The sequence below is a fragment of the Aythya marila genome, assembly GCF_965140915.1.
Source record: "Aythya marila genome assembly, chromosome: 27".
NCBI classification, from domain to species: Eukaryota; Metazoa; Chordata; class Aves; order Anseriformes; family Anatidae; genus Aythya; species Aythya marila.
In genome coordinates this window covers 4,342,439-4,474,016 of record NC_139068.1, presented here as the reverse complement: position 1 = coordinate 4,474,016, position 131,578 = coordinate 4,342,439, and the positions used below count along the sequence as shown (strand labels likewise).

The 131,578-nt window shown below is 62.2% G+C and overlaps 14 protein-coding genes across 18 annotated transcripts in view; 6 read left to right on the top strand and 8 right to left on the bottom strand.

The window, feature by feature from the left end:
* Nucleotides 1-2,933, bottom strand: part of GDF15 (growth differentiation factor 15) — a 3,535-nt gene extending 602 nt beyond the window's left edge. The window contains exons 1-2 of the mRNA XM_082780303.1: nucleotides 2,559-2,933; nucleotides 1-1,901 (exon numbers count right to left, since the gene is read on the bottom strand). The exon at nucleotides 1-1,901 is cut by the window's left edge and continues 602 nt beyond it. Of these exons, the coding sequence (XP_082636429.1) occupies nucleotides 1,135-1,901; nucleotides 2,559-2,877 (1,086 nt within the window). The 5' untranslated portion in view covers nucleotides 2,878-2,933 and the 3' untranslated portion in view covers nucleotides 1-1,134. The remainder of the gene's footprint in view (nucleotides 1,902-2,558) is intronic.
* Nucleotides 2,934-9,890: 6,957 nt separating this feature from the next.
* Nucleotides 9,891-25,939, bottom strand: PGPEP1 (pyroglutamyl-peptidase I). 2 transcript variants are annotated; one of them, XM_082779783.1, is made up of 5 exons: nucleotides 25,885-25,939; nucleotides 22,731-22,783; nucleotides 17,073-17,189; nucleotides 16,296-16,528; nucleotides 9,891-15,953 (listed from the first exon to the last, which is right to left on the bottom strand). In XM_082779783.1, the coding sequence occupies exons 1-5, from the start codon at nucleotides 25,916-25,918 to the stop codon at nucleotides 15,761-15,763; spliced, it is 630 nt and encodes a 209-aa protein (XP_082635909.1). In that variant the 5' UTR covers nucleotides 25,919-25,939; the 3' UTR covers nucleotides 9,891-15,760. The 2 variants fall into 2 exon arrangements, with proteins under 2 accessions (XP_082635909.1, XP_082635910.1); XM_082779784.1 differs by lacking the exons at nucleotides 22,731-22,783; nucleotides 25,885-25,939 and adding an exon at nucleotides 22,589-22,712.
* Nucleotides 25,940-26,318: 379 nt separating this feature from the next.
* Nucleotides 26,319-32,071, top strand: LSM4 (LSM4 homolog, U6 small nuclear RNA and mRNA degradation associated). Its single transcript, XM_082779835.1, has 5 exons — nucleotides 26,319-26,426; nucleotides 26,674-26,715; nucleotides 26,830-26,928; nucleotides 29,064-29,247; nucleotides 31,480-32,071. The coding sequence occupies exons 1-5, from the start codon at nucleotides 26,424-26,426 to the stop codon at nucleotides 31,566-31,568; spliced, it is 417 nt and encodes a 138-aa protein (XP_082635961.1). The 5' UTR covers nucleotides 26,319-26,423; the 3' UTR covers nucleotides 31,569-32,071.
* Nucleotides 32,072-35,686: 3,615 nt separating this feature from the next.
* JUND (JunD proto-oncogene, AP-1 transcription factor subunit) lies at nucleotides 35,687-37,195 on the top strand. Its single transcript, XM_082779737.1, has one exon. It carries the CDS (start codon nucleotides 35,765-35,767, stop codon nucleotides 36,797-36,799), a length of 1,035 nt encoding a protein of 344 aa, XP_082635863.1. The 5' UTR covers nucleotides 35,687-35,764; the 3' UTR covers nucleotides 36,800-37,195.
* A 2,199-nt stretch (nucleotides 37,196-39,394) lies between these two features.
* CIST1 (colon, intestine and stomach enriched 1) lies at nucleotides 39,395-41,954 on the top strand. The gene is made up of 4 exons (XM_082779998.1): nucleotides 39,395-39,728; nucleotides 40,552-41,238; nucleotides 41,640-41,785; nucleotides 41,865-41,954. Exons 1-4 carry the CDS (start codon nucleotides 39,671-39,673, stop codon nucleotides 41,922-41,924), a joined length of 951 nt encoding a protein of 316 aa, XP_082636124.1. The 5' UTR covers nucleotides 39,395-39,670; the 3' UTR covers nucleotides 41,925-41,954.
* An 845-nt stretch (nucleotides 41,955-42,799) lies between these two features.
* On the top strand, nucleotides 42,800-53,372 carry PDE4C (phosphodiesterase 4C). 3 transcript variants are annotated; one of them, XM_082779996.1, is made up of 16 exons: nucleotides 42,800-42,855; nucleotides 43,406-43,614; nucleotides 47,764-47,952; nucleotides 48,036-48,072; nucleotides 48,204-48,277; nucleotides 48,422-48,471; nucleotides 49,010-49,122; nucleotides 49,236-49,329; nucleotides 50,268-50,446; nucleotides 50,539-50,637; nucleotides 50,728-50,892; nucleotides 50,976-51,075; nucleotides 51,172-51,326; nucleotides 51,428-51,550; nucleotides 51,719-51,901; nucleotides 51,977-53,372. In XM_082779996.1, exons 1-16 carry the CDS (start codon nucleotides 42,814-42,816, stop codon nucleotides 52,484-52,486), a joined length of 2,322 nt encoding a protein of 773 aa, XP_082636122.1. In that variant the 5' UTR covers nucleotides 42,800-42,813; the 3' UTR covers nucleotides 52,487-53,372. The 3 variants fall into 3 exon arrangements, with proteins under 3 accessions (XP_082636122.1, XP_082636123.1, XP_082636121.1); XM_082779997.1 differs by lacking the exons at nucleotides 42,800-42,855; nucleotides 43,406-43,614 and adding an exon at nucleotides 44,571-44,853 and having other exon boundaries at nucleotides 51,977-53,371; XM_082779995.1 differs by lacking the exons at nucleotides 42,800-42,855; nucleotides 43,406-43,614 and adding an exon at nucleotides 45,069-45,929 and having other exon boundaries at nucleotides 51,977-53,371.
* A 1,399-nt stretch (nucleotides 53,373-54,771) lies between these two features.
* Nucleotides 54,772-58,979, top strand: RAB3A (RAB3A, member RAS oncogene family). The gene is made up of 5 exons (XM_082779891.1): nucleotides 54,772-54,844; nucleotides 56,492-56,719; nucleotides 56,843-56,961; nucleotides 57,084-57,208; nucleotides 57,597-58,979. The coding sequence occupies exons 2-5, from the start codon at nucleotides 56,492-56,494 to the stop codon at nucleotides 57,785-57,787; spliced, it is 663 nt and encodes a 220-aa protein (XP_082636017.1). The 5' UTR covers nucleotides 54,772-54,844; the 3' UTR covers nucleotides 57,788-58,979.
* On the bottom strand, nucleotides 58,914-61,966 carry MPV17L2 (MPV17 mitochondrial inner membrane protein like 2). Its single transcript, XM_082779892.1, has 6 exons — nucleotides 61,931-61,966; nucleotides 60,688-60,855; nucleotides 60,269-60,439; nucleotides 60,098-60,174; nucleotides 59,860-59,988; nucleotides 58,914-59,758 (listed from the first exon to the last, which is right to left on the bottom strand). Exons 2-6 carry the CDS (start codon nucleotides 60,851-60,853, stop codon nucleotides 59,693-59,695), a joined length of 609 nt encoding a protein of 202 aa, XP_082636018.1. The 5' UTR covers nucleotides 60,854-60,855; nucleotides 61,931-61,966; the 3' UTR covers nucleotides 58,914-59,692.
* A 253-nt stretch (nucleotides 61,967-62,219) lies between these two features.
* IFI30 (IFI30 lysosomal thiol reductase) lies at nucleotides 62,220-64,289 on the bottom strand. Its single transcript, XM_082779824.1, has 7 exons — nucleotides 64,078-64,289; nucleotides 63,174-63,353; nucleotides 63,028-63,102; nucleotides 62,834-62,929; nucleotides 62,591-62,743; nucleotides 62,444-62,512; nucleotides 62,220-62,357 (listed from the first exon to the last, which is right to left on the bottom strand). Exons 1-7 carry the CDS (start codon nucleotides 64,198-64,200, stop codon nucleotides 62,292-62,294), a joined length of 762 nt encoding a protein of 253 aa, XP_082635950.1. The 5' UTR covers nucleotides 64,201-64,289; the 3' UTR covers nucleotides 62,220-62,291.
* Nucleotides 64,290-64,844: 555 nt separating this feature from the next.
* On the bottom strand, nucleotides 64,845-81,541 carry PIK3R2 (phosphoinositide-3-kinase regulatory subunit 2). The gene is made up of 16 exons (XM_082779770.1): nucleotides 81,458-81,541; nucleotides 76,369-77,076; nucleotides 73,632-73,724; nucleotides 73,076-73,138; nucleotides 71,838-71,969; nucleotides 71,435-71,636; nucleotides 71,246-71,331; nucleotides 70,828-70,933; nucleotides 70,623-70,721; nucleotides 70,271-70,451; nucleotides 69,951-70,076; nucleotides 69,568-69,710; nucleotides 69,177-69,353; nucleotides 68,868-68,939; nucleotides 68,496-68,666; nucleotides 64,845-68,183 (listed from the first exon to the last, which is right to left on the bottom strand). Exons 2-16 carry the CDS (start codon nucleotides 76,718-76,720, stop codon nucleotides 67,991-67,993), a joined length of 2,196 nt encoding a protein of 731 aa, XP_082635896.1. The 5' UTR covers nucleotides 76,721-77,076; nucleotides 81,458-81,541; the 3' UTR covers nucleotides 64,845-67,990.
* Nucleotides 81,542-82,782: 1,241 nt separating this feature from the next.
* Nucleotides 82,783-108,148, bottom strand: MAST3 (microtubule associated serine/threonine kinase 3; the record flags this gene model as incomplete). Its single annotated transcript, XM_082779874.1, has 29 exons — nucleotides 82,783-85,014; nucleotides 85,136-85,317; nucleotides 85,526-85,662; nucleotides 85,974-86,096; nucleotides 86,183-86,409; nucleotides 86,486-86,686; nucleotides 86,818-87,050; nucleotides 87,214-87,368; nucleotides 87,485-87,594; nucleotides 87,863-87,985; nucleotides 88,218-88,319; nucleotides 88,443-88,608; nucleotides 88,709-88,841; nucleotides 88,949-89,087; nucleotides 89,419-89,627; nucleotides 89,892-89,977; nucleotides 90,145-90,212; nucleotides 90,715-90,847; nucleotides 91,409-91,510; nucleotides 91,591-91,800; nucleotides 92,142-92,217; nucleotides 93,796-93,953; nucleotides 94,457-94,535; nucleotides 95,528-95,548; nucleotides 95,697-95,769; nucleotides 95,938-96,026; nucleotides 104,020-104,109; nucleotides 105,696-105,727; nucleotides 108,110-108,148. The coding sequence occupies 29 exons, from the start codon at nucleotides 108,146-108,148 to the stop codon at nucleotides 84,113-84,115; spliced, it is 4,398 nt and encodes a 1,465-aa protein (XP_082636000.1). The 3' UTR covers nucleotides 82,783-84,112.
* Nucleotides 108,149-109,590: 1,442 nt separating this feature from the next.
* IL12RB1 (interleukin 12 receptor subunit beta 1) lies at nucleotides 109,591-114,201 on the top strand. Its single transcript, XM_082779795.1, has 15 exons — nucleotides 109,591-109,672; nucleotides 110,309-110,423; nucleotides 110,552-110,721; nucleotides 110,792-110,943; nucleotides 111,427-111,472; nucleotides 111,572-111,682; nucleotides 111,766-111,848; nucleotides 111,968-112,193; nucleotides 112,286-112,456; nucleotides 112,531-112,632; nucleotides 112,730-112,870; nucleotides 112,956-113,099; nucleotides 113,225-113,324; nucleotides 113,408-113,489; nucleotides 113,592-114,201. Exons 1-15 carry the CDS (start codon nucleotides 109,627-109,629, stop codon nucleotides 114,012-114,014), a joined length of 2,112 nt encoding a protein of 703 aa, XP_082635921.1. The 5' UTR covers nucleotides 109,591-109,626; the 3' UTR covers nucleotides 114,015-114,201.
* Nucleotides 114,202-123,710: 9,509 nt separating this feature from the next.
* LOC309887826 (arrestin domain-containing protein 2-like) lies at nucleotides 123,711-128,576 on the bottom strand. The gene is made up of 8 exons (XM_082779817.1): nucleotides 128,145-128,576; nucleotides 127,464-127,530; nucleotides 127,170-127,317; nucleotides 126,724-126,826; nucleotides 126,181-126,437; nucleotides 125,672-125,831; nucleotides 125,259-125,410; nucleotides 123,711-125,155 (listed from the first exon to the last, which is right to left on the bottom strand). Exons 1-8 carry the CDS (start codon nucleotides 128,419-128,421, stop codon nucleotides 125,102-125,104), a joined length of 1,218 nt encoding a protein of 405 aa, XP_082635943.1. The 5' UTR covers nucleotides 128,422-128,576; the 3' UTR covers nucleotides 123,711-125,101.
* Nucleotides 128,577-128,804: 228 nt separating this feature from the next.
* The window catches only part of LOC309887827 (arrestin domain-containing protein 2-like), a 5,221-nt gene continuing 2,447 nt past the window's right edge, over nucleotides 128,805-131,578 (bottom strand). The window contains exon 3 of one of the 2 annotated variants that reach the window (XM_082779818.1): nucleotides 128,805-129,989. In XM_082779818.1, the coding sequence (XP_082635944.1) occupies nucleotides 129,934-129,989 (56 nt within the window). In that variant the 3' untranslated portion in view covers nucleotides 128,805-129,933. Of the gene's footprint in view, nucleotides 129,990-131,183 lie in introns of those variants that run through there. The other variant, XM_082779819.1, reaches the window with a different exon arrangement.

Sequence of the window (131,578 nt, the reverse complement as noted above, 5' to 3'; positions counted from 1 at the left end):
CTTCAACCTGACAGAGCCACTTGAGGTCCCCAGCAAGGTCCCCAGAGCCCTCAGAGCCCGCGTCCCTGCAGCGGAGGTGCCAGGACCCTCAAGGACACGTCCCCATGCCCCTCATCCCTCAAACCCTGGTCCCCAAACCCCACGCACCCATCGTGGTGGTCTCCATATCCCACAGCCTTCAAGCTCTGGCCTCCAAACCCCACATCCCGAGGGTGGAGGACCCCTACCCCATGTCCCTCAAGCCCATGCCCCCAAAGCCCACATCCCCGGGGTGGGGGTCCCCCCATCCCATGCCCCCGTCCCCCGGTCCCGTTGCCACAGGAGCCTGGAAGTGGCAGCAGCCGCTTCCCAGCCCGATGGCCCCGGGGTCAAGGCTGCGCCCAGCACCCGTTTCAAGGCCACAAACAAACCAAAGGTCCCTGGGACCATCGCCCAGGGATTACTCACCCGCTGGGCTCGCGGGGCAGGGATGGGGCTGGCCTGACCCCGGAAAGCCAGAGGATTTACAGGCAGAGCCGTGAGAAGCCACCTCCCGGATGGCCGTGGGTGCTGGGGGTGGGGGGACACAACGGGGACCACCGCAGGGCTCGGGTCCCGTGCGCCCCGGGGAGCTCAGCACCACCAGCAGCCTGGTTCCCATCACTTTATTGGTTTCCATTGCTATAGCGATCTGTTTTATGGAAATATACAAAATACAAAAGAAAAACAAAACAAAACAAAACAAAACAAAACCAACAAACTCCCAAGAACATCTCTCGCCGCCTGATACAATAAGTTAGCAATAAATAAGAGGCGTATAAATAAGTCTGGAACCAGAGGAAAACGGGCACTGGGGCGCGCTGCGGCCACCTGGGGACAGCCCCGCCGCCGTGCCCATCCTGCCTCCGGTGGGAAGAGCCCGGCTACCAAATAAAAAATGCTTTAAATAAGGGAGGAGAGGGTGAATAAGTTACGGTGGCCTGTGGAGTGGCAGTGATCCCAGCTGGAGACTGGAGGAGGGATCGTGTCCTTGGGACGGGGCTGAGCCGTTCCGCGCACGTTTCGTCCCCTGGGTCTGCTTTTTGGGTGTGCTGGTGCAGGGGAGGCTCTGCCACCACCCAGGGGGTCCCCGTCCGTGCCAGAGGTGAGGGGACTTCAGGCGCAGTGGCACTTGGTGACCAGCATGTCCTCGAAGACGGTGGAGACCAGCCTGCCCTCGCCGTCGTAGTGCATCAGCACCATGGGGTCGTAGGCGGCGGGCACGCAGCAGGGCGCCGGGGTGGCTTTGGAGAGGGAGTGCATGCGGGCTTTGATCTGGGCGTGCATGCTGGCCGGCTTGTAGTTGTGCGGGCAGGAGCCTTCGCAGAACCTCATGTAGTAGCTGTTGGGGGCGATCACCCAGTCCGACCAGCCGATGTCCTGGAAGGACACCTTCAGCGACTTGAGGCAGCACTTGCCCTCGCTCTTCCTGCACTCCTCGTCCAGCCCGCGGGCTCTCCGGGCCCTCGGCACCTTGGCCTCGAGGGTTTCCACCTCCAGCACCGACGTTTCAGCTTCTGAGCCCGCCGGTGAGGCCGAGATGTTGGTGGTGAAGGCCAGCTCCAGCTGCAGCTTGGCCTCGGGACCGGCAGCCCAGCGCTGGACGGGCGCCGTCAGGTCCACGCTTGGAGTGTCGGGGTCGAGCTTTTGGGTTTGCAGGAGCTGGGGGGCTCCCCCGGGTCCCCCCGGTGCGTAGATGCTGACCTGGGGCTGCCCTGAGCCCAGGGATTGCTTGAAGAGCTTCAGCTCTGCTTGCACCACCCGCAGGCGCTGGTGGAAAGCCTCCGTGCGGGACACGACGAGGTGGTAGCGGTAGGGACCCCGCGGGTCCTGGTCCCCGTGGGGGTCCTGCTCTCCTTGGGAGGGCTCTGTCCGGTGTCGCACTGCGGGGACAGGAAGGAGAGCTGATGTAAGAGCTGGAAATCCAGCCCTGAGTCAAGCCTTGTGGTCAGCTCCTTGTCCGGCAGCCAAACCACGCAGCTGCCCCGCGGACACCTCCGGGGAATTGCCCGCAGCCCGCGGGATCCCGACCCCGCAGGGTCCATCCCCAGCCTCCGCCCCCCGGGGGTGCCGGACACGCGGGGACCCCCAGCCCGAGCAGCAGCCGAATATAACCCCCGATTCCCCCAGGTTTGGTTAAAGCCCCGGCCACAGGGAGCAGCTGGAGGCGAGGGACCGGGCGGCACCACAGAACCCGCTTTTATCTGGAATTCACCAATCTTTGCGTTTTGCAGCCAAAGAGCTGGAAACGGCCACTCCTCCCCCGGCCCGAGCAGGGGAAGCGGCTGGGAGGAGGAGGAGGAGGAGGAGGAGGAGGAGAAGGAGGAGGAAGAGGAGGAGGAAGGTGACAGCAGCGGATTCATGCCCGATCATGTCCTAGCACATGCTGGGGCAGCGCGCGGGACGCGGCTCAGGGACGGGGCAGGACATGTCACCCCATGACAGGACATGTCACCCTACAACAGGACATGTCACCCCAGCACAGACCCAGAGCCCACGGGGGGGGGTCTCCCGATGGCAACGGGGCCACCTCTACTTACGGCTGGCTGTCAGGCTGTGCAGCCTCCTGGTCCCGGCCACCGCCACCGCCACCTCCTCCCGGCTGCGGTTCCCCATCAGCTCGGCCACCTTCTGCTCGTAGTGCTGCTGCGCCCTCCTGATGCTCTCCTGGTCCAGCCTGCGCCGCGGGGCGGGGGGCGCGGGCATCCCCAGCCGCTCCAGGATGCTCCTTTTGATGCTTTCCACCTGCAGCCGCTCCTCGTCCCACCCGTGGGGCCGCGGCTCCGCGCCCCCCAGGAGCAGCAGGAGCTGCAGGCAGACGGCGGCGACCCCCAGACCCCGCAGCGCGCCCGGCAGCATCGCACCGAGCGGCCCCAGTTGCAAAACCTCTTGCGCAAAGGCTCCGCGGGCGGCTCTTATCGATGCCGCCAGGAGAATGAATGAAGAGGACCAGACCTGGCTTTATAGGAGCGGGACTTTGCCCGCCCTCCCCCCCCTCACCCTCCCCTCCTCTCCTCTCCCTCCCCGTCCCAGGGCTGCCCGTGTGGGTGACGCCGCGGCGAGCACGCGGCTGGGGCAGCGCAAAGCCCGGGCTGCTCGCGGCGGGGAGGCGAGGAATGTTTCCTGCTGCCTCGCTTCGTTTCCCACCTCCCGCTCTCTCTGCTGGTGGCGGGCAGCTGCAGGGGTTCCCCTCGCCGTACCGGGGGGCTCGGGGCTGTTGGGGACAGCTGGTGGCCTCGCAGGTGGCTCGTGGTGTCCCTGCGGTGACAGGGGGTGACAGGGGCGCACCGAGGTGTGCGGGCAGGCGGGTGCCGTGGCCGGCATCATGTCCAGCCCCGCATCCTCATCTCCCTCCTTTTCCCCTGGCAAATTGGCCACGCTCACGGCTCAAGGTGCCCGTCGGGGCCCCTTCCTTCGTGCCACTCTCGCTGCCCTGCAGAAAGGGGGAAGCGGAAAGCAGGGGGGGAGGCGGCTGGGAAGCCCGGCTCGTGCCAAGACGTGCGGGCGGGAGGCAGCGGGTCGGTGTTTGAACTTCTCCAAAAGCCAAAGCCAGGAGGTTCCCGGCTGACGACACCGCAGCCCGGCTTTACTGCACTTCCCTGCCCCTGCTCCGGCTCCCTCCTGAAGTAAGCCCGGGCGGCATTTGCATCATTGCTGAGGGCAGCCGGGAAGGTGCCGGGCACGCCGCGGTGGCACGGGTCCAGCCGGGGTTGCCCGCGCGCAGGCGAGCCCAAAGGAGAGCCGGAGCCACGGGATCCTCGCTTGGAGGAGGCGGTGGAGACACCGGGAAGGGCGCAGGGACGCGTCGGTGGGGCTCTCACGGCACGAGGAGCTCCGTGGGGATCAGTGCGAGCTTTTTATCGGGGCGGCAGGGAGATGGGCTGAGCCCCGGGGGGTCGGCGAGGGGCAGAACCTGGCAATCGCCCCCAAAACGGAGGCGAGACACGAGGCTGAGCCAGCACGGGGCTGTCCACCCCATCTCCAAAGGGATGCTTCAGCCACAAGCACAGGGGGGACACGAGCCCAGCCCCGGGGGGACGAGCCCCTCGCTGTCCTCCTGTGCCTGGGGACCTGGGGCACACGAGGCCGAATTTCCTGCAGCCGAGCCAAGCGCCCGGTCCTTAACTGCTCCCGCGGGGGGATTACCCTGAGCCCGGGATTTAGCTCTGTTTATCTCCAGCTCCTCCTCGGGAGCACGGGTTCAAGCATCCTTCCTGCCTTTTTCACCCAGATTCTCGAGGTTTGCCCGAGGCAAAAAGGAGAAGAAACGTTTCACCCGGAGCCACGTGAAACCGTCAGCTCATCAGCACGAGCAGCATCACGTGCAGGGGATCGCCCCGCTCCACCCCTGCTCTGGATGGGGGGATAAAGGGGAGCAGGCGGGGACCCCCCCCAAAAAAAAAAACCTGCCTCCACGCTGCCTTTCCCTGAGCAGAGCCTCTTCCTGCCCCACTTTTGGTTCCTCTGGGTTGGGAACAGATCCCACACGCGGCTCCCGAGGAAACCTCAGCGGCGTCGCGGCTGGAGCCACCTTTCCTCCAGCGCTGCGCCCTACGGAGAGCTCAGCACCCATGGGTGCTGGCCTGGGACCCCGCAGGGTGGCACGGCACCGCTGCCGTCCCCATCGCAGGCACAGGGACAGGCACAAAGGAGGCTGAGATGGAGCAGCTCTGCGGGGCCAGCGGTGGCTGCTCAAGGCACCGCGGCACCGTGCCGTCCCTGAGCATCTCCAGCTCCGCGGCGCAGCCCCCGGAGCAATCCTCCAAATTTTGAGCTGTGTGGGTGTAGAACGAGATGTCCCCCCCCCAAAAAAAAAAAAACAAAAACCATCACGTCGTGCCTGGCCGTTGAGCAAGACACGGCAAATTCTACAATTTTGCAGTTCTGCTTTTGCAACGATTTTCTGAGCCGTGGGCGCGCCGCGTGCCACCGGCCCCTCCGCGGCTGACGCACGGGGGGCAGCATGTGGGGAGCATCAAAGTTGGCCGAAGCCGGATGTTTTTTCCCCAAAAGGCGCCAGGCGGTGAAGTCGGAGATTTACAGTCCGGCAAGAGCAATAAAAATTATCTTAAATTGCAGCGGCTGTGGGTGCCGAGTGACCCGTTAGGAAACTTCCCAGCGTGTCCTCACCAGCCCGCGAGATGCTTTATTGGAACAAAGCCTCGGCTGTGAGCGTAGGGAGCATCTTCTCCTCCTTCCCTCTCCTTCAGCCAACCCGTATTTTAATTATTTTAATATTGGATTTATCCAACCTTTACCACGGGTGGAAACGGGGAGATTGGGCGACTGAAGCAGCAGGTGGAGCATCCCGTGGAGGCCGGCGAGGAACGGGCCGGCGAAAAGCCCAGCAAGAAGTTCAAAGCGGGAGCTGCTGAGCCCAGCAGGACGTAAATAACCTCCCTGCCTCCTGTCCCCACCTCTGGGCAGGATGCGGTCCAGCCCTGAGCGCAGCGGGGGCCATCTCCTGAGCCCGGCGGCCCCGCAGGAAGCGGCCCCGCTGCGAGCTGAGAACCAGTGCCCCAAGGAGGAACGCTTTCGGCTGCCACTTCCCCACCAGACGCCGCCCAGCCCCGGCCCTGCAGTGCTGGAGAAGCTGGAGAAGGGCTCGGAAAGGGAGCAGGACCCTGAGCGTCGCTCGCGTCTACCCGGTGCCGTCGCCGTCCTGCCCGGTGCTGAGCCGAGGGGTGCTGCGGGGACGGGCAGGGAGGAGCCCTCCAAGATTTTTGGCAGCAGGGGTTGGGATGGCTGCAGAGGCACCGAGCTGCCCTGCACGCTGCTGAGCCCCTGCTGCCAAAAATCTTGGAGGGCTGAAAACCTCGCAGGGGCCGGGCTCGGGGTCCCGGTGTCGTAGCCGAGCTCGGAGCCTGCTGGAGATGCTCCTGGTGGGAAATTCGGGTGCTGGAGGGGGAGGTTTCCTGCAAAGCCCTGCAGCGAGCTGGGCGATGATTTCTCAGGAGGTGTTTGAGGCCAAGAGCATCATGCACGAGCCCGCAGCGGGGAGGTTTCAGGCTCCTGTTTCATTCCAGGTGAGGAAATGGGCACGGAGAGCTCAGCCACAGCGGCTGGGGATGGCCGGTGCTGCTCTCGTGCCTTCCCCGCGTCACAATGAACAAGCACAATGGAAATCTTGCCGACCTTTAGCCAGTTCTAAACAAAACCCAACCAGGCCGGATCAGGTGAGCAACGAGCACCTTTGTGCTGCTGCTGCTGCTGCTGGGCTCGCGTCCCCCCCTTTTGTTCTGTTCACGGCATTTGCCAAAAAGCGAGGCTTCTGCTCCACTTGGAAAAGACTTTTCTGACTTGACTGCACTCGTGGTCAAAGATTAACTCGGATTCCCAGACCCCTTTGACCGTGCAATACAGGAAATTACTCAAATCCCATGGCCAAAAATGGAAATCCCCGGCTGCTGCCCCAAACACCTGCTTACATCATCGGCCTCAGCACAAGAAAGTTTCCTGCGTGCTGCAAGCATCCCGCCCGGCCCCGGCAGACGGATTCGCACGGCAGGGGCACGAGGGTTTGGGTCCACGCTCTGCGATGCTCTGGGTTTGCAGGGACGCTTCCCCTTGGGACACGAAGGTTGGTGGCATTTGGGACCGCTGGCATTTGGGGCAGCTCACCCTGGCTGAGCCCAGTGTGGTGTTTGAGGAGAGGCTTTGGGGAGAAGATTTTTAATGTCAGGAGACTCTCCCCATCGAAGCGAGGCCGTGCTGTGTCCCTCTGATGTCGCATCCGATGTCCCCAAGCCACCAACCTTGGGATGTGCCTGGGGGAAGCTCCTGGTCCTGTCCCCAGCGCCGGGACACGTCCCAGAGGAGCGCACAGGAGGCACTGCAGGAAGGAGAGCACAGAGAGCTCCCCAAAACCCTGCAGCACCGAGCCTGGATGGCTTCATCCACGGCTTGGATGAATCATGAGAATGAAATCTGCCCAGGAAGCACAGCACCCTTTTGGGGAGCCCAGCACCTTTTTGGGGAGCGCAGCACCCTTTTGGTCACAGCCGAACCGCCAACACAAAGTCATCAAAGGATCCCAACCCCATCTTGGTGCAGGAACGCAGCACTGCAGCGGGATCACGGGAATATTCGGAAGGATTTGTGCTGCCTGAGCAGAGAGGGGACACCAAAGGACAAGGGGGTTTAGGCTGGGCTTGGATTTTTTTTTTTGAGAAAGCCCCAGAAATAAAGTTATAGGCTATCAAGAACAGCTTGTTGGGTGGGGAGGTGGAAATCCTACAGGCAAGAGAATCTTTCCGTGATTTGCCACTGCTCAGCTGAGATCTGGCCAAGCAAACCCAAGCACACAGCAGAGGGTGGGGGTTAAATCCTCGACCACCTCCCAGAAACCTGGAGCCGGGCGTTGCGGTGCCCGTCCCTCGCCCACCTGCGCAGCCGTCAGGGCGAGAGGCAGCGAGAGCCACACCACGGGACCTGCTCCTGCTCCCCAAAATTTCGGTCCCGTGCCTGTGGGGCAGGAAATTGCAGCCATTCCTGCACCCCGGGGAGCCCCTGGGTGCACGATGGAGAGGAGGAGGGTGGGCACCCTGTTGGCTTCGATTCACGCGCCGGGGAAATGCGCCGAGGGCGCGCAGCCAGCTGGGCGCTGCCCAAAAATCCCACTTCATTTAGGGTAAGTTCAAAGGGTTTTGGGGCAAGGGAGGAAGAAAAGAAAGAGAGCAGGCTCCCAGCGAGATGAGGACGTTGTGAGACAGAAAGCAAATGTTTCAGACCGATTGGGATCCACCCCACCAAGGGGGTTCCCCGGGGATTTGCAGCCCAGGAGCGCGAGCCGAGGATGCGCCGGGTTGAGCCGCGCGGCGTCCAGCACGAGCCCGAACCTCTCCCTGCAGAGAGTTCAGGTTTCAAAACGGCCTCATCAGCACAGGGCTGCGTGACATCACCCCGGGAACAGCACCTTGCAGGAAAGGCTTATCACCTTGTAAAGGCAGTTACAGCATGATTTCATCAGCGCCAGCTCACGCGGCTGCACGTGCTGCGGCTCACGGCCAGGGAGGGCTTTGGCCTCCCCAGCACCCTGTCAGCACCGGGCAGCTGCCAGGGGGATAAAAGCAACTGGGAAGGGGATAAATTTAGGGATAATTCAGTGCCTGGCCGCGCAGGAGGACCAGAGGGTTGGGCTGGTCGGGGCAGGTTGGGAAATAAATGTGCCCAAACTGAGCTTGGACATCAAAAACATCAGGAAAAAGCAGGGGTCCAACAAAACCCGCATGTTTTTTCTTTTTGATCTCCTCTCCAGCCACAAACCACAGGGCTGGGGGCTCGCTGAGACCTCACAGAGCGGCTTTTGTGCCAGGAGCTCCTCGTGGATGCGCTCCTGAGCCCCATCCAAGCGCTGGGGCAGCCTCCTGCCCTCTGCAGCAGCAGCAATGGGGCTGCCCAGCCCGCTGCGGGCACAAGGGCTGAGTCAGGAGCCTGGTGCAATCTCCCCTGGCTGTTTCAGGTGCCAGGTGCTGTTCCTGGGCCGGGTGATGCCCAGCTCTCCTCTCATCACAGCCACCAGAAGCTCCCCAGCTGGGGCTGCCGAAGGAAACCTCGTCCCTGGGGTGGCTGCTCCAGCCCCAGCCGTTGGCAATGAGCACCGGGACAAATCCTGCCCGCTGTCTGTCTGTCTGTCCGACCAGCATCGGCTGTCTGGCAGCACCATCTGATGGCACGGGCACCGCACCAGCTCTCCCCACATCCCCAGTTTGCTCCCAGTCAGGACCAGTGGCCACAGGGCTCTCTGCTGAAGGCACCTTGTGTCACCCCGATGGCAGCAGCCCCACGACCGATGGCACCAGAGGGACCCGGCGAGGCGAGGAGGTGCTCTTGGAGAGAGCTCGGGGGAAAGGGCATGCTCCTGGGGACTGTGACATTGCAACGCCACGCTGCTCGAGAGCCTGTGCTGGATTTTGTGCCTTCTGCTGCTTGGTTCACCCCACCTGCATTCCCCAAGGGCGCAGAAAGTCCCTACCACCGGAGAGAAGGAGCAGGAACCTCCCCAGCTGCCATCGCCACTGAGACCCACGTGGGGACAGCGAAGGGCGCACAAAGCCAGATTTTCATTTTTCATTAGCAGATATGGAAAAGACCAAAAAGATTCAGGGGTCACCAGCACGTTACCCGTGCTTTACCATTACCTCAGCACTTATGCCCCTTGTGAGCAGCTTGCAGGAAGCCAGGAAGATTTGCTGGGGGGGCTGGGCCATACAGATACCTCATCTAACGAGGAAATAGGAGTTATTTTTTCTTTAATGTAACACCACGGGGCGTGGAAAAGCAGGTAGTCTTGCCCCGATTCCAGCAGGTGATGCGCAGAGGCTCCAAACTCAGCTCTCCAAGCTCTTGCCCTACACAAAATGCAACAAAAATCTGAGCAGGACTGGTGGGAGAGAAGCACGAAGGGGGTTGTTCATCAGATCTCTTCAGTGCTGCCTCCAGGAATTCTTAGTGAAACGGGTAAGTTTCAAGCTTGCAAAGGAATGCCTTAAGTGACTTTTGCTTCCCCAAATTTCTGGCTCTTCAGGAACAAACCGTGCTGCTGCGTTACTTTCAAGAGTCTTCATCAAGTCAGGGGAGGACAATCCCCGGGCCTCTGTATCTAACTATCAGCAAGTTTGAACAATATTTTCATAAGTGGTATCTCGGTGCAACACTCCGTGTATTCTGGCTTTATCTATGTTCTTCCTTTGTACCTCGAGGTAAATTTTCTCTCTGGATCAGATGGCAGAACGTAACCGAGTGACAGACACCTTTCTGAACCAATTTATAACAAACCAGCAAGATAAAGGGCAGGGCAGGAGATCCAAGCAGCCCAGGGACTCACCTCCAACAGCACACACCAACCGCAGACTGTTCAAGAAGACCACCAGTCAGAGTTAAACTCTTTATTTACTTTGAAACATCAGTTTAAATTTTCAGTTACAAAGTCCAGTCTAGTCATAGCAAGCCGAAAATCTGTTACGGGTTCTTTATTACACAGCCCTTTTGTGACACACGAGATTGTTTGGGTTTACAAGGCACTGCAAGAACACACTGAGAAAAACAGAAGCCCCGACGGATTCCTAATTGTAGCTCCAAGAGCCCTGATGAGCATGAGATTGGCAACACCTGAGATACCCGGACAGACACCGCGTGGTTCACCACGAGTAACGAGAGGAGGACCCGAAAGGAGGACCTGAAAGGTGGAGTGATGCTGGAACATGCACATCCGAGCCCAGAAATGTGTCACCTGGAAGAATGGACAGAACGACCTCAAAGGATTTGGCCAAGCTAACCAACTAAGTAGCAAATACTCTGATTTTTATAATTTCTCACGTCTGAGCGCGTTTCTGAAAACCTGGAGCTCGATTCAGTGCAGGTTCTGAAGAGCATACTTGGGTAAAGGGGGTGCTGAGCGAGCTCAGCAGCTTCTCCCCGTGATGAAAGCCCAGTCGTTCCACCCACCCCATGTGCAAAAGGCTCATCCGTCCCCATCGCCACCACTCTGCTTCCCAAAAGTGAGCCCAGCACAGGACAAGGCACTCCCTGTTTAATCAAAGTAAACATTTGCAATTTAAGAAGCTGGTGCAATATAAAAACCTGAACGTGTACTTCAGTAGCACGGAGTTTCATTTAAGGGCAGTGTATAGTTTCATTTCCTATATTTAATTCCTATCTACGGGGAGGCATTTTGTTCTCTACTTTGTCTTAAAGCAGACGGATCAGAAGCAGATTTCGGGTTTTAATTAATACAAAGAAGAATTAACGACATCCTCAGCTTTGTTTCTGCTTTGGTCAGCAGAATCTCACTTCGGTCACGTAAGACACTAATCAGACATGAAGACAAGTTTTAAGAAAAAGTGCACTTTATACCACAAAACATTAGGGTTTCTGGTGCAAAAAAGGACAAATCCACCTACGTTATTTTAAGACGGGTACTTACAGTAGCAACTAGGGGTATTTTATCCAAGCCAACAAAAAACATTTGAAAAAAGCCTTTGCAACTCCGAAATTTCTCATCAAAATATTATTATTGGATAGCATATCGGAGCAAGTAGACAACAGGAATGAGGTTACTTGGTGGAAGTACGCTCTAGGAGTACAAAAAAATTGGCAATAATTCTAACGTCTGCACTGCAGGATGAAATCTGAAAGTCAGAATTAAAAACACCGCCACACCAGCGTACTGCCTACACCTAAAACGTCCTGGTTTCCAGTCCAACACCACCGCTCATTTTTAGAGCAGCTCGGTGTCTGAGCACAGACCGCGTGGTTAGATTTAGAAGCACGCTGTAATTTAAAGAAGATGCACAAGTCACGACTAATTAAACCATGGAATAACACGGTCAGATCGTAACAACTGCTTCAGGCTCTCGTGTTAGCGGGGGATCAGCAGCTGAACTCACCCACAGGTTTTCCTCCTTTTGCTTCTGAGCAGCGCCTCCTGCCACTCCTTCCCTCCGCTGCCTAGGAAAGGCCGCACACGAGGTCAACAAAATATCACACTTAAACAAAGATTATGTGAGTACCGGGAGAAATTTCAGTAATTCTAACTTTTTCAGACTTCTCGTTAACAGGAACAGCGACACGGGGAGTCTGTGCTGTCCAGCTGGGAGTCTGCAGGCCTGGAAGCTCTCGGGCCCTCGTTCCCGGCACGCCGCGAGCGGCCCGCAACAAATCCCCTTTTGCCAGCCGACCGAGGCACTGGGAGGTTAAATATTGCCTGCACAACAGCAGGAGAGACGCACAGAGTTCGGATGCTACATCTAAGCCTAGGTGAGTAAACACGAGGTCAGTTCCCTACCCGACTTACCACGCATTTCGGCGCAACCCCGCAAGACGGAGCCGGTTCAGCGCGGCCGTCCCAGTGCTCCCAGTGCCGCAGCACGATGCGGGGCTGCCTGCAGACCAAACGCCTTCCCCATTTCTGCCAGGAGTCAGCATTCCTGCTACATTTACTCTGGACGCCTCGTCTTTGGGGTGAAAGCAGAGCAAGCTAGCGTTCATCAAGCCCTAAACCTCTGAACGGCCTCAGTCAGGTCCCTCCGCGAGGGACTCCGAGCTCAGCAGCCCTCGGCTGCATCATGTCCCAACCACTCTCAACACCTCTAACCATCCTCATGACCTTTTCATCCCTTCCCACTTCCACCACGTTTAAGAGGAGGCAATCAGATTGGGGAATACTCCAAATAAGCGCGAACTCCTTCGTGGGATTCCTATGGGTTTTGGCACAGAGGTGCCCCAAAAATACGAACAGCTTCTGTGTTTGCCTTCAGTCACATCCCCACAAGGCAAAGAAGCTTTCAAGTTCACAGGATTATTTTTTTTTTCTGGTTTTGCTGTGTCTCATAAAAGAGATTACCGCGTTTAATTCAAAGGAAGAATCTCCTGACATCACATCACCAAGCGACAAAGGAGTATCAGGGTATCTGGAGCTCCTCAAAGTCCTCCACAGCATTTAAGAACTGAAACAATTAAATTGTCATCACCAAACCTCACCAACACACGAGCCAATTCCTACTCCACGCTGTTGGCAAGCAGATAAAATGACATCAGACCCGATACATTGGAACCTCCCCAATTCTCTCTTAACACACAAAATATTCTCACCCCCGTTCCTCAGTGACGTGCATCACCAGAGACAATTCTGCAGTCACAGGACCCTAAAACTTCATCAGCTTTCACATGTTATAAATTGCAGGCACTGTAATTAACACTAAACCTGAACTTCCTACGCTTACTCACTAGCACAAAAGCTTTTTGTAGTCGGCAACAGGTCTCCCAGTCAGTGCAAATTAGCAAATTCTATTTATTGATGATCTGGAAGAGAAAGCAGACAGTAAGCAGTACACAAAGCATCAGCTCTTTGAAGCTCTGCATCCATTTTTATGTGATACTTCCAAAGAAAATACGCACCTATACGAAAAGTGGCAAGAATTAATGGATTTAACAAAAAGCTTTCAAAAAAAAAAATACTTAATTTAGGTCAGATTAAATAAAATTAGCTTAATGGCATTAAAAAGTTTCACTATACAAAATCTCTCTACCACCAAGACACCCCTTACACACACGATCTCTGAGGACTACTTCTCAAAAAGCCAGAAGATTATAAAATAAATTATGCTTTCTAAGAACCCGGCCACGGGGGAGCTTCACGAAAACGGGTTACGAGGAAAGGCTGCAAGGAATGCTCGAAGGATTTCTGAAAAGGAGATGTCCACAGTGGCACGTAGCAGGTCAGCTACCGCAGGCCTCGGACAAACACAAGTCGCAGAAGCCAGCTCAAGGCTTTCCCCCCTGAGAGGACCCGAGACACTTCTGGGAAGAGGGCAGACGCTGAGCAGGAAATACTCCGAGGGCTGATTAAGCTAATTTGCAGAGCCACATCCCCAAAAGCAGCCGCTGCCTTCCCTGCTGGTGCGTTTTGGAGCTTCCTCAAACCCACCACGAGCATCCCCGGGTGAACTGCGCCGTGCTCCCGTCAGGGATGTCCCAGGCGGCCCCAAAGGAAGCCTGAACGAGCAGCAGGAACCTGCTGAAACACAGGGGACGCCTGGACTCTGCTTGTGGACAGAGCTCGAGGCCAGGCAGGGATCTGCATCATCCCTCCTGCCTCGACACACAAATGCTGCAGGTCCTGTGTCCACTTCAACCCCGCAGGTCTCCCACTCCCCTTTCATCCGCGACTACGTCACACAGAAATTAAATAGCAACACTGAAAATGACTTAAATCGATCGCTGAACGTAGCCAGGTACATGAATCTCTTAAAAGTTTAGCAGCTAGGATACACCGAAGACAAAGAACTTCTTACCAGATAAAGGAAGAACTCTACAAGGGGATAAGTAGCTCAACTATTTGCAAAACCGTGTCAAATCACGAATATTTAAACAAAATATTAAATATAATAAATTACTAATCAGAAAGCCTGCCTGCCTGCCGACGATCTGACAAGTGCTACTTCGTATTCGAATGCAAAAGAGAACATTTACTTTGAAGGCAAACTCTTTTGATCAGGACAGCCTGTACACTAAGTACAGAGGGAATTTCCTCGGTAAACCAAACATCTTCATACCCAGATCCCCTTGGCAAAGTCACTGCAACTGCAGAAGTCTTCGCCCTTGCGCAAGGCTTACGAGGAGAAGTGGCATTTCCTCTGTCATCACTAGACTTCTACTGGAAAACAGCACGTTAGTGGCAGCTCTCACTGAGAGATACTATAGCAGAATCATTCATAATTAGAAAAATTAAAATAAGGATATTCTACAACATTTCAAAAAGCTGCTTTATATATATATATATATTTATATATATTTGTAATAGCATTAGAATCAAATCACAGACCTCTTCATTTAAATGGCTCCTTGATAAGACCTGCTGGCCATCAACGACCAGTTTGGGGTCTGTTCCCACCTAACGTCACCTGTCCTTCACTGGAGTCTTGTAATTTGGAACTAAACCCACACGACAAGTGTCAGAAACGTTTAAAGTCCTGCTCAGAACCTGCAGGTACGCTTTCCCAAGGGAATTCCTGGGAAAGCCCCCACCAGAAGCAGTGCTTCGTACCCTCCCATTGGGAGGGGGGCACTAACAAACAGCCGGGAACACTCACCCTAAGCAGCATTCCTGGTTCTCAAATCACTGCCTCTGGCTCCCAGACAGGGGGAGGAGGTTTAGGATTTTAGAAGATCTCATTTGGCAGAATGTCTCTGAATCCACACGTTAGCATATTTATGCCTATAATAAATCAAGGTGGCAACTCAGAATTTAAGTTAAACATTACTCTTTGCCTAACCTTTAACGAGAACGAAAGTTCATAGCTAAGGAAGTTATAAATTAGTCAGCCTTCACCTTAAAAATAACAGCTAGCACCAAGAGTCTACGATAAAGATCTCCTGTGGAGAAAGTGGCCTTTAGCAAAGCTATTTAACCGCTAATGATTTGCTTTATACACATATGAAACAATGTGTTTTGTACAGGAGGTATATGGTTGATTTGAGTGAGGAAGGTGGCATCGAGAGCCTAATAAAAAAGACATTTGGAAGTATTTGGCGCAAGGTAGGTTCGTATGGTATCTAAAACAGTGATCTCCTGCAACAAAAGGAGCCCAAACCACCCCCCTGCTATCTGCAGCTAGCAGTTAACCAGCACATTAACGAGGACCCGACTAATACTTGGAGAAGCGGGGTGAGAGATCAGCAACTAGAATGCGCTTTCAATTTCAAAAGCAATTTTGAAGACTCCTCAGCTCCAACAAACTGTTTTATAACAGGCAAACCCACTCCACTCCTGCCATCCTCAGTTATACTCTCACATCAGAACCTATAATTCGGGCCAAAGAGGGAAAAAAACAAAGCAAAATGAAAGCAAAGCTTTCGACTTAAGAACTAGTCATTAGAGGATGGAGTTATCAATTCCCTGCACCTGAACGCCGAGTCCAGGTGGGAAACTTTCCCTCTGCACAGCATGAGACTGGTCGGGAGCTGTCACTTGACCAACAGACAAGCTCTGGATAAAGCACAGCGCGCACACACACTTCAGGAATGAGTAGTCGCAGGTGTTTTAAAGAAGAGATCTCGAATCCTTCGTCGCCTAGGCTGAAATGTGCACATTTGACAAAAAAAAACGTCAATTTCTAGAAGTGGAATTTTCATTTTTTGAGGTCTCCAATTCTCGTTCTGTACGTTTCAGACCGTTTTCCCCAGTACGTCTGTAGCAGGGGAAGTTTTGGAAGTGCAATACTAGGAGAGCTTCTGCCCCCTTTCAGTGTTCATGCTGACAATTGATTTTGTCTTCCGAATGCTCCAAAACATCAAGCATTTCTTCTATGATAGCCTGTAGGGCCCGACCCAGCTGTTCTGCAGTGTATGGTTTTCCCAGAGGAGGCACATGAACAAAAGCTGACCTCCCACGGCTCTGGTACAAGGAAGTGTAGTAAGTGAAGTCACAGAGGTACCTGAAATATAAGAACAGAGCTGATTTAGCAACAAATACGGCACGCAAACTGCAGGACAGGACAACCTGTGTCCTTATCGTTCAGCATTGCAGCAACATCCTGCAATAAAAAGCGTGATGCGAGCCAGGTGTAGCGAGTCCATAATTGCTTTAATCTCAGCCGGGACAACAAAAAGTAAAAATCTCAGTGTTTCCCATCACAACTGTGTGACTGCAGAAGAACAGACAGTGCTGCCAGCCCTGTTAGAAGCGTACAAAGCGTGGGGGCCTCGTGACTGAGCACAGAGGGAACAAGCACGGCGCTACGAATCTCTTTTCCCCATCCATCACTGCCATCCCGTACCTGCCAGCATCCTTCGATATAGTGACCGTGACGTCCAGCCCCAGTGCTGAGACTCTCTTGCAAACCGTGTCCATGTCAATGATGGAATCGATGCACTCCGGGCCACCTTCTACGCAGCACTGAGAGCCCGGGCAGAAGCGGCAGTTGTCCAAGCCTTTGTAGCCCACGTTATGGCCACACTTCTCCAGGGTGACGGTGGTGGCCATACCCGAGACACCCACGTGAACCACCAGCTACAGGAGGACAGAAACGAGTTAGACAAAGCAAAGCACAAAGGATGGAGAATCACAGCCCGCTATTCCCAGTTAAACGCCGGTGGAGCCGTCACCTGAATCCTTGTGTGGGTATCACACTACCAAGACATTTTATCAACAAACTTGTGGGCCCAGCACTGAACGATTCTTGTTTTGAACCTTCCTGGCCTAACTTCTAATTAACTTGGGGCAAAATGAGCATTGGCACGTTCACGGCCAGGCCCACGGCCGGAACAGCCGAGGGGGCACAGACCGACTGGGAGCTGTCTAGACAGCCCTTTACAGCGGCCTCTTCACACTGCCTGCTCCCATTAATTGGAACACTTTATTCTGCACCATAAAATTCTACAAATTCACACGTTCTCACGAAAAAAAAAGAAAAAAAAAGAGGAAAAAAATCTAGCAAAGGACTACAAAACCAAACACACGCTAAAACGTGACTTCACGTTATGCTCGCTGCTGTGAGGATGCCAGATGTCAGCCATTTACTCTGCCTTTTCTCCTCCTCCATTTACTCACTCACTTGTGGACTGTGCTTTTTCCATAACGCAGGAATTAGTCTTTGCACTGTCTGGTATTCAACTGGGACTTCGTAGACGTGCAGATCTACGTCATCTCGCAGCCCAAGCTTCTCCAGTTCCTAGGAACATATGGAAATTAAAAAAGAAAAAAAAAGAACAAAACAAGATGGTCAGACACAAGTTCAGCAGAGGATACACTTCTGCAGGGTTTAATGGCAGAGTGAGGGCCAAACAGGACCTTACACCATGGGCTGTACGAACCCTACAAACAGCAAGGCATCCCAAGCATCCACGAGGTGGGAATTGTTCCTTCCCAAAGCTATGGTGAGGGGAAAAAAGAGCAGCACTACTATTCCAGTCTGGTTTTCTGTCTCATACCCTCCTACACTGCCTCAAAGAGAGGGTCTTTTGACGGTTAAGATAGAAGGAGCAGCAAAAAGGAAAGAAAAAAAAAACAGAACTGGGAACAACAAAGGCATCTCCCCACCTGTGCCAACAGTCGGCACCGACAGGACCGTTTGTTTTGCTCTGATGTGTGTATAACTCAGAAATCAACATTTAACTGACAATAGTTATCAGCAACTCCCACGCTACAAAAAAAGAATGGCTTCAATATTTTTAGAAGTATATAGTCATATTCACTTCGTGAAAGAACTGGATATTATATAGAAGAAACAGAATTGAGAGGAATATATTCATAGCCTGATTTGTTATCTCGCAGGGCTGCTGGCCTGAAGAGCAAATTCATGTTTGTTTCCACAAAAACAGTTAAAGCTCACTCCCACCCTTATTTATTCTGTGTCTGAGCGTCTCTACAAATATTAGCTAACAGTCCTCGTATGGGAGACTGCAGCAACATTGGCATGCCCTCTTCAACATATTTGTTTTACTTTATTTTGGCAGAATCTGGAATACAATGCAGGCTGTTCCCAAAATATAAACCAGGTTTCCTTTGCTAGCTCTACCTATACCTAATATATCGTGCTTAATTTTGCCATTTGAACTGCTACCATTTTGGTGATTCAACTAATGCAGGAAATTATTTCTCCCTCTATAACATTAACTAAAAACACGCCCTGAAAATAGTCCTAATATGCAGGCAGCAAACTTTGCCAATTCCCATTAAACCTTTTAAAACACAGAGTGTCACTTAAATACTTCACAGACTCCCTTAAAACAGGAAGGCAGAGGGAAGAAGGAAGAAGAAAGCTCTTTCTTTCCCCCAGTATTCCCAACCTGCACTCCAAGCTCCCTCTAAATACAGCGCGAGGTCCTGGACACTGCTGCCTTGCTCTTCTCTGGTCTCTGTTTCAGCTCACTCCAGTCTCACCAGCAAAGCTTCAGTTAGAAACCCAAACTTTCAAGAACTCAAGGAAACGACATAACCACACGGTCTGAAACCTCCGAATAGAAACGTTCTCAAACAGAGCCGTCGGCTCGGCTCTGAACCACCAGGCTTGCTTCCAGTGCCTGAAGTGACTTCAGCCACCACGTTTAATGAGATCCACCAGCATCTAATGCGGATCATGTTTCTCTCTGAAGAAGACAACATTTTTGGCACTCTGAAAAATTCTCCAGATGCTTTTCAAGACCGATAAAGCCATCTCTGAGTCCTCCCACAGCTGTCTCCTCTGCACAGAAACCACAAGAGCATCCTTCCCTCTGAAGTCGGGGGATCAGTGCTCCTGCATCTCTCTGCAGCCAGGCCCACGTTGCAGTTACAAGTACCAACTCCAGCTTTTCACAAGCTGATACGCAGCAAAAGCTCGTCTTCCTGTGCTATTCTCCTCTGCGACGTGTCAGTTAGAAAAACTGAATCTTACTCATGACAAAAGCTCAGAATGATTACTTGCATTAGCATCAAAGGAGCTGCAGGCACGGCATGAAAAGAACCTGGCACTCTCACATCCACGTACCACTGTAGTTGTTTTCATGGATCTGAAGTGAAAACAGCAACGTAAGGAGACATCAAAGTATCAAAGGGCATTTTAAAATATTCTTGAATGATTAAATTATCTCCATTTCGGGTTCTGATCTAGTGATCAGAGCCAAGAGCTGCGCTTTCATGCAGTTCTTTCTTTATTTTCCTGTGCGTGGAGATTTATACTCGCCAACTTCAGGCTAAGAAGTGCAGATAAGCTGTTTTCAATGAAGCTTACTACTGAATTCCAAATCTTATATTTAGTTGGGCCTCAACTGTCTTTAAGTGAGAAGAATTTTAAAGGAGAGGAGTTGAAAACAGAGGCTGGGGTTTTTTGACTCCTACATTATTATTTTACCTCCTCCGTTGTTCTATCTAAACATGAGCATTATCTTAGTAAGTTTTTTTTTTTTCTCTGTAGTTATCGGCATCTATTTCTTTACTGGGGTTCTGAGGGGGGAAAAAAAAGCAACACTTTTCACACTTGTACAGACACCACGGTCAGCGTAACAAGATTTAAGATAACTCAAACACGCAGAAAAAGAAAGGGTAAGACTTTCACGGACCAGCAGATATGAGCAACAACCGTGATAAATCACTTGCTCCGAGGGCAAGGCTGATATTAAAGGCTTGCTGTATTGATTAGCGTCTGGCACACACAGACATTCATTACCAGAGATGGATGCTAAGTGATGTTTCATCACATCTTCTTTACACAAACCCGCCTTCAAAACGTTAGCTGTTTTATGCGGCGCGTTAATGAAGTAAGTAGTTTACAAATTAGAGTATTCAAATACGAGCCAGTCTCTTTAGGAAAAGCTCCAGAGCGTTAATTGGTAGGAATTCATCATCACTTCTCTGAAGAGCGTGAAGCAGCTTCTAAAGACGAAGCTGGGAGCTGCGAGCTCTGCCGGCTGCTCGCCCGCAAGAGACCTCAGGCTGTGATGCCGAGCAGCCCCTTCCCCAAAGGCAGGCACGTCAAACGCAGCTTTACAAACCCACAGCTTGCCTTTAACCAAACGCACTTCCATTCCATAATAAAGATGTACTCTGGCCCCCAGACAACTTATTATCCGCAGCCTTGTGTACCTGACAAACAGAGAAAAACGAACGCGTTTGACCGATTCCCTGACCCCTCCACAATGGGCTCCTTTGTCAGCCTTTAATATCCTTATCAGGTCTGTCTAGACACCCTGACAGCGATTGTGCTCCGTAAGGCCAAAACGCACCCTGACCTCCCTCCTCGGCCCCCAGCCCTGCCAGACACGCTTCTAACGGGGAGAAGCCGAGGCCTGACGGGCGCCATGGGGCGCACCGGGGCCTCCTCCATGAGGCGCACCGGGGCCTGCAGGCCGCGGGATGCCCCGAGCTAAAATCCCATTTTTCCTCCTCTTCTTCTTATAGAAAGGTCTCCCCCTCAAGCAACTGAAAAAAAAGCCTCGGAGGAAATGTTAAATAGATGGAAACATGGAATGGCAAACCTGTGTTTTGTAACCCACAAAGTGTTTTTACTGCCGGCCTCAGATGAGAAAGCAGCGAGAAGTTACTGTCCCCCTCTCTCTCTCTCTCCCAAGCATAAAAACACCCAAACTTTTAATCTTAGCATTTGCTTCCACGACTATTTAGGATACCCTATGTGTTAATCACATGTAAAAATAATTTATTTTCATGAACAAGCATCGATAGTAGAAACACACCACAGTCTGAGGGAAAAGTCACACCGCGTCTGCACTCCACGCAAATAAAACCCAAAGGAAGACCGGGAAGAAAAGCAGAGGATTTTATCCTCGGGATGCAGGATAATAAAAGATGTAATAAACCAGAACTAGCTTAGCCCTAAAGCTAGGAAGGATTTACAAAGATTGTTTAATTGATTTTTCTTCTATTAAGATGCAGATCACACCGTCTGGGACTCAGAAACTCAGACACGCCTTTGTGTCCACTCAGCTCCATGAAGTCCCCCGTCTGAAACTTGCACAATGCCCAACTTGCATGTGCTCAAAGACATGCTGTTCCTTTTTGTCTGGGCCTCTCCGGGCTGAGACGGGGGTAAGGAAAGGCAAATCCTCCCCACTGCCTGAAAGTCGGTGTTTGGAGCCAGAAGCCAACACAAGCTGTTCAAGTCGGGGGAAGATCGGCCCTAACGCGCGCGGCCAGTTGTAGTTTTACGTTCTCAAAGCAGCCCCGAGCCCGTAAAATGAATTTAAAACACACACGGTGACTTCCTCTATCAGCAATGCCTCGAGCTGCTGGGCTGAAGGGATGACAGCCCGCTTCTCCTTACACAAATTATACATTAGGTCTGTTTTTGTAAGCAACATCACAACACCCACTACTCTTCCTGTCCCAGAAGCACAATACCCCTTTGTGGATCTTCTCCAGCATAAAAGTAGCTTGTTTACAATAGCTGGCATTACACAAATAAGAACAAACCAAGCCAATTAGCCTTGCTACTAAATTCCACCAACGTGCAATTTTTTTTCCATAACACAGCTTGCGTTTTTCCCCAAACTCAGCCTGAGCAAACCCTAACTCAAATAAATTCAGCTCCAAAGGGCTCCTGGAGCCAAAGGTTTCGGCTTCTCATACCAGGCAACACATTAGACATCTGGACATTAGTTGCCTGTAATTGATTAGAGTTTGTGATTTAATTTAAAAGCATTCTAAAGAAGATATTAATCTCAGAGCTGTGAAGGGAAGAGAGATGTGTTGGGGAGAAAAATAGATTTAATTCCCTGGGCAACTGTACTAAAAGGTACCCTTGAATTCCCAGTAGCTTTGTCATAAACCACATCCAGAAGTGACAAATAAGGAGGAATTGGGATAATGTGACAGCGCTGTCCGAGGCTAATGCTTTAACAGCCTACTACAAAGCACCCTTAATTCCTTAGTTCAGCAGGGCACCTAGCAAGAGTTGGATTTCTTCTTCCTGCCTTGTTTGGGAGTACATCAGCGTGTTCTTTAGATTAACATATGTCACATATGTTCACGCAGCTCTACAAGTGGCATAAGGTGGCTGTGTTAAAGCACGCTACGACCTGCTCAAGCGACGATGCTTCACGAGCACTTCTCACACTGCATCTCCAGCGAGCAGGAGCCAGCCCTGCAACGCCTGCTGCTGTTTTGTGTGCTCCCAGAGCACCCTCAGTGTGTTCCCTGAGCACCCACAAGCCTCCTGCTTCACCCACCGCAGCCCAGCAGGCTGCCCCGAAAGGAGCCAAAGGGAGAGAGCAGGCAGCGGTGGAGGCTCCCTTTGGAGTCAGTCCCAAAATTCCAACCCGTGTTTGACAACTCCGCAAGGTTACCACGTGCAAGTCTCGTTACAGATGAAATAGCTTAAAGGTTAACCAGTTCACCCAGATTTCAAGCTACAGCTGGGAGGAAAACAAGAATTCATTTAGCTTGCTTTCTTTATTTTGAATTCTCTGCAGCACGCGAAGCAGCAGAGCAAGATTCCCCGCTCCCTGCCCCACTCACCAGCTCTCAAATCTGGGGAGTTGGCCCAGGAATCCCTTACTTGCCTTAGCTATATTAACTCCATCTCATTAAGTTCTGCTAGCTAAGGGGCTGTTTTCTGAGAAGCGAATAAAACATTACCCAGCTGGCCATCTGGAGCGAGCTGGTCTCAGCTGAGAAACGGGGAAGGCAAGGTACAAAAGAGCTGCGGGCTGAAATCTGTGCGGGTCGGTGATCGGCACGGGGCTGACTGAACTTTCCCCGAAGGAAGTTAGAGCGTTACCTGGACTGCAACCCAACTGGCGTTAACAGCGTGCTCTCCGAACGGCCCAAACCCTGAAACAGAATAAAAGGCATTCTTACACGTTTGGCTCAGTTGCAAAGTGGTCTGCGCTTTTCTGTTTTATGTATTTTGAGAGGAAACCCACTTAAAATACCCAATTATTCACTATATATTCCTTATTCACCTTATATTCCTCATTCACTTCCTAACTACCTACCAGAGACCTTCACAGCAACGTTTAACTACACATCTTACAACAAAGGAGAACGAGAGCTTGCCTCAAAACCAAAAAAAATCTTTTTTCCCCAGCAGACACCAGGGAAGTGGATTTTTTTCCTTCTTTACCAGGTTAGGGAAAAACTTGCTACTAGCAGATGCGTTGACTGATGTCACGGAATGAGACTCTTTATTGGATTTTCTAATCCTGCTCGTAACAGCCCGCACCAGATGCTTCCACAACCACCAACGAGCCTGCCTTGAGTGTTTCTTCCTTGCTCGAGCCTTCACCAAAATCTCCGTGGATCGGTCTCTAGAGGAATTAACCCCAACGGTGCTGACAACCCACGTCCACGGGGCAGCAAAGGTTACGATAGAGCTGTAAAAACCCTTACTCACCCCGTCTGCATTTCCTAATGAGTAACCCAGGGTTAACGAGTAATCCATCACATCTTTCCCTGAGCAAGCACACAAAGGTTAGGCGTTTATCTGGGCGCGATGGCACCGTGCCTTAATTGAGGACGTCGGAGCTACCCCGGGAGCCTCATGCAATTAGGGGCAGAGATTTTGGCTAACTCGTGAGGGGACCGGAGAGGGACCACAAATATTATGTGACACGTTAATGGAAGCGGGCTGTTTGCTACCAACAGCAGGGGAAGGTCGGGGTCACATCGCTCAGGATGATGTGAGGGACGTGCACGGCGCGGGTGCTCCACTTGGATGGGAACATTAGAACCGAGCCACGGTGTATTTGGGTTTATTTCTCCCCCAAATAAACCTCCTGAAGGAGTCCGCGAGATCAAACAGCGGCGTGTTTCCCACGAGCAAACCCCCGCTGTTATCAGGATAACCTACAGCTGCCAGCAAGCTGAATAACGAGACGACTTCTCAGATGCTCCCACAAGTCAGCGATGACTTACGCGACTTTCTGGAAACCATCACGGCCTCCTTACGTTTCACCCCTAAAGAAATCCTCATATTCTTCCGAGAAACATAAAAATGAGCATCCCTTTTTAGCCGTCGCAGCCACAAAGCGTGCCGTGAGGCTGAAATCCTACAGGTGCCTGCCTGTAGGAACGCAGCCCCCTCGTTCTGCTGGCACAGACCCCCCGGAGGACTTTGGCTCCTGACTCATCCCCCGTGCAGATCCCTCCCCGGGTTTGCTTTGCGCAGAAGATGAGCAACTTTTCGGCAGCACCAAACTCCGGGAGCACTCCCGCGACCGCATTAGGGCCCTCCCGGGCTCGTTAGCGGCGAGAGCTTTATGGGATTATCTCCCTAAAGGGCTCGAAAAAGGAACCGGCACGGAAATAGCAGCGATCCTCTGACCGTACCCGAAGGGGAACTCGGCGTGCCGGCGGTGACGAACGGCCACGGGCAGCCCTCACGAGATAAGGGCCGCGCTTCGGAAGCGGACTTCCCCCCCAAAAAAAAACGGGGGAAAAAAGGGCGAGAAGAGGCACTGCCGGCAGCAGGAGGGGATCTCGGTGACACCTCTTTTCTGTTTAGTCACCGCCGAGCACCAGGAGCCGCCACCTGCTCTCGGCAGGGATTTTGGCCTCCAGTTATCCCCCCCCCAACACTCAAATGGCCTCAGGTTCAGCTGCATGGGGAGCATCAGCCCCCCCCCGAGGTCCCCGTTTGGCACAGGACAGCCTGCTCCACACACCAAGCTGCCTTTGTACCCCTTTGGGGTCGGCGAGCCCCCCAGTTTTGCTCTTTTCCTGCTCAGCAAAGCCTTGGGGGGAGGGAGACTGGGGATTTGGGGGGGCCCCCAGCTCCTGGCACCCCCACCCACCGCAGCTCCCCCATCCCCAGAGCACCCCCGAAGCTCCCAGGGCTCACCCCACACATGGGGGATCTGCCAAATATCACCCTGTACCCCCCCAGCACCATTCTGTAACCCCCCAGCATTACCCTATAACCCCCCAGCATGACCCTATAACCCCCCAATTACTCCATAACCCCTGAGCGTCGCCCCCCAGCTCACTCCGTACCCCCCAGCTCACCCTGTACTGCTCTCAGCATCACCCCCTGCCCCCCCAGATCACTCCGTGCCCCCCCCAACACCAACTTGTACCCCTCCAGCACTGCCCCGTACCCCTTCTGGATCACTCCCTACCCCTCTCATTCCACTCTGTGCCCCCCAACATCACCGCCTGCATCCCTCTGTACCCCCCAACATCACCGCCTGCATCCCTCTGTACCCCCCCAGATCACTTCATACCCCTCCAGAATCACCCCGTACTCCCCCCAGACCACTTCGTACCCCCCAGCATCGCCCTGTACTCCCCCCGGATCACTCCATAACCCCCCAAATCATCCTGAACCGCCTCCAGATCACTCTGTCCACCCCCCAGACCATTCTGTAACCCCCCCATATTACTCCATACCCCCCCAGATCACTCCGTAGCCCCCCGGCTCACCCTGAAACCCCCCCAGATCACTTTGTACCCCCCCCGAACCACCCTGAACCCCCCCAACCACCCTATAACCCCCCATATCACTCCGTACCCCCACCCATATCACTCCGTATCCCCCCCAAACCCACTTTACACCCCCCAGCATCCCCCTGTACCCCCCCCAAATCACCCCACACCCCCTCAAACCACTCCGTACCCCCCAAATCACCCCCTACTCCCCCCGTACCACCCCTTAACCCCCTTAACTCCCCCCCACACCCCCCAAACCCCATACCCCCATCACCCCCCATGAACCCCAACCCCCCCACAACCCCCACAAGCCCCCCACAGCCCCCCCACACCCCCTTCTCCCCCCATTTCTCCCCATTTCCACCCCCAAACCCCCCCCAAACCCCCACCCCCGCCTCCCCCACCCCCCTCCCAGCCCTGTCCCACACCCCCCAGGTCCCCCCAGGTCCCCCCACACCCCCCCCAATTCCCCCCCCGGCCCCTTTTTCCTCCCCCCCCCCCCGTACCGGTGACCACCACCGCCCTCCGCGGCCTCTCCATCGCGCCTCGCCCCCGGCGCGCGCCCGCCCCGCTCTGAGCGCGCGGCCCCGCCCGGCCCATAGAGTTGGCCCCGCCCCCCGCCTAGAGCGCCCCCCACCCGAGACCATAGAGTTGGCGAGTTGGCTCCGCCCACCCGGCTAGAGCGCCCCCCTGTGGGCACACAGCGCCCCCTCCACGCCTCTTCCCACGCCGGGGCCGCCTCAGCGCGGTGCCCCCCGGAGCCCCCCCCGGTTCGCCCCCTCCCGTTACAACCGGAACGGGCCCGGGCCCGGCCCCGCCGCTCGGGGGCGCCGCCGCCGCCGCTTCTTGCCGTCTTCGCGACACTGTCGTGAAAGCGCGGAGGGGAGTCACCGCGCTGCTTGACGGCCGCGCGCTGATTGGTCCCGCCGGGGCCGCGCCGCGCGCTGATTGGTCCCGCCGGGGCCGTGCCGCGCTCTGATTGGCTCCGAGCGGGGCCGGGGGCGGTTTGAGCGGCGGCGGCCGGCGCGGTGGCGGCTCCGGCACGATGGTGAGGGCGGGGAGGGGGGGCCCTGAGGGGGCTGGGGGGGGATCGGGGCCTGGTCGGGGCCTCAGAACCGCGGTCCCGGTACCGGCATCGCCCTCCCGGTACCACAGCCCCGGTTCCGGTCTCTTGGCCCCGGTTCCGGTCTCTTGGCCCCGGTTCCGGTCTCTGGGTCCCGGTTCCGGTCTCTGGGTCCCGGTTCCGGTGTCCCGGCGCTGCCTGAGGCCTCTCCTCCCGTTTCTCCCCCTCACAGCTGCCCCTGTCGCTGCTGAAGACGGCTCAGAACCACCCCATGGTGAGTACCGGGCCCGGCCCCGCTTCCCCGTTACCCCCACCCCCACCCCGGGCCCGCTGATGCCCGGCCCGGTTCCCTCCCGCCCCGTCCCGTGACCACCGTTCGTGTTTCCAGCTGGTGGAGCTGAAGAACGGCGAGACCTACAACGGGCACCTGGTGAGCTGCGACAACTGGATGAACATCAACCTGCGAGAGGTCATCTGCACCTCCCGGGTAAGGGCCCGGCCCCGGTGAGCACGGGGGGGGGGGGTGACCGAGCCCCGGCCCCGTTTTTGGGCCGTCCCGGCTGGGGCTCGGTGCGGTTTTGGCTCCCCTGGCAGCATGGCTTTGGCCTGAGTGCGGTTCTCAGTGAGCAGAACGAAATAACGTGCGTGAGGTAAGTGAGGAGACACCGAAAAACCGGGATGGAGGCAGCGGGGGTTGCGTCCTGTAACGTGCAGCCCCCCCGGTGAGGAGCCTCTCGCTGAGCCCAGGCGGATCCTCAAAGCGCCAGGGCTCCGTCTGCGCCCTCTGCTCCCAGCTCTGGCTCTTCTTAACCCGCTCCCCACATCAAACGGCGGCAGCGGCGTGGCGTTGGCCCGCCGTGGGCGCCGTCTGGTACTTTTGCCCGTGGCCAGAGGTGCTCCGGCAGATTGGGATCTCGGCTGGGCTTTGACCTCAGCCCCGAAGTGTCTGGGCTTGTCCCTGCCCCGGCTGCGCGCTGTTGGGAAGCCTGGCTGCGCTCCCCCTGCCTCGGAACTGCAGGGGTTTTGGGTAAAAATGGGCAGAGAAACCCGGATTCTGCAGAAAATCTCCCTGCAAAGCTTTCGCTGCCTGCTGTGCCCGCAGCACGAAGCTGTTGCCCGGTCCTGCTGGGGCTCAGAGATGTGTTTGTGCATGAATATGGCCGAAAAAAGGTTTGAGGGGGATCTGCAGCACGAAGCAGCAGCTTTTAGGACGTTGTGGATCCCCCTGAACATAGGGCAGGGCAAATAGGAAGGCGTTTCTCTCCAGGCTCTGCAGGAGGGGGTGACAGAGCCTTATTCATGCTCAGAGACCCCACAATTCTGTCCCCTCCTGCTGCCTCCTCGAAGAGCAGCTTTGTCCTCCCTTACAGAAGACCAATCCCTCATCCTTTCACCCTCCCGAGGGCCCTACAGCTCCCTCCCACCCCCAAAACGCCTCCAAATCCCTGCTGGGAGCCTGCTGGGAGGCACATCCAGGGCAGCAGCGGTGGGGACCGGCCGCTAGATGGCACGGAGCGGGGCCTGGCGGCCTCCCCATCCCCACGGGCTGTTGTTTACCCGTGGAGGAGGCCGGAACGAGGAAGCCGGGGCCCTGGCTCGATCCCTTCCCGCAGCGGGAGCCAAGGCTCAGCCCGGAGGATCCGCGGCAGGGTGGGGTTTGCCGGGTGCCTGGCTGGAGGAGGCCGTTTTGTTCCTCTCCTCCTCGTCTTCGCGCGCACCCAGGGCTTGCCCGCGCACGCAGGGCTGCCCCAAATAACTCCAGAGCCGTGGGGGGACGATCCCGAGAGGTGAAACGAGGCGTTCCTGGGTAGCACGCTCCTCTGGGACGCCTCGTCTGCCCCTGCTGCTCGAGGAGAGCCGGGTTGGAGCTCTCCTGCGGGGCAGAGCCGGCCGCACGTGGCCCCAAACCCCCTCCTGGTTACCCCAAGCAGCAGCTTTGGGGTTCAGCCCCCAAAAGTCCCCACAGCTGCGCCTGACACGCAGTGGGGGCAGGTCCTGGTGGGCCACGTCCTGAAACCGCCTCGAGCAAAACACGGCTGCTCAGTCACTTGGCTCCCGGAGCCCTTTTTTTTTCTTTTTTTTGGACTTTTTTTTAAATTTTGGCTGTCGTAAGCTCCTTATTTTCCACGGCCGCGGTTCCTGTGCATCTGGTGGGCACCCGCCCCACGCCCAGCTGGCTCTGGATGCTGCCTGGCCTCTCAGCTCCCCGCCCTGGCGACGTGAAATAGCGAGGTGACTCCCAGCTGGGGCTTCTGCAGAAGAAATCTTCCTCTGCTGGACCTGCCCCGAGGTGGTTCCTCGCGGTGTTTGTGTGGAACTTCGCACGTTCCCCTCCCCGGCCCCGCTTTCAATTCCCTTCCCTCTTCTTCCTTCGTTTTCTGTGGGTGTTACGGGCCGGGGTGGAATCGAAACCCCCTTTGGTTCAGGGCCGGGTGCCCTCCGTGCCCCTCCAGCTCCGTAGGGTCGGAGAGGGGAAACCAATTTACTGGCTAATTAGGGCTCGGGAAATACCAGCGGAGCCGTCGCGCTCCTCGGAAGGGACGGAAACGTTCAAACACCGAAAAATGTCCCAGAAAAAAGCACCCGGCCTCGTTCCCGACCTAACGCCTTGCTCCCCGACAGGATGGTGACAAATTCTGGAGGATGCCGGAGTGCTACATCCGGGGCAGCACCATCAAATACCTCCGCATCCCCGACGAGATCATCGACATGGTGAAGGAGGAGGTGGTGTCCAAGGGCCGAGGCCGCGGCGGGATGCAGCAGCAGAAGCAGCAGAAGGGCCGCGGGGTGGGCGGCGCCGGGCGAGGTAACGATCCTGCTCCTTTTTGGCTCACAAAAAGGGGAGATTTGGGGCAGATTTGGGGCAGATTTGGGTCCCTGCTACCCCGTTTCGCCTCCCAGGGCCGCGGCTCCTCGGCTCGCACCCCGGAGCTGTTGGGCTGCGGGAGGCTGGGGCGGCTCCCGTGCGAGATCCCGGCGCAGGGAGACGTGCCAGGGCTGTGCCTTCCTCGTTACTGGGTTGGGCAGGAGCTTAATTAAGAGAGGCTCCGAATTTGACTGTTTGTGCCCCTCCTGGCTTGCTGCAGAACGCGGCCCCACCAAACTCTGGGTGTCTCCTGGCGTAGCGAAGCTGGGAGGGAAACAAGAGGCTGTCCTGCTGGGAAACAGACACTTCTGTGCCCATCTCCGTGCTAAAAACCACCTTTTCTCCCCGTGTAATGGGACTTTGGGTCTTCCGACCTGGTGCTTTGTGTTTTTTTGCTTGTTATTGTGTTTTTTTTTTAACGTAGAGAGCTGCGGGTTTGTGCTCCTCCTGCTCCAGGTGAACAATCGGTGCCTCTGCTACGAGGGGAGGCTGCCAAGGAGGCAGAAATAGGTCAGGGCACCAGCTCCTCCTCCCCTGCCCCACTTCACACGGCTGGGGGATGTCTCACCCTCTCCCAGCACCGTCCTGCTCACGGCCCTGCCGCTCGCCCTGCACTCTCCTCGCTCAGCCCCGGGGTTCCTCGCTGCGGGATCAGCCCGCAGCAGGAGCTCAAACCCCGCGTGGGCTTCCTCCCCTGACCAAAAGAGGGAATCCGGGCTGTAAAAAGAGCCCTGGGGACTGAGGCAGGCGCCCTTAACGAGCTGTCTGCGTGCGGGCTATGCGAGGAATCCCGGCGGGACGGCTGGGAGGTACCTGGGGCCATCACGCCACCCCAAGGAACGTCTCCGGCTCGCAGGGACTTCTGGAGGAAAAACCCTGCCATCTCTGCCACCTCCCAAAAAGCTCCGAGCGCTCAGCGGTGACCTTTACAAATCTGAAGGGGCCTTTTTATTTTTCCTCCTTCCCCGCTCGGTGTCCAGAGCGCTTGGCGCAGCAGCTTTTTGGCCGGGGTTAGCTTGGATAAACATTTTAGCTGAAGTCTTTTCTCTCCCGCCCGTGCTGTGGAAATATCCACCTTGTGGAGAGCCGGCCCGAGCGGTGTTTGGAGGTGGAGTTCCCCCCCTGTTTTGATGTGCAGCTGAAATTCGCTGATGGAATATTTTAAAGGGAAGCTTTGGCATTTGCTAATTAGCTAAAAGGGTTGGCTCTCATTACCGAGACATGAAGGAAAGAAAAAAAAAAAAAAAAATAGGCAGGACAATTTTGTTGGGAGGCCAGCAGGCAGAAGTAAAGCTATAATTGTGCGCGCGGTTGAAAGGATTATTGTCTCTGCCACTGGTAATCCTTCTTTTTTTTACTCCTTGCCTCGCCGAGTTCAGGAGCTGTGCTCTTTGCTCGGGATGCTCGCAGGGCTCCGGCTGCTTCCAAAGGACTGCGGGGTTCGAAGCATTTTTCCCCCCTCTGGTTCAGGCATGTCTCGGCTGAGCAAGCAGAGCTCTGCAGCGGGTTCTGCCTGCGCCGAGCCTCCCTTGGGCTCCAGTTTTTGCACAGAGGGTGCTGGCAGGGCAGCTCCACGGCCCCTTCGTCGCTCCCAGGCCAAAGTGGCTCTGCTGCACGTCCAGTTCCCTCTGCGGGCTGGGGGATCGCCTCCTGCAGAGCAAGGAGGGGACAGAGCAGGATGAATCTCTTCTGGTGTGTGGCCGAGCAGCCTTCGAGCCGGGACTCTCCCCCCTCTTTGTTGCTGCGGGTTTGGTTTTGCAGCTCTTGGGGAGCTGCAAAAAAAAAATAATGTTAAATTTAAAACCTCCTCTCTCTTCCTTTGGTTGGGTTTTTCCAAAGAGGGGAGCTCGAGGGTGAGAAAAAGGGGACTTAAAAAATAAAAAAAAAGGTGATAAAAGAGGTGAATTCGTGATGCTAGCACAGCTAGCCAGAGGGCATGGTAAAACACCAGAGGAGAATCGCTGAGCTCGCTGCTGAGGGGAAGTTTTTGGGCCGGATGAGTACAGGGTCTGGGACTGGCAAGGGAAAAGTCCACAGGTCCCACCTCTGCTGCTGCAAAGACAAGAAAATGCGCGTGTATTTGGGAGAATTTAGAGAGCTGTAAAGCTCTGGGAGGTGTTACTGGCTTACACTGATATTCTGGTGCCTCTGCTCTTCCTTTTTGTCCCGCAGGTGTCTTTGGTGGCCGTGGCCGAGGGATACCAGGCAGTGGAAGAGGCCAGCAGGAAAAAAAGCCGGGCAGGCAGGCGGCGAAGCAGTGAGGGGCTGCCTGCGCCCTGCCCAGGGACGGTGCCGCGATGCTCTTGGGTTCGATCACACCTCAGGATCGCCACGCCTTCAAAAATGTTCTGGTTCTGCCCCTCCGCCGGGCGAAACCTGCCCCAATCATGTAGTTCGGAAGCCCCTCGTGATTTAACCGGGGGACAGCGGGGTTCTTCCCTTCCTAGCCAGCAAATCTGCGATTGGAAACGGCCAAAAAGAAAGAAAAAAACAAAAAATTCACGGTGAAGGACTTAACTTCGTGCCCTCTCCGGAGAGTGGAAGCGCTGTTTAATTTGTCAGGGTCACCAGGTGTAATTTCCAAGCAAATCGGGTGTAAGTGGTGTAAGAACCGAGGCGAACGCTTTCCAGATTGTTTGTGTTAGGGTTTTTTTGTTTTTTTTTTTTCTTTTTTTTCTTTTTTTTTATACTTGAAGCTTTGGAAATTTGTTGCGTTTGTAACAGCCGCAGGCGTTTTGGTTTGAAAACACTGAACTTGAGGATATTGTGTCTCTACGTGAGTAGTCCTAAAGATTTGGTTGGGGTTATTTTGAATGGAACAGACCTTGAAGCCACCTCCTTACCCCCTGTTCCTGGCCGGTCACTTCTGGCTCTCTCCAAAAGGAGATCCTGGGGTGAACGCCTTGAAGGGTTGTTTCCCCCAGAGCTCTGTGATGAGCGAGGGTTTCCCAATTAGCATCTTCCTAATTTGACTCCAGATTAGAAATTTCCTTTAAAGGAAAGGCTTTTCTGTGTTTTCTCAGGGAAGGCTGGTGTGCCCCTTACTCCTAAACATTTTTTTGGTGTTGTTTTCTTGAAAAGCAACCGAGCTGGCCGTTTCTTTCCCCCTGTGCCTGTGCCACGACGTCCTGAAGTCTGATTTTTTTTCTTCCAACCCACAGGTTGCGCCCCAAAATGTTCTGCCTGATCTGAACTGAAAGCCTGTGGGGGAGCACGGGGGGGGGGGGGGAAGAAAGAGGTTTTAAGCCTTGCCTGACCTCCCTGGTGAATGAAGTCGTGTCATTTTAGGGTAAAAGCAGAAGATATTGGAACTCTGAACGGTTCCTTGGTTTTGTGATTATTTTTTTTTTGGTTTCCTACAACCGATTTCCCCGTTGAAGCCTGCTCGCTGCCATCGCCGCTGCTGGGAAGAGAAAAACGAGTCGAGAACGTGCTTTTACAGAGACTTATTTTTTTAAAAACGTTCCTAAAACCCGGGCGCAGGGGGTGAGTAGGAATAAAGCGACCTGTGGCAAACGCCTTCCTCCCCCCTCGCTGCCCCGGCCCTCGTGTCAATAAACACCCGAGGATTTGGGGCTAAAACCTTGCTTTTTACCAGCTGCGTGCCCTCCTCGCTGCTTTTTTTGGGTAGTGGCAGCGTCAGGGCTGGATCCGCGTCCCCAGCTCCTGCCAAGCGGCAAACCCCGGGTGGCGGGAGGGGGCCACGCGTGTCCTCCCCCCAAAAAAAACCCTCCCGGAGCAAACCCCGCTGTGGTGTTTGACCGAGGGCCGGGCCCTGTGTCAGATTTTCCCTTCCCAGCCTCAGCCTCCCCCCGCAGAAACCCCGCAGCGCCGCAGCTGCCCCGGTGAAAAAAAAAAAAAGGAAACGAGCACGGGGCCGTCTGGGTTTTAGGGCTGCTGGGGCCAGATAAAAACCCTAAAGGACAATGGGATCTCTGGGTAGAGCCCTCCGAGTGCTCCTTATCTCCCGGAGAAACCCCGAGCTCGTTAATTCTGCTCGCTAATTGCACCCACAGGCCTCGCAGCCTTCCTTCCTCGCTCCCCCCCCGCTGCCTTTTTCTATCTCTGGGGGAATATTTGGGGTTGGGTTGGAGGGGGCTCCTTGTGAGAGGAGCAAACCTTCGGGCAAACCCCTCAAAACCCCTTTTCTGCCCCAAAAAAGCCCCGTCTCAACCCCCACAGCTCCGCTCCTGCCCCCCCACAACAAGGGGCCGAAAAACTAAACCAGGAGCCAGACGAAAACAACAGCAGGGCTTGAAAAACCTCCGGGGCTCCCGGCAGCCACCCCACAACCCCAACCCGGCCCCATCCCGCTCCCCAAATTCCCCCGGTCCCCGGTTCGGCGGCGGGGCCGTGACTCAGCCCCGGTGCAGCACCGGGAACCGGCCCCGAGCAGCCAGAGGGAGGGAGGGAGGGAGGGAGGGAGGGGCTGCCCAAATACCTCAGGGCTGCGCTAAGCGCCTAAAAATACGCACCAGGCCCTCCTCCTCCTTGCTTTTTCCTTTTTAAACACCCTTTTTTTTTTTTTTACCCTTTTTAATATTTTTTTTACCCCTTTTTTATTTTTTTTACCTTTTTTTTCTTTTTTTTTTACTTTTTTTTTTATTTTTTTTTACCCTTTTTTTATTTTTTTTACCCTTTTTTATTTTTTTTTACCCTTTTTATTTTTTTCCCTTTTTATTTTTTTCCCTTTTTATTTTTTTCCCTTTTATTTTTTTTCCCTTTTTATTTTTTTTTACTTTTTTTTTTTTTACCTTTTTTTTTTTTTCTTTTTCTTTTTTTTTTCCTCTTGTTTTCCATTGTTCCGAGCCCCCAGGGGCAGCACGGTCCCAATGGGGTCCTGTTTTTTGTTTTTGTTTTGTTTTGTTTTGTTTTTTATAGGGTTCTCGATGTCCCGGTGCCTTCCCCATGGGGGTGACTCGGAGGCGGCTTCCCTGGGGGGTAAATCCCGAGCCCCCGGTGCCCCCGTTTTGGGGTTCAACCCCGTGGGACGAGAGGGGCAGCGGCACCCCACGGGTGGCCAACCCCGAAGGGTCGTCACGGGGCCGGTGATGGGGTGACGAGGTGCTGGCGTAGAAACCATAACAGATTTGGGGCAAATTGTAGGGAAAATGGGGTGAGGGGAGGCTTGAGGACACGGTGGGGGCGTTTGGGGCCGGGGACGGCACCGGGGGCCCCGGTAAAGGCCCTGGAGGGGGATTTTGGGGTTTGGGACTGGGTTTGGGACCAGGGCCCGGTGGGTTTGGGGTCGGGGCCGCGCCCCGGTAATGATGGGGGTGGAAACGGGGCCCGGCTTCGTCCCGGTGGGGCCGGGGCCTGTTGGGGGTTAATTACCGGGAGAGGGGGGGGGTGTTAATTACCGGGAGGGGGTGTAATTACCGGAGGGGGGGTTAATTACCGGGGAGGGGGTTAATTAGCGGGGTACATGTGTGTGTGGGGGGGGTACCGGGGCTTGCCCCTGCCCCGTGCCGTGTGTCCCGGGGGGGTCCCCGCCGCCTCCCCGTTAATTCCTCCCCCCTCCCTCCCCCCTCCCCGTTCCTCCTCCTCCCCCCCCCCGCGGCTCGGTGACGTCACTGCTGACGTCACCCGCCCCCTCAGCCGCCCGCGGGCCCGGCCGGGCCGTGACGCGCGGGGCTGCCGCCGCTTAACCCCTTCCCCGCCGCCTCGCTGCGAAACCGGGGAACGGATTGGGGGGGGGGGGGGCGGGTACCGGATACCGGTACCGGGAGGGGGTGGGGGGGGTGCTTTGGGCCCACCGGGACGCCCACGGTGCACGGGGGGGGCACGGAGGGGGGTGGGGGGGGCACCGGGGGGGGCACCGGGGAGGGGGCGTGGCCGGTGCTGGCCCCGCCCCCTCCCTTTGTGCCCGGGAATCCCGGTGGGGCGCGCGCGCGCGCCGCGGCCCACGTGACCCCTCCCCCGCCGCCGCCGCCGCGCGCCCCGCCATGACGTCATCCCAGGGGCCCCCGCGCTGTTGTTGCCGTGTTCCCGCCGGTCGCCATGGCAACGGCGGGGGCCCAGGAGTGGGCGTGGCCCCGCCTCCCCGGGGCGGGAAAGGAAAAGGGAGGGAGGGAGGGAGGGAGGAGGGGGGGAAGGGGAGGGAGGAGGCCACGCCCCCCCGCATGCAAATGAGGGCGGGCGAAAACGTCATCTGCAGCCAATCAGGGCGCGGCGCGGTGAGGTCACCGCGGCGGCGCCGCGTATATAAAGCGGCGCGGGGGCCGCGGCGGCGCCAGACGCGTGTGTGCGCGCGCGGAGCAGCGGGGCCGCGGCCGGTGCCCCCGGCGCCTCCCCCGCCCTCCCTTCCCCCCCTCCCCGACCCCGAGCATCGATCCGCGACCCCCCCCCTCCCCCACCACTTTTTTTTAATTTTTTTTTTATTTTTAAATTTTTTTAATATTTTTTTTCCCCCCCCCCCCCCCCGCCCCGTTCCCCCGCAGCCGGGCGGGGGAGGAGGATGGAAACACCCTTCTACCATGATGATGTGTTGCTGAGCGGCCTCGGCAGCGGCTTCGCCCCGTCCTCCTCCGGCAGCAGCGGCCTCCTCCTGCCCTTCCCCGGCGGCAGCATGATGAAGAAGGACGCCCTCGGCCTGCCGCTGCCCGAGCAGGTGGCGGCGGCGCTCAAAGCACCGGGAGCCACGGCGGCCACGGCGGCGGCGGCAGCGACGGCGGCGAGCACGGCGGGTGCAGGCGATGCCCCATCCACCGGGCTGCTGGGCTCGGCCGAGCTGGGGCTGCTGAAGCTGGCGTCCCCCGAGCTGGAGCGGCTCATCATCCAGTCCAACGGGCTGGTGACCACCACGCCGACCAGCGGGCAGTTCCTCTACCCCAAAGCGGCCGCCTCGGAGGAGCAGGAGTTCGCCGAGGGTTTCGTCAAGGCCTTGGAGGACTTGCACAAGCAGAACCAGCTGGGCGGCGGCGGCGGCGGCGGCACCGGATCCGCCGGGGGAGCGGCGGTGGCGGCGGGTGGCGGCGGCGGCGGTGGCGGCGGTGGCGGCGGAGGAGCCGGCGAGCTGCCCACCGCCGGCCTAGCCCCGGAGCCCCCGGTGTACGCCAACCTCAGCAGCTACCCGGCCGTCAGCTACGCCGCCGAGCCCGGCCCGTTCGCGGCCCCGCCGCCCCGGCTGCCGCCTCCTCCTCCTCCTCCTCCACCGCTGAAGGACGAGCCGCAGATCGTGCCCGAGGTGCCGAGCTTCGGCGAGAGCCCGCCGCTGTCTCCCATCGACATGGACACGCAGGAGCGCATCAAGGCGGAGCGGAAGCGGCTGAGGAACCGCATCGCCGCCTCCAAGTGCCGCAAGAGGAAGCTGGAGCGCATCTCGCGCCTGGAGGAGAAGGTGAAGAGCCTCAAGAGCCAGAACACCGAGCTGGCCTCCACCGCCAGCCTGCTCCGCGAGCAGGTGGCACAGCTCAAGCAGAAGGTGCTCAGCCACGTCAACAGCGGCTGCCAGCTCCTGCCCCAGCACCAGCACCAGGTGCCGGCCTATTGAGCCCCGGCCAACGCGGGCACGGACACCGGGGACACCCCCAGGACCCTACCGGGACCCTACCGGGACCCCCACGGACTGAGAAAGTGGGGGAGAAGCTGGGGGACAGAGAGGAGGGGGGGGGACACCCCGCCATGGACTGAGGGGACCGACGGACTGAGGAGTTCCCCGCACGGACTTTTGAGGGGCTCCGGGGGGTGTGCCCCGTTTTCTTTAAAGAAAAAAAAAAAAAATTAACCAAAACCCGAGAGAACTGAAAGGGGGGGCCTCGGATCGGTACCGGGGCGAGGACTGATGGCGGGGGGGGGTCCCCGGTTCGCCCCCGTTGAGGCCTCGGCCCCGCCGCGGGCCCCGCGTCCGCCACATTCCAAGGAGGCCCCAGTAAAGCTCGGCGCCGGAGCTGCCTCTCGCTGTCTGCTTCGCCTCTGGGGGAAGGGTTGTTTTTGGGGGGAAAAATGGGGATTTTGGGGGTTTCTGGGGGTGGTGGTGGTGGAGTTTGGGCAGCGGGAGGGAGGCGAGGGAGGGACGGCGCGGGCAGGAAGCGGCGCGGCCGGCTGCCATCTTGGGGCGGGGGGGCACGGACGTGGGGCTGTAAGGGGGGGAAAAATGGGGGGAAAAAGGGGAGAAATGGGGCTGGGGAGGGGGTGGGGGGGTGCTGGGGGCCTGGGGGAGAGGGTGGGGGAAAATTGGGGGGGGGTTGTGGGGGGGATGGGGGTGCTTGTGGAGGGGGGATTGGGGCTTGGAGGAGGGGGAATGGGGGTTTTGGGGGGCTCCTGGGGGGGTTTTGGGGTCTCCTGGGGGGGGTTGGGAGGTTTTTTGGGGGGGGTTTGGGGGGGTTTGGGGGCTCCTCCGGGCTGGGCCGGGGGGGTCCTGGAGGTTGGGGGGGGGCTTGGTTTGTTGTGGATTTGTTGGGGGGGGAATTGGGTGCTGGGGGTGGGTTTTGGGGGTGTCGGGGGGTGTCTTGAGGTGGGGGGATCACGGTTGGTTGTGTTTTTGCCCTGCAGACCCCTGGGGGGGGGGGTCACCAAGCTCCCCCCCCACTGTTCTGCTGGGGTTGTCCTCATGGGTCCCCCCCCGCACCCTGGGGTGGGTGGCGAGCTGGCCCCCGCGGGTAGGGGAGGTTGTGGGGGTGGCTCTGTGCTGGGGTCACCCCATTCCTCCCCCCCCACCCCCCCTAAATCCCCCACCCCCGGTTCCTCTCCTGGGGTGAGCCACCTCCCCGCGCCGCCAGCCTTCGCTTCCTGCTCCTCCTCCTCCTCCTCCTCCTCCTCCTCCTCCCTGTCCCCAACCTGCGAGCCCTGGCCGGGCCCCAGCACCCATCCCACAGCAGCGCGTCCCCAACCCCATTTGTCCCAGTCTCATTTCCCCCCTCCCCAGGGCAGGATCCGGCCCCTGACCCCCCTGCGCAGGGCCGGGAGCACCCCGAGGGGGCCGTGCCCGTGCCTCAGTTTCCCCAGCGGTGATGCCCCGGCTGGGTTTTTAGGGCACAACCCTTCACCGGGGGGGGTGACACGGCTCTCCTGGGAACATTTAGGGACGGGTGCCAAGCTGCTGGAGCCCTGGCAGGAGGTGGGGACCTGTTCTGAGCCGTGCCGTGCCGAGCCGAGAACACCCCGGTCCCCAGAGGGTCGGGGCAGGGCCTGGCACCCCGTGGCGGTGCCGTGGGGAGCGTGGCCACCCCAGGGGACCCGCGGTGGCACGGAGCCGAGGCCGCTGGCTGCTGTTTGCCGGGAGGAAACGGCCCCAAACCCGGCTGTGCCGTGCCCCAGCCCTGCAGCTCCGGCACGGGGCAGAGCCTGCGTGGCGCCACGGCCACCTCCTGCGGTGGGTACGGTGTCACCGGTGTCGCCCACGTCCCCGTGTGCCCACGTCCCCGTGCTTCATGTCCCTGTGTCCCTACATCTTCATGTCCATGAGTCCTTACGTCCACAGATCCCTGTGTCCCCATGTCCCCACGTTGTTTGTCCCCATGTCCCCACAGCGCCATGGCCCTGTGTCCTCTTATCTCCATGCTCCTGTGTCCCCATATCCCACACCCCTGTGTCCCTGTGTCCCCTTGTCCCCACAACCCCATGGCCCTGTGTCCTCTGACCCCATGCTCCTCATGTCCCCGTGTCCCCACATCCCCATGTCCCACAGTCATGTCCCCAAGCCCCCATACTCATGTCCACATGTCCCCACAGCCCCATGGCCCTGTGTCCTCACCCCGTGCTCCCCTGTCCCCACATCCCATTTCCTCGTGACCCCAAATCCCCATGCTCCTGTGTCCCCATGCCCTGCATCCCCATGTCCCCATGTCCTCAAATCCCCATGTCCGTGTCCCCACACCCCACGTCCCCCAGCCATGTCACCACGCCCCCATTCTCCCGTGTCCTCATGTCCCCAAATCCCCCTGCCCGTGTCCCCACACCCCATGTCCCCCGGTCACCTCCCCACGCCCCCACTCTCCCGTCCCCACGTCCCCACATCCTCGTGTCCCCACATCCCCATCCCCATGTCCCCATGTCCCCATGTCCCCACACCCCCCAGCCACATCCCCAACCCCCCTAACCCCCTCCCCATGCCCCCAACCCCCCTCCCCGTGTCCCCCCTTGCCCCGTGCCCCCTCCCCGTTCCCCACCGCTCCGCATCCACCCAAGGCTGCGGGACCCCGGAGATGGGGAAACTGAGGCACGGGGGGGGGACACGGGGACACGGGGACACCCCCGGTGCTTCGGGGCGACCCGGGACCGGCAGGGGGCGCCGCCGTCCCCCCCACCCCGGGGCGGATAAAGGCGGCGGCGGGAGGCGGCGGAGCGGGAACGGGGAACCGGGAACCGGGAACCGGCACCGGGAACCGGCACCGGGAACCGGGGCGGCGGCGGCGGCAGCGGCATGGCCCGGGGGGGGCTCCGGCTGCTGCTCTGCTGCGCCGCTGCCCTGCTGGCTGCAGGTACCGGGGCACCGGGTGGGATCGGGCATCCCGGGGGTACCGGGTGATGGGGAACCCCCCCCGGGGGACACCGGCACCGGGGGCTGGGGGGCGCGGTGCAGCGGGTGGGCTGCGTGCTGCGGGGGGGTGCCGGTGGTCTGTGGGGGTGTCCCCAACTTGATTTGAAGGGGACCCTGGGGGGGCTCTGCCCTGCTCAGTTCAGCCCTGGGGGCTTGCAGCGGGGCAAGGAGCAACCCCAGTGGGGGCAGGACGCGGCCCCAGCTGCTGGTGGGGGGTTTTGGGGGGCCGAGCCCCCACCCAGGACACGTGGCTGGCACCCGCGTCCACGCTGTGTCACCTCCCTGCGTCCTCGTCTGCGTCCCTCTTCCCGGGAAGGGTCCGTCCCGGGGGGCTTTGGGGACCCCTTGGTGGGGTCACCCCTTTGGGGCCAGCTCTGTCCATGGGGCTGGGCTGGGCTGGCCCCGCTGCTCCCCTTGTGCAAACAGCAGCGGGGTGCTCAAGGGCGCTGCTGCCACTGCCCTGCCCTGGAAATGTGGCCATGGGTGCCACCAGGGCTGGGCTGGCACGTCCCCTGCTGCCAAGTCCCCGCTGAGGCCACCGCGGCACCGCTCTGCTCGTCCCCACCGCCTTCAGAGGCTTCCCAGGCCTAAGATTTTGGGGGATCGGATGTTAATTAAACCTGAATTTCGTGCTCCTCTCTTCCTGAACCCCCCCTCCCAGGAGAATGAGCTGGGGTGAGCGCCGCTCGCCCCCCCAAGCCCTGCCCGCTGCCCCCCGTGCCCTGCAGTGTCCCTGCTGCCCAGCTCTCTCCTCCACGCTGTAGGGACGGATCCTGCCCCCATGAACACCAGCCCAGCACCGCACACCTCGGGAACCACAGCGCCACGGGCCAGGAACGGCTCATCCACAGGTGCAACCCCGGGGACACACAACGAGTCCTCCACCAGCTCCTCCGTGTCCACCAGCGTGGGGACAACCCTGCTGGGGACGTCGCACCCGGCCACGTCCCCTCCGCTCGGCCAGGGGAACACGACAGCGCACGCCCCGCCACCCAGCCTGGATCCCTCCCCACCTGCATCCCCAAAATCAGCAGCACCCGAAGGTCCACCTGTGACACCAGGCTCCACGGCGGCGACCCCAGCTCCAGACACGGCGGTGCCACAAATCACGGCCACGGAGGCCGAGGCGAACACGTCCCCGTCCGGCTCCACAGCACCGAGCTCGTCCTCGTCGGGGCACCCTGAGCTTGTTCCTGCTCCCACCTCTCCTGCTGAACCCACCGAGAGCCCTGCTCCCAGCGCAGCACCAGCCCCCAGCCCCAGCAACGCCTCGGCCACTGGTCCCAGCACAGCTCCAGCCACTGGTCCCAGCAACGCCTCGGCCACTGGTCCCAGTACAGCTCCGGCCACTGGTCCCAGCACAGCTCCGGCCACCAGCCACATCACCGCCCCGACCCCCGGCCCCAGCACAGCTCCCATCATCGGCCCCAGCCTTGGGGCCGGCCCCCCAGGTGAGGGGGAAGCCCCCCGGTGCGGGCAGGGTGGGATGGGGGGGTCTGCACCGTGCCCTCCCACGCCGCGCACCGCGGGGACCGGATGCGCTCCGGTGCCCAAAGGGATCCCTGAGCCACCGGGGGCCACCGGGTGTCCCTGTCCCCACCCCACAACTCCCATGGCTTGGGGGCTGCGAGGTGCAGGTCCCTGGGGCCCTCCAAACCCCTCATGTTTCCCCAAATCACTCCCCCACTCCCAAAAATATCCACCCTCCTGAATACTTTTGGGCCATGGGGGGTGAGAAGGTCCCGTGCTGGTCCCCACGGGGGGGGTGGTGGTGACATGGGGGAGCCGGGTATGGGGTGACCCATCGGGGGTGCGTGCCGGGGGGTAACGGGGTGCCCGTTTCACCCCACAGAGCTTCCCCCCACCAAACCCAACCCCGGCCTGGTCGTCGTCATCTGCCTCTTCGTGGCTGTGCTGGTGGGGGCCGCGGCGCTGCTGCTGGTGCGGCTGTGCCGCTGCAGGACCCCCGGCTTCCAGCGGCTGGACGAGGTGCCCATGGTGAGTTGGGGGGGGCTTGGGGGGGCTTGGGGGGGCCATGGGGGCGGCGGGAGCTCACCCTACTCTTTCTCCTCCCTAGAGCAAGGTGTCGGAGGGGTTCCCCTTCGCCCACCGCCCCCCCCAGATGACCCCAGGCTGATGAATAAAGAAGCTGCTGCCTTGACTCTGCTTCCCCGTCTGCCCTGCGCTCTGCACCCCACGGGTGCCAAATCCCCGGGGGGGTGCCCGGAAAATTTCGGGGTTCCTTTGCACCAGGCTGGGCTGAAAGACCCGGGCCAGGGGGGAGTGGGGTGGGGGAGCTCAGGGCGCTGGGGGCTGCGCAGCCCCCCCCGGAGAGGGTGGGATGGGAGGGAGGGAGCGAGCGGCCAGGCACGCACGCCGCCTTCCTTCTGCTCCGCTGCACTCGGCGGGGGCCGCGGCGCGCTCCGGTAAGGGGCTGTGGGGTGGGGGGCGGTGGGGGGGGGTAGGGGGGGCACAGGGTTTTGGGGAGGGGGACGCACAAGGGACCCTGCAATAGGGGAGGGGGCAGCACCCCCAAAATGGGGCTGGGCAGGGTGGGGGGGCACAGCCATGGGAAAGAGGGGAGGGAATGGGGAGGGGGGGTGCAGGTGGCACCCGTGGGGGAGCTTCTGGGGGTGGTGGGTGCCGGGGAGGGGGGGGGGGGGTTGGTCATTAACGTGGTGCCGGAGGATGGGGGGGGGTCGTGGCCCTGTGGATGCTCCAGGCTGGGGGGGCGGGGGGGGGGGCGCGGCCACCCCCGTGTCCTCAGGGCCTTTGTCCCCTCGGGTGGCCCCGTGCTCCCTCCCCGGGGACACCGGAGCTGGGGGGCAGCCAGGGACCGGCGGCAGCGGGGGGCGGCGGGGGGGGGCTGAAACCCGAGGCGCGGAGGCTGAGCCCCATCAATCACGGGCACCACGCAAATTGTGAGCGGCACCGGGGGGGGGGGCACCCCACGTCCCGGTGCTGCCGGAGCCCACCCCCAGGCTCAGCTTTCCCCCCCCAAACCCCCAAAAAACCCCCCAGGGACGATGCGACGGAGCCGGACGGCGCTGCCCTTCCTGGGCACCGAGGTGAGAGCGGGGCCGGTACCGGGCACGGGGAGGGGTGGGGGGGGCACCGGGATCGGTTTTTGGGGGACTGGGGGGGGGGAGATGTGCCCCCCCCCCCCACGGTGGGAGAGTCCCAGAGCCTGGCCCCCCGGGGTGGCAATAACCGGGCTGGCGGCGCTCGGCGGGAGTTAATTAGCCCCGTAATGGGCGGTTAATTATTATTCGCCCCTGCGTAATTACGCACCGGCTCCGGGGGATTTTCCAGAGGGATCCCGGAGGGGGGGGGGGGGGCGGTGAGGGGGTGTCCCTGGGGCTCCGTGTGCCCCCCCCCCCCTTTGTGCACCGGAGCACGGTGAAGGCGGAGGAGGGGGGGGGGTCCAGGAAAGCCCCCCCCCGCCCCAACCCCAATTTGGGGTCCCGGTGCCGCGGATGGGGGGAGGGAACCGGGCACCGGGGGCACAGCACCACGGAGAGTTCCCCCGGTACCGGCGGTTTTGGGGAACGACGGGGGGGGGGGGGGCACCCCTCACCTCCCCCCTTCCCCCCCATCCCCATCCCGGTGTCCCCGCAGCGCTGTCGCGACACCGCCGAGGCCGCCCCGTCGGGACCGGGACCGGGACCGGGACCGGGGCCGGTGTCGGGCGCCGTTCGCCGCCGGTTCTCCGGGACCCCGCTGCTGCCTCCTTTGGGCTGCCGGGGGGCAGAGCCCGAGCCCCCCCGCGTGGTGTTCACCATCGAGGAGAGCGGCCCCAGCAGCGGGGACGAGGCCGAGCCCCCCCGGTAAGAGCGCAACGAGAGGCGGCTCCGGTACCGGGGGGTGGCCGAGCCTCGGCTCCGCGCCCCCAGAGGGACCGGGGAGGTAACGGGGGGGTTGTGGGGGGGGTACCGGGCACCGGGGATGGCCGGGGGGGGGGTCGCGGTGCCGGTGGTTTCAGCACCGGGCAGCAGCGGACAGCGGCCCCCGGGGCACCGGGGCCGGCACCGGGCAGCACCGGGGCTGTGTCCCCGTCCCTCCCGGGGTGTGTGTGGGGGGGGGACAGGAGGCTGGGAACGGCCCCGGGGATGTGGCCCTGTCCCCACCACCTCCGTCCCCATCCCCGTGACCCTGTCCCCACCACCTCCAGCCAGGCCACCCTGTCTCCGTCCCTGTCCCGACATCCCCGTGACCCCATTCCTGTCCCCGTCCCCTCATCCCCACCCCTGTGACCCCATTCCCATCCCCATCCCCCTGTACCCACCACCTCCGTCCCCATCCCTGCGACCCCCTGTCCCCATCCCTGTCCCCTCATCCCCATCCCCGTGACCCCATTCCTGTCCCCCCATCCCCACCACCTCCATCCCCATCCCCCCATCCCTGTGACCCCTGTCCCCGTCCCCCCATCCCCACCCCCATGACCCCATTCCCATCCCCCCTGCCCCCATCCCCTGTCCCCAAACCCGCTGCCACCCAGCTCCAGGCCCTGCCCGGAGGTGACCTCGGTCCCTCCTTGGCACGGCTGCGGGGTTATTTTTGGGCCATTCCCTCCCCCTCCCGCCCTGCCTGTCCCAAAGCCTGGCTTTGAGGGGACGCAGCACGGGGCTGTCCCAGCCAAGGGACCTGGCTCCAAACCCGGCCACTCCGTGCCCCGGCTCCCGTGTCACCTGCTGTCCACCCCCCTGCACGGACACGTGTCCCTGCTGGGGACAGCCGCAACCCCGCAGGGGACAGGGACTGGCTGTCCTGGGGACAGGGACTGGCTGTCCTGCGGCCGCTCCTGCCCAGCCCTGGCTGTCCCACGGGCTCCTGGCTGCCAGGCGGGGACAGCTCTGTCCCCACCCCGACGTGTCCCCCCCCGCTACCCTTTGCGCCCCGATGGCGCAACACCCTCCTGATGTCCCCGTGCTGCGAGGCGGCGGGTCCCCAACACCGGGACCCCCACCCGATGGTCTCGGGGCTCCCGGGGGTGCCACCGTGCCGGGGGGGCCCTGCTTGGGTCCCTGCCAGCAGCGGGATATTTTTGCCTCCGCCGGGGACAGCAGGTATCCGGCTGCGTCAGCGGGGCCGCGGGGTCGGGCTGGCGGGCACCCGGCTCCCACGGCCAGCCCGGGGCGACGTGGGGCAGCCCTGGGGGGTCCCAGCCCGCTCCACGTCCCCAAACCGGGCAGCCAGGAGGGGCTGGGGGACACGGAGGGGGACGTGGGGGCAGGTTTGGTTCCTCGGTGGCACCGTGGTGCGGCCACACAGTGCGTCCAGGTGGAGCCACGTCCCTCGGGGGCACGGTGACGTGCCCGTGCTGTGCGCCTGGGGTGCCTGGGGGTTGGTTTTGGCCCTCGGTGGCCCCTCCACGGGTTTGGGATCCTCGGGGCTGAGCCGTGCGGCTCGATGGCACCATGGCACGGCCACCACAGCCACCCGGGCTGCTCCAGGCTCAGCTGTGCCCCTCGGTGTCACCATGCCCCTCGGTGGCACCGCGCCGTGTCCTCACCTCGCGCCCACCTTCCTCCAGGCTCAGCCGAGCCCCTCGGCGACCTCCCCATGTGGCCGTGGCGCTCGCGGCGTTGCCGCACGTGGCCGGGCTGAGCATCCTCACCCTAACGGCCCCAGCTGCCACCACCGAGGGGACAGCGCAGTCCCCGGGGGCGCGGGGCCAAAGGGGGTGGCCACGTGCCCGGCGAGCCGGCCACGCACACACGGGACGGGATTGATGGAGCCAAACGGGACGCTGTGCGTGTGTGTGTGTGTGGTGTGTGGTGTGTGGTGTGTGTAGGGGGGGGTCTGCCCGAGCCAGACAGTTGTTTAATTTCCCAGGCGCGGGCGGGAGGGGGATGGAAACTTTCCCGAGGCCGCCAGGGTTGGGGCAGCCGCGCGTTTCCTGCTCCTCGGCGGCGGGCAGCGGGTCCCCGCCGCTCGGCTCCCCGTCCCCCCTCCGCTGCTTCTGCGCCCATGGGGACGGAGCCCGGAGCGCCCTGAGCGGGGCCATGCTGCCCTCCCCGGGGGCTTCGCCCGTGGGGTCCCCCCGGGGGTCCCCCCGCAATTCCCCCGTGCTCTTCAGGAAGCTGCTGGTGAACCAGAGCATCCGCCTGCAGCGGCGCTTCACCGTGGCGCATCCCCTCTGGTAAGGCGGGGGGGGGGGATAAAGACCCCAAACCCCGGCTATGGGGTCCCTGGGGGGGTGGGAGGAGGCGGTGGGATGCGAGAACGGGGTCAGCGGGGACCCCCCCCAAATTCTCTGTGTTGTGTCCCCTCTGTCTGTGTGTCTGGGGGGGCGTGGGGCTGAGCCCCCCCCCCCGTGCCCATGGGGATAAGCGGGGCAGGGGGGGGTGATGCTGGCTGAGCACGGGCACGCTCGTTGCACCGATGGGGGGGGGGCTTTGTGCTGCAGCATTCTCCCCATGTCCCAAATGAGGGGGTTGGGGGGGGCTTTTTTTTTTGGCACAGCAAATGGGGAAGGCGGCAGCGACCCCCAGCAGGGCCACGCAGCCCCCGTGTGGGCACCCCTGGGTGCTGGGGCGCCGTGGGGGATCAGCAGCTCCCTCCTCAGTGGCAACAGCAGCTATTTATAGCGGCCCCCCCCAGCTCCCCCCCCCCTTGCTCGGCATGGAAAGTATTTCTGAATTCGGCACCAGCCCTCCTGGGGCCGCCGTCCCGGCCATGCCCCCCGGCCCCGCTCCCCCCCCCATGGGGCACGGCCACCGCCGGGGACCCCCTGTGCGTGCGTGCGTCCCCCCCGTGTCCCCCCACCCAATCCTCCCGGTGACGCCGTGCCCGGGGTCGGGGCTGTCCCCTGGGGTGGCAGCGGGGTCGGAGGTGGCCGGAGAGCGGGGAGGGGGGGGGGAACAAACCCACAATTCACGCGCGGGGCTGGAGGAGCCACAATGGGGCTTTGTGTCCCCGGTACCATCGGGGACGCGAGGCAGAGGCAGGCCGAGGGGCTGCGGGAGGGCTGGACGCGGCGCCGGGCGCAGTGGGGCCGGGGGAATGCAGCCGGGGAGCCGCTGCCCGTCCCGGAGGCACTCCTGCATCGGGTAGGTCCCATGGGGTGACGGGGACGGGGACAGGGATGGGGATGGGGACGCGTGGCCGTGGTGGCTCGTCCCCGTCCCCATCGCCGTGGCGGCTCCGGGAGGGGACAGGCGCTGGGTGGCCCTTGGTTTGTCCCCGTGCGCAGCCTTTCCCATGACCCCGGGGCCAGCGGGGTGGCAGCTGCTGAGGGGACACCGCAGGGACACCGCCTCTGTCCCCGTGTCCCCCCCCCGTCCCCCCTGCTTTGAGCCCCGGGGTGCGCACGGCTGCGGGGTGGCTCTGCCCTGGGTGGCACCCAGCCACCACCAGCGCGTCCCCAAGGACCGGAGCTTGGCTGCCTTGGTGGTTTCTGTCCTTCGATGTCCCCTGGCTCGGCGCCCGGCCGCGTCGCTGTCCCCCACGGGACGCGGCTCCCCGAGCAGAGGCTGGCCGAGGCTTTCGAGGACTCGCAGCAATTGGGGATCGTGGTGCTGGGGACACGGGGAGTGACCCGGCCCTCCCCGGGCTCTCTGGAGCCAGGAGCCCCGTGGGGAGAGCTGGGGCCCCTGTCCCAGCCCGGTGACAAGGGACAACCCGCCCGGACCCCGCTGTGCCACCCGGCAGCTCCACGAGCACCAAATTTTAGGGCGAAGGGACCAGGCTGCGGGGTGACAGGGGGACAGAGAGCCTGGCAAGCCCGGTGCCGCGTCCCAAAGCTCCCATTGTCTGCAGCTGGGCTGGGGGACAACCATTGTCCTCGGCTGGTGGCAGCGCTGGGGACGTGCCCTGCCGTTTGCCGTGGGGTTCGGGGGGGTCGCTGCCCTCCGCGGGGTGTCCCCTCGGTGTCCCCGTGTCCGAGGGGGGTGGTAGCGGTGTCCCCAGCGCCTCCCAGCCGAGGTGTTGAGGCCACCCGCCCCGTGCCAGCCTTGTCCCTTGTCCCCTCGCAGCTTCGACCTGGAGAATGGCCTCCCGGGGAGGGGCGCGCTGGACCCCCAGGCCAGCCCGGGCGCGGGGCTGGTGCTGCAGGGCACCTTCAGCCACGGCCAGCGCCGCGAGTCCTTCCTCTACCGCTCCGATAGCGACTACGACCTGTCCCCCAAGGCCATGTCCCGCAACTCCTCCATCGCCAGCGACCTGTGAGTCCCCCCCGGGACCCCCCCCAGGCCTCCCCATCCCTCTCTTCCCCCCCCCATTTCATGCGCCCCTTTGCTCCCCGCAGGCACGGCGAGGACATGATCGTCACGCCGTTCGCCCAGGTACGGCCCCGTGGCGAGGAGGGGGCACGTCCCCATGTCCCCAGCACGCAGGAGGGGACACAGGGAGGTGGGGGGGGGGTTACAACCTGTCCCCAGCCCCCCCCTCTCTGTCCCTTCTGTCCCCCCCTTAGGTCCTGGCCAGCCTCCGCACCATCCGCAGCAACTTCGCCGTGCTGATGCACCTCCAGGACCGCGCCGGCACCAAGTGAGCGGGGTGAGGGGTTGGGGAGGGCGATGGGGGGGTCACAGCTCATAGTGGGGGGGGGACAGCTCGAGGCAGGGGGCACAGCTCGTGGCGGGGGGGCACATTTTGTGGCATCCCGGCCTCTCAGCCCCGTGCGTTTCGCAGGCGAGCCTCCAGCAGCAGCCTCCCCTCCGCCAGCAAGGCCAGCCTCTCCGGTGAGTGCCCCCCCGACGGGAACATAAGGGGATGTTTTTAGGGTCGGCTGGCTGTCCCCGCACCCGGGGACGGGGCGTGCCGGCACCCACGGTGTCCCCAGCAGCGGGGGCAGAGCGGTGGCTTTGCCCTTTGGGATCCATGTCGGGTTTTCAGCGGCTCCTGCTGCCCGTCCGCCCTTGGTGCGGTGGCGGTGGCGGCGGTGGAAAGGCTGCGCTTGACGTCAAACCTCCCCTGAAGAAAAAAAACCCCGGGCGGCGAGCGCAGCAGGGCCCCGCAGGAACCCCGGGCCGGGCGTCACCTCGAGGTGACGCGTGTGTCCCCCCCGCCCCCCCCCCAGACACCACCACCACGGGGACGATGTGGCCACCGCGGCCACCACGAGCCCAGCCGCACCGGGATGCTCAGCGCCGGGTCACCCTGGGGTCCCGGGGGGGGTGGGAAGGGGACACCAGTGAGCACCCCGGGGTGGGGACGGCGAGGTTGGGCCCCCCCATGTGTCCCCGTGCCTGGTGGCGACGCGGTGGCTGCCCCCGGCAGAGGATGCCCAGCAGAAACTCTCGCTGGAGACCCTGGAGGAGCTGGACTGGTGCCTGGACCAGCTGGAGACGCTGCAGACCAGGCACTCGGTCAGCGAGATGGCCTCCAACAAGGTAAGGAAACCCCCCCCCGGGGTGAGAAAAAAGCCCCCCCAGCCTCTGGGGGGGGGTGTTGGGGACGCGTGGCCCCCCCCAACCCGTGGCTGAGCCCCTGCCACCCCTCGCAGTTTAAGCGGATGCTGAACCGGGAGCTGTCGCAGCTCTCGGAGACCAGCCGCTCGGGGAACCAGGTCTCCGAGTACATCTCCAGCACCTTCCTGGGTGAGTTCCCCCCCCCCCAGAGGGGGTGTCAGGGCCGTCCGTGCCCCCCCCCCCGAACCCAACTCTGCAGCTCTGGGGTCTGCAGGGAGCCAGGCACCTCGGCGCGGTGACCTGCGGGGCTGCGTGTCTGTGGGGACAGAGATGGAGGCTGGTTTGGGGCAAAAAAAGGGAATATTGATAGAGGGGGGCGAGGGGGGGGGGCTTTTCCAGGTGTCTTCGTGGGGGTGTCACGGCCGTCGTGCTGGCTGTGAGTGCTGGGGCGCACTGGTACAGACTGGTGCAAGCTGGTGCACGCTGGTGCATGCTGGCGCACACTGGTCTGGTGCATGCTGGTGCACACTGGTGGAGACTGGTGCATGCTGGTGGAGACTGGTGCACACTGGTGCACGCTGGCACACACTGGTCTGGTGCACACTGGTGCCTACTGGTGCACACAGGTGCACACTGGTCTGGTTCAGACTGGTGCACACTGGTGCATATTGGTTCATGCTGGTGCAGACTGGTGCACACTGGCCCACACTGGTCTGGTGCAGATTGGTGCCTACTGGTGCAGACTGGTGCATGCTGGTGCAGACTGGTGCAGACTGGAGCCTGCTGGTGCAGACTGGTGCATGTTGGTGCACATGGGTGCACACTGGTGCATGCTGGTGCATACTGGTCTGGTTCAGACTGGTGCATGCTGGTGCATGCTGGTGCAGACTGGTGCATACTGGTGCAAGGGCAGGCGGCCTACCCAGGGCTCCCCCTGCACGGGGGGAACCCCGGGGGGGCCCAGACCCCGCTGCAGACGGGTGGGGGAAGCTCTCGGCATCCCCCCGTGCGCCCCCCCCGTTGCCATGGCACCGTGGTGCTCTCCGTGCCGGCTGACGTCAATTGGGGGGGGGGGGGGGACATCCAAGGGGATCCTCCCCGCGCTCACCGCCCCCCCCGCCCCCCAGACAAGCAGCACGAGGTGGAGATCCCCTCGGCGCTGCCCAAGGACAAGGAGAAGGAGCGGAAGAAGCGCCCCATGTCGCAGATCAGCGGCGTCAGGAAGCTGACGCACGGCTCCAGCCTCGCCGCCGCCGGCATCCCTCGCTTCGGGGTGCGCACGGACCACGAGGGGCTGCTGGCCAAGGTGAGGGAGGGTCCCGATCCCATCGCGGGGTCCCCGACACCGGTTCCTAAAACCCTTCCTTGTCCTTCTGATCCTCCCCGCCCCACACCCAGGAGCTGGAGGACACCAACAAGTGGGGTCTGGACGTCTTCAAAGTGGCCGAGTATTCGGGCAACCGCCCGCTGACGGTCATCATGTACAGCATCTTCCAGGTGAGCCCCCTCGGGGAGCGGGGTGCTGTCCCCGGTCCCCGTCCCCGTATCCCAAACGGGGGCCCAGCCACCCTCCCGCCTTCCCTGCAGGAGCGCGACCTGATGAAGACTTTCCGCATCCCCGCCGACACCTTCATCACCTACATGCTGACGCTGGAGGACCACTACCACGCCGACGTGGCTTACCACAACAACATCCACGCCGCCGACGTGGCCCAGTCCACCCACGTCCTCCTCTCCACGCCGGCGCTGGAGGTGAGCCCCGGTCCCTACGGGTCGCCGAGTGCCCTCACTGGGGCCATAACCCACCTACACCGCCTTTTTTCCCCCGTCCCCAGGCCGTCTTCACGGACCTGGAGATCATGGCTGCTATCTTCGCCAGCGCCATCCACGACGTCGACCACCCCGGGGTCTCCAACCAGTTCCTCATCAACACCAGTGAGCCAGGAGGCCCGGAGGGGGGCGAGGGATGAGGGAGGAGGGGGTGTAGGGGACCCCGGTGTCCGCCCCGGGGTGAGCGGTGCCATCTCGCAGACTCGGAGCTGGCGCTGATGTACAACGACGCCTCGGTGCTGGAGAACCACCACCTGGCCGTGGGCTTCAAGCTGCTCCAGGAGGAGAACTGCGACATCTTCCAGAACCTGAGCAAGAAGCAGAGGCAGTCGCTGCGGAAAATGGCCATCGACATGGTAACGGGGGGTGGTTCGGAGCACCCCGGGGGTGCTGGGTTTTGGGGGGGGGCTTGGTGGCGGGGTGAGGCTGAGCCGCGTGTCCTGCTCGCCCTGCCCAGGTGCTGGCCACGGATATGTCCAAGCACATGAACCTGCTGGCGGATCTGAAGACCATGGTGGAGACCAAGAAGGTGACCAGCCTGGGGGTGCTGCTGCTGGATAATTACTCCGACCGCATCCAGGTTGGGCTCGGGGACGCGGGCGGGGAAATATTTCTGCAGCCCGTGCCATCGGGACGCCCTCTTGGGTGCCACCACCGAGGGGGGCACCCAGGACAAGGCGCCCCAGGACCTGTGACGGTGGCCCTGGGGGACGAGGGGCGTCGGGCGAGCGCTGCGGTGGCCGTGCAGGTGCTGCAGAACATGGTGCACTGCGCCGACCTCAGCAACCCCACCAAGCCCCTGGAGCTGTACCGGCAGTGGACCGACCGCATCATGGAGGAGTTCTTCCGCCAGGGCGACCGCGAGAGGGAGAAGGGGATGGAGATCAGCCCCATGTGCGACAAGCACACCGCCTCCGTGGAGAAATCCCAGGTGGGGGTGGGCACGGCGTGGGGACGAGGGGGTCCGCGGGGCCGTGGTGGGTGCTGAGCTCTTGCCTGCCCGCAGGTGGGCTTCATCGACTTCATCGCCCACCCGCTGTGGGAGACCTGGGCCGACCTGGTGCACCCCGACGCCCAGGAGATCCTGGACACGCTGGAGGACAACCGGGAGTGGTACCAGAGCATGATCCCGCGCAGCCCGTCCCCACCTCCCGAGGGTCCCGGGGTGCCCCCCGCCGCCACCGACAAGTTCCAGTTCGAGATGACGCTGGAGGAGGAGGAGGGCGAGACGGACACGGAGCCCGAGGGGCCCGAGAGCCCCTTGGAGGAGGACAACAGCGGCTCCAAGACGCCGGCCACGGATGACTCAGAGTCGGCCGACACCGAGCGCCTCTCACCCGGCTCCGGGGACCGGGACTTACCCCGGGGTGGGTGCCCTGGGGACGTGGACAACCGGCGGGCGGTGGAGGGGACGCTGATGAAGGACGGTGGCAGCTCAGCACCAGGCTCTGAGGGCGGCCAGGAGCTGTGCCTGGACACGGAGGGCAATGTCACATTCCTGCCCCTGGGCACGTAGCGGCCCCGGCCAGCAGGTCCCGTTGCTGCCACAGGGACATGGGACACGGCATTGCCCCAGCGAGTGCCACCGGCACCCCAGGCTCCTGGCATCGCCACCGCTGGGACCGGGGTGGCCGTCGGGACACGGAGGGACCTGAGGAATGTCCCCGCACGGCAGCTGGGCAGGTACCGATGGGCACAAGGACACCACGGCTCGTTCCCTCCCGACTGTCCCCTGCTCCCACCCAGTGTCCCGACCTCCAGGTGCCGGGCAAGGTCCCTCATCGCCTGCAAACGGGTTCTGGGGACACTTTGCCCCTGCCCTGTCCCAGCCCTGGGCACGCTGTGGCTCCCCAGGGAGATGTCCCCCGTTGCCAAAAGCCTTTGGGTGTGCAGGTGGCTCCTCACAGAGCGGCTGGCACGAGGCACCGCGGTGTCAGGGCACCAGGGCACGACGCCGGCTGCTTGGGCACGAGTCAGGGGGTTTATTTATTTGGGGATGGGGGGGGGGGGTCACTTTTTAAAGCCTTTTGTAGCTCACTTTTTAATACCAGCCTCACCTAGGCGCACTCACACACGTTTCCGTGGCAGAAGCTGCCCTGACTGTGACCAGCACCCAAAATGCTGCATTTTAAACTTTTGCACTTTGGGCCCCGCCAGGCGCCGCAACCCCGCGCGTCTCCGCAGGGACCCGGGGAGGCCCCCGGGGTCGTTTCGGTTTCTTCCTTCACCCTCCAGATATTAAACCTGGTTTGTTCCCCCTCTAAGAGCGATGCTTCTGATCTTTTATCGCTGTGCATCCACGGGCTGGGTGCTTGGTGCCGTGGGTGCTGTGGCCGGGCAGCACCCTGGGGCCTCCATCCCCGGGGAACCCGGCGTGCTTGGTGGCCCCATTGCCTGCCGAGGCCCCGGGGAGGGCCCTGCTCCTTGTGTTTGAACAAAAGCGAGCTCCTCCCTGGAAATGTCGATCCGTCACTGGCAAACACAACCGGCTAAGGTAAATATTTAATCGCCGGCTTGGCGCGGCGCGGAGCCTGTTCCCTGCTCTTCCGCATTGCTCCCCAGGGTGATTTATCTGCAAACACGTCCCCACCCGCGGCACTGCCCTGCTGCGTGGGGCCCTGCCGGCCCCCACCCCGCACCCCAGGGCAGCAAGGGGGGGTCCCCAATACCCCCCTGCACCCCAAATTCCCCCTTTGATGAGAAGGGAACCTCAGGTTTCTGGGGCACGGCTGGGAGCGAGGGGTGCCGCGGGGGCTGGCGGGTCCCCGCTGATGGAGTGGGGCTGTGACCATCAGCCCCACAGGGACCAGGCACACCCTACAGCACCCAGCTGTATGGGAGGATGGCGGCCAAAAAAATAAACCCTTCACTGAGGGGACGCGGTGCCATGGAGGGTGGTGGTGCTGTGGGAGCCTCCCCGCCATGGGTGCTGCTGTCGGGCACCCAGCACCCAACTGGCTGGTGCCCTCCAGCGGCTGGCAGGCTGCTGACGGGGTGTCGGGCTCGGACACCCCACAAGCCCCTCACAGGGACATCGTGCTCCTCGGGGCTGGGTGCGGTGCCCTGCTCCGCCATCCCGCAGGCTCCTCAGGGCTGCGCTGAGGGGTGAGGGAGAGGAAGCGGCTGGGTGCCATGGCCTGGTGTGTGTTCAACTCAACGGGGTGGTGATGAGGGGCACGGGTGGTCTCGGAGGAGGCTGTGGGGTCGAGGCCGGGGTTGTGCAGCCCCGCTGGGGGCCGCGTCCCGGTGAGCCCCGCGCCCCCGCCTCAGCCTCGCCTCATGAGGGTGAGGGACGACGCGGGGCCGCCATGGCCACCCACCTGCGGCCCACCTTGAGCCTCGCCTCACAGCTTGTGAGGGATGGCAGCCTCGGGTATGAGGGATGGGAAACCACCCTGGCAGCCCTCAGTCGGGGACAGGGCGCCATATCGCGACAGGAGGGCGCTGTGACTCATTATCCTCCCCCTTTTCGATAGGGAACGACCCCTCCCACCCCCCCACCAGGTGCGCATGGTACGTCCCGCCCCCCATCCCGCTGCGCAGCCGGGCCGCACCACCGCGAACCGCGGGGGGGGTAGGGGGGGCACACACCGGGAGGGGCGGGGCGGGGGTGAGGGATAGGAGGGGAGGGGGGGGGAAGAGAGGGAGGAGGCGAGGGGCGTCTCCCCCCCCCTCCCTTTGGGCACGGGCCGGCTGTCAATCAGCGCCGCGCCGCCGGCCAATCAGCGGGAGCAGAGAGCCTCATTTGCATGCAGGGCCCCGCCCACCCCCCCCTCCTCGCGCTGCTGACGTCAGCGGGGCTCTGCAAGCGGCGGGGCGGGCGCGCGCCGCTGCTGCAGTTCTGCGGGAGGCGCGGCGCGAGCGCGGGCTGGAGGTGAGCGCGCGCCCCCGCGCCCCCCCCCCCCCCTAATCCCCCCCCCCTTTTTAATCCGACCCCCCCCCCCCAAACATCCCGGTTCCGTGCACCGGGGGCCGGGAGGGGCCGCCCGGGGGAATTGCACCGGGGGGGAGGGCGTTGCAACGCCAGCTGGCGGGGATTGCAACCGCAGCGGGGGGGGGGGAGCAAAAGGGGGGGGTGTGCAAGGAGGGAGGGGGCGTTTGCAGCAAGGGGGGGGGGTTGCAAGGACTTGGGGGAGGTGGTAGCAAAGGGGGGGGTGTTTGCAATGAGGGGGGGGGTTGCAATGAGGGAAGGGGGGATTTGCAGCAAGGGGGGGGGTTGCAAGGACTTGGGGGGGTGTTTGCAATGGGGGGGGGTTGCAGCAAGGGAGGGGGGTTGCAATAACGGGGGGGGTGTTTGCAATGAGGAAGGGGGGATTTGCAGCAAGGGAGGGGGTTGCAAGGACTCGGAGGGGGTTGCAGCAAGGGGGGGGTGTTTGCAATAAGGGGACGGTGAAATGGGGGGGTTGCAATGAGGGAGGGGGGATTTGGAATGAGGGGGGGGTGTTTGCAATAAGGGGGGGGGTCGCAATGAGGGAGGGGGGTTAGCAGCCGGGGGGATGGAATAGGGGGGGGTATTTACAGCAAGGGAGGAGGATTTGCGGTGAGGGAGGGGGGGTTTGCAGCAAGGGGGGGGGTTGCAGCAAGGGGGGGGTATTTGCAGCGAGGAGGGGGTTGCAATGAGGTGGGGGGGTGGAATTGGGGGGGATTTGTAGCAAGGGGGGGGCGTTGCAATGAGGGAGGGGTGTTTGCAATGGGGAGGGGGGTATTTGCAGCAAGGGGGGGGGTTTGCACCAAGGATGGAGGAATTGCAGTGGGGGGGGGGGATGTCTCCCAGTGCCCCCACCATTGCAGGAGGCCGCGGTGTACAGTGGGGACCTGGGGGTGCATGGGGAGGGGCAGGGCAGTGGCGTGCCCCCCCCAGAACCCCCATATACCACCCCCACCCCCCCCCAGCACCCCCCTGCACCCCCCCGCACCCACCCCCACGCAGCACCCACCCGGCGCAGCCTGCGGGGGCACCGCCGCGGGTGCCATTTTGCAGAGGAGAGACGCAGCAACGGCCGCGGAGCTGCGCCCCCCCCCCCCCATGGGTGGTGGTGATGGGGGGTCAGAGCCCCCCCCACACACCACCACGACCCCCCCATACCCCGGGGCAGTGTGCCTGGGGGCACCGTGGGGACGGTGGCCTGTCCGTGCCACCGCGGCTGATGCGGTGACGAAGCCCTGGTGCCATCGGGGGCGTTGGTTATCCCCTGGGGGGGGCGTTGGTTATCCCTGGGGGGGGCATTGGTTATCCCTGGGTGGCTTTTGGTTATCCTGGGGGGTGTTGGTTATCCCCCGGGGGCGTTGGTTATCGCGGAGATGCCGATGCCACCGGGGATATTGGTTATACTGGAGGTGCCGGTGCCACCGGGGGCGTTGGTTATCCCCTGGGGGGCATTGGTTATCCCCTGGGGGGCGTTGGTTATCCTGGGGGGCGTTGGTTATCCGGGGATGCCGATGCCCCCGGTGATGCCGGTGCCCCCGGGGACGTCGTCCACCGCCTGTGTCCCCCCGGGCTCACGGCGCCGCCGCCTTGCAGATGGCGTCCGCTACCGACTCCCGCTATGGGCAGAAGGAGTCCTCGGACCAGAACTTCGACTACATGTTCAAGATCCTCATCATCGGCAACAGCAGCGTGGGGAAAACCTCGTTCCTCTTCCGGTACGCCGACGATTCCTTCACGCCCGCCTTCGTCAGCACCGTCGGCATCGACTTCAAGGTCAAGACCATCTACCGGAACGACAAACGCATCAAGCTGCAGATCTGGGTGAGCCCCGGCCCCGTTCCCGAGGGATTTGGGGCCTTCGGGGAGGGGTTTATGGGGTCGGGCTGCCCCCTTTTGGGAATGGGATGGTGTCGATGGGGGGCTGACGGTGGCCGCGTGCCGCAGGACACGGCCGGGCAGGAGCGGTACCGCACCATCACCACCGCCTACTACCGCGGGGCCATGGGCTTCATCCTGATGTACGACATCACCAACGAGGAGTCCTTCAACGCCGTGCAGGACTGGTGAGCCCCCCCCCCATCAGCCCCATCCCCTACCCCATTCTATTATCCTGCCCCCTCCCCATCACCCTGTGCCCCGTTTTTTTTTAAATTTTAATTACTTTGTCCCTCCGCGGCCCCCGAAGGTCGACCCAGATCAAGACGTACTCGTGGGACAACGCGCAGGTCCTGCTGGTGGGGAACAAGTGTGACATGGAGGACGAGCGCGTGGTGTCGGCCGAGAAGGGCCGCCAGCTCGCCGAGCACCTGGGTGAGTCCCGTCGCCGCCTGCAATTCTTGGAAATTTTGGGGAACGCTGCTTAAATTGCAGACGCTGCCCCTGCACCAAAAAAAAAATGGATGTATTATGGGAATATGCGGGGAAAATAAGGTGGTGTGGTGCTGTGAATGCTTGCTTTGGGTGGGTTTTGGGGGTTGTAAGCTCGCTGCGCGCTATAGGGTGGGATTGGGGTGGGTCTGGCCCTGCTCTGAGCAGGCTGAGCTCAAGCATCGGGGAATATTTAACGGGAGGAGGAGGAAGAGGAGGAGCAGAGAAACGTCCCCGGTGGGAGGCTGCGAGCATCACCGGGGCCGTAGCGGGGTCCTGGGCTGCCCCCCCCCCCCCCCAAATAATATTAACCCCCACTCCTCATCTCCAGGCTTCGAGTTCTTCGAGGCCAGCGCCAAGGACAACATCAACGTCAAGCAGACGTTCGAGCGGCTGGTGGACATCATCTGCGAGAAGATGTCGGAGTCGCTGGACACGGCCGACCCCGCCGTCACCGGCGCCAAGCAGGGCCCCCAGCTGACGGACCAGCAGGCCCCCCCGCACCAGGACTGTGCCTGCTAGGGGCCCCCCCCCACCCCGCTCGGTGCACGTATCCGTCCCCCCCCTCCCAGCCCCCCCCAACACACCCCAGCACCCCCTTTTTTTTCCCCCCAGGGGGGGCTTTTTGCTGCTGATACCTCGCAGGCTCCCCAAAGGGTTGGCGCCTGCCCCTTTTCCCACCCCCCCTCCCTTATCGATTAGGCTGTGCCCCCCCCTCCCCTTTTTCCCCTTTATTTATTTTTAAGCCTGGGATGGTAGGAGGAACCCCCCACCCCCTTCCTATTGCCCTCCGAGCCCAAATCGCTCAGAAAAAACACTTTTTTTTGCCGTTTTGCTTGCAGGGTGATGGGGAGGGGGGCCGGGACCCGACACCCCCATCCCCATTACGGGGGCAGCGCCTGCCCGGAGAGCCCTTGGGGGTCTTTTGGCTGCCCGGCGCCCCCTCCCCAGCTGGCTGGCTGCTCCCCCCCTCACCCATTTGTATAAAAAGATGCTAATTTATGCCCCCCCCGCCCCCCCCCTCGCTGTCTTCCTCCCTGTACATAGGAGTCCCTGTAAATAGCCGTAGGACGTGCGCTGTGCCGTGCCCCCGTCGCTGCGTCCCCCCCCCCCAAATTCCTCGCTGTGCTTACCTGGTGAGCAGCACTCCCCACGCTCTTTATTTAAAGGTTTTTCAGGGCCAAGCAAGGGGCTGGCGGAGCTGGAGCACCGACCAAACCCCGTGGACCCCCCCAAAAACCCCCCTTCCACCCCCGGTTTGGGGAATAGGGGCGAGCGTCACGGCTGCTGCAGCGCGCCCGGCTCCTCGCCTGGTCCTATAGTTACCGTGCTTCTGTGGAGACTGAATACGTGGATATTCCTCCAGCAACGACCGACCCCGAGGTCTTGCTCCCCTCTATTTATTTTTTCCCGGAGCGCTGTGTCTTTATTTTACAGTTTTTTTGTTGTTTTTTTTTCCTCCCCCCCCCTCCCCTTTCTCCTCTCACTGCGGTACCGTGGTCCTCCCCCCCCACACACACACACCCTTCCCCTTTTTTCCTCTTTTTTGTGAAGTTTACTGATGGAAGAGTTACCACCGTACTGTACAAACGTCAAAAAAAAAAAAAGAAAAAAAGTAAAAAAAAAAAAAAAAGAAGTGTCAAAAGGGTACAATTTCCTAAAAATCACTGTATTAAAAGAAAATGGTGTGAAGAAATAAAAGCGATGCTGATCAGGGGCTGCCCCTCATCCTTGGGGGGTGGGGGGCGGCGTGCAGGGGGCGATTTCAAGCTGAGAGGGGGGAGATTAATTGGTTTTGACAATTAGCATTCTGCAAATAGCCCCCCCCAGCAGTGCATGATGAGGCTGGAGCTGCAAGGAAGGCAACTTTCAGGTAGAAAAGGAGATTTAGGCACCGGAGAATGAAAATAAATGGGATCCTAGGTGAGGGGGGGGCACGGATTGTACCTGGGGAGCCACCAGGGGCAAGTGAAGGGTTTTTTGCTGTGGCACCAAGGCTGATTTGGGTGCAGGTGCCACTGACAGTGGGAACCAGCCCCCAACTCCTCAGTTTTGGCTCTGCTTCTGTCAAATATATCAGAAACCAGAACAAATTTCATATCAGAGCCTGGGGGGGCAACTGGGGCCCCTGGGGAGGGGACAAGGGGCAGGAGATGCTGGGCCTGTCCCTGGGGCGCCGAGTGCTTCTCCCCTACCCCGTTTGTTAAATCACAGCCCCCTAATTACTGACAGTAAACGAGTTAATCAGCGGGATCTGCAGCAGCCCCTGGCTGTGGCTGTCACCAGCGGTGGCTCCCAGGCCGTGCCCACCACGGGGCCGGATCCTGCCCCACCTCGCGGGGGTGCTGCCTGCCCCCAGCCCCCAGCAGCAGGGGCAGGAGCTGCTGAAAAGGCATCGCAGGTTTCGGGAGCGGCTTCTCCACGCTGCTACATCCCAGCACCGCGCTGCTTCCCGCCCTGTGCCTCCTGCTCCGCGCTTGGCGCCGGTTTGGGCTAAAAACATCAAAAAAAAAAAAAAAAAAAACAAAAAACGGGGCTCACGCGCTGCAATCCGGCCCGTGGCAAACGTGGGGGGGACCGGGGACGGAGCTCACCCTGTGCTTGAGGTAGGAGAGGTAGGTGTCCCAGCCCAGCGTCACCACGTTGACGTAAACCACCCGAAATTTGGGGGGCACGTAGAGGAAATTGAGGAGCTGCGCCGCCGGCCACACGCACCAGTCAGCCTGCGGGGAATTGGGGGGGGGGGGGGACACAGAGCCACCAGCTGCCCCCCCCCAGGGGGGAGCAGGACACCTTGAGGGACTCGGGGACGAGCCGAAGGGTTGGGTTTACCTTATAGAACTCCCAAAATTTCTCCTTGAGCTCCTCCCAGCTCGCCTCCAGGCTCTGCCCCTCCAGCGTGCCCATGCCTGCGGGAGAAGCGGCGTCAGCAGCGCCCACGGGGGGGGGGGTCTGGGGTGACTGAGGATACGTGTCACCCCCCCAGGACGAGTGTCACCCCACCTAGGAAGTACCAGGCTCCCAGGGCAGGCGATGCCACCAGCTGGTCGATGAGGACTTTCTTCAGCACCGTCCTCAGCCCCCGCACGCCCCACGCCGGGAAGGCGGCGTCCAGCCAGAGGTACCAGAAGTGCATCAGCGGCCCCATGCTGCAGCCCACGGCGAACATGCGCCCTGCAAGGCGACACCCCCCCCCCCCTGCATTATTAAGGCCACCCTGACCCCCCCCATACACACACACACCCCCTTTTTACATTATTAACGAGGCCCCGTAACGAGATCCGGCCCCCGGGGACCCGCGATCCCAACCCCGCCGCGATCCCAGCCCGCAGCGATGCGGGGCAGGAATTGAGGCGGGTTTTTTTTTTGGGGGGGAGCGGGATGGGTGTCCCCCCGTGTGTCCCCACCCCATGCTTTGTCACCTGTGCGTGCCGCCTGGCGCTGGTCCTCGGGGTGTTGGCGGAGGTGCCATGCCTGCTGCAGGGTGTCGCCGGCGGCCAGCAGCGCCCCGCAGCTCGCCGTGTTGGTCAGCAGCAGCAGGCGGCCGCCGAACAGGGGCTGCAGCAGCCGGCGGCCCCGCGCCAGCATCCCTAAATTTTGGGGGGGGGATATAGGAGGGGTTATGGGGGGGTTAACGGGGGGTGGTGAGCACTGGAGGGGGCGTGGGGACAGCCCCACGGTTGTGGGATGGAGCACACCGCCCACCCCCCTGCGTGGATCTTTGGTCCTCTGTGGCCCAGTGCTCCCAGTTTGGCCAGTGGTTGCTGTGTTGGACACCCCCTGTGCTGCCCAGTCAGCCCCAGTTACGCTATGGACCCGCCCAGTAGGTCCCAGTTAGCCACGTGGTGCTGCCCAGTCCTCCCCCTTTGGCTCCCCCAGTCTGCCATTACCCCTGCTGGGCCACCCCCAGTCACCCCAGTGCCCCCCAGTCACCCTGTGCCCCCCTCCCCTTACCCCTTGGGACCCCCCCCCAGTTGCCCAGTTACCCCAAGCCCCCCTCAGTCACCCCTAATGTACCCAACCAGTCCCCCCCAGTTACCCCTGTGCCCCCAGTTAGCCACGCCATGCCCCCAGTTCCCACTGGGAGCCCTCCCAGTCCTCCTTCAGCCCCCCCCGGACCCCTCCCATTTTTATCCATGTCCCCAGTCACCCCCTCCCCATCTCCCATTTACCCCAGTAATCCCATATGGGACCCTCCCAGTTCCCCCTGTGCCCCCCAGTTCCCACTGGGAGCCCTCCCAGTCCTCCTTCAGCCCCCCCCCGGACTCCCCTAGCTATATCTGTGCCCCCCAGTCACCCCCACACATCTCCCAGTTACTCCAGTCCCTCCCAGTAACCCCATATGGAACCCTCCATCCCTCCCAGTTCCCCCTGTGCCCCCCAGTTCCCACTGGGAGCCCTCCCAGTCCCCCTTCATCCCCCCCGGACCTCCCCAGTTCCATCCATGCCCCCCAGTCGCCCCCCTCCACATCTCCCAGTTTCCCCAGTCCCTCCCAGTTCCCCCCAGTCCCTCCCAGTAACCCCATACGGAACCGTCCAGCCCTCCCACTTCCCCCTGTACACCCCAATTCCCCACGGGGCGCCCCCCCCATCCCCTCTGTGCCCCCCCAGTTCCCCCCAGTCCCCCCAGTTCTCCCAGTTCCCCGCGCCCCCCACCCCGCTCACCGCCGCGCGTTCCGCCACCCGCCCGCGTTGACGAGGGGGCGGGGGAGCGCATTCAGGGACGGACAACTTCCGGCTTCCGGCGGCCGCCATGACACATACAGGGACACATGGGGGCCGCCATGACACGTACGGAGACGCACTGGGGGCCGCCATGACACGTACAGGGCAGCGGGCGGCCGCCATGACACGGAGCGAGGCTGTCCCCAATGGCCCCGTCTTGTCCCCAACGCCTCGTCCCCAGCCCCCAGCGCCCCCCCCCGGTCCAGCAAAGCACTCGGGGGCCTTTTCTCGTTCCACAACACATTTCTCTTTATTCCCCTCTCGTTCCTCAGCGCTCCCAGCCGTCCACATCCGCCGTGTCTCAGCGCTTGCAGACCGCGCTGGGCTTCGGTTCCACGGCGCTCTGGCAGCCCTCGGGCTTCTCCCCCTGCCACACAGCGGCCGGTAGTGCCTGGCAGGGCGGGGGGCACGTCCCCACAGCCCCCCCTTGGCACCTCGGTGTCCCCGTCCCACCTGGTAGAGCTGGCACACCAGCCTCAGCAGCGAGCGCTGCGCCTGCTCCTGCAGCTCGTCCGTGTGCTTCTGCAGGACACCGGGGTGAAGGGCTCATCATAAGGGGCTCCTCACGGCCCCCCCGAGCCCTTTGAGCCCCCCCCTTACCCCGTTGACGACGATCCAGGGGACGTATTGGTGCGGCGGGTCGAGCGCCTCGGTCAGCTGGGCGTTGCGGTGCATCAGCGCGGTCCCCAGGTCCCCGCGCACACAGGCGGCAATGCGCCCCGCGTCCAGCTGCGGGGCATAGACCTGCAGGCACTGCCGGGGGGGGACACACAGGGCACGGGGCATGGGTCAGCACGGTGGGGACAGCCCCATGGTGTCACAGGGACGGGGACGGGGACGTACGGCCTCCAGGTTTTTGGTGGCGGAGGTGCCCGACTCCATGCAGAAGATGACGGGGAAGTAGGTGGTGAAGTTCTCGCCCTCGTGCATCAGGCAGGCCTGCGGGGATGGGAACGGGGACGGGGGAGCGGTGAGGATCCCCCCCCCCCCCAGTGCTCACAGCACCGGGATGAGGATGGGAAGGCAGCACGGCTCACCTGGATCATGTTGCCCAAGCACTCCTCCGAGCCGTGCTGGCACTGGAACTGCCACTTGCCGCCGACCTTCTTCTCCTGCGGGACGAACCGGTCTGAGCGGGGCCGGCAGCACCGGCGGCGTGGGCACGGCGCGGGACGGCTCCTACCTGCGCGTTGCCGTACGGCACCAGCGTGATGTTCATGGTCTCGCTGGGCAGCAGCAGCCAGGTGGTGAAGAGCTGCTCCACCAGGAAGCCGCGGCATGCCGGGCACAAGCTCTCGTAGTAGAGGCTCAGCTCCACGGGAGGAGCCGTGGGGTGCGAGAGGTTGGCGCAGCGGCTCTCTGCCTGCGTGCAGAAGGTTTTGGGGTACAGGGAGATGCAACGGGGGGAGGCTGCAGCCGCCTGTGTGCGCAGGGGATGGGGTAAAGCTGCTGGGATGGGGGCGAGAAGGGGCTGTGCATGCAGCCCCCGGGGCTGGGAGGGAAGCGAAAGAGGCTGGGGGCATCCTGCGGCTGCAGGATTCCACGTGCCGCCGGCACACAGCACTGGGGCTTTCCACAGGAACTTCCCCAATGTATTTTGGGGAAAAGTACAGCCAGTGGGGCCAGGACTTTCCTGGGCGGGAGCACAGCACCCACCCAGGCTCACGGGGTGCTGCCAGCCCCGCCGTGGCAGCGGTCTCACCGTCCGGCAATTCACGGCAGAATAAGCTGAGAAGCTGGTTCGTGCTGAAAAAGGAGAAGTGGCAACAAAGCGCGGGGATGGAGCGAGGTCCGGCTGCAGCACGACTCTGCCCCGGGGATGTCAGGGAGCGCCGCGGGGCCCGCTGGATGCAGGGACCCCGAGCATCCCCGCGCCGTGCCAAAGGGATGCTCGGAGCCAGCTCAGGCACAGGGTACGGACACTGCACGGCCGTGGTCCCGCACAACCCAGTCCCAGCCCCGCTCAGCACCGCTGTGTGCAGAGCCTCCCGTGCGTGCCGTTTCGGTGGGATGCGTCCCCCAAAACCGGGCTGTCACCGCAGCCTTGGGGGGGGCGGCAGCCCTGGCACCAGCCCCGTGGCTCTGACCTGGCAGGCGACGGCGATCTCCCGCGAGCTGCACCAGAGGTGGGCCGGGTAGTCACAGGCAGGCAGGGCCACCACCACCAGCCCCGGGGCCAGCAGGGCCAGCAGGGCCAATGCGGGGGCCATGGGGACGGCGGGGTGGCCGGGAGCCAGAGCAGAGGCGAGTCTGTCCCCGTCCCCGGGAGGACTTTTAAAGCTCGGCTGTGCCCGCCTCCGCGCACCCTTCCTGCCCTGCTCGCCCTCCTCCTCCTCGTGACGCCGCCGCTGCTGACTCACACGCGGGGCCACAGCTCCGTCCCCTCGTCCTTGCTGCCCCGCTGCACGTGCCAAGGGTCAGCGTGGCGGGGTGAGGGCGCAGACCCTGCACGTTTAGGATTTGGGGTGCAGGCGCCCAGCCCAGCCCCGCTGGGGGTGTTGTTTTGCCGTGCACGGGCCGGTTGCAACAGGTCACGGGCTGAAATTCAACCCCGAGCGGCGCGGAGGCTGCGGGGCTCGGCGTGTCCCAAGCAGCTGGGGGCAGCCCTGGCTGTGCTCTGAGCCCCCGCCAAGCACCCCCAGCCCCACGGCTCTGCACCAGGGCCGTGGGTGCTGCCCAAACCCGTTCCTGGGTTTGGTTTTGGGGGCGGAGGAGGAGGAAGCTGGTACTTCCCCTGCTGGTTGCAGCCAGGCGTTTCCGGACAGTTCTTGCCCCTTTGGGCCCCCCCCTCTGCCCTTTCCTGCCTCTGGTCCCCTGGGAGACCCCTGCTCCCCCCCAAAGAAACGGCCACAGCCACATCATTAATTCTGTTTTATTTGTGTTTTTTTTTTTTTTTTTTTCCTTTTTTCTTCCTTTTTTCGAAGTACCGTACAAAAATCCTTACAGTAACAAATACTGGGTTTACATTAGTAAACATCAACAGAAAGAGCAAAGAGAACTACTGCTGGTAACGAACAGCTGAAGTGGCAAGTTAGAGTATTTATTATTGCATATACCTAAAGAACTAAAAAATCTCAGTAGCGCTCACACAGCCGCCACGTCCTCTCCGAGCACAAAGCGGTCGGGGACACCCGTGCCACCTCCGGCCACTCTCCGGTGACACGAGAGCCCTCGGGGTTACGGCGGGGGGCTCGGAGCAACGCGAGCCGACCCGAAGCAGGAGGGGTTGGACGCGGTTTTTTGGGACCTTGCCGCGATGCCGGGGGCTGCCCTCGCCCCCTGGAAGGGCCGAGCTGTGCCCCAAGGAGCAGGGACGGCCGCGGTGCACCCGTGGGACGTGGGCACGCGGTTTTGGGTGGGGGACATGCGGGTGACAAGCAGCAAAGCACAGCCCAGGGCCTCGAAAAAACACATCACTACCTGGTTAACCCGGAGGCGCGGACAAGCACGAGCGAAAGCATCAAAAAGACAAATCACAAACTAGCTTATTCCGGGGGAGCCGCGCTGCAGGGAGCTCGGGGCTTGGTTCTTCCACCCGACGGGGACAGAGGGGCGAAGCAGCGGTTCTGAGAGCCGAATCGAGCACTGTCGGGGAAATGGCAGCCCTGGGGAAGGGCCCGTTCCTCCTCGCTGCACGCGAGACCACGAGCACGGCCCCGATGGGGCCAGACCCGCGGTGAGGGCGGCGCTGGAAGACACGGCGGGGCCACCACGGTCCTGCTGCAGCTGGGGGCAGGAAGGGACGGCGTGGGGAGAAGCAGAAATTCGGCCAGGAGGGTAAAATTTAAAAAAAAAAAAAAACCAACGCTGTCACGGGAAGCTGGAATTTCCTCGGCAGCAAAGCCCTGGGGAAGCACCGAGCGAAGCGCCGAGACGCGGACTCCCAAACGCGGTGGCTGGCGTGGGACCGGCCCCGAGCTCAGCAAGGTGGGGTTGTGGGGGGGGGAAAGGGGCTGGAGGAGCCCACCGCAGCCCACCCTGCAGGGCAGGAGCCTGGCCCAAGGCTTTGGGGTGTCCCAGCACCCCACAGACCCTGTTGGGGCTCCGTGTCTGCGCTCTGAGCACGGGGTTTGGTGGCCATGCCCCAATCTCGTGTTTCTGAGCCCAAACCATTCCCTTAACTGCCACTGCTGGCTTTTGCCAGGTGAGCCCCCGAGCGATAGCACCGAGCGCTGGCAAAAAGAAGGGAACCCCAAAACAGAGCCTAGGGCCACAGAGCAGGGAACGGGGTCTGTACAGCCGAGCGTGGGGGAGCTGCCACAAACAAGGGGAACGTGACGTTTGCCCCAACAACCCCAGACCCCAAAAGGATCCAAAAGGATCTGGGAACCGTCCCGGACCTGCGCCAGCAGCAGAGGTGACCGGGGGAAGAGGGAGAGCGAGCGATAGGAACGGGGCAGGCCCTGCTGCAGGCGGTGCGTGGAAGATGGGACGCAGGCAGAGGACATGCGAGCGCACCGTGCTCTGGCACCGGGTGTGCAGGGCGCCCCGCAGAGCGAGCTGCAACGCAAAGCAGAAGCAGCAAAACCTACAGCATCCCCCAGCCCTTCCGGAGGTCCCGGCAAGGGAAGGGGAAGAGCCTCTCAGGCAAATCAGAGAGGACGAGCAACGCTCTGCTCAATCCAGGCAGACCGGATAACCCCGTAAAGCAGAAACCACCACGGCCTCGGCTCGCAGGCTCGGGTGCAGCTTTTACAAACCCCCGCGCCCTCTGCGCTCAGCAATTTCTGCAAAGTTCCTGCAAAAATTTCTGCAGAAATTTTTCTGCAAAGCCCTGCCCGTGCCTGCCAGCCGCGAGGGGCACCCCTACAGCGTCCCCCCCCCCCCTTCCCCGTACAGTCCCCATACAGTACTGACGAATATAAGTGCTTTGCATACACAGTTCCACATCATGCATATACATTTCTACGTGCTAAGGCCCCCTAGGCCCAGCGGAGATACCGTCCTCCTGCAGCAGAGGTCCTTCATTTTGCGGCGGGCTCGTAGTGTGCGGCGGGCTCCGAACCCCCTCCTGCTCACGCTGGCAGGAGCCGAGCCCTGCAGCAGCCCGGATGGATGCTGCCCACGCGCTTGCAGGTGGGAGTGGGAGCTGAGCACCCGCCGGGACTAGGTAGAAAGCAGCTGATTACAAAAAAGAACCATATTTACAGAGCTACAGTTAGCTTCAACGGGTTGCGCTCGCAGAGATTCACCAAAGACAACCAGGAGAACAAAGAGCTGCGCGCCCCGGGTACCGACGGGGGTTTCACAGCTTAGTTGGCACGACTAAGGTGAGAGATTCGTCGCCTGCTGGGTCCTCCCTCCCCTGGCAGCAACGCTCAGGAGGTGGCTACGACACCAGGGAATAAATCAGGGAGAAGGGGCACAGCACGGAGCGGGGACCTCGGCCACGAAGCCCCCTCCCCGGCAGGCCCGCCGCCCCACGGACACTTTTTTCTTGGTGAAACCGAGTCTCTGCACAGCGGAGCAGCAGCCCTCGTACCAGACACCAGCTCCCACCCCAGCCCGCGAAGTCACCGAGGGAAGGGAGAGCGGAGGAGGCGTACGCTCGGCGGAGGCTCCTCCTCTGCCTTCTCCAGCGCCCGGGGCAGGGAGCCCCTCGCCCAGAGCAGCAGTGACCTGCACCGGAGCGCAGGGGAATCGGGATCTAGCTCTACGGTGATGCATAGCGGGGCAACCTGCCAGCAAGAAGGGGTCTGACCTGTTTGTCGGGGAAGGGGAAGGGCTGTGCTCGCCCACGGCGGTTCAATTCCAACTGGATCCCACCTCCTAAGGACTGGAGCCCACTGGGAGGCAACAGCCCAGCCTTTTTGTCCCATCAGCCAACACGGGTTTCAGCTACTGACCAAAAAGGGACACCAGGAACGGTCACAGACATCTCGGAGGCTCTGGAGGGGCAGGAGCACAGAGACTCAACTATACAGGGTGCAAGAGTCCAGAGCCAGAAAGCAGTGCCCTGGGGAGAAGCTGAAGGCAGCTGTTGTGTTGTGCACGGGCTGCTCATCTGGCGGGTGGCTGGGAAAGGACCGGGTGAGCCAGCGTGACATTCAGGGAGTCATTGTGCTGCACCAGGGACGTGTGCTTGTAGTGCAAGACCAGGTCCTTGAGGGAGGCGTAGAGGTTGTAGGGCTCCGCGAAGCCGTAGCCAGACGCCGTCTTGTAGATGACGCAGTGCTTGGTGTCGCCGTCCACCCTGCCGGGGAGAGAAGGGAGCGCGGGTTAGCGGCGAGCGAGGAACCCCCCCAGGGAAAGTGACAGTGGGGCACAAGCAGGAGCAGCCCAAAGCCACGTCTGGCCCTGGCACGAGGAGCTGAAGGCAGACGGGAGACCTGGGGGAAGCCCAGCCTGCCAGCTGACGCCTCCGCCAGCCTCCAGCATCTGGCAGGAGAAGGGCAGGGCGACACGGGTGCCAGCCCCATCCCGCCACGTCTCCCTCTGCCCGTCTGTGCTCCCCACGTGTCTCCCAGAGTCGAGCTGGCGGCCCCGGCCCCACGGAGGTACTCACACCACGGAGCAGGCGTAGCACCCCTTCTGGCTGCTCTCACGGATCAGGAAGGTGCCGTCCCGCTTGCCGCACAGCATCTCCTCGGCCTGCAGCCGGTTGATCTTCCCCACGTACCACGTCCGCTCCTCGTGGTGAGGCAGCTCCTCCTCGTCGTCCATCATGGAGTACTGACTGCAATCGAGCACACGCAGGGTGTCAGGGCCCCTCGCTTCAGGCACGTGGCCCCCCCAGCATCTCCCCTCCCGCCGGTAGCTGCCAGCACTCCTCCCAGCAAGGAATTCATCCTCAGCTCCCAGACAGGGCGATGGGATTTGCCCGAGGCTCTGGATCAGCCCCCCTCACGCCCCCCGACACGCGAGCGGGGACACTCACTCCTCCGTCTCGTTCTTGATGCCCAGCCACTCGTTGATTTTCTTCTGCCGGGCACCTTTCTGCGTCAGCCACCTGGGGAAGGAGAGGCAGAGCTCAGGAGAGGCAGCGCTCACGCAGCCATCGCCAGAGGGCAGCAGCCTCCCCCCTTTGAGAAGCCGCCATTCCCTGAAGCCGCTGCATGCAGCAGCCCCGTGAGCCGGTCCAACAAGCCTCAAAGCCCTCGAGGAGCCAGCTGGAAGGCTCCTGGGCCGGGCTGGAGGGGAAGCAGGGCCCCTCTGCCAGCCCTTCGCGGGGGTAGGAGCTACCTACACCAAGTACTGGTCCCGCAGTTTGCGCAGCTGCATGAGGTCAGGCTTGAGGCTGTTCATGCGCTTGTCGATCTCCCGGTTTTCCGAGGCTTGTTTCTTCAGGTCCTGCTCCAGCTTCATCTTGCTGTCGTGAATCTCCGTGATGCGAGATTTCAGCTTCTCCGAGTTCATGAGGATCCTGGGAGGAGGAGAAAGGAAAGGGGGAAGGGGGGAGGAATTCGGCTGTGAGCCAAGGTGGGGGAGGCGGAGGAGGCAGCCTGCCAGCTCCCGCCCGCAGCAGGAGAGACGAGGACAGCGCGTGCCTCAGCTCTGCCCCGAGCCCCCACGATCCCCCCCCAGCCCCAGGAGCCCTTCCTCGGGCAGGGCAGGTCATCGCAGCCCTCAATCCTCACCGCTGCACCTCCTTCTCGTTGCCCTCCCTCCGGAAGCGCTCGATGTACTCCTTGCTGCACTTCTCCTGCGTCTGACACTGCTCCTCGAAGATCTTGATCGTCTCGTTGAAGGCCTCGATTGCCGTCCTCTTCATCTGCAGCTCCTGAATTCGGAGAGAGGGGAGAGCTGAGGAAGTGGCGAGGATTTGGGCAGGTTTCCACCCATCTGCAGCCCCTTCCCACCCCCCTCCCCATCCAGCACCGTCCTCGGTGCAGTCGAAATATCCCCCACTTCAAAGCCCGTTCTCTGAGGAGCCCCCTGGAACCCAGGAGCAGACAAATGGGGCAGTGGGTGCCCAGCCTCTGCTCTCTGTGCCCCGTGTGTGCCCCCCGGGGACGCGTACCTGGGATGTGCGCGTGTACTCCTCGTACAGCAGGTCGTATTCCCAGCTCTTGTCCTGGTACTGCTGGTGATAGACTTTCAGCTGCTCTCCCACGGCTTCCACGCTGTCCTCTTTCACCACTTGGTCCTGCCACACACACAGCCTCAGTCAGGACCCGCTCCTGCCCCTCTACAAGGTAACAGGCCCCCAAAAAACCCCACCAGCCCTGCAGGGTGCCCCACAAAGCAACGTCCCAGCACGGGGAAGAGGCGCTGCGTCTACCAGAGGGCTGGGATGATGGATGCCCCTGGTTTGGGCTGTCCCTGCAGCACCGACCTCACCTGCTGGTACTTGGAGATGGGGTAGAGCAGCCGCGTGTCCAGCTTGGCGTTGTACTGGGCGAGCGACTCGTGCCGGTAATGTGTGATGAGCTCCACCACCGAGCCAAAAGTCAGGGGCTCCGAGAAGCCGTACTTGCCTTCCCGGTGGAAGATCTTGATCAGTTTGTTGTTGCCTCCTTTCCTGCAGAGAGGAGGGGAGAGCAGGGGGTGTTTATCACCACCGCAGCACCCCGCACCAGCCTGGATGTGTCCCTTGTGCCAGCCCGACGTCCCAGCTGCCACAAGCACAGGGACACGGGCTGAGAGCTTCGCCCCAGAGCAGCAGAGGCTCTGGGAGATCCCAGTTCCCTACCTGAGCGTGAGCGTGTACTCGCCCTGGATCTTGCTGGAAGCATCCCGCACCAGGAAGGTACCGTCCGGTGTGTCCCGCAGCTTCTCGTTCACTTCCTCCCTGCGAGGGACAGGGATGATTGTCACGGCTTGTGAGGCACAGCCAGAGCTGCCCTGAACCCGACAGGGTGGGCACACAGAGCTGGAGCTGCCGGCCACCCCCTTACCGGGAAATGTCACCCCAGTACCACTCGGCGTCCTGCAAGGGCACGCTGTTCCCGTTGGCCAGGCTGGCGGCGCTGGGCTTTGGCTTAGGAGGCTTTGGAGGCAACGCTGTAAGAGAAGCAGGGTTGAGGAGGGGCTGAATTCGGGCTGGCCCAAGTCCCAGCTCCCCACCCTTGGAGCTCCAAGTCCCCCTCTCCCCGCAGTGACTGTCCTGGGAAGCCCCACTCGGCCGCTGCGCTGCCAGGAGCTGCTCCAGGCACATCTACAGCAAGAGATCAGCACCTCCAGGAGGCATCCGAGCACAGCTGGGCTACAGAAAGCCCTCGGCAATCTGCTTGTGGAGGCAAAATCCACGCCCACGGAGCACAAACGGCAGCGCCTCAGGCCCCAAGGGGGCGTTTCAGCCACTGGGGACGGTACCTGGAGGCAGCTGTTCCGGCTCCAACTCCTTCAGCTGCAGAAGAATCTCCAGAAAAAGCACGGAGAAGTCAGGGCTCAGCTCTGGGCTGCGGGGAGAGAGGAACCAGTGAGATCAGCCTGGGCTCCTCGTCCTGGCAGGCAAAGCGTCCGGCACGGGGCACGCGGCAGGGACCCGAGAGCCTCACGTACCTGGCGCCAGGCAGCCGGAGGAGAAGGGGGCCGAAAATCTCTCCCAGGGCCCGAGGGTGGAGGTTGTTGCTCTCGGCCTGCTGTGATACCTTCCCCAGATGCCGGAGCAGGAACTGCAGGGTGAGCGTGTTCTGGAGCGGGACCGCAGGCGACTCCAGGGCCAGCAGCAGCTGTTTCCGGCAATTCTCCGGCTGGGGAACCTCTGGGGAGAGAAGCAAGACACGATGGGGAGGGCTGGGACAGCCGGCACCATGCTCCACGCGCTGGCAGCCGCGGGGTGGGAGCGCTGTCAGCAGCAGAGGCCGTGTGACAGACCCCATAGGGACAGGATCTGTTTTAGTAACCCAAACGCATCCATCCCACCCGCGTCCCCGTTCCCAAGCGTGGCCGGGGAGGCCCTTACCCTGCAGGACACGAAGGATGTCTCCGTGCACCGCCACGGGCACCACGGGGGAGGGCAGGTCCTGCAGGTAACCGCGCAGCGCCTCGCCCAGGGAGTGCACGTCGAAGGGCTCCAGGTCACCCAGGCTCCAATCTGCCGGGGCAGAGATCTCCCATGGGTGGTGGGCGCACACCCCGGGCGCCCAGGAGGCAGCCCCGGTGCTGCCAGCACCTCGCAGCCATCCTGCGGCACAGCAGGAGAGCAGCGAGTTTGGGGGGGGGGGCAGCACGGTGAAGCCAGGCAGCTGGGGTCAGGCCACAAAGCAGCCACAAAACCCCAGGCACGGGTGGGCTGCGGGGATCTGCACAAACAGCCCTGAACTCGCTGCAAGCTCTGCTCCTGCGGGAGACGCAGCCCACGCTCGCTGCAACCCCCCCGGCCAGCCAGAGAGCCTGGGATGCGGCACACGAGACCCCCAGGGGAGCACAGAGCTCTCCGAGCCAAGCAGCCCACACGGCCAAGACCTCCTCGACGTGCCCATGTCCCACACCACGCTGCCTCAAGCTCCCCCAGGAGGGCACAGAGGTAATTTGGTGTGCCCGCACCTTCTGCAGGTCAGAGCTTTGCTCCTTGCTGCTGCTGTTGGAGATGTGTGCGGAGAGGGAGACAGCCGACCGGCCACATATGGGGAAAACATGAGGAAAATGCCTCCCCCCACCCGTGCTGCCCCACAAATGCAAGGCTCAGGCTGTGAGGACAGCACACACGGCCTGCAGGAAGAGCTGACAGCACCGCTCAGCTCGGGTTTGTGAGGAGTGGAAGCAAAGAGGGCAGCGTGGTGCTGGAAGAGGCCCAGCAGAGCCACGGCTCCAGCCCCCAGGCTGAGCTCCGAGATCCTCCCCTGCTCGTTCGTGGCAGGACAGAGCCAGAGGAGCCTCCGCAGCACCCTGAGCTCAGGGCGCCCCAAAGAGACAGCAGGAGACGTGTGGGGAATTCACTGCGAGCCCCCCAGCTGGCGCTGCGTCCCTTCACCCCAGCAGGAATCCCCCCGTCCTGTCCCATCACGTCCCCAGCACGAAAAAAGAAGGGGCTGGGGCAGGACAGGGCAGGCCCAGCCCCGCAGGCAGCGTGCCGGCAGTCAGGAACTGCCGGGGACAGGCGAGCCCGGCCTGGATTGCATTAGTGCTGGCGCTGTCACATCCCCTAATCTCCTCCATCTGAGCCCGTTCGCCTCCTCGCCGCGACGAGCTGGTTCTTACCGGTTCTCAGAGCTTGCCTCAGTTCGGAGCCAGATGTCCTGTACAGCATCTCGCTGTCTAACCCTGCGGAAGCGAGGAGGCTGCTGTGAGCTGTGAGCTGCGAGCCCCGCGGCTCGCGCGCGGCCGGTTCGCAGCCAGCCCCGTTGCCAGCCCCGCTGCCAGCCCAGCTGGCTCCCACAGATGCTGCCACAGCCCCCCCGTGCCCCCCCCCGGGACACCCCGCTGCAGCTCCAAGCCCTGGCTCAGCGCCCTCGTGGCACGGATTTAGGGTAGGGTGCTCTGTAGCCCCCAGGAGAGCTTGCCCAGCACCCAGCCGGGCTGTGTGGGCGTCCCGCTGCGGACCCAGCGCTGCAACACGAGCAATTCGGATCAGGACGGCACAGTGGGGTCAGGCCAGACCCTGGGGACCTGAATTTGAGGCCAGGGAGGAGCGGGAGGCCCCCCTCCTGCAGGCAGCTGCGTGCCGCGTGTCGCGCTGAGCTCGGACCAACGCCAGCAGCTTTGCACAGCAGCTGCCTTCCCCCCCCCGGCCTCGCCGCGGCTCTCGGGCCCCCACCTTTCTTCTCGATAGCTTCCACCAGCTTCACCAGCAGCGGCGGCGCGACCTCCGGGGGACTGAACTGCTCCTGCAGGTCGGGGAGAGGAGACCCTGGGGAGGAGGGAGAGAGAAAAGGAGGCGTCAGACCCAGCTCGGCCCGAAGTAGAGCCAGCGATGGACACAACCAACGCTGCTCCCAGAAGCAGCATCCCCAAGCAGGGGGGGAAAGCCCGGCCCCTGCTGCCAGCCACAGCCCCACAAACACCGCACGGAGCCCGCGAGCTGGCCCCAAAACCCACACAGCACTCGTTGAGCCCAGCCTCGCTCGGAGCCCTACAGAGCACAGCGGGGTGCGCGCACGTCGAGGGATCCCCGCTGCTTTCTGCGGAGCTGAGTTTACCTCCCCGAGCACCCCGGGGACCGAGTGACACCTGGGCAAGCACCGCAGGGGTTACTCGGGCTCTGGGGCTCCGGCCAGGCTCAGCCTCTGCCCGGGCCAGGACGCGGCACAGGGCTGGCGGAGCGGCGTGGCCGGGGAGCTCGCTCGCGGCGCTGAGCTGTGATTAATGCAGCGATTCAGGCAGAGCGCTGCGTCAGCAAATTCCTGCCCTCGATTGCTCGCTGAACATGGAAACCGGCCCTCTCGCTGCCTCCCCCTCCCCGCTACCCCACGGCCTCCTCCGTGCAAGCTGTTACGGGGCACGGGAACCCAGAGCACGGGACCCCGCTGCCCTTTGGGGTGGGGGGAGCCGCGGGCAGGCGGCGATTTCCACGTGCCCAAGCCCCACGAGGCCTCCCCACCGCAGCCGAGAGCTCCCAAACCCTCTCCACGAGGACCCAGGGCACGGCCCCGCGTGGAGCAGCGGCGTTTCAGCGCCGCCTCGGGTCTGTAATGGGGTGGGGGCAGCGTGGGAAGGGTTGCGGCACGCCGCCCGCCGGGGCTGCTGCTGCTGCTGCTGTGCCCGAGGCGCCTCTCGGCGAGCTGGAGCCGGAGCTGGGAGCTGCAGCTGGATCACGGGGCCGTGTGGAGGAGCTGCCAAGGCGGGGAGCCTACGTGCTGCGGCGTGGTGGCTTCGGGGCTGGCTCGGCAGGGCCCCGGGCACCTTTCCCTGCGCTCAGGGTGACGCAGGCCGGGGCAGGAGCGCGCACGCCCGGCCGCGAGGCTGCCAGAGGGAGCGAGAGCAGAGAAAGGTTGAGCACCAGGCAGGGCACGAGGCTCCCCCAGCACCGGGGACAGCCAGCACGGGCTGCTGGATTGAGGCAGAGCCAGGAGGTTGCTTTTTGTTGTGAAATGTGGCCCCGTTGTCAGGGCTGTGACCACAACTTGCCCAGTGTGTGCCCGGCTGAACCTCGTGGCCCCACGGCCTCAAAAGGGGGGACAAAGCAGCTCGGGGCAGTGCTGAGGAGAAAGGAGCAGCTCGGCGAGACCCCAAACTGCTGCAGGAGGACCCCACAAGCACAGCAGGGCCGTGCAAAGAGTCACCCCGGTGTCCCCGGGGCAGGACGGGGCCCTGCACGGTGCTGCTTGGGGCTGGGCCTGACCCTCGGAAGGGAGAAGTAAAAAAGCTGAGCTCCCCACGTGGCCCGGCTGGGAATGTGCCACTTCAGCAGGCAGCAGCTCGTGTTTTTGGCTGCCAGCAGCGGGTCCTGAGCCCGCCGTGCTCCGGGCAGGGCCAAGGGAACAAGGGCACTCAGAGCGCGGCCGGGGCGGCTGCGGAAATATTTCCGAGCCGCATTTTCCGCTCGTGCTCTCTGCAGAAGGTGAACGCCAACACCAGGGGCTCAAATTCAGCCTCGGAAAGAGCCAGGCCTCGCTGCTCTTCCTCGTGGCCGTGCACCCGTGCGTGGCGGAGGGGCTGAGGGACTGCTGGAGGCCAGGACAGCCCCGGGAAGGAGCAGGGCAGGAATTGAGGTGGCTGCGAGCTGCGTGGGGGCAGCCAGGAGCCGTCTGTGCACCTCCCAGGCAGGCCTCACCCCAGTGGGGCAGGCAGACCGTGAAGAACTACCACGGGCTTGGCTTCCGTACAACTTCAGGGTTGCAAAAAAATATATAAATTAAATAAATAAAACGCGCCAGGGCCGACACAGCCACCCCAGAGTCCCCAAATTGGAGATGTCCCCAACCCCGAGGGGTGCAGCAGCGAGGCACCCGGCCCCAGCACCCTGCCCCGTGCTCCTTTCCACCCCTCAGGACCCCAAAGAGGGTCCGTCCAGCGTCTGATGGGACAGAAAAGAAAGAAAAAGGCAAAAAATGCACAAGATGCAGCTCTCCAGGCAGTGCCAAGCCCGGCTGTGCCCGTGCCCAGCCCCAGCCCTGCCACCCGTGGACAGGGAGCGGTGCCAGGCAGGCGAGCGATTAGCTGCAGCTCTGCAAGTCCTCTTCTCCACCCGGACTTTTCTCCTCCTGCCCAGAGAGGAGGAATTGTGTGTCTCAGCGGGGCCAGGAGGCGCTTGGCAGGGAGCGGCAGAGGCAGGGAGGCGGGTGGGAGAGGTCAGGGTTTTTTTTTCTTGAGGGAAGGAGCGGGGCAAAACCTCGGCGGGGCAGGGAGAGGGGATCCGTGGGGCTGGTCGTGGGCCAGGGAAGGATTTTGGAGAGGTTACAGCGGGACGGGGCTCGCCCTGAGAAGCAGCACCAAGGAGCTCAGAGCACGGCAGGAACAAAGAACTTGCCTTTTTGGCCAAGGCTGAGCGTGAGCACACAAAACCCGAGCAGCTCAGCTCCCGGGCAGCGAAGGAGGCACTTGGCAGAGCTTACCTTGCTCTGGAGCCTCCTGCAGCCGGCAGCCGCCGGCCCCCGGTGTGGCGGGCAGGGGTCTCTGCACCCGAGGCCGGTGCGAAGGGACGGAGATCTTCACGGGCCCCACGTACTCCACGTAGGTGCCGGGGAAGTCGCCCTTCTGCTTGGTCCTCTCGTTGACTCCCAGGATCCAGCCGATCTGGTTGGGGTTCTGCTCGTCGCCGTCTTTGAAGCCCAAAGCTTGCAGGGCCCCCTTGCTGACCACCAGGATGTCTCCGGGCAGCAGGTCAATGTCCTCCTCGCGCTCCTTGCGGTAGGGGTAGAGGGCGCGGTACTGGAAGCCGTCGGTGCTGCCCATCCTCTCGGCCATGGCGAGAGCGGCTCCGAGCTTTCTCTGCGTGGAGAGGCGAGCCCTCAGGGGCAGCTCTCCCCCATCGGCGCTCTCCAGAGGTCTCTGCACGAAGCGGCGCCTCGGGGAGCCCGGTCCCAGCGCGCCCCGGGGTGCTTAGGTGCAGCCCCTTTTCCTCAGCTTGAAGCCGCGATTCAGCCAGATGATGGAGCAGAGGGAGAAGGAGACGACCATAATCCAGCGCTCGCGAGCGGGCATGCGGCGGAGAAACGCAGCCGGGTCCCGTTCACCACAAGAGAGGCGGCTTCCCCGGAGCCTGGAGGGTGAGAGCTTCGAGCAGAGAACCACAGGGCATGCTGCTTCTGCCTCCCCAGCACCTGCGGGGAGAAAAATGTGGAGTGTCACCACCCAGCACGGCGCCCCGAGCCCCCCAGGATGGAGCAGGGGGCTCGTGCCGGTGAGGCAGCGCTCGCTCCTCGCCCTGCCAGGCTCCTGCCGAGCCCTGCATCCGGGCGCTCCTTGCCAGGACATGCTAAGAGCGAATTTGCACTCCAAAAAAACAAAACAAAAACAACCATAAAGGGGAGAGAGGAGCCGGCGGCTGCTCACAGGGAGGACGCCTCCTCCCCTGCTCTCCGCGCAGCTTCTGCGAGCGAGGGCGCAGCGAGAGGGACAGGACGGCCTTTATGCGGGAGCTGGTGCCCAGGGAATTTCACCTTTTCTGGTGAAATTGGATCTTTAGAAGCCTTCGAGCCTGCTTCGAGCTGCTACCTGCCTCTGAGCTATTGAAATAGAGAGAAATGGAAGGATGAGGGTGCCTGCCCGGCCCAGAAAGCCACCAAAATGAACAGACCCGGGTTGTAACATGTTGTTGGAGGGCTGCTGAGCCGGGGCATTGCCCCCCAGCCATGCACGGCCCCTTTCCCATCCCCTCCCTGCCCTTTCCAGCTCCCTCGGGCTGAGCTGGGCGAGCCCCAGCGCTGAGGAAGGGACCTCGAAGGCAACGGGGCGGCCGCAGCTGGAAACCAGTGTTCCCAGTGCTCCCAGTGCCCCTGCCGAAACGCTGCGGGTCCTGCTGATGGCTCGAGCTGCTTCTGCTCAGAAACCCAAACCTCACCTGCTTCCCAAATCCCATTCCGGCCAGGAAAATACAACCCCACGACCCGGAGCGCAGATTTACGGCTGTGCTCCGCCGCCTGCCCCTCGCCCCTCTGAGCTCTGCCTACCGGGGTCTGAGGCAGAGCAATCCCGGCGAGGACAGAGCCCAAAACGTGCCCCGAGGCAGCGGGGCCGGCACCTCCCCGGCTTCCACGCCGGGATTTTGGCACCGAGGCGAACTCGTTCAGTGGCTTTGGAGAGCAGAGCGTGGCCCCGGAGCTCTCGAGGCTCCCCGAGGAGCAGGTCCCACAGCTTCTGGCTCCCTCCAGCCCGGCGCCGGCTCTTGCACAAGGCGAGGAGAGCTGCTTGCAGCCCTGGCTCTGGGCTGCCCTGCTCCCCACGCCCCAGCACCCAAAAATCTGGGGGGAATTCACCCAGCGCCAGGCTCCTCGGCCTCCCCGTGCTGCGAGCGGTGACGGAGGGCGAGGAGCACCCGGCCCCCAACCCCACAAATCCCACGGCGGGGAGCAGGCGTGTTTTTGGGGAGGGGGAAGGGACCATGCGTTTCCCCAAGCCCTTAAATAGATGTTTGGAGGGAAGGCGAGCTCGGGAAGGAGGCAGGAGGTGCTGGGAGCACGGGACACGCATGAGCCTGCCCGCTGCAAGCACACGTCTGGAGCTGGGGGCTCTGCGTGCGCCGGGTTTCCAGCAGCTCTCCAGCAAAATTTTGGCTGGGCCCGGCTCCAGGCTCGCAGGGAGGAAGCCTCCTGTGTGTGTCTGTGCTCGGTGGGCTCCCCCAAAACACCCCCCCTGCCATCAGGCATCGAAATACCTTCGGTCCAGCTATCGCCGTGCCCAGAAACAATCGGGCGATTCATGGGCTGCTGTCAGGACTTGCTTTGTTGGACGCATCAGCTCGGAACAAAAAGCACATTGCGAGGCTTTTGGTGCCTAAAGAAAAGCATCTTAAGGCTGAAAACGCGGTTCCTGGGCTTCTCGAGCCAGCTCCGAGCGCGGTTCAAAGTGCAGCTCGACTCGAAGCGAGCCGAAGCGTCGCTTTCCCTCCAGCGAGGCGAAAGAATGCATAAAAATATTTGAAAAAAATAATAAAAAAAAAAAGGGGAATGTTTGTGACAGCCTGCACGGCCAAACGCGTCCAAGTTACATCAGATCCTTGGGGGGGGGGGGAACCCAGCTCCAAATCAAGGCCTGAGCCGCGAGGTGCTGCGTGTCAGGGGGCTGCAAAGAAGGAGAAGGAACCTTTCTTTGGAGAGAAAGGGGGATGATGGAACCAGGGGGAGAAATAAAAACGGTTCAGGATTGGGGTTTGTGCTTCCAGGCTGCCTGGCGCTTCCCTCCGAGCAGCGAGTGCCATCCCAAGCCGGGGCTGCCTCTGCCCCAAGCCTCACAGGGGGGGGCACAGAGCAGCCGAAGCCGTTTCCAGCTCTTTTCTCACCAAAACCCACTTCTGGTGCAGCAGAGCACGCAGCAGGGCCCCGCGAGCAGCAGCTCTCCGGGGACGCCGCGGTTACTCCTCCGAATACGTGACCGCTGCCGACCTCGTGCTTTGGGAAGTTTTGGAGGAATTTCTCAGGTTTCTCCTCACCCAGCGCCCTTCTTGCTCCCTCTGGAGCTCACCCACCTCAGGAGCTTTCTCCTCCTCACCTCAGGAGCCTTGTGCTCAGCTGGAAGCTTTCCCTCGCCGGCACAGAGCGGAGAAGGGCGACGTGCCTCGCACCAGGTCCCTCTGGGATCTGGGGTCCCTGGGATCGCTGTGACAATTTGTTAGCAGCCCTCTGAGCACAGCCAGGGCACGAAACGACCCACGAGGTGAGAGGGAACCGCAGCAGCAGGGCAGGGTTCATAGGGTAGGGGCTGACACCAAACCCCGCGGCTCCTTCCCTCCTTTTTTTTATCTCCCCTTACCCCGCGGCTCCAGCGCCGAGCCGCGGCTCCAGATATCCTCGGAGGAATTCAAAGAGCCCCCGATATTATAAATACTCCTTTTTTTCTTTTTTTTTTTTTTTATATTATAAACACACCGAAGCGCCGGCACTCTGCCACCGCTCCGAGCTGGCTCGGCTCCCCGCTGCATTCCAGCTGAGCTGCGGTTTTTCTCTCCCAGCCCGGAGCTTTTGTCCGGCGAGAACCGACGGAGGGGCAGAGAGGATTTGCCCACGTTCCCAACCCCTTTTTCCTAAGGGGTTAAAAAATAAAAAAAATAAATAAAAAATAATTAAAAAAAGGAGGGTCTGGGGGCAGCGGTCGGCCCCCCGGGAGGAGCCAGGCGCCGCCGAGAGCCGCAGGGGGAACTGGAAGTAGGATTTGTGCGCGTCAGAGCCGAGAGTCACCAAAGAAACCCAACCATCCCGTGGACTTTCCCACATCATGGAAGGGGCAGGGACTGGAGCAGAGGCCAAGCCAGCCTCCGGGACACCCCAGCCCCTTCGCATGCGAGGGAAGGGCGGGCGGAAGGGCCGGGAAAGCGACGATTTAGGCTATATTTACTCAGCTGTCTCCATTCTCTCGCTCTCACAGAGGGGAAAGTCACAGGGCCAGCTCCCCAGCGGGCCCCGGAGCTGCTCTGGCAATAAAAACCGGGCGCTGACGGCGGGCGAGGCAGCCATTCCCCCGCCACACCGGGCACACGGGTGCTCCACGGCGCCGCTCCAGCTCCCGCACCGCTCCTTCAGGCATTATTTCCCCCCCCCCTCCAAGCTTTTATTTCCCATTCCTCTCCCTTTCGCAAGTCCGTGGCCATGGGAAACTTCCCCTTCGAGGGGCCGAGGAGCGTCCCTGAGGCACGCAGGGCACGGACCCTGCTGCGAGGAGCCGCGTTGGCCCCATCTCAGGAGCCAGGATTTGGGGGGCGAGCTGTCGGCGACCCCCCCCCCAGGGCACCGAGCCCCATGCTGGGGAAGCTCAGCCCAGCACCACGGCGCTGAGCAGCGGCCCCAGCCCTCACACAGGCTGCCCACGACCCCCGGCTGCACCCAGAGGGGTCCCTGCAATGGGACCTTGGGGGGGGGGCTCTGCAGGCTGAGGGGGGGGCAGCGACAGCCCCGGTAGTGCTGAGGGACACGGAGGGGACGGGGACACCTCAGCACAGCCCCAGGAGGGGACGGGGGACAGGGCCTGGGCCCGATCAGGCGCCGTGCCCCCCTCCTAGGGCCCCCCCAGGGCTCGTTGCCCCCTTTAGGACCCCTTTAAGGCCCATTTCGCCCCCTCAGGGGCTGCTGCTCCTCCTCAGGACCCCTTTAGGGTCCGCTGCGCCCCCCTCAGGACCCTCTGCTCCCCTCCAGGGCCCCCTCAGGACACCCCCAGGACCCTCTGAGGGCCCCCTGAGGACCCCCTCAAGCGCTGCCCCCCCCCAGGACCCCCTGAGGGTCCCCTCAGGACCCTCTCAGGGCCCCCTCAGGCGCTGCCCCCTTTCAGGACCCCCTCAAGACCCCCTTAGGGCCCAGCTGCCCCCCTCAGAGCCCCCCCCAGAACCCCCTCAGGGCCCTTTACCCCCCCCAGGGCCTCCTCAGAGCCCCCTCAGGCCCCGCTGCCCCCCCCCAGAGCCCCCTCAGAGCCCCCTCAGGACCCGAAGCTCCCCCTCAGTGCCCCCCCCACCCCCTCCCGCCCCCCTCCCGTCCCCGGTCCCGGTCCCGTTCCCACCTCTCCGCCGCCCCCCCGGGCCGCCGCCGCCGCTCGCCTCCAGCCCCGCTGCTGCCTCCGAAGGGCCCGAACGGCGCCGGAACGGCCCGAGCCCGCCCCGGAAAGGGCCGAACGGGGCCGAACAGCCCCGAAGGGCTCCGAAAGGCTCCGAAAGGCTCCGAAGGGTTCCGAAGGGTTCCGAGGGGTTCCGAAGGGTTGCGGAGGGCCCGTGGCCACGCCCCTTCCCCGCCGCCCGGGGCCACGCCCCTCGGCCGAGCCGCTCCGGAAAGAGCCGAGCGGCGGCTGGGGAGGAGGGAACGGGAGAAGGGAGCGGGGGCGCCCCCTGGTGGCGGGAGAGGGAAGTGGCGCGGCGCGGGGCGGTACCGGGCATGGGGCAGTGCGCGGGCAGCGGGCATCGAGCACCGGGCACTGCACCGGGCATTGAGCATTGCACCGGGCATTGCACGGGGCTTGCAACGGCACTGAGCATTGCACCGGGCATTAAGCATTGCACCGGGTATTGCACGGGGGCTGCATTGAGGCATTGAGCATTGCACCGGGCATTGCACGGGGGCTGTACCAGGCACTGAGCATTGCACCGGGCATTAAGAATTGCACCGGGCATTGCACGGGGCAGTGCACGGGGGCTGCAACAGGCATTAAGCATTGCACTGGGCATTGCATGGGGGATGCACTGGGCATTGCACGGGCGCTGCAACAGGCATTGCAACGGGCATTGCACAGGAGCTGCACCTGGCATTGAGCATTGCACCAGGCATTGCATGGGGGATGCACCGGGCATTGAGCATTGCACTGCGCATTGCACTAGGCACTGCACGGGGACTGCACCAGGCATTGCGCTGGGCATTGCACAGCGGCTGCAACGGTATTGAGCATTGCACCAGGCACTGAACTGGGCACTGCACTGGGCATTGAGCATTGCACCAGGCATTGAGCAATGCACCGGGCATTGCAATGAGCATTGGGCACTGCAGCAGGCACTGCATGGGCATTACACGGCACTGCAGCAGGCATTCATTTGCACCATGCACTGCAATGGGCTCTGCAATGGGCACTGAATTGCACCGGGCACTGCATGTGCACTGCAGTGGGCATTGCACGGGTGCTTCAACGGGCATTGAGCATTGCACCACGCACTGCAACAGGCACTGCAGTGGGCGTTGTATGGGCACTGCAACAGGGACTGCAAGGGGGCACTGCAATGGGCGTTAAGCACTGCACCAGGCACTGCACGAGGATCCCCTCCAGAACCCACCCCCTGCCCTCATCCAGCCTCATCCAGCCTCTCTGTTTCACAAGACCCCACACCGCAGCACGTCCCAAGGAACAATTTTAATACAACATAAAACTTCCCGAAGGTAACAGCAAGACCGGTGCTCGGCACAGCCCAGGAAGACAAGGTCCCATCCGCTTTTACGACATTTTCCATAAAAAAAAAAACAAAACACCCTTCGCACGCCCCAAGAGATGCGTCGCAAGAAAAAAGGGAGACAGAGGGGAGGAAACGCCGAGCCTTGTCCAAAGAGCCTGGCACGAACCACACGCACACGAAATAATCCAGTGAAATACGGAGCCAACGCTTCGGGGTGGGAGATGGCACCGAGGGGCCGGAGCGCGGCGGCGTGGCCCTGTGCATGCAGCAGCAAAGGTTAGAGCATAGAAAACGTTAGAAACCGGGGGGGGGAAAGCACTGGGCTGGCCCTTGGTCCGTCGGGAAGAGAGCTGCGGGAGGAGAAGTTTAGAAATTACAGGTAGAGCAGAGCTCGCTTGGGTTGTTTTTTTTTTTTTTTTTTGAAGAATTTAAATACTGTGGTTTTGTTTTTTTTTTTGAAAAATGGAAATATTGGCTTTTCATGAAATGCATCAACCATACCGAGTGAATGCCCAAAGGTACATCATGGCAGAATAGGGAAAACTAAAAAAAAAAAAAGACTAAAAACCCTGTTCTTTGCATCAAATTGCTGAATCCCAAGCAATGGTCGGGCCGGGTTTATCCTCCCCAGCCCCGCTCCGCTTGGGAGATGATGGAGCAGGTTGGGAGAGCGGGTTGGGGCTTTCTCAAAAGGAATCATAATAAAAAAAATAAAACCCTTACACCTGCCACGGGTTTATAAAATGACCCCCACGGCCCTTGGCACGGGTTTTGGGGGATTTGGGGGATTTTCCTGCAGGAGCAGGGGGGCACCGGGGGGGGGTTCATGGAGATGGAGGCGACCCTGAATGCACATCTGCCGAGGGGAGCCCTTGGCTTCATTGCTACTTGGAAAACCTGCCCTGTGACTGCATTTTGGGGGCTTTTCCAGCTGAAAGTGAACAAACGGGGAAATTCTTTCGGTTAGAAAACGTCGTGTCATCGGGACGGGGGCCGGGAAACACACGGGAAAGGCTGGGACAGCTTGGACCCTGCAACGCCTCTGTTTAGCTTATAAAAGTAATAAATTAGTTCCGAGTTTTTGCATCGAGTCCTTTCTATTCACAAAGTTTCGGGCCCTGCTGCCGGGGAAACGCCACCGCCGCGCCGAGAGCCCCCGCGACAGAAATCTTGGGCGTCTCTGCAGTTAGTACAAAAGGCAAAGCTCCGGATCTCGGCGCGGTCTGGAGATAAAAACCTTTCATCCCACGGCGCAGCAGCACGGGACCCAAATCGGGGAGGTTTTAGGGGATGCCCCGTGCCGGTAGCCCCGAGGGGGCCCCGTCCCCACAGGTCCGGTGGTGCCGGTGGCCGTCCCGCCGCGGCAAGGCGATGCCGGCGGTGCTGTCGGTGCTGAAGAGGCGGAGGGGGTAGGAGGCCTGGCATTCCCAGCCGGCCACCCCCGGCTCCTGCTCGTCGCTCTCCGAGCCCTGCACCGCGATCTGCGGCACCCGGCTGGCTTTGGGCTCCGTGGGCCCCGTGCCCGCGCCCTGCCCGGCGTCGTTTTTGGCCCCGTCCTCGCCTCCCGGCTCGTCGAAGCTCACTTCTTGCACGGCTTCTTGCTTCTTGAAGGAGTCGCGGCGCTCGGAGAGGTTCAGGCGCCTCATCACCACCATCTCCTGCTCCGCCGGCCGCGAAACCGCTCCGTAGCCGTGCTCGCCGGGGTACAGCGGGACGGGCGTTTCGCCCTCCCCAAAAACTTCCCCGGCTCCATCCCGCAGAGGCATCTCCAGCCCCAGTTTTCGGCCGCCCCCGGTCTTCTTCTCGGCCAGGTATGTTGCCATCTTCTCCGCCGACTGCACGCGCTTGAGCAGGGGGGAGCGGGGGCACTCGGCGCTGCGCGGCCGAGCCCCTTGCCGCACGATGGTGGGGGGGGACAGAGTCTTGCCTTGGAAGGGGTGGGAGGGTTTGGGGTGAGCGGGGAGCGGGGACGGGGACCTCTGGGGGGACGTCGGGCGCTGGGCGCAGGCGGGGGTGCAGGCGAGGGGCGAGGGGGGGATGCTGCTGGTGGATTTGCGGCGTCCCACCTTGTAGCGCTGCCCGCTCAGCTTGGGAGCCAGCCCGTGCAGGGTGCTGGGGCGCACGTGGCCGGCGGGTGACGTGGGGGTGCTGGAGGAGGGAGAGGTGCTCTGCGGGGACACAGCATCTGCCGCGGGGAGAGAGAGAGAGGGAGAGAAGTCACCAACCGCTGGGGATGCCACTGTCCCCGTCCCCTCCCCGGGGGAAAAAAGAGGATCCCAACCCCGCATACGTGGTGGTCTTGGTACCTGGGGGCAGATCCGGAGCGGGGCTGCGGCAGGGCGTCGTGGGACCCGGGGACAGGCTGTGTGTGGGGGACTCCGGGAGGCTCTCGCTGGAGGACAGCGAGTGGTGGAGGCCGGAGGAGAAGCTGCGGCTGGTGTGCAGCACCGTCGACTGCTTGGAGATCTTCTTGAAAAGGGATTTCCTCCTTGGAAGGAAGCGCACGGGGAGGTCGGTCACAAATTGGGGGGGAGAAGGAGGCACCCTTGGGGCCTTGGAGATGCTGCTGCCAGCTCTCTTTGAAGCCTGCAGACCTAAATCTGGCGGGGTTGTGCTCCTCCACCTGGACCTCGTGTTCCAGCTCCGGGACACCGGGACCGAACGGGCCATTTTATCCCCCCCCGGTTTATTCTCACCTGTCCTGGCTGTCCCTTTTCCTGCTCTTCTTGCTCCTTCGGGCCATCCGTGTCTTGGAGCTGTTTTTCCGGGCAGGGCCAATTTTGATGGAGGTGTTCTCCAGGGCAGTGGTCCTCAGGGCTACTTTATTGCCACTCTGCGGGTAGGAAAGGGGTCATTACGGCATGCTGGCCCCAAGCACCAGGTTTTAACCCCAAAGAGCTGTCTGCAAGGCAGCTGCGAGCCCCACATCTCACAAACATCACCCCCAACTCCCCCATAAGCTAAACCCTGCGCTCTGCTGCGTTTCACATCCATTTGCTGGGTGGCAGCTCCGTGGCGTCGGCGGCTCTGCTGCAGCACCGTCAGATTTCGGGATTCCCACGCTCCCAAGGGTCAGGGATAATTTGCTGCTCGGGCCTGACGCGCTGGTTTGAGCAAGTTGGGCGAGCAGAGCGAGGTGCCTACCTTCAGCAGCAGCTCCACAACGTCCCGGTGCACCAAGCCCAGCACCGACTCCCCGTTGACGTGCGTGATGAGGTCTCCAGCTCTCAGCCCTGCTTCCTGCGCAGGGCTCCCTTCTTCCACACTCTGCAACAAGAGAGCCAGGCTTTTGCTCGGACAAAACCCACACCTGTGGTGTCCCAACGGTGTCACCGGTCCCCGGGGCCACCTACCCAGACCATGTGGTGCACGGCGTAGACGTCGCTGTCCCCCATGTAGACCCGGATGGCTCGCAGCGTGAAGCCGTACTTCTTGCCCGAGCTGTGGATGATGATGGGGGGCCGCAGGCTGGTGATGGCCAGGGAAGAGTCCCGGCTCGGGGACGAGTCTCGGGAAGAGGGGTTGGACGAGAGCGAGTGGGGGGAGATGGGGCTCATGAGGGCACCGCTGCTGAAGTCATCTGCAAGGAGAAGAAGGAGGCTCATGCCCGGGAAGCCACGCAGTGGCCGCGGTGGCTGCAGAAACCAACAACGAACCTGACGTGATGATGAGGGACAGGGCCGAGACGGAGGCGGATTTGGGCACTCGGCTGCCGGGAGAAGTTCTCGGTTTCTCCGTCCCGTCCTTCTGGCTGCTCAGCCGGCGGCTGCTGCCTGGCTCCAAGCCCCTGGGAGCTGAATTTTTGGTGCCGGTGCTGTTGCTCCGCAGGCGGATGCGGTTCAGGCTGACGAGATCAGCTGAAAGGGAGGAGGAAGGAGGTGGTAAAATGGCTGAGAATGGGCCGTTTGGACCCTCTACAGGCTTCAGGAGAGCATGGAGAAGCCACCCAACACCATTAGGGACCCTGTCCGCCCCCAAACCCACGCACCAGATAACGCTGAAGTCTTCACCGCCGTGCTGGACCCAGCGTCGGGATCTCCCAGCACAAATTTGGGTCGCTCTGGCTTGGCCGGTGCCACGCAAGGGCTTTCATCTTCCGAGGAGAAGGCAAATTTGGGCATGGTGTCCAAGCTGTAGGTGCTGGTCAGGGCGGCGGGGCTGCGGCTGCGCTCGTGCTGGGAGGTGTAGGGCGTGGAGCTGCAGGACGTCCAGGACCGCAGTCTGCAGGGAGGGAGCCAGAGGGCGCAGAGCACCCATAAATGAGTGAGGAAAGGTGATAGGAAAGGTGGTCCTGGGTCTCTGCAGCACCCCAGGACAGGTCCCACTGACAGCATCTGATGGGAACACCTTGTGCTCGCATCAGAGTCCCCGTCCCAGCACTCACCGGGGCTCTGCGCCCGACAGCCGGCTCCTGTCCTCGTCTCCCGAGTGCCGGTCCCAGCGCTCCCCCCTGTCCTCCTTGTCCTCGCTGTGGCTCCGATCGGAGGATGAGAGGCTGAGGTTGGAGTGCGTGGCCAGGTACTCGGAGCTGCTGTACACCTGGGGAACAGGCGAGAGGTCAGAACAGAGCAGGAATACTGCTGAGGGGGGGTCCTGCTTGTGGGATCAGCTCCCTGGCATCACCCCGCTGGGGTTTTAGAGGACGGATCAAGCACCTTGCTAAAGCGATGGGAGCAGGAGGAGAACTGGCCGATCTCCACGGAGGATTCCTCGTCGTTGGTTTCTTCGTCCTCCGAATCCAAGTGGCGGTACCTCTCGGAGCGAGCTGAAAGCAAGAGCACCAGCGGTGAGGGCTGACGTCCTGCCACGAGGGAACAGGAGGCGTCAGGAACCCCGGGAACGTTTTGGGATGAGAAAGCAACGCTTTTGTTAAGGTTGAGCAGTGCAGAAACAGATTTACATCTGTTTTTTGCGACTTAGCTCAAGGTGTAAAATGACAGGATTCACCCAGGAGATTTTCGTCTCCTGCTGCAGCATCGGCCCTGCAGCGGGGCCAAAGGATCACGGGGGCAAGGGGCTGGAGGTGGCCTCACTGTCGAAGTAGCTGGTGTCGTCCTCGGACTCCAGCTGGGGGATGAACTCTGCCTTCTGCCGCAGGAGCCCGTTCCAGTCCAGGTGGAGGAAGAAGGCATGGTGCTTCACCTCGTGTGCACCCCCTGGCAGGCAGAGAAACCCCCGTGAGGAGAGCACATCCCGAAACGTCCCCAGCCCCAACAGCACCATCTCCTCTCCCCCAGGATGGATCTGTGCCTTGCACCGTGTCCTTAACACAGCAGGACACGCTTTATCACACAAGCAAGTGGCTTGATACGATTGCTACGGGTGCCTGGTGAAGCCCCAAGTGCTGCTGAGCCTGGAGCTGCCTCGAGCCCATCCTAGCACACGTACCGGTGCCCAAGCGCTCGAGCGGGCACTGCCTCAGCAGCCGGGTGATCAGGTCCTGAGCATCAGCAGGAAGAGCCTCGTCCCCCTCCGGCCACATGATTTCATCTGCAACAAAAGGGGAGGTGAGCGCGGAGCCCCTCGGGTGCAGGGAGCAGCGGATGGGGGCGAGGGGCTGGGCAGGATGAGCAAAAGGAGCAGCAAAACGTGCCGGCGGCTGCGGGCACTCACCGCTGATCACCTGCCCGAAGAGCTCCTCGGGGGTGTCCCCGAAGAAGGGGACGCAGCCCACCAGGAACTCGTAGAGGATGATGCCCATGGCCCACCAGTCGACGGGCTTCCCGTAGCCCTGGATGAGGATGACTTCTGGCGCGATGTACTCGGGCGTGCCGCACACCTGTGTTAGAACCAGCGTTGGGTGCTGCTGACACCTCCCCAACAACCTCTGCACCGGGCCCCAAGCCTGTTTCGGGTGCCAGTGAGGGCCACCCTCGTACCTGCTTGTCCATGAACTCCCGAGTGTCCTTCTCCATGTGCCCTTCGTAGAGGTTGGTGGTCATGTTCATCAAGCCAATCTTGGACAGGCCAAAGTCCGTCAGCTTGATGTGGCCCATGGAGGTGATGAGCAGGCTGGAAGAGAAGGAACCACCTCGTTGTCTTCCTCTCCTGGCCTGGAGCAGCCCCTCTCCCTCCCAGCCCAGCCCCTGCCCCTTTGTGGGATCAACCCCTGCCCTCACTTGTCGGGTTTGAGGTCGCGGTGCACGATGCCGTAGTTGTGGAGGTACTCCAGCGCCAGGACGGTCTCAGCAAAGTACATCTTCGCCATGTCCACGGGCAGCGGGCCCATGTTCTTCAGCAGCGTGGCACAATCCCCCCCTGCGGGAACAACACGGCTGCTCCTGAGCACTTGGAAAAGACGGAGGGGTCTCCAGGAAGAGTTAGGCAGGCTCCCAGTGAGACCCTCCCATCCCTCCTCGGAGCTGCAGCTCTGCCTGAGGATGAGGCAGAAATGTTCTCCTAGGTGAGGCAGCCACCACCTACATCAGGGTGGGACTGGGGATGACAGCAGGGCTTCCTTCTGCTCCCCGAAGTGAAGCAAAGCAGGAGCCATCAGGATGGCATCCTTAATACTCGGACACCTGGCTGTTATCGGGGTCTTTCCACTTGTCCCCTCTCCTTGCTGCACCACCCCAAGCGCCCCGCTCACCTTCCACGTACTCCATCACCATGCAGAGGTGTCGCTTCGTCTCGAAGGAGCAGAACATGCTGACCACGAAGGGGTTCTCGGCGAAGGTGAGGATGTCCCTCTCCACGAAGACCTGCTGGATCTGGTTGCGCAGGATGAGGTTCTGCTTGTTGATCTTCTTCAAGGCGAAACGCTGCCGCGTCTCCCTGTGCCTCACCAGGTACACGGCCCTAGGAGAGAGAGAGCCACCAGACCTCAGAACACATTCTCCAACCTCCGGCACCGATCCCACAGCACACGGGGCTTGGACAGGCAGGACGAGCAGCAGCTAGGGTCAGAAACATGCAAATTCAGCGCACGTGGGCTTGGAGGTGTCTGCAGGTGGAAGCAAGGCTTGGAAACTACGAGCACGCTGCCAGGAGGTCTGTTTGCTGCACGGCAGGGAAGGATGCTCCAAGCGTGCCACCAGCGCCTGCCCAGCCCTCCCAGCTCACCCGTAGGCCCCGTTGCTGATCAGCTTGATGGTCTCGAAGTCACCCTCGCAGGGTTTCCTCCGAGGAGCAGTGACCGAAGGCTGGCTCTGGAAAGAGGCAGAGGGGCTTTAGCGTGCCCGTGGTGCTCCGTGTGCCCCCCCGTGCTGCTGGCAGGCAGGAATTCACACAGAGCTATGGTGTGGAGGGCAGCAGGATGGTGCTGGGGGCACCGAGTGGGACACGCGTGGGGACATGCAGCTGGGACCCTGCTCACCTCGCAGGTGTCATCGTTCTCTGGCGTGATGGTGTTCCCGCTGTCGAAGTGGTCCAGCTGCACCATTTCTGCAGAAGACAGTGACGGTATTCACCTTCTTCATGCTCAACCTCACTTTATCCCAAAAGAATCCCCCAGCTATCACCTTCCCTCCAGTCTCAGAGATCCCGCGGGGGGGTTAGCTACATGCTTTGTTCAAGCCATTGTCTGGAGAAATTCAGGTCGGGGCATTAGGAGGTTAAACCGGAGGTCAAACATTTACATAATTCTCTTTTTCCCATAGTCATTCCCGTGTTCTTCAAGGATTATGGTTCCCCCCCCCCCCTTTCCCAAAGCCTTGGCTTCCTATGGATTAAGTGTTCTTGAGATTAATCTGCTTTGCTGAACATGTTGGGAGCAATAATGAGAGGCTGGGCTGGCCTGGAGGCTTGGCTGCCGTCCTGGACCTGCAGCCCAGCCGGCTCCAGCCACTGCCTGCACCTCCTCGTGCCTGTCTGTGCTCACTGCAGCAGGACGGGGAGCAGGAGGGGCTCACGGCCCCCTGCAGACCTCACCCCAGCTCTTCCTTACCCTCCAGCGGGTCCTTGACGAGCCCCAGCTGGCTGATGATGTAGCGGGGAATGTCGGTCTTTATTCCCTGGCCGACTTTGGCGTGTCCCTCTGCGGCTTCCAGGAGGTGATAGAACTCCTCGGGGTCAAACTCCTAGACGGGGAAAAACCCAGTGTGGTCAGGGAGTGAGGCTTTGCCAAGTCCGACCTTCCCTCTGAGCTCCACAGTGAGCGGGGCACAGGCTCTGGATGCTTGCTGGAGACAGCTGAGCGCTCTGCTCCTGGCTCTAGCATCATTCCTCCAAGCACGAAGGGATTTTAAAACCCCTGCAGCCCATGGCCTGGCTTGGGAGGAGAAACCTCACAGAGAGCACACCAGCAGCACGCTTCAGAAAACGCTGGAACCACAGCAGGTATGAACAGCCAGCGTTTCAGCAATTCAGCACGACGCAGCACAACGAAACCCGGGTGAGAAGGTTTGCAAAGAAGTTCCCATCCCCATGCTCTGCTAAGAAAAACCGGCCTCTCCCCTCCACGAAACAGCTCTAACTCTGAGAATGGGCTCAGCTCATCTCGGCAGCCCAGGCTGCGTGTGAGCAGCGATTCCCCCGGGGGACCCAGCAGGGTGGAGAGAAGAGGCTCTTCCTAGCGGGACTCCTCCTCCGTGGAACTGACCGTGGAAGACAAACACCCACGGGGAGCTGCAGCGTCTTACCAGGCACTCCAGGAGGCGCGCAGGACGCGAGATGATTATCAGCAGCTTCCTCACCAGCTGGTCAATGAACTTCACTTCCTCGCTCTCCGAACGCTCCTGAGCCTGCCGGAAAAGGGGACGGAAGCCTGGAGTCACCGACGGCCTCGGGAGACGGCGCCGGGCAGGGAATTGCCCCCACTCACGTCTCTCAGCATCTTCTCGAGCTTCTCCTGCAGCTCCATGAAGTAGCGGGAGGTGATGAGAGCCCCCTGGGACTTGGCCAGGCAGTCGCGGGCCAGCTCGATGATCTGGTGGTGGATGAAGCCCAGGACCCCGTCGGCCAGCGGCAGGGTGCTGCTTGGAGAGAAGTTCCTGATGGTGTCCTGCAGCCGCTCCTCCATCTGGGCCGTGGCCTGCGAGGCAGAAGGGATGGTGACACCCATGAATGCATGTCCCCGTGCCACCTCCAGGCCTTGTGCTGCCACCTCCCACTGCTCCAACCTCTGGTCCCACCTGGGACCAGCCCGCAAAAGCCCCACCAGGGTCTCTGGAGACGGCTGCCTGCACGTGTGACGACGCAGAGCCGCGTGTCCCTGCCTCCCTGGCTCGTTCCCACGTCCCCGGTGTCCCCCAGCACCCCCCACATCTACTCATGCATTTCATTTTCCAGCACACTGATTTTTCCGGAGGAGCTGTCAGGATGCTGTGGGGCACTGATGCCATCGTCCCCCTTCCCCCCCCAGGCCAGGGTTACCTTGGGGAACCGCTCCTTGTAGACATGGTTCATCATCACCACCTCATTATCAAACGTTCCGCTCGTTCGTCCAGGGCTGCGGGGTGGGAAAGCCGGCTGCGTTACGAGACCGAGGCATTTACAAGTATGCAAATAGCTACTGCCCCCGGAGAGCTGCTGCAATTTGTCCTCTCCTCGTTGTCCCTGGTGTCACAAGCCGTTAGAGCCCGTCCAAGCGGAGCGCTCAGCCTTGGGCCAGGAGCTCCAGCACCATCGGGATCACCTGCGCTGGTTGGGATGTCCCTGGGGTCCCCATCACCGCACGCCTACAGCCACCAGCAGCTCTCCCCTTCCCCAGTTTCAGCGTTTCCATCCTGAGCAGGGGGTGCCAGCCCCACGCACGTCCTGACAGAGCCTGGTCAGGCCCTGGGAGCGCCGACCTCCTGCAGACTCAGCTCTCCAAACCCAAGTCACCAGAAAAGCCACAGGCATTTTGAAGCCGGGCCACCGGAGCTGCGTTAGTCACTTGGCTCCAACCAGCCGGCTGATCCTCGGCTTCCTCTCGTGCCATCGTTTCTGCTTCAGCCCCTGCCGTGATGTCAGTGGCAGAGACAGCAACGACAAAGCTGCTGGAAGGACGCCGAGACTGCAGCCGGGTACCCGCAGCCCTCCCGGATCCCACAGGTTGGTGCTGCAGTTGCCCTTTTTGCAGTTCACAAGCCACAGCAGAGAAATCCCAACCCATCCCCACCTTCCCCGCAGCAGGCACGGGGACCTGCAGGAGAAAGCTTTCTTTTCCCTCACCCGACGTTGCTCCTCGTGCCACCAGCACCAGGGCCGTAATCTCATTATGCAAAGCAAGCGGCAGGAGCAGGCAGCCACTCATTAACCACTGTGTAATAAATGCCATAACGAACCCCCGACTGGCTCGCTCAGGAGCTGAGCCCCAGCTCAGCACAGAGCCCCTGCTCGTGCTTCGCGGCGCTGATCGCAAAACTGGCGTTTCCTCAGCGGAAGGGTCGCCACCTGCCAAACCTGCCAGCTAATTAATCTGCTTTTAATGAAATTGCAGCCGAAAGCAGCAGCAAGTCGCCTTCCCAGCCCTCCGAGCAATTTGCGGAGCCCCGGGAGAGCCGCAGCTCTGCCTGCCCACCTGCTTAAGAGCAGGCTGGGGAGGTGCGGACGTGCCTGCGGTGCTTGGCTTTTGTTAAAGGAGGCAACGCTTCCAAAGCTGAGCACGCAAACGGGCTGCTTAATCCCCTAACGGCCGCTCAGGCCGCTGGCCCTGCGGCCGTGACATCTGATAAAGTGCCCTCGGAGCAGATGCCACCACTTGGGCTCCTGCTCTGGGGTCCCCAGGTCTGCCAAAACCCCGTGGATCACGCGGCAGGAGGCTGTGAAAGGGCAATTTTGGAACAAATGCTGCTTTCCCCAACCTCAAACCAAGTAATCTCATTTTTAAGTGTCATCCTGACAGCCAAGGGACTGCTGGAAAGCAGAGCCTAGCTGCAAAAGCACGGAGTTTTACCACTTCTTTACAAGGGGAAAAAACATATCAGGGTCAACCCCATGGCTAAGCAGGACCAGGATGTCCCAGGAGGAGCTCAGGAGCTGGCAGAAGTGGCCAGAAGCGGGTCCCTGAGCATCATCACACCAGCACAGGTGGTTTCTGTACCTCAGGCTCCTGGATCGTGGGCGCAGGCAGGGCGAGTGCCGCCCGTCCTCGTCCGTGACGCTCTCCGTGCTGCGGAAATGCTTGGAAAGGAAATGCAGCTCGTCGGGGGTGGGCTGGTACGGCAGCTGGTGCAGCCGCTCCTGGGAGGACGAGGACGACTGCAAGGAAGGACAGACACGGTCAAGAAGGTCAGGAGACGGGTCGGTGCCTGGCAAGCAGCAAACCCGCCGGGAAAATACGCCTCGAGCCTCTTAGTAGACTGGAAAAACTGATGAGCATTGCTCCATGTGCACCTCCTGCGCTCACTGCGTGCAACACGGGTGGCAGGAGCTGGCTGGGACTTTGTGCACTGCCTGCACCCACCCCAAAATTCAACCTCTGGCTCCGTCCAGGGCCTGCTCCCATCCACCTGGGGCATCCCCAGCAGCTCCTGTCCTGCTCTTTCTCAGCACAGACGTGTCCCGTGTGTATTTCAATGAGATGCAGCAAAGCTTTAACATGCAGGAGGAGCTGCTGCCATTAGCGGGGCTCTGCAGCGTTCCTAAAATTAGGAACACACGACGCAGCTGCTGCACGTGATGCTGCAGGGCTCGGGATTCACCCAAAGCTCCCAAAGCACTTTGCTTCTTCTCGCCTCCTGCCCCAAGAGAGCCAACCTTACCGAGACGGTGGAGCTGGGGGTGTTGGTCCCATAGCCAGACGAGGGCAGCGAAGCCAGCGACCACCTTCTGCCATCAGCCCTGCAAGAGCAACGCACGCCTGTCACACGCTGGAGAAAACACGTGAATGCACGCGCAGAAATAACATCAGGATGAGAAGGATGGGAAAGAGGACTGCTGTTGGCTCCTGTGAGAAAGCCCTGAAGCCTCTTGCCAGAACGGGATGAAAATGGGTGAAATAGTGGTGGTTTTGCACAGTTCATGACCCCTGGGTGAGGTGGGCTATTCCCTCTGTGACGGGGACGCTGCTGGGGTGGGGAACCCGAAGCGATGGCAGCCACAGCCCCACAACAGCCCTGCCCTGCTGAGCCACGCGCTGCACTCGAGCGGCTCCGTTTCCAAAAGGGAAAAAATAAAAAGTGAGAATCTGATTTTAATTGGAGCAAAATCCTAGCTCCTGGGACTTCGTTCTGGGAGAAATCAGGATTCCTAAGAACCCGTGCAGGGCGCACACGGCCAGCAGAGCCTCGTTATAAACAGGAAGGCAAACGCTCGCACGTAGGCGAATGCTTCCTCTTGGACACGTTTCCAACGGAGCGGGTCAGGATGAGGCCCTTCACCTCCCGGCGCCGTTTCCCATGCGTGCAGGACAGGGCCACGATGCAGGGGCCGAGGACGACGGAGCTGGCGATGCGCTGGCTCCTACGCCACGGGGATGTCCGCAAAGCCCTTTTGGCTTTTTCCTCCAATACGAGCGTGAAAACTAAACACAAGCCTCCAGGTTTTTTCCATGCGCCAATCCAGGGGTTAACGTCATCCGTCTGCCCCCGTGCGTGAACTCCAGCACGAGGAACAGAGCGGGACAGAATTTGGGGCTGGGGGACAGCGTGATGGGAACGGGGATGTTTCTCTTCCCGCAGCAATCCCTGCAGCCCTTCTGCAGCTGGGGATCTTCCCGCTAGGGATGCACGGCACGGACAGAAGGAAGGGGAGCGGGGACGTGCCCAGGTGGAGCAGATGCTGACACCAAAGCAGCTCCCCTCCACAAAACCCTTCTCCCAGCCACTACTTGCCTGTCGGTCCGAGGAGCATGGCTGGAAGGCGACGGGAAGCACCGGTCGCAGCAGCAGGGCAAAAAACAAAACCAAAACAAAAATCGGGAGGAATAAGAAAATCATTAAGACCAACAGAACAGCCCCAATTTGTGGATGGTGGTGGTGATTAGGGCAATGAGGCGCTCACCTGCGGGCGAAGGGGAAGTTGACAGAGGTGCTGGTGGAGAAGTTACGTGGGCTGTCCAAGGGGCTGCTCCCGGCTGCAGGGGAAAGGGAGAATTAATCACAGCATTCCCTACACCATCCCTCTGCTGCCTCCTGGAAAAGCCACCAAGCACCCAGGCAGCACCCGCAGGGCCCTCGCTGCCCCCCCAGGATATCGGGGTGATTTGGGGCGATGCCCAGCCCAGCCTCAGCACTCCCCTTACCCGTCGGCACCGAGAGCGGCGAGAGAGGACGCGAGAGGGTCGGAGAGGGCGTCCCCACCACCAAGCTCTTCCTGTTGCTGCTTCGGCAACTGGGGAAGGAAAAAGAAAAGGGGATTCATTTGGGAAAGCAAAGCACAGGTCGGGCTCAGACACGTGCGGGTCGCTTGCAGGCAGTGCCCTGCAGCCCCAGCTCCAGCTCGCTCGGGTGGCAGCGAGGGGACACGGCTGCTGTCACCGCATTGATCACGGATTTGTGTCCCCGGGAAGATCATGTCCCCGGAGAAATGCTGCTGGAGAAGGGCTGGCAGTGTTAGTTTGGAAGCCAAACCGTCTCAGCAAAGCCCCGCTTCTGGTTTTGGCCTGCCGGGAGGGAAGATGCATGCGGGCTGTTGGGCAAGAATAGAAAAAGGGATCTAAAAGGAGGAAGCGACAGAAATGCCAAGTTGCTTCAGGCCACTGCCAGCCCCGCTGCGCAGCGTGGAAAATGCCCCTGTTTCCTACATCCCTCGTGTCCCTCGTGCCCAGGGGGAGGACAGCCAGGCCCTAAACCCCCAGCCCCACAGAGAAACCCCGCTGCCTTCACCAGGCTGGCAGCATCCCCGTCCCCTCTGCTCTGCCTGTCGGTGCTGCACTCGCAGGGTGCTGTGCTCCTCCAAAGCAGCTCCAGGAGGCAGCCACGTGTGTGACAGTGCAGGACAGAAAGCAGCACCGTGCACGGCTCCACGCTCATGGTTTTATCACCCCGTCCCGGTGCTGCTCGGGGTCTGCACGCCAGCACCCACAAGGAAACAAGAGAAAGAGCACGTCTGCAAGCACGAGGTCTCTGTGTCATCACCGACACTCGCGCCCTCCACACGCACAAGACTTCAGTGCTCCTCGCAGGAATTTCATTTTTGCTTCCTTTTGCTGCGAGCCACGAGCTCAGGGCTTCCCCTGCCAGCGGGGACCTGCTGCTTTGCTGCCCACCCACCCACGACGCTGCTGCAGCCCGCACACAGCCCACGTGAACCTGCTTTTAAAACGCCCCCCCCGGCCCCACTGAAGCTTTCGCCCTGCTGGGAGGGAACATCCCCAGAGCAGAGCAGAGGCTGGGGGCAGCTCGTGCACGCACGACCGAAGCCGTGTGGGTTTTGTGAACGCCAGGCCGAGGACGAATCCCCATGAAAATGTCAGAGAGCCGCGTTCCAACCAAGTAGGTCAGGCTGCGGTTCCTGCAGCCGCGCTTCCTCCGGCTGCACGTGCTGCACGGCGCCGCCGAGCTGCCTGGCCGCGCTGACAGCACCTGCTAAGGGCCGTGGTTTAACAGCCAGGCACAGGGGCACAGCCCCGGGACAAAAAGATGCTCCCCGGGTCCCAAAGGCACGAGCAGCACGGGCAGCACGAGGTGGTTCCCAGCAGGGAAGGGCTGATTTAACCCAGCATTATCCAGCGTGCTTTTTTTTGCCTCCTCCTCTCAAAAAAAAACCAAACAGGGTCCACGTCTCTTTTGCTCGAGGTCCAGGGTGCGGGGAGCACCCCAAAGACCCTCCTGGCCCCTCCGTTTGCTTTTGCAGCTCACGCCCAGGACCCAGCTGAAGCTGCAGCACCGCCGGCTGCGCGCACCCTCCCCAGCACCCATGGGTGCAGCAGCAAAACCGCAGCACCCAGCTGTGCTGTGCCAGGCCGGGCCGGGTGCACGAGGCACCACGAGCCAACGTGCTCCGCTGCCAAGCCAACCCCGGCAGATATTTATCAGGCAGAACTGCAAGATTTGGTGCAGCTCCCCTCTTTCGCCCTGCCAAGGTGCGGATCTGCTCATCCTCCTCTCGCAGGAGGGGACCCCGAGGGGACGAGGGGCGGTGGGGACAGCGCGGTGCCGTTCCCGGCAGCGCCGCAGCCCCGCGCGGGAGGTTTCATTTTGGAAGTGAAAACAAAAATCTTCGGCTAAGCAAGTTCCAGTAATCTTGACACAGGCAGAGGCTGCTGTTTCCTGTTTCCGCGCGCTCCACCCTCGCTGCTGCAACCATCTTGCTCCGCTTTAACCCTGCTCTGCCTGATGCATCAGCTCCGGGCTGCTGCCCATCCTCTGCAGCACGTAAACCTCGGGCTAAAAACCCAAGCTCCCGAAGGCAGGAGCCGGGGCTGAGGTCCAGCCCATGCTGCCAGCGGTGCCCCCGGTGCTTAATGCACGCTTGGTGCATTTTTACCAAACATGGAGTGGAAAATCGCCGTCAGCACCCCCGGAGCCGCTCGGACGCGGGGACACGCTGCCTGCGCACGGCATCTCCGAGGCTGTCACCATCCAGTGCTTTGTTTTTGTTTTTTTTTTTTTAAAAAAAAGGATGCAGGAAGCGTGGGACAGCGGCCATGACCCCGGAGCCTGGAGAGAAATAACGCCTCACCCGGCCCCGCGCGTGATGTCCCGGCACTCGGGGTGATGCTCACCCCCGGGGACAGAGGCAGAATCGTAAAATGTCCCGAGCTGGAAGGGGAAATGCTGGCCGTGGGCAAGCAACGGGGCCGTGGGCATCCTGCTCCTGTCCTGCGGGATCGAGTGACGTGTTTTGGAGAAGGATCAGAGAGTCGGTGACTAAACCCTTCCAGGGCAGTAGGGCAACGCGTGTCAGATGCCAGCCAGCGCTCGTCACTGCCCGTGGGGTGAATAACAGGGCCGAGCTGCCCAGAGGGACCCCCCTGTTAGGGCTGGAAAAGCCCAAACCTGGGTGAATAAATAAATAAAACCTGGGTAAATCCCTGATTTATCCTGCCCAGCGTTTCTGGCTCCCTACCCCGTGGGCTTCACGCGGGACAAAGCCCCTGCCGGTGGCACGGGCACTCGGTTCCAGCGCAGCACGAGGCAAGGGTCGGGCTGATAAGGGCACGGGCGCCGTCTCAAAGTACAAACCACCAGCTCAGCTCCCAGGATTAGGAACCCTCCCGGCCTTCACGTGGCCGTGGAGAAAAAGTCCTCCGAGCCCCACCAACAAACGCACGGCGCTCGTGTGCCTGCCGACACGGGGAAGTGCCACGGAGCTGCCGGGCCATTTTTGCTGGAAAAATTCCTTTCCAGTGGGATGATTTTGCTCTTAATGTCGAACCAAGCTGCTGCACCCAAAGTTTCCGCGCCAGTGCCCAGGGCGATTTCTTCTCCGCGATGTTTGAGACCTCCTGGGATGGAGGCTGCGGTGGGGGATGCTGTGGACAGGGTCGCAGTGGTGAAACGCCCCGTGCTGCCCGGCACAGGCTGTGCACAGCAATCCAGCACCTCCTCAGCACCACCACGAGATCCAAACCTCCCGCCTCGTGCCTCCCTGCAGAGCCTGGCCCCGTCGGGTGCTCGCCTGATCCCCTCCCCGAGCACCAGGCCTCCTCCCCAAACCCTCGCCGGGCACGGTGGCACAGCAGGCCGGGTCCGTGCTTCTTTTTTTCCTTGTGCTGAGAGAAAACAGCTCAAAAAGAAAGGAGATGGGGACAAATCTCTGCAGGACTCCCCGCTCCCTAAGGAAACGGCGCTGCCACGTTGAGCCGAGCGCCGTGTGAGCAGCAACGCAGGAGCTGAGCGGCTCCGCACCGTGCCGGCCGTTTCACCTCCCCACCACGAGAAATTCGGATCCCTCAGACCCTACGGGGCTCTAAACCACCCCAAACAACACCACGCGTGTCCTGCGTGCCGTGAAATAGCCCAGACCCCGCTCTCGCTGCGGGTTTTAGGAGGAACAATGAAGGAAGAGCAAACCCCGTGCACCTTCGAAGCACCATCTCGGATGCGCCCTGCAATTACGCCTCCCCACCAGGCTCCCCCCACGGGGACGGTGCTCGGGCAGCACCCACGTGTAGGGACGGCCGGGACGCCACCCTCACCGCCCCTTGTCCCCCGACGGACCCCGACCCGTGCACGAGGCAGCTCCCGGCTGCGATTCCCCCCGCCAGGAGCGACGCAGGCGCCGTCAGCCCCGCGCCGAGCGGCTTCGTTCGCTAAGCAACCAGCGGCGCTTTGTTCGTGCCAGTCCTACGAGCAACAGCACGGGGGGGGGGGGACCTCGCCCCCAACCCAACGCCCCCCCCTCTTCGGCCCCCGCACCCGATTAGCACCGGTTTTATATCAAACTGCGGGGTTCTCGTGGGGTTCTCGCCTGGTTCAGTCCCGTACCCCAAATCTGGAATCTGGGGGTCCCCGGCATCGGGCATCGCACACGTCGCACCTCAGGGGGGGGGACATCATCGCCTCCCCCCGTTGCCAGACCCTAAATGCCGCCCCCTCTATGGCACAGGGTTCCCAACCAATGCACCCCCCTCTGATGCACCCCCCCCCCAAAACCTTGCCCCGCTGGCAGGCACCCCCGCCGTGCAGCTCTCCCAAATAATGCACCCCCAAAGGGTGCCCCTAGGGGACAGCCCCCCCCACACACCACGCGCCCCCAGGTGCAACCCCTGCTGCAACCCCCCCACCCAAATCGTGCACCCCAAGATCACAGCCCCAGTGCAACCCCCCCCAAACCACGCACCAATTCACCCCCCAAAAACCATGCACCCCCAATGCAGCCCCCCCAAACCACACATCTCCAACGTACCCCCCCAAACCACGCACCCCCAAAGCATCCCCCAAACCCACACATCTCCAATACAGCCCCCCAAAACCCCACACCCCCAAACCCCCCCAAGCCACGCACCACCAGATTACACCCCCAGAGCCCCCAAACCATGCAACCCCAAGACCCCCCCAAACCATACACCCTCAGATTACACCCCCAGATCCCCCCCCAAACCAAGCACCCCCAGATCACACCGCCAGAGTCCCCCCCAAACCAAACACCCCCAGATTACACACCTAGAGCCCCCCCCAAACCATGCAACCCCCCAAACCACATGCCCCCAGAGCCCCCCCCAAACCATGCACCCCCAGATCGCACTCCCAGAGCCCCCCCAAACCACACAACCCCCTAAACCATGCACCCCCAGAGCCCCCCCAAACCAAGCACCCCCACATTACACCCCCACATTACACCCCCACAGCCCCCCCAAACCCAACCCACGCACCCCCAGAGCCCCCCCCAAGCCAAGCACCCCCCCATTACACCCCCAGAGCCCCCCCCAAAAAACACACACCCCTAGAGTCCCCCCCCAAACCACACACCCCCAGATTACACCCCCAGACCCCCCCCAAACCACGCAACCCCCCAAACCCACGTGCCCCCAAAGGCCCCCCCAAACCAAGCACCCCCCCATTACACCCCCAGAGCCCCCCCAAAAAACCCACACACCCCCAGAGCCCCCCCCCCAAACCGAGCACCCCCAAACCTCCCCCTCAACCCCCCGATCCCCCCCCCCCCTCCGCGTTCAGGCCCCGCACCTCTTGGAGCGCTGCAGCAGGGCCCCGGCCGCCCGCTGCCCCCGGTAACCGGCGGGAGCGGCCCCCCAGCAGCTGGGGTCCGACATCGCGGCCCGGAGGGGCCGGAACGGGGCCGAACGGGGCCGAACGGGGCCAAACGGGGCCAAACGGGGCCGAACGGGGCCGAACGGGGCCGGGCCCGGCGCCAGCACCGGGGCCGGGCCTGGGCCTCCCGCCGCCGCCTCCCCGCCGCGCCCGGCCCCTCCCGCCCGGCGGCACCGGGGTTGCCATGGAGACGGCCCCCCCCCCCCCCCGCCGCCATTACCGGCACCCAACGGGGGGGTGCGGTTGCCGTGGAAACGGGAGGAGCCCCCCCCCAAAAAATTGGGGGGGATTGGGGATAACGGGGGAGTGAGGGAGGCCCCCCCCCGCAGGGAGATGGGGTGCTGGTAGCTAGGGGGGGGCAGGTTGCACCCCAAAATGGGGTCGGGGGTGCTATAGAGATAGGGCATCACCCCAAAATGGGGTTGGGGTTACTAGGGAGATGGGGCTGCACCCCAAAATGCGGTCGGGGTTGGTGTAGAGATGCGGCAGCACCCCAAAATGGGGTCGGGGGTTACTATAGAAACAGGACATCACCCCAAAATGGGGTCAGGGTCAGTGTAGAGGTGGGGCTGTACCCCAAATGGGGTCGTGGGTTACTATAGAGACAGGACATCACCCCAAAATGGGGTTGGGGTTACCATAGAGGTGGGGCAGCAACCCAAAATGGGGTCATGGGTTACTAGGGAGCTGGCTCTGCACCCCAAAATGGGGTCAGGGTTGGTGTAGAGGTGGGGCTGCACCACAAAATGGGGTTGGGGGTACCAAGCAGGTGGGACAGCACCCTAAGATGGGGTTATGGGTTACTATAGAGACAGGACATCACCCCAAAATGGGGTTGGGGTTACTATGGAGATGGGGCTGCACCCCAAAATGGGGTCGGGGTTCCACAGAGGTGGGGCAGCACCCTAAAATTGGGTCAGTGTTGGTGTAGAGGTGGGGTTGCACCCCAAAATGGGGCCGTGGGTTACTATAGAGACAGGACATCACCCCAAAATGGGGTCAGGGTTACTAGGGAGATGGGGCTGTACCCCAAAATGGGGTTGGGGTTGGTGTAGAGGTGGGGCTGCACCCCCAAAGGGGGACAGAGTTACCATGGAGATGGAGCAGCACCCCAAAATGGGGTCGGGGTTGGTGTAGAGGTGGGGCTGTGCCCCAAAATGGGGTTGTGGGTTACTAGGGAGATGGGCCTGCACCCCAAAATGGGGTTGGGGTTACCATCGATGTAGGGCAGTTCCCCAAAGTGGGGTCAGGGTTACCATGGAGATGGGGTAGCACCCTAAAATGGGGTCAGGGTTACTATAGAGACAGGACATCACCCCAAAATGGGGTCGGGGTTGGTGCAGAGGTGGGTCTGCACCCCAAAATGGGGTCAGGGTTACCATGGAGGTGAGACATCACCCTAAAATGGGGTTCGGTTATTATAGAGACAGGACATCACCCCAAAATGGAGGCTTGGGGTTAGCATAGAAAAGGGGCATCACCACCAAAATGAGTCAGGGTTACTATAGAGACAGGGAATCACCCCAAAATGGGGTCAGGGCTACTACAGTGATGGAGCATCACCCCAAATGGGGTCAGGGTTACCATGGAGATGGGGCAGCACCCCAAAATGGGGTCAGGGTTACTATAGAGACAGGGAATCACCCCAAAATGGGGTCAGGGTTACTATAGAGACAGGATATCACCCCAAAATGGGGTCAGGGTTACCATGGCAATGCAACCACTGCTCATGCATGACCCCCCCCCCCCAAACCGGGGCTGGAGGCCCCAAAACCTGCCCCCAACTCCCCACCACGGACACCCCCGGGGGGCTCCCCTTAGTGCCTCCCCCTGCACCGGGTGCTTCGCCCCATGGGGCCGCGAGCCCGGGGGGTTCCCATATGGCATCCCTCCCCCCCCCCCAAACTTCCTCCCGTGCTGAGACGGGGACACCCCGCACAGAGACCCAGTGACACAAATCCCGGTGCCCGGCCTCATTTTTTCGGCTCCCTGAGTGGGTCAGGTGCTGGCACGTCACAAGCTCAAACCCCACACGGGACAGCATCACCAAACCGGGCTGAAAATTCCCCAAATCCCCACCCTGACGGGGCCGGGATGCCACCAGAGGGATGTCCTTGTCCCCGGACTGTCCCCCACTGCCCGCATCCCAAAAAAGCAGCCTGGCCCCAGCACCCACCCTCCCCGCAGCCTCCCCTCTTGCACCCCGGCCCCAAACGTCCCCATAACCCCGAGCATCCCACAAGAAAGTGACACGGCTGGTAAAGAGGGCACCGGGGGTTTCCCACGTGGGAGGAAGGCACCGTCCCCACTGCCAGCAGGGACATCCCCCTGGTCCCATTTTGAGGTGATCCCCCCAAAAAATGAGGCTGCTCAGGGGCCGAGCTGAAGCCACCTCAGTGGTGATCCCATAGGGGGTCCCCAAAATGGACCGGGGATGCTCAGAGGCCAACCTGAAGCCCCCACAATGGCGATCCCATGGGGTACCCCAAAACGGAGCCACCCACAGCAGACACCAACTCGCTTTTTGGGGTGACAGACCCCATCTCTCCTCCTTTCCGCCCACCCCGGGGTGTCCCTGGTGGGGGGAACCCACCTCATCGCCCCGTCCCCTTTCCCTGCTGGGTCCCTCTTGGTGTGGGGTGGGGTTTTGGGATTTGGGGGGGGCTTACCTCCAGGGGTGCAGGGTTAGTAACGGGCTGCAGGGGCTGCAGGGGCTGCAGGGGCTCAGTAGGGTCGGGCTCTGGCTGCTCGGGGACAGGCTGCAAGGCAAGGGCATAAACGGGACCCGGTGCCTCGGGGACCCCCCCCGGGGTGACACCGGGAGGGGGAAAGGGGCTGGGGACAGAGGGATGAGGGATGGGGACGGGAGAGGGGAGAGCTGCAGGGGGGCAGCGGGGATATGGGGGGCCAGGGATGGTTTGGGGGGGGCACAGAGGGGAATGGGGGCTGGGGGGGGGGAGATGGGGTCCTCACTGGGTAGTGGGGGTGTGGGGTGGAGGGGGGAGGGAATGTGGGGGTCAGGGGTGAGGGGATGATTGGGATTAGGGGATGCTTGGGATGAGGGGATGATCGGAATATGGGGATATTTGGGATGAGGGGATGCTCAGGATGTGGGGATATCCCATTTGGGATGAGAGGATGCTCAGGATTAGGGGATGTGGAGGTGAGGGGATGCTCAGGATTAGGGGATGATTGGGATGAGGGCACATTTGGGATGAAGGGATGCTCGGGATTAGGGGATGCAGGGATGCGGGGATGCTCGGGATGCCGCCGCCGCCGGCATCCCAAACCCGGTACCGGTGCCACCGGCAGCCCCGACTCACTCCAAGGTCAGCGAGGGGATCTTCAGCCGGTCCCGCCGTGACTTCATGCCGCCCCGCTCCCCTCCGCTCCGCTCCTCACCGCTCCGCTCCCCGCGCCGCCGCCGCCGCCGCCGCCGCCGCACCGGCAGCCCCCGCGCTGGGCGGCTCCCGCGGGCGGGCGGCGGCGGCGGCGGCCCCAACCGGGAGCCGGGCTCGGCCCGCCGGGCCCGGGCCCGCCCCTGCGGCACGGTTCGGCTCGGAACGGGTTGGTTGGCTCGGTTCGGAGCGGCTCGGAACGGTACGGGAAGGTACGGCACGGTACAGCCCGGTACGGCTCGGTTCAGCCCGGTACGGCTCGGTACGGCTCGGTTCAGCCCGGTACGGCTCGGTTCAGCCCGGTACGGCTCGGTACGGCCCGGTACGGCTCGGTACGGCCCGGTACGGCACGGTTCGGCACGGCTCGGCAGCCCCCCAGCTCCCAGCACACCCCTCCCAGCCCAGTCCAGAGGCTGCTCCGTTCTGGGATGTGCCCCGGCGCCGCCGATGCCCGCACATCACAGCCCCAGTACGGCCCCAGTACGGCCCCAGTGCCCTCCCCAGCGCACCATTGGCACGGCCCCTGCACGCGCCGTATCCCCCAGTAGAGCCGGCACAGCACCAGTACACCCCTCTGCTCCTTCCACAAGACCCCAAAGCGCCCTAAAACGCCCCAAAACAGCCCCAACAAACCCCAACGCAACCTCAGCGCAGCCTCACAACCGCCTCCTGCCGCACACCAGTCCACCCCAGTGCACCCCAGTACAGCTCAAAACACCCCAGCACACCCCAACATGGCACAGTCCACCCCAGTATGCCCCAGTCCACCCCAGTAAACACACACATTTTGGGACCCTCCAGTATCGGGAACACGGTGATGCCACCCTAGGTTTGGGCACCCCGCGCTGGCATCCAACGCCCGTCCCCACTGACCCCGGGGGCTGGTGACGTGTCCCCAAGCCCGTCCCCCCCCAGTGACACCCCCGTCCCCTGCCCGCTGGACTTACGCTCTCCCTCGGCGCGGCAGGCTCAGCTCCTTCTGCAACGAGAGAAGCAAAGAGCGGGGTCAGGGTGGCCACAGGGACCCGGGGGGGGTGAGCGCGGGGGGACAGCTCCTTCCCAAATCCCCGGGGCTGGTGGCACCGTGGCCAAATCTGGGCACACAGGCACGAGGACAGCAGAGCAGGAGCAGCGCCGAGCCACCAGGCTGCAGCGTGACCCCGGGGGGTGGCCGTGCCCCGTCCCCATCCCCGTCCCCCGCTCCCCAGGCATGGGGAGCAGCCGGTGCCCCCCCCATGTTTATTTTTCCAGCCACCAGGAATATTTCTCGCACGAGCTGTTTGCCTGCGGCTGCTGCAACGGGGGCGAAGGGCAGCGGTGCAGCAGGAGCACTGCCTGCTCCGTCCCCCTGGCATTTTGGGGTCCGTCGGGGACCCGGCACCCCCCACTTTGGCACGGCGTGAGCGTGCCAGCACACACAGCCCCGTGCCGGGCGAATGCCCACCGCTGGCCTCATCCTGCACCCACCGCCCCCCTGCCCCTAAGCGGCTTAAACACATTCCCAGCATGGCAGCACCCACGGGTGGGGGCTGAGCGCGCGCCGCTGCGGGGGCGAGCCGTGTCCCCCACGCAGCCGGGGTGCCCGCGCGCCCGTCCCGCTGCCCACGGCCCCCGTGGAAATCCCGGGGCTGGGGCGTGCGGTGATGCAGCAGCATCGCCCTGGCAACGGGTGATATCACGGCCCCGTGCGTGGGGACGCGGGATTTGGGGCCCACGGGTGCTGGTGAGGGACGTGGGTGCCCTTCCCGGGGGGGTGTGGGTGCCAGCAGCACTGGGTGACCCCAGACTCGGGCTGGGAAAGGGGTTGTGGGGTCCCCATGTGGAGCAGGAGCCCCCCAGCACCCTGCTGTCCCCAGCACCCAGGCCCATGTTGCCACCTGAGCACAAGTAGGGTCACCCTCGGGGTTTATTGCAGGCAGGACAGCAGGACAAAGGACAGACCCCCCCCAAGTCCCCAGAATTAACCCCCACTCACGGCACACCCTCCCCACCCCATTTGCAGCTGTGTGGGTGCAGAGTGGGCCCACAGCACCCAGCACCCATCGCTGCTGGGGGCTCTCAAACCCCGCTGCACCCCTGGGGACAGCCACAGCACCCTGCAAAGGCCCCAGGGACCCTTGTGGGGTGGCACCACGGGGCCAGCACCCTCAAGGTGCCCAGAGAACCAAACCCGCAGGGTGCTGCCCCCATCCACAGGTCCGGGTGGGGGCCAGGATTAAGCTGCTCCCTGCAAGGACGGCATCAGGGACGGCACCGGGGGGGAGGCACTTTGCTGCCCAGCATTTTGGGGTGACCCTTCCCACCCCTCCTGCTCCCCCCAGGGACCGCAGGAGCACCCAAGCGCGATGCCCGTGCCGAGAGCCCGGAGCCCCGTGGTGGTGCTGTGGGGGCCGCAGCCCCCACGCACGATTTTTGCCCGGTGCTGCTGAGCGTGCAGCGGAGCACGGGCGCCCCGGGGAGCTGCCAGCTCGAATGAAGGCAGCGCCGTGCCATCCTCCAGCCGCCCCGACAGCTCGGCCTGGGCCCGCGGGGCGGCCGCGGCTCCTTCTTGCAGATGGGGACGGAGGCGTGAGGTCACCCGGAAAATCGGTGCTGAGCCCCCGGGTTCAACGCTCAGCCCCCCCCCCCGGTCCCTGCTGTGGTTGTCTCCCCTCTGAGAACGGCAGCGGGTGCCCAGGGTCCCTGTGGGAGGGGGCGCAGGGATGGGCAGGGAGAGAAGGGGCCCTTTGGGGTGCTCAGTGGGAGCCCCCAGTGCAGCCCCCGGGGGATACGGCCCCGTGCTGGGCTCCGGTCCCATCGGGCACGCTGCTCACCTGCAGCACCCACTTCTTGCACACTCACAGCACCCACTTGCACAGGCACAGCACCCGCTTCTTGCACACCCAGCACCCACCTCTCACCCGCAGCACCCACCCCGTGCCCACACAGCACCCACTTCTTGCACACGCACGGCACCCACTTGCACACACCCAGCACCCACCTCTCGCACACCCAGCACCCACCCTGTGCCCACACGGCACCCACTTCTTGCCCACCCAGCACCCACCTCTCACCCACCCAGCACCCACCCCGCGCCCACCCAGCACCCACCTCCTGCACACGCACACACCCAGCACCCCCCTCTCACCCGCAGCACCCCCTTTCCCTCCCACCCACGCTCCCAGCACCCACCTCTCGCCCCCAGCACCCACCCCTCGCACCCACACGGAGCCCACAGCACCCACCCGGAGCCCCCAGCACCCCCCATCAGCACCCACCCCGGCACCCCCTCCACCCTCGCAGCACCCCCGCAGCCCCTCGCCGCCCCCCGCCACCTCCCCGCTCCCGGTGCCCGGTGCCCGGTGCCCTCCCCGCCGCTCACCTGGAGGCCCCGGCGCCGCAGGATGCTGGGCTCGTCCATGCCCGCCGCCGCCTCCCGTTGCGCCCGCTCCGCCCGGTGCGCCCGGGCCGCCGCCTCCCGGTGCGCCCGGTGCGCCGCCCAGCGGCACGGGGCTGGCACGGCACGGCACGGCACGGCACGGCACGGCACGGCACGGGGGTGGCACAGCTCTCCTGGCTCGGTACAGCCCGGCACGGCTCGGCACGGGGTGATCTGGCTCAGCCCGGCACTGCGCGGCGCGGTGTGACCCAGCCTGGCACGGAACGGTTTGGCATGGCACAGCCCTGCGGGGCTGCGGCACGGCTTGGCTGAGTTTGGCACGGCACGGGGTGGTGCTGTTGTGTGTGTTGTGACATGGCACGGCACGGCACGGCACGGCACGGCACGGCACTGCATGGTATGGCACAGCCTGCCGTGGCTTGGGACAGTCTGGCACAGCCTGGCACGGCCTGGCACAGCACGGAACGGCATGGCACAGCCTGGCACGGCATGGCACAGCACGGAACAGCCTGGCAAAGCATGGCACAGCATGGCACAGCCTGGCACAGCATGGCGCAGCACTGCACAGCCTGGCACAGCACGGCACAGCCTGGCACAGCCTAGCACATCATGGAACAGCACGGCACAGCCTAGCACAGCCTGGCACAGCACGGCACAACACGGCTCGCTTTGGCACGGCACGGCTCGGTGCATCCCTCCAAGAAGGCCAAGGCTGCAGTGCGTGCCCGCCGCAGCGGGACAGGGCGTCCCAGCCCACCCAGCACAGCCACACTCCCGTCACCGCCGCCCTCTGTCCCCGAGCGAGGCGCACAAGGGGACGCTTTCTGCGGGGACAAGGGGGCTCTGTGCAGGGCCCGCGGTGCCACCCGGCCCCGCCGCCCCGGGGTCATGCGGCCGCGCTGCCAGCGTCCCGCTGACGCCGTGCCCTCGTGCCTCACTGGGGCTTTGTTTGGGCCGCGGGGGACAATTTGTGCTGGGGACCAAGGGGCTGAGTCCCACGGGACATGCGGCCGTCCCGCCGCCGAGCCCTGCGTGCTGCAAACACCCAGAGCCGGCCTCGGAGCTCCAGGTGCAGCCAAACGCAGGCGGCGGAGTCAAAAACACAAAGTGGGGTTTGGGGGGGAAAAAAAAAAAAAAAGAACCAACAAAAAGACACCAAACCAGCTCTTTTGCTTACCTTGCTCTTCTTGCTCGCGAGGCTGTGGTGCTTGGCCGGGCCCGTGGCGGGCGTGCGGGCAGCAGAGGGGGACGTTTCTGTTGCTTTCTCTTTTGTTTTTGGTAAAAGTGAGGGAGGCACTCACACCTCACGCCGTGCTGGCAGCACGCTTGCTCTGCCTGGGAAAAGCCGCTCGTAGCAGAAGAGGAAGCAGCAGCCAAGGCAGCGGGGTGCTGCTGCGAGCCCGGGGGGTGCCGCTGTGCCCTGGGGGGTTCCGGGAACCCCAAAAGGAAGGGGATCCGGAGAGGACGGAGCCCGAAAGCTGGGGATCCCCGAGCAGCCCATGCTGGGGTGGTTGCTGCTGGCGCTGGCGGCGCTGGCGCAGGGCGGTGAGTGCTGCTGCGGCGTGCGGAGATGAGAGATAAGTGCAGAAGACTTTCAATGAACGATTCGGGGGCGATAAGGGGGAGATAAGGCGCCTCTCGAGCAGGGCAGGGCAAGAACTTTCACAGTTTTGGGACGGAGGGGGTTGGCCCCACGCTGTCGGGCCAGGGCAAAACTCAAGGAAGCCCCGATGGGGGCAGCAGGATTGGGCTCGGGAACCCCCTCCAGCACTGCATCCCTGGGGAAATTTAGGGTGCTTTTGGGGTGGGAATCACCTGCGTGGCCGCTCCGCTCCCCCCGTCCCGTTGCACAGCGTGGGGGCGGCTGCCTGCTGCCCGCATCCTTCCCAGTACTGGTGGGAGCGAAGTGGGAGCCGACAACCCTGCTACTGGTTAAACTGGCCGTGCGCCCTCCATGCGGGCTTGGAGCCACCTCCAGCCACACGGAGCGGCGCTGCCGGGTGCTGGGGAGCGTGGTTTGGGGAACTTCGGGGCAGTTCCCATGCTGGTGGCAGGAGCAGGAGCACTGCAACGCACTCGTCTCCCTCCCTGTGCCCCTCTGGCACCCACCGGGGGTCTGCGGGGTGCCGTGGGGCAGAAGCAAACGTGAGCCCGGCCACAGCCACTGCCCCCCGCCCGCAGGCACCGCCGAGCCCCCCGACTTCTCCTGCTTTAAGCAATGCAGCTCCTGCGACTTCCTCTGCTCCTGGCCTCCCCGTGGCCCCGCTGGCAACACCACCTACGTCCTGGTGCTGTGGTGAGTCGGGTGCCACGTCCCGCTGGCAGCCCCGAGCAGCCCACTGGGACACGGGGATATTTGGGGACATGCTATATGTCCCCCCCCCTCCCTGTGCAAGCAGAGGGCGAGCTCTTTTTCCCCCCCAGCTATGCCACATCACGGACGTGCCAGCAGTATGAGGCGGGTGCCGCCACCACCTACACCCTGCCGCGGCACCGCGTCTACGTCCTCACCAACACCACGGCCTGGGTGGAGGCGCGGTGGGGACCCCACCTGCACCGCAGCCCCAACCTCACCCTGCACCTCAACGAGGCCGGTAAGCGCCACGAGGCCGGGCTGGGCGCGCCGCCACGGTGCCGGTCACCGCAGCCACGCTGTCCCCGCAGTGAAGCTGGATCCTCCCCCTGACGGGATGAATTTCGCCAAGGCCAAGGGGCTCCTGCAGCTCCGGGTGCCGCGGCCGCCGTTCCGCGGCAGGGACCGGGCGCTGAGCAGGGAGGCTCGCTTCCGCGGGGTGGGCAACTGCAGCTGGACGCAGGTGAAGTGTTGGTGGCGAGGAGCAGGGGGGGGTTCGCAGGGGTGTGAGCAGCCCTGGATGCAGCGTGGGGGCTCGGGGACGCCGTCCCCGCCTGGTTGGGTACCGGCTCTCCGCCGGCAGCCCGGGGATGGGATCGCGCTGCCACCCGTAACAGGATCAGGGAGGGATTGGCGGGGATTACGCAGGCAAAACCCCGGATTAGAATAAAGCTGATGGCAGGTGAAATCCTGACGCTGCTCCCAGAGAGACCTGAGTGCTTCCCCAGGGCAGCCAGGCACCACCACCACTTTTTGGGGGGCTCCATGGGCAAAGCTGTGGGACCCCAGCCAAGGGGACCCCCCCCGGCTACTGCATCCCCTGTACCCTTTTCGGTTCTCCCAGCCCCTGGAACACAATGTCCCATCACCACCATGCCCCAGTAACAAGCCTTCCTTCGTACTGGTTTCACTGGGCGGGCGCCTCCATCCTGCCTTCTCTCCGCAGGTGCTGTGCGAGACAAGGAAGAGTGAGGACAGCAAGGAGGACCAAGGTGGGTTCAGCCCGTGCCCTGTGGGTTGCTTGGGGTTTTTGGGGGATGAGCACCTCCCAGGAGGTGTCCCCTCACCGTCACCCCCCCGGTTTGTCCCAGTGACCTGCGACCTGGGGGGAAACGCCGCCTTCGAGGTCCAGCTCCGGCAGAAGACGCAGCACTGGAGCAGCTACTGGAGCGACTGGAGCAAATCCATCTTTGTCCCTGAGGGTGAGAAGGGACCCCAATATCCCTGCCCACCCCGCCATGGGCATCCCGGGCTGGCAACCCGCTTGGCATCGTTCCTCTTACAGAAATCCTGGAGAGCCCAGAGCTGAGCTTCCAGCTGGGAAATCTGGGGAAAAACGGGCAGAGGCTGCTGCAGCTGAGCTGGCAGGTAGGGCAGCGTCAGCTTTCCACCTGGGACAGCCCTGCTGTCCCCTTGGGACCCCCTTCTCCCCTTGGGACCCCCCTCTCCCCTTGGCACCACCGCGGCCACCACTCTCACCACCCCAGAGAGCTCGCGAGGAACAGGGGAACGTCACCTACAGGCTGAGCACCCACATGCCGGCGTGCCGCTGCGCCACGCTGCCCGAGGCCGACGAGGTGGTGCTGGGACCCGAGGTGAGGGCGCACAACCTCACCCTCTGCGGGGCCGAGTACGAAATCCTACTGACGGCAACCAACGCCGCCGGCACCAGCCCCACGCGGCAGCTCCACGTGCCGCCCGAGCAGCACGCAGGTACCCACGCGCGTGCCGTGGAAAGGACCCGGCTCCTCGGTGACCCCCTCCCCCGCATCCTCACCCGTTGAGCCCCCCAAATTTCGCCCCAGAGCTCAGCTTTAAGGACATCAGCTCGTCCGGCAAGGCGGTGACGGCGCGATGGGAGGCGCCGAGCCACGGCTTCGCCTACTGCTTCGAGCAGCAGCCGCTGCCGGGAGCGCCCCGACGGGGTGTCTGCGTCCAGCAGGAGTTCCCTGCGAAGAGCTCCCACCTGGAGAGAGGTAAGAGGGTGCCCGAGACTCCCAAATTCCCACCGGCTCTGGACAGGCTGCCACGGGTGCTGGTTCCCCTGTAGGGTTTCTGGAAGCGCCGGCGTGTTACCGGCTCGCCGTGCACGGCCGGAGCGCGGAGCAGGGCTGGGCCACCTTCGCCCTGCAGCACCATTTCGCCGGCAACAGTACGTATGGGAACGGGGAGCCTCGCATCCCCATCGTGCCATAAAAAGTGCCGTGACCCTAAAGAGCTGCTCCTGTCCCCCCCCCGGTGCCGTGCAGCCTCGCTGGCCTCCTCCATCCACATCAACGCCAGCGCCGAGGCCGCCGTCCTCCGGTGGGAACCGTCCCCTCGTGCCACTTGCCCCGGGGCGCTGGCGAGGTACCTGGTGTGCCACGCGGCTGAAGGGGACAACGAGACGTGTGAGTGGCGGTGGCCATGGCCGGGAGGGGACGCGGGTGGGTGGGCAGGGGGCCGGGTGCTGCCCGCTCGTTTTCCTTCACCCAGACGGCGAAGCGGAGGCGTCGGCCTCGCGCTACACCCTCCGAAACCTGCGGCCGGGCACAGCCTACAGGGTCGGCATCCAGGAGGTGGCAGCGGACGGCGGGGGCAGCTGCAGCACGCCGTGGCACTTCCAGACCATGGCGCTGGGTAATGGCTGGGGACCTCTTCCTTCTCCCAGTGGGGACGCTCCGGTGGCCCTCCTGTGGTGGTAGGGACAGCGAGGGGACGTGGGGCTGGAAACGTCACCGCCACCCAAGCACGCTCGTCCCCAGGTCCCAGGCTGGCAGCGTGGAAATCCAACCTGAGGTACCTGGGCATCTCGCTCGGGCTCCCCGCCGTCGCCGCCGTCATCTACCAGCTGAGCAAAAGGAGGTGAAGGCAGCGCCGTGACCCCGCTGGGCCACCTCTTTTTGCCTTTTTCCCCCATTAACTCCCCACTTCTGGCATCTCCCCAGGGCCCGGCAGCTCCTCTTCCCCCCGCTGCCCAAGCCTGTGGGCAGCAGAGCCATCCAGTTCTCGGCCAGCGAAATGAGCCAGGTGAGACACAAAGTGGGATTGCGACGGGGCCGGACCCTCCACACCCCAAGCACAGACCTCACCGCTGAGCCTTCCCACCCCAAACGCCCCCAAAACCTTTAGGACAGGCCCTGGAAAGGCTTCGCCGAGCCCTCGGAGAATTTCAACCTCGCCGAGCTGCTGGTGACGGAGCCGAGCCCCGAGAAGGAGGCGGCCAGCAGCACGCAGCCCCGCACACCACAGCCCAGCCCCAAAAAACCCAAAGAACCGATGGAGCTGGGGCAGCTGGGCTGCGAGAGGGAGCTGCCCTTTGACTACCGGCAGCAGGAGGTGCTGAGCCCCCTGCCGAGCCCAGAACCAGCAGAATCCAACGGGGGTCCCACCTGCGGCACCGGGTGCTCCGGCCACCAAACATTGGAGGAGGGCGTGGGGAACTCAGGGCTTCCCTGGCTGCTGGTTCCCCTCGCCCTGCTCATCTCCGACAAACCCGTCATCATCAGGGACGAGGAGGGCTCGGAGCTGCTGCAGGAGAAGTCGGTGCTGTAGTGAGCAGGGAGATGGGGCAGGAGGGGGACGAGCGGGGTCCCACGGGCAGCCGGGGGGATGCTGAGCGCCCACCCCGAGGCACGGCCCCATGGGCTCGTGGTGCTTTCTGGGGGGTTTCTGATTTCCAGGAGCTGCTGCTGAATATACCAAAGGTACTGCCCACCCTTAGCAATAAAACCCGAGGGCAGGGAGCTGTGGACCCAGCTGGGGACATTTCCTCAGCCATGGGAAAGCCGCTTCGGGATGGCATCGGAGAGCAAACGCCTCGAGCCAGCCCCTGCAGGATGGGGGCACATCCAGCCCCAGCCGACCACCGGCTGTTCCAGGCTGTAAAAATTAAAGAAAAAAAACCAAACGCACCAAGCAGCAGGCCTCAGACAGCAATCCTTGTCCCACCAGGTCAGCATCGCTCGAGGGTTTGGCATTGAGACCCTGAGCAATGGGGCTGGGGGCCGGCAGGGCCCCTCCCCAGCATCCTGCTGGGAGCTGGGGCTGTGCCAGCACCGTGAGCCTTATCTGGGGCAGAAACCTTCAGATGCTGCTGAAGATGGAGCGTGGTTTGTGGTTTCGTCTGCCCCGAGCGTCAGCACCGGAGGCAGCCGCCTGTATTTGCTGAGGGTGCAGAAAAGAAAAAGGGGAAAAAAAAAAAAAAAAGTGCGTGGGGGAAGTCTGGGGAAAGGCAGCACCCCCCCTTCCTGCTCAGCACCGCCGCCGTGGTTTAAAACTGCTTCGCAAGGAGTTTCACCGAGATCTGGTTCCCTGCTCAGAGCCGTGGGTGCTCCCCGCACCCCGGGGTGCTGAGCCCAGCACCGGGGCTTTGCTCCGGGTGCACAGAGGGGGTGGGGGTGCTAGCATCACGTTTGGATCTGTGTCACATCCCCACGGTGCTCCTGGATCCCAGGGAGGTGATGGGGATGGCCACGACCCCGTGGTTTCATTTTGAGGCCCCCCCCCCGGTGCGCCCGTGTCCGGCACCAGCGGGTCTGAGCTGCGCCCAGCTCCACGAGGTGGCACCAGCCCCGCGCCACTCGCGGCCCCACGGAGCTCCCCCAGCTCCGGCCAGAGCCAGGCCACGGCCCCACCGAGCAGACCCAGGGGGCTCAGAGCAGTCGCTCACCACGATGCCAACCACAAATCACCCCCAAATCACCCCCCCCCCAGCCACAAATCGGGGGATTTATTCGGCACCACAGCAACGCGCTGACACCTCTCCAGCCCTAACTCCTTCATCGCATGCAGCCTCTCTCCTTCACCTCCAAAACCCAAAGGGCTGTAGATCAGGAGGAGGACGGGCACCCAGCTGCCTCCCAGCCCCCAAAACGCAGCCTGGGAGAACTCATTTATTATTTAGGGCTTTTACTGCGATGGAGCCGGCTCACAGTGGAACCAGCAGCAATGCTCGGGCTTGCCTCGGGTGCTGGCAGAGGAAGTATTTTGTTACGGGTGTGCAGCGCTCGGGTTGCAGCCCGGCCCCTGTTTACAGCTCAATTTTTGGGGCTGGAGCCGAGGGAAGCAGCACCGGGGTCACTCAGCTCTCGGGGTAAACACTCAGCCCAGCGCGGGGCCAGCGCCAGCACCAGTTAATCATTCCTGTTGCTCTTAACGCAGCCAGCAACAGGACCGGGTTCATGGCAGGACAGCAAGTCCCCATCGCTGCTTGAAAAACACCCCAGGAAGGTGGTGGGGGAGGGCAAGAGGCACCCCCATCCCCATCATCCTCACAGGGTCCCCCCAAATCCTTTGGGGACAGCCCTGTCCCCACGCACCCACAGAGCCCATGGGTGGTGTGCTGGGGAAAACTAACGAGGGCTCGCCAATTAGTGCGAGTGAGTGGCTCAGGGCTCCCTAATTAGTTTGAATTGCTCAGAGCTGTTTTCCAAGGAATCTCCAGGAGCCACCTAAGGAAGCCTGCTGGAGAGGGACGGGGCCAGGTTTGGCAGCAGGGACGGGACCTTGCCCCCTCCGGCACCGCGCACGACCCAGGAGCACCACGGGGCATCGGGGGGCTGAGAACGGGCAACTCGGTACATGGGAGCCACAGCACTCCCCCCTGGGACAGCTGCAGGAAAAGCAGAAAAAAAAAAAAGCCAGGAACGGGGAAAAAGCTCAGCCAGCACACCGGCCCCAAATGCACCCGAGCCGTGGTCACTCCCCGCAATGCCGGATTTGGGGTTTTCCTGCGCAGAGCGGAGCCGAGGACCCTCAGCGACCCACACACACGTACCCAGACACCTCCACAGCTAATTTAAGACCCACTGCCTTTATTTTTAGAGGGGGTCAGATGATTCGGCGCGGCGCTGCATTTCTATGTTTCCTGATACGCCGGCTATTTCTGAGCCCGGCCACACGACCGCCACGCACCCCAATCGCTGCCCCCAAAAGATAAAACCCACCAAAAGTCCCACACCCACCCCCGGGGTGCTCTTCTTATGGCAAATACAGCTCTGAGACCCCCACCCAGCCCCTTCTCTGGGCTGTTTTGCCCTCCCCGAGCCCCCAGTGGAAGGAGGAAGAGCTCGGTGCCAGACGAACCCACACGCAAGCCGTAGCGCGGAGCAGGATTATTCGCCGGGCAAAAAGCCACCGCTGCCACCACCTGCACAACGCAGCCCGCTCCCGGGGGGATTAGGTGGCCATTCAGGAGCTGCTTTCACTTAATCCCTAAGCAAACAAACCGATCCCCACTGTGCGTGTTTCATCCCTTTCTGCACATTTCAGGGGTTGCCCTCGCCGCGCCGCCGCACACGGAAGCGGGGGGATGCAGCCAGGACCCCCCCAAAATTGCAACCCCCCCACGATGGCTCTGCAGGGGCTGACGGAGGGGCAAATCCCCCCCCAAACACACAGCTCAGCTGGCGCCTCCCCTCCCCAGGAAAAGCTTTGAGGGGTCCCCAAAAATCTCCAAGCTGGGCTGGTTCACACCTCAGAGCCCTGCGTCCCCGGGGGAAGGGGACAGTGCAGCCGGACAGACGGCCACCCCGGCAGGACACACGGCCACTGCAGCAGGACACACGGCCACTGCAGCAGCAGCAGCAGCCGGGCTCGGCTTGTTTTTAAAGTCCTGGGTATTTCTGTGCCGCCGTTTCGCAACCGTCCAGTGTCACAACAACAACAACTCCGCTTCGCCTTCGCAAACAAGCCGAGCGACGCCTGCTTTTTTTCTCTCGCTCTCACGTCAGGCTGAGGTTTCTTTGTGCAACAGCTTCTCCCCGGCAAGCGTTATTTCCAGAAACAATGCCTGGGAATGGAAAATGACTCCAAGCACCAGCAAGAACCAAACGTTGAAGAGTTTCTTTCCACCGAGAGAGGGGCTCGGAGCTGCCCCCATCCCCTGCGGGGCCACACTCAGAGCGCTGCGAAACAACAGAGCCGGGCACTGCGAGCCCCAGCGTGCAAGCTGGGAGACGCAGGGGGAAAACAGCTCGGATTCCTGGCATGGGAGAAGCACCCGGGCGGGTGCAGGAAACATTTTCTTTCTGCAGTTTGAATGCTTTCGGATGGCTGGGTTCAAGATCGCGCAGCCAAGGGGCAGCGCAGCCGCTGGCACGGCTGAAGGTTTCCAGGCTTTGGCAGCAGCCTAGCAGAAAAGCCACAGATATTTTTGACCTGAAACCTTACAATAACAATACAAGCAATCATAAAACGAGGGCGTCGGGAGCTAGGCAGCGCAGCACAGCTCTCCCCGGCCTTACAGGGATTTTCTTCCCTTTCTTAAGGATGCCTGGGGCCGCAGAGCCCAGACCCCAGGCCCATGCCTCTGCTCCACACGCGTTTCCCAGCCGGGCTATCAGATTAGCTGGAAGGAAAGGACACGGCGCCCTTATCGGTGCACACATTCCCCTGTTGATTTGGCAGGGGTGGCTTCCAGAGGTTTGCAGCATAAACATATTTTGCTCACGCTGGCAGACGGGGTCGAGCTAAGGATAGCCGGCTCCGCGGGACCCGGAGGTTCCTGAAAACAATCCCATATTTTGCAGCAAACCAAAGCCCAGGTGCACGGGGAAAGGGCTGAGCCCGGAGCAAACAACCCGCCCGGCTCCACCGGGCGCTAAACCAGCACCGAGCGAGGAAGGACCGCGAGCGATTCCCCCGCTGGCTTTGCTCTCAGGGTGCTCAGCCCCTATCTGCGAGCACTTTAACTCTCCCTGTTTTTCCACACGGGAAAAGCAGAGCAAACCAGCCAGGGCCCTGCTGCTGCCATCCCCACCAGCCCCAACCACCTCCAGCCAGCTGGGACCCCCCTTCCCCGGGGGCTATCGCTGCCTCCATCGCTGCACCAGGATGGCCGCATTTACACAGCTGCTTATCAGGAAAATCCTTTCCCTCGGCACCTTGTAAACCCTTGCATTTAAAAGCGATTGGGTTCAGGCTCGCTAACGAGCTGGGTGAGTGCAGGGCAGGGTGCAGCACCCAAGGGCTCCCCGGGGTTTAATCGCAGGCTACAGGTGGGCGAGCTCTGGACCAGGATCTGTCCATGGGGCTGCTCTGCCACGAGCATGGTGCCGTTGGGTTCAACCCCCCCGTATTTCTCCCCATTGCCATCAGTGTCCCAGCATTCAGCCCTAGCAGATGGGATTTGCTCTCCCCGGTGTTTTGGGACAGGCCAAATCACACAAAGCTGCCCCGGGACCTGTCGGAGCCACGATGCCTTTTGCGGGTGCTGGTGCAGGGACACCGACCCGCCGCACCCTCCGGTCCCTGCTGGGGCTGCGCCAGCACAAGAGGCAGAGTATTTCTGCCGCACCCCCCCCAGGGAGATGGAAAATGTGCGAGCTGTTCCCAGCCCGTGCAAGGCTTCCTCCCCACTGCAGGGCACGTGGGGGCTGGGGACAGAAACGGCACACGGGGCACGGGCAGCGCCAGGGGCTCCCCCAGCAGCGGGAAGGACGGGATGCGGGGTCTGCCCCCACCCCGGGGATCCATCCCCACTCCCAGGCCAGGCTCTAAAGTCCAAGCTCTGGAGCAGCACGGGCACCCGGGGTGGTTTTGTTTGCTTGGGAAGCGCCAGCCTCCCACGGAGCGAAGGGCAGCAAAACAAGGGAGGGAGCTGCAGCCCCACGGCCAAGGTGCCAGGGGACAGGGATCGGTGCGGTGACAGCCCCGCAGTCCTCGCCCCAAGGACGGCCGCATCCCCACCAGCACCCACATGGCGTTGGGCCCAGCACACCCCTCGGCCCCAGTTGTCCTTTGATTTTATTAGAAAGAGCTAAAAAAAAAAAAAAGCAAATGCCACACGAGTGAGGTTTCAGCTGCGGGGAGACACAAACGGGGACGGCAACGGGGATGGGCACCGTGTGCTGGCCGGGGCTTTCCGCATGAATTGCAAAGCAGCGCCTGGGAGTGCCGGCAAACACGGCGCCGGGAGCAAAGTCCCCGTGTGCCACATCCCTGGCACGGGCACAGGCGAGGCACGGCCCCGCATCCGTCCCCAAAGATGGGCCAGCGCCGTCCCCGCGTGCGCCCTGTTTGTGTGCCAACACGCCACGTGCCGCCGTCAGATGACTCCGGGGGGTTTTGTTGTTGTTGTTTTTCTGAAGTTGGGTGTTTGCTGGGAAAAGCCAAAATATTTGTCTCCGCGTTCGCCCTGCACAAAGGGCTTGGGGACGCCGTGCGGGGACCAGAGCTGGGTGGGGGGAATGAGGGGATGTGGGTCAGAGAAGGGGGATCCCCGCTGCCACCCTTCTGCCCCCTGGCTCTCTGGCTCCGGTCCCACGGCCCCTGGCGCCCCGCTGTTTATCCATAGACATGTTTGTGAGCAGCACCCAGCCGCTTCCTCGCTCCAAAACAATTGGACAAAAGTCAAAAGTCATAAAAATTTTCCATTGTCCGAGGAAGGGAGCAGTAAACAAGCGAGGGGCCGGCGAGGACGTCAAGAGAGGGGGTCGGCGGCGGGGTTGTTTTCCACCGAGTGAACAACGGCGGCGCTTTGCCGAAGGGCTTCCGAGCAGCCGGTGGCGTCAGCAGCCCCACAGCAAACCCAGCCCTGGAAGCTGTGTTTCCACAGTTTTTTTTTAAGTCAAAAAGTGCCCGGAGCTGCCAGGGTGTCCATGCCGGTGAGCGCCGCGCTGGCCGCACGTGCCCGATGCTCCTGGAGCGGTGGCCAGGATGGGACATGCAACACATGCAACACATCCACAGGGCTGCTCTGGCCCTTGTTTTTTGGCAGAAACCAGCCTTTGGTTTCTCCAAAGCTTTCCCCTGCCCCTGGGGAATGAACCCTCAAAAGGCTCCTGATGGCAGCAAGGGGGGCACGGGTGGTGCTGGCTGTAAGAGGCTTCCTGAGGGAACGGAGCCGGGGCGCAGCCGGGGTCCTGTGCCATCCCCGCGGCCGCTCCGGGAAGGAGCTGAGATTCCTGTCAAACCGGCAGGGAAAACCCCGGCGCAGGGCAGGGATGAGCGGGACTTTGCCTGCGGTTTCCGTGGGCGGGAGCGGCTCCTGCAGCATGCGGGCTGACTCAGCGGGCGTAGGGCGGCCGTGCTCCTGCCCCGGCTGTGCGTGGGGTGAGCGCGGGCACGTTGAGGGGCACAGCTGCCTCCCGGGGTCCCCGTGCCTCCTCCGCATGGAGGGGATCCCTGGGGTGCAGGGCCGTGCTGTTTGCAGTGCTGGATTGGAGCAAAAGCAAAGCGAGGTCTGGTGCTGCTCAGGACCGAGCATGTTCCCAACGTGCCAGCACAGCGCGAGTCCCAGAGCTTGGGGACAAGCAGGTCCCCGCGCTCCTGAGCACCCATGGGTGCCGACTCGCTGCTCCCCGGGGCACCAGTGGTGCAAGCCCAGCGTTATCCCAACTCCAAGGATGCTGAGCGTGGGCAGCGGGGCGACAACCCCATCCCAGGCAGGGGGCCGGAGCGGTGCATCCCCGTCGGAGCAAAATCCAGGCTGCTTTTATCGTCTCCACCATCACCCCAGGAGCTGGCGGCCCCCGCGGGACGCAGCCCCCGGCGCAGGGCCGGGCTGCAGCTGGGAGGCGGCGAAGGCAGCGCTTGTTTTCCCAGAGCTGGACGCGTGCCCGAGCCGGGAGGCAGCAGCCGCTCAGCTAATCCCCGGCCCTCGCAAGGCCGCGCCGGCGCCGGCACATTCTGTCCCTGCCAGCGCCGGGGCTGGACGCGAGCTTCGCGTGTCACCTCCCCGCTGCACGGCCGTGCCGACCCCCCCCCAAAGTGCTGACCCTCCTCCAAGAGGACAGCAGCCTCCAGGCGAGGTTGTGGCCGAGCATCCTCCAGCTGGACCCCCGGGATGGGTTGCTCTTTTTTATTTTTTTTTTTGGGGGGGGGTCCAGCCATGGGGATGGGGGGAGTTAGGATGGAAGGAGCAGCACCCTGGGGTGCTGAAGAGAGGTGCACTGTGCTGCTGCCTGCAGGGCTCATTGCTGGGCTCGCTGCCCTGCGTCTGCACCGGGGGGGTCCTGCGCTCTCCAAGGCCATGAGTTGCACCGGGGGGGTCCTGGAACTCTGCAGGGCTGGGAGCTGCAGCACCCAAGCCCTCCCCAGCACCCATGGGTGGCCCAGCCGCAGCATCCTTTGCCAAGCAGTCAAAAAGGAGCGTGCCCACGGCCACACGTGGATCCTGCTCCCTTATTCTCCACTGCCATGCCACGCAGGGCCGAGGGGTCCTGCAAACGTTCAGGGCTAAGGGGAAAAAAGGTAAAAAAAAGCCACCAGCAGCAGAGCGGGGCTGGCATCCTGCTGCACCTCGCGAGGACCGGGTTTCGCCAGGGTGGTCGGCGAAGCATTTTCCAATGCTCGGGGCCAAGAGCTATAAATACTCCCGGCACTGTAATTGCATAACGCGCCTGCTGCCCGCGAGCCGGCCTCTGCCACGACCAGCACCGGGGCTGCCCCTGCTCCGCAGCCCCCTGGGCCCTGACAAACCCGACCGGAGAGGCCCTGGGCTGCTCGAGATGGACTTTGGAGCTGGGGAAGACAAACAGAGCAGGGCTGGAGAGCAGCAGCGTGGGTGAGGGTTGTGAAAGCCCTGCCCAGGGGTCCGTGCCTCACCCCAGCGCCACATATCCCGACGGGGTATTTTTAGCCCCCTGGGGACTGGAGAGCGTGGAGCTTTGCTGGCAGCAGCCCCAAGCGACCCGGCCCCCCCCTTGGCCGTGCTACTGTCCAGCCATGCCATGGCTTTACAAGAAACCCTGGAGGCATTTGCAAGAATTAGTGCTGGAAAGATCCCTCCCACGTGGGGGCCGGGAGCGCTGCCCACCAGCATTGGGTTCCCCGGCCCGACACGTCCCCACGGCTGCCCCCGCAGCCTTCCCATAAGGGTGAAGCAGGCAGGATGCGACCGCAGTGCTCGGCAGCCCTTCCTCCCCCCTCCATGGGAATAAAAAATCCCCTTGTGTGTCCAGAGCAGATGATTGGGGTCTGATCAGCAGCTCTGGGGTTCTGCCCCGGGGAGCGTTCATCCCCGCTGCTGGCAGGGAGGCGTTTGCTGGCGCAGAATGGCTCCCTTGTGCCGTGCCGTGGCACGGCAGCACAGCTCCGTGCTGGCCCCGGGGAGGGCAGATCACAGGGTTTTCCCTTCAGAGGCTTCTCTGTGCTCAGGGGGGGTGCAGCACTGCGGTTTGTGCCCGCTTTGATCCCACCAACGTGCCCCGGCACGGCTGAGCCGCGGGGACGCGCAGCGCCGGCCGCCTCTGCGCATGGCTCCACGGAGGGGGATGCGAACACATGCACTGCGAGGCGGCTTAATCCTCTTCCGAGGAAGATTACTCAGAGCAGCCGGGGATGCCAAATCAAATCAGATCCGAATAAAGGTTGCGTGAGCGCAGCGCTCTCGCGGGCAGACAGCGCCTGTGCGGGCGCGAGGGCCCCACGTGGATGCGTTTTCGCGCCGGCCCGCTGCGGGAGCACGTGCTCCAGCGCAGCCGCCGCAGGGATCGGCTCAGAAAAACAAACAAAAAAACAAAGCGACAAGAAGAAAGGGGAAAATCGCAGTCTGGTGGCAATGTTTTTAAACCGCACAGCTGGTGGAAGACATAACTGACCCAACTGACCCGAGCCCTGTTTTGCATGCTGTAAATCTGCTGTGCTCAGCAGAGATGTGGAGCGCAGAAACGCCAGGACAAACAAACAGAAAAAGAGCTCAGTGCAAAGGGAGCAGGTGAAGGAGCCGCTCGCAGCCCTTGCGGGAGCTGGCACATCCCAGCTGGAGCCGAGCGGGCCCCATGGGATGGAGGACAGACACGGCCCCCCAGGCACAAATAGCAGCAAACACAGAAAAACACAACGGGAGAGCGCTTGTGGCACTAAGGAGGTGGTGGAAGAGGAACGAGGCTGCCTGGAGGCACGGAGCAGAGCGTGGATCCAGGACACTTCACCCTTCTCCCCCTGGGTCTCAGCAGAGCACCAGGACGTGGCCTTGCTACCTGGCCTCGGGCTGTGCTGCACCAACACCGACCATGAGAGCTGGGGAATTTCAGCACCAGCCCCAGGGCTGGGACAGGCTGCGAGCCCCTAACTGGTGCTGGAGGGCAGCGCTGACCGCCTGACCCAGTTAATACCAGTAGGCCAGTTAATACCGGTAGTGGGATGGAGCTGGGTCCCCCGGGGCGATGTGGTGAGGGTCAGAGCACTCCTGCTCACCTGCGACACCCCCCAGCTGCCACAGGAGCCAGGGAAGCACAGGCAGAGTGGGTCCAGCAGGAACAGCACAACAGAAAAACATCCACGGTGTAAGAGCCACGCAAGAGCTGGGTGTGAAGAATTTATTTCAAACAAAAATCCCCCAACGAAAGTCGTACAAAAGGAACAATATCAGACAAGAGTGGTCGTTATAAAAGTGTTCACAGATACAAAAAAAAAGTCCTCTGAGCAAGCCCCAGTGAGCCGAGCGTGGTCCCAGCACAGAGGCTGAGGCACGCCTGGCTTTGGCTCCTCATGGAGCCCCGTGGGCGCTCATCGGGGTTGTCTCAGAGAGGGAATGCAAAGGTCCCCAGCCCCCAAACCCTGCCCAGATGGTGCCAGAGGGTGTGGGGTCAGCCCCAGCAGGCACCTTGCAGCACCCAGCTCCCACAGCAGCAGCACAAATTGCTGCTGGGCCTTCCTCACCGTGCCGGGGCTGCCGGCCCCTCTGCGGGCACAGGATCAGGCCCCTCCTGAGCAGGTCTCCGGGCCCTGGAGGGCTCATTTCAGCTCCACATCTCCCATCAGCTTTTGTGGCTGCTGCCAGCCTCGGAGCAGACTTCTTTCTCATTTCCTTGGCCACCATGGAGCCCAGAAAGACCCCCCAGTGGTGGCACTGCAGGCGGGGGGCTGGTTTTCAGCCCCAGCCTGGGGGGAGGCAGCAGCACATGGTGCAGGTTTCAGGCCGGCACGCAGGAACCAGCTTCCACATTCTTGGTAAGTGGCACCAAAAGGCCACCACAGATCTCTGCTGCTTTGGAAACAAATTCATCCCCCCAGTTCTCCGCCCTGACAATAATCCATGGAAGTCTTTACATTTTTGGCCAGGCTGTTGAGGCAGCTCAAACCATTCCCCCTGCAGGCATCACCAGGCTCGTGGCAACATTTCTCAGCAGCGGACAAAGGCTCTGCTTCATCTGGCCAGAAAAAGGCCTGTTACTTTCTTAGGACACTGCAGCCCTGGTGAGCTACTGCCGGAGAAGGGCTGCACCCGCACCACCACGGGATGAACTCAGCACAAGATTATAAAATATTCTCTAGTAATCCTGAAAAATACCTCCAAGCTCCTGTTTTCCGTGACAGGAGTTGCCAGAGCACAGCCACTGCAGACAAGGTGAGAGCAATCTTGGCTCGTGCCGAATGTCCCATCCGAACCCCAAAATGCTGGGGCGGTGATTAACCCTCTGCGTCCCACCTAGCTGCTCACACCGCAGGGTCCCACACGTGCTCTCCTACCACGCACGAGTCCACGCCACCAGCCAGCCCTGCAGCTCGGTGTCACCCCGTGGGACAGTCACGGCAGGAGCACGGAGGGCAGCGATCACGGACGGGGTCTCAGCACTGCAGCTCTGGTCGCTCAGCCGCCGCTCGGGCGCCGTTCCCAGACCGAAGGGCTGCGAGGGTGCAAGCTTTCAACCCGACGGGTTGTCACGCTGTCAGTCACATCCGAGGCGCTTCTCTCAGCAGGTCATGCAGCGTGGACGGATGTTGTCTGACGGTGGGTTTGGATCAATCTGCAAAGCCGAATTTAAAGTCAGGAACCCCGGCAGCGGTCACATCCCCCCCATCTCCCTCCAGTCCCCAAGGCCAGGTCCGCAGAGCTGGGGGATTTGTTACCTCTGAATACAGTGGAGGTGGTCGGAAGCGAAACTCCTGGATGTAGGCGAAGAAGGGACCTTCCAGGACACCGCCCAGTTCGCTGGGGCACGGCGGAGCCAGGCTCTGCTCAGCCTCCGGGCTGGACACGACTGATGAGTATTCAGGGGGAGCTGAAGAGAGGAAAAAAAGCCATCAGGGACCAGAACATGCAGGTAAAATGGCTTCTAATTCACTATTTCCCAAACCCTCCCAGTTCTGGGTAAATGGCACCAGTTCAGAGGGAACCCACAACTGAAAAATTAAGTCAAAAAAAGCAAAAGCTAGTCCCAGAGCAAGAGGCAAGGCTGAGAACTTGCTCTGCCCCTCTCTATCATGAGGAGCTTGACCAGGGGGGTTTGCAGCACCCAGGCAGACCCCAGGGAGATGCTCACCCTCTGGCTGCTCGGGGATGGTGCTCAGCCAGTCCAGGTTGATGCTGTACTGGCTGCTGACGCTGGACGTGCGGCTCCCGAATGGATGCAGTGGGATTGTTCCGATGACAAGCGGCAGCTCGAGGAGCAGCTTGGACGTCCCAGGAATATCCACGCAAACCTGCAGAGACAGGAGGCAAGAGGGAAACTTAGCTGTTGGTGTTTTCCCAATCCAGAGGGGCGGATCTTTCTTCCCCAGAGCGCCAGCTCAAGCTGGCCAGAAGGGAATTCCAGAAGGGAATTCTTGTGGTGGGAAGCAGAGGGAGATGTGAACACTCCAGCACAAGCCCTCACCCCCTGCATGCCATGGGGAGCGCAGCCACAGCTGCACGGGAGGAACCCAAGACCTCACACAGGTCACCAGCCCCAAAATGCTCAGCACCAGCACCCACGATGAGCACAGCTCTGGTGAGACGGGGAGCACAATCGAGAGCTGAACCTTCTACACTGGTCCCCGCCAGGTCCCTCACCTTCAGGGAATATTCCACTTGGATGATGCGGCACTGGAGGATGGACGGCCCCACCGGTGGGATCTTCAGCGCCCGCCCGTGCCACACTTCCCGCTTCCCCGCCGCGATGGAGTCGCCAACGATGCTGGTGACCACCGACTTCTTCTGCTTCTTGGTGCCCCGAGCAATGAAGGTCTGAGTCTGGATGATGGCCGCCTTGGGCACCACTGCCCGGCTCGTGCAGTTGTCGATCTCAGCAAAGATAGGGATGACCTCACCTGCCAAAAGAGACGTGCGTGTTGGAGGAGGGGAGACGGAGCCCGGTCCTGCCCGAGGAATTCCTGCACAGGATCACCAAGGGCTCGTCCTGCTGGCTGGCACAAGGCTTCGTCTAGCGGGAGCGTGTCCCGAGGAGGCCGCTCGCATCAGGTGAGTGCCCTAATGCTCTCTAATTTTGTGCCAGAAGGCAAGAGCCCAGCTCACAGTGAGCCCAAATCCTCTCCCACCAAGGTTTACCCCAGGGCCTGCAGAAGTTGAAGGGCGCCAGCACGGTGGGGTGCTCACCTGGGGTGTAGCCTTTTCGGTCTATCTTGGCAGTCACAGAAACCTGGCCACGATTACAGTACCAGGCACGAGCAAGTTTCTCCTTAGCACCTGCCTGCGGAGCCTGGAAAAAAATAAAGGGACATATTTGAGCTATTTGGAAAGAAACGATGAAAGACAAAGCGAACACCTCCCTGGCGCTGACAACCTGCTCGGGGAGCATCAGCAAGTTCCTAGGAATCTTATGCAAGATGCTTTCGCAATGCATTTCAGTTCCCAAAAAAACAGGAGGCACAGATGACCTCCGTGCTCCTCGGGGCCCAGCCCAGGTAGTGCTGGAGGGCACGAGTCACAGGGGACAAACATTCCCTCTGGACATCAGGCCCGTGACACGTTTGACAAGCTCACTTTAGGCACTGGCCAAGCTTTAGACGCTGCAGCCCCGAGGCGGAGCAGGGGGAGCTCACCAGCAGCGCAGGCGTGTTGATGTCGATGGGTTCGATCACAGTGAACTCCTTCTTCACCTTCTTCACCGTCGACCAGGGTCTGTGCAGCTTGGCTTTCACCCAGTAGCGCACGCTGCCGTGCTTTCCCTCGAAGGAGGTAGCCAGGGTCCTGTGTACAAGCAGGGAGCAATTCAGGAGGGCTCTGCTGAAAGGTTCAGCTCCGAGGTGCCCCGTCCGCCCTCCCCAGGACCTGTGTCATGCACCGAGCAGCTCCTCTTCCCCTTTACATTAAGGCAACAAAAAACACGAACTTACTCCGGGAGCTGGAAAGTGAAGGGGAACTCGTGCCTTCCTGCCTGCAGGACGGTGACTTCACCATTGTCTGTGGGCAAAACAGATTGAAGACGATTATCTCGCATCTGCAGGACTTCCTCCCCGAGCAAATCGGTGACGGAGCAGCGCAGGCAGGGAAGGAGCAGCACGACACTGCTGGAATATTTCTGCCGGGGTTAAACTGCAGCAGCAGCAACAACAACACAGCTGTGACCCGCGGCCAGGCACGTCCCGCGGGCACCGGGCTCTGCTCTCCGCACACCCCTGTGCGTGCAGTGCCTTGGGGAGCCGGGGGCTGCCCGGGTGGGCTCTGCTTCACCCTGCGGCTGCCCAGAACGGCAGCTTGGGCACTTGGAGCTAAGGAGGGTGGCCGAGCACCCTGTGCCCTGCAGGGCTGCACCCCACCGTGCTCGGTGGGGCTGGCTGGGACCCCTGGGGCTCTGGAGAATGCAGCTCCCTAGGGCTGCTTCTCCACCAGGGATGGGATTAGGGAAGGGGGGGACACCAAATGGGGTGTCCCCAAGCAAGGTGTCCCCAAGCGGGGTGTCCCCAGCTCCCCAAGAGCCGGGCTGCAACCCTAACCCTAACCCCAACCCTCACCCTAACCCTGGAGCCCCCAGCCCCAACTCCCCCCCCCCCATCTCAGCTCGACCCCCGCGGTACCTGGCGGGGCCAGCAGCGTGTCTCGGTGGCTGAGGAACTCCACCTGGTCGCTGTAACTCTGCGTGTAGGCGGTGCTGGAGCCGGCGCTGCGGGACTCGGTCCAGTGGACTCGAGCAGCACCGATCGCCCGCAACCGGAGCGCCCCGAGCTTCGCCGCCGCCGCCAGCTCCAGCAGCACCCGGCCGGCCACCGCTTGCCCGGGGCTGAAAGCGGCCGGAGCCCCTCGCTCCGCACCCTCCAGCACGATGGCGAAACGTTTGAGCCGATCGAAAAGCATGGCGAGATGGCGGCTCCAGCTCCTAACCTCACCGCCCCGCAGCTCCGCTTTTTAAGTGCCCGGCGCGCCCGGGGGCGGCCCCCGATGGGGCGGGACGGGGCGGCCCCGGAGGGTGCTGAAAAACAAGGGGGAGGGGGCAAAGGGTGGCCGCCAGCCCTCCGTGTCCCCCCTCCCCACACACACACCTCGGTGGGATGGGGGCTCCCCAAAGCTCGGCACCTCGGAGGTTGCGGGGCTGGGGTGGCCGAAGGGTGTCCAAGGCTTCGGCTGGCGGCGGGGGTGGGGTGGGATGGGGGAGAAATGGGGTAGGATGGGTTGGGGATGGGGTGGGATGGGGTAGGATGGGGTGGGATAGGGCAGGGTGAGGAAGAAATGGGGCAGGATGGGTCGGGGACGGGGTGGGGATGGGGTAGGATGGGGTGGGATTGGGCAGGATGAAGCAGGGATGGGGCAGGATAGGGCAGGATGGGTCGGGGATGGGGTAGGGTGGGTTGGGGATAGGGCAGGATGGGGTGGGATGGGGCAGGATGAGGAAGAGAGAGAGCAGGATGAAGCAGGGATGGGGTAGAATGGGGTGGGATGGGTTGGGGATGGGGCAGGATGGGGAAGGAATAGGGCAGGATGAAGCAAAGATGGGGCCAGGATGGGTTGGAGATGGGGCAGGATGAGGAAGGGATGGTGCAGGATGAAGCAGGGACGGGGCAGGACGTGATGAGGATGGGGGCTGAGCCGCCAGCCCCGCAGGGACCCCGCAGAAGACCCGTGCGTGAGCTCGGCGTTTGCCCCCCGTACATCAGCCCCTCTCTGCTGCGGTGCTGCTGTCCCCGCGTGAGGAAGGCTTCTGGCTCCCATCACGGCCGTGTCCCTGACCCCACACACCCCAGAACTCCTCGTTCTCAGGCTCGCAGCCGGCGGCTGTGACCGGGGGGTTCCTCACCCCCCTCGATCAGCGCGCCTCGGAGCGGCAGCGCCTTCCCGTCCCGTTCCCGCAGCGCCGGGCGCCGCACACAGACGCGCTCACGTCTTTCCCAAGAGCCATTCCCAGGGGTCAGAACAGGCTGCAACTGGATCTCGGCTCCTCGCACGGCAGGGCCGGGCCAACTGGCGGTGAAGGGAAAGCTGGTCTGGGACATCGCTTCGCTTATTTCTAAGAAATGAAGTACTGGCTCCCATTCAGCTTGTGCAATTACACAGTGAGCAATGCATCTTTCCCCGCGCCTTTTAACCAGGGAAGCGCTGGTTCTCCACCAGCTCGTGCTGGGGTTTGTGTGGGGCTGCTCCAAAATTCGGCGACAAGTTATATCTGCGTGGGCAGCGCAGGGGTCTCGCTCCGTCAGCAGCATCTGCTGCTGGTGCTCGGTGGGGGTAAAGGCATGAAAACAGGGAGCTGTTGGTTCTTGGCACGGACGCCACCATTAGCAGCACCCAGAGATGTTGTAAAAGGGAGAAGTGGGGCAGAAAGTGGCCCGTGCCCCCTCCAAAAGGGTTAACTCAGCCTCAGAAGCTTCCACTTTAATCATGATTGTCACATTTGCGAAGCAGCAGAGCTCTCCACCCCGGGCACGGGCCTGGGATAAGACAAAACAGGCAGGCATTAAAATGTTACTCAGCATTTGGCTGCGAAAGCCTTGAGGATTTTCGAGTTGCTCCCAGCCGTGTTGGGCAAGTCCCGCTGTGCTGAACCGGGTTGATCTCAGCCCCTGAAAATGAGCTGGGCTGGAGCCTCGCAACGCTTTAGCTGCCTCCAAAGGCAGACTGGAAACGTCTGCCTCCCCCGCGAGGGAAGGGGACCGCGTTTTGTTTTGCGTACGTGCCCGTTTGCTGCCACGAGCAAACATGAATCAGAGCAAACACTGCGAGGGGAGCCCGACAGCAACGGGGAAGGAGGAAGGAAGGCACGGCACGGCAGGACTCAGGCGGTGACGGCAGCCCCGGGAAGGTGCCCGGTGTCCCCGCCGCGATGCACGGTGGCACCGGAGGCCGTGTGGGTCCTGGTGGGGGGGGTCCTGGAGCTGCAGTGGGGCCGAGGCGGCTCCGTCCTGTGCTTTTCTCATCCCTGCTGCAGCCCGTCAGCTCGCAGCCCCCAGCCTGTGACTCAGCCGTCGCCCACGGGATGCGAATCTCTGCAAACCTCCCTCCCGTGCCGCAGCCACCGCCGCTCGCGAGGCTGCGAAGCCCCACTGCGACCTGCCCGGGACCCACAGTACCAGGGGTTGGGGTGGCGGTGGGGGGGTCTCTCCTCTCCCCAAGGACCTCCGGCTGCAGGGCCCAGGGTCACAACCAGCTCGCAGGGCTTTTCGTGCCCACAACCGGCTGAAAGGCGGCCGGGCTGCAGGCAGGAGCCATCTCCAACTCATCAGCCCCATCTAGAGTCTGGCCAGGCTGAAATTAGCTCCAGCAGAAGCTGGCAGTGGTTCTCAAGGAGCTTCTCCTTCCCCAGCTCACCCTGGGGACCCTGATACTGCTCCCCGATAGCTCTGGAGCCACGCAGGGCTCTGCCCAGCAGCCGGGGTCAGCAGCTCCCAGGCCCCTCTCACAGCACCTCATACAGCAGCAGCCAGGGCCTTGGCTTTGCCCATGAAAGCCCTATCTTTTCCTCTCTTCCTGTGCCCTGTTTACACAATATACATTTAATGGCCCTGAAACACAGTCCGAACATCCTTCTTCCACCCCTTCTCACGTCTCGAAGCACAGCACCCCCGTGCCAGCCCTCACCACCCTGCTAGGAAACTGCAGATAAAGTCACAGCTGAGTGGAGAGCAGAGCGGAGGGCGCTTATCTCCGCCTGGCTTCCCTCCTCTGCACTGCCTTGTTACCATGACAAAACCTGCATTTTTTAAACACCACGCAGACACAGTTGATCTCATCGAGAAGCAACAAGGGAGCAGTCACAGGGCCTGCAGATGATGGCACGTTTTCACCAGCCTCTCGCTAGCCGACCCCAGGAACGTCCTCACGCTGCCACCGGTGACGGGGGGGACAGAGCAGGAGCCCAGTGGGATCCACAGGAAGGGATTTTGGCCGCAGAGCAGCGCTTCTCCCCAACCCACAGCCTCCTTAAAGCACTCCTGTGATCACAGGCCCGTGTCCCTCTCACAAAGGAGAGAAGGAATCACTTGGTGAACACAGAGGATAAAATCACAGCCCGCAAGTTCTG

Bases quoted from the DNA above. Each gene is read 5' to 3' on its own strand.
- PGPEP1 (XM_082779783.1), bottom strand. From the start codon at position 25,918: ATGGAGAGGCCGCGGAGGGCGGTGGTGGTCACCG. The intron at 17,190-22,730 runs GTAACGCTCTAA...ATATGTTCCTAG, and splicing joins CCAGTTGGGTTGCAGTCCAG to GAACTGGAGAAGCTTGGGCT. The intron at 15,954-16,295 runs GTACGGGATGGC...CTTATATTTCAG, and splicing joins ATATCGAAGGATGCTGGCAG to GTACCTCTGTGACTTCACTT.
- LSM4 (XM_082779835.1), top strand. The intron at 26,716-26,829 runs GTGAGTACCGGG...TCGTGTTTCCAG, and splicing joins CGGCTCAGAACCACCCCATG to CTGGTGGAGCTGAAGAACGG. The intron at 26,929-29,063 runs GTAAGGGCCCGG...GCTCCCCGACAG, and splicing joins AGGTCATCTGCACCTCCCGG to GATGGTGACAAATTCTGGAG.
- JUND (XM_082779737.1), top strand. From the start codon at position 35,765: ATGGAAACACCCTTCTACCATGATGATGTGTTGCTGAGCGGCCTCGGC.
- CIST1 (XM_082779998.1), top strand. From the start codon at position 39,671: ATGGCCCGGGGGGGGCTCCGGCTGCTGCTCTGCTGCGCCGCTGCCCTG. The intron at 41,239-41,639 runs GTGAGGGGGAAG...TTCACCCCACAG, and splicing joins CCTTGGGGCCGGCCCCCCAG to AGCTTCCCCCCACCAAACCC. The intron at 41,786-41,864 runs GTGAGTTGGGGG...TCTCCTCCCTAG, and splicing joins GGCTGGACGAGGTGCCCATG to AGCAAGGTGTCGGAGGGGTT.
- PDE4C (XM_082779995.1), top strand. From the start codon at position 45,640: ATGGAAACTTTCCCGAGGCCGCCAGGGTTGGGGCAGCCGCGCGTTTCC. The intron at 45,930-47,763 runs GTAAGGCGGGGG...GTCCCCTCGCAG, and splicing joins ACCGTGGCGCATCCCCTCTG to CTTCGACCTGGAGAATGGCC. The intron at 48,073-48,203 runs GTACGGCCCCGT...TCCCCCCCTTAG, and splicing joins TCGTCACGCCGTTCGCCCAG to GTCCTGGCCAGCCTCCGCAC.
- RAB3A (XM_082779891.1), top strand. From the start codon at position 56,492: ATGGCGTCCGCTACCGACTCCCGCTATGGGCAGAAGGAGTCCTCGGAC. The intron at 56,720-56,842 runs GTGAGCCCCGGC...CGCGTGCCGCAG, and splicing joins GCATCAAGCTGCAGATCTGG to GACACGGCCGGGCAGGAGCG. The intron at 56,962-57,083 runs GTGAGCCCCCCC...CGGCCCCCGAAG, and splicing joins TTCAACGCCGTGCAGGACTG to GTCGACCCAGATCAAGACGT.
- MPV17L2 (XM_082779892.1), bottom strand. From the start codon at position 60,853: ATGCTGGCGCGGGGCCGCCGGCTGCTGCAGCCCCTGTTCGGCGGCCGC. The intron at 59,989-60,097 runs GTAAACCCAACC...AATTCCCCGCAG, and splicing joins AATTTTGGGAGTTCTATAAG to GCTGACTGGTGCGTGTGGCC. The intron at 59,759-59,859 runs GTGAGCTCCGTC...TGATGTTTTTAG, and splicing joins TCTCCTACCTCAAGCACAGG to CCCAAACCGGCGCCAAGCGC.
- IFI30 (XM_082779824.1), bottom strand. From the start codon at position 64,200: ATGGCCCCCGCATTGGCCCTGCTGGCCCTGCTGGCCCCGGGGCTGGTG. The intron at 62,513-62,590 runs GTAAGGGGGGGG...GGTGTCCTGCAG, and splicing joins CCTGGATCGTCGTCAACGGG to AAGCACACGGACGAGCTGCA. The intron at 62,358-62,443 runs GTGGGACGGGGA...GCTGTGTGGCAG, and splicing joins TGGTGTGCCAGCTCTACCAG to GGGGAGAAGCCCGAGGGCTG.
- PIK3R2 (XM_082779770.1), bottom strand. From the start codon at position 76,720: ATGGCCGAGAGGATGGGCAGCACCGACGGCTTCCAGTACCGCGCCCTC. The intron at 69,354-69,567 runs GTGAGGATTGAG...TCCTCCTCCCAG, and splicing joins AACGAGAAGGAGGTGCAGCG to GATCCTCATGAACTCGGAGA. The intron at 68,940-69,176 runs GTAGGTAGCTCC...CTCCTTCCCCAG, and splicing joins CTGCGGGACCAGTACTTGGT to GTGGCTGACGCAGAAAGGTG.
- IL12RB1 (XM_082779795.1), top strand. From the start codon at position 109,627: ATGCTGGGGTGGTTGCTGCTGGCGCTGGCGGCGCTGGCGCAGGGCG. The intron at 111,849-111,967 runs GTAGGGCAGCGT...TCACCACCCCAG, and splicing joins TGCTGCAGCTGAGCTGGCAG to AGAGCTCGCGAGGAACAGGG. The intron at 113,490-113,591 runs GTGAGACACAAA...CAAAACCTTTAG, and splicing joins CGGCCAGCGAAATGAGCCAG to GACAGGCCCTGGAAAGGCTT.
- LOC309887826 (XM_082779817.1), bottom strand. From the start codon at position 128,421: ATGCTTTTCGATCGGCTCAAACGTTTCGCCATCGTGCTGGAGGGTGCG. The intron at 127,318-127,463 runs GTAAGTTCGTGT...GCTTGTACACAG, and splicing joins TTCACTTTCCAGCTCCCGGA to GACCCTGGCTACCTCCTTCG. The intron at 126,827-127,169 runs GTGAGCTCCCCC...ATTTTTTTCCAG, and splicing joins TCAACACGCCTGCGCTGCTG to GCTCCGCAGGCAGGTGCTAA.